This window comes from Paroedura picta, chromosome 6 (assembly GCF_049243985.1).
Source record: "Paroedura picta isolate Pp20150507F chromosome 6, Ppicta_v3.0, whole genome shotgun sequence".
Taxonomy (NCBI): domain Eukaryota; kingdom Metazoa; phylum Chordata; class Lepidosauria; order Squamata; family Gekkonidae; genus Paroedura; species Paroedura picta.
This window is the reverse complement of record NC_135374.1, coordinates 25,053,470-25,175,365: the sequence shown is the minus strand read 5'-3', so window position 1 is coordinate 25,175,365 and position 121,896 is coordinate 25,053,470. Positions and strand designations below refer to the sequence as shown.

General features: G+C 44.0%; 5 protein-coding genes across 10 annotated transcripts; 1 reads left to right on the top strand and 4 right to left on the bottom strand.

Moving 5' to 3' along the window:
• Nucleotides 1-2,045: 2,045 nt before the first annotated feature.
• Nucleotides 2,046-30,890, top strand: HSPH1 (heat shock protein family H (Hsp110) member 1). Its single transcript, XM_077341821.1, has 18 exons — nt 2,046-2,384; nt 4,938-4,995; nt 6,525-6,665; nt 7,622-7,744; nt 10,232-10,331; nt 10,746-10,879; nt 11,898-12,142; nt 13,196-13,424; nt 14,544-14,650; nt 17,229-17,362; nt 18,788-18,993; nt 20,215-20,346; nt 21,454-21,591; nt 22,299-22,424; nt 23,758-23,865; nt 25,464-25,583; nt 28,217-28,378; nt 30,027-30,890. Exons 1-18 carry the CDS (start codon nt 2,278-2,280, stop codon nt 30,219-30,221), a joined length of 2,565 nt encoding a protein of 854 aa, XP_077197936.1. The 5' UTR covers nt 2,046-2,277; the 3' UTR covers nt 30,222-30,890.
• A 94-nt stretch (nt 30,891-30,984) lies between these two features.
• LOC143839597 (cilia- and flagella-associated protein 337-like) lies at nt 30,985-71,184 on the bottom strand. Of its 4 annotated transcripts, XM_077341818.1 has the most exons (30): nt 70,957-71,180; nt 66,852-67,131; nt 64,642-64,695; nt 63,890-63,973; nt 63,153-63,218; nt 61,616-61,846; nt 60,713-60,792; nt 60,336-60,428; nt 58,401-58,446; nt 57,141-57,187; nt 55,867-55,984; nt 53,055-53,124; nt 51,690-51,933; nt 50,150-50,255; nt 49,902-50,053; nt 49,465-49,567; nt 48,040-48,146; nt 47,147-47,226; nt 47,008-47,062; nt 46,571-46,616; nt 46,260-46,319; nt 43,968-44,130; nt 41,869-41,964; nt 40,682-40,740; nt 39,566-39,707; nt 37,553-37,592; nt 37,386-37,474; nt 35,386-35,552; nt 32,520-32,617; nt 30,985-32,038 (listed from the first exon to the last, which is right to left on the bottom strand). In XM_077341818.1, exons 1-30 carry the CDS (start codon nt 71,154-71,156, stop codon nt 31,834-31,836), a joined length of 3,381 nt encoding a protein of 1,126 aa, XP_077197933.1. In that variant the 5' UTR covers nt 71,157-71,180; the 3' UTR covers nt 30,985-31,833. The 4 variants fall into 4 exon arrangements, 3 of the variants coding, with proteins under 3 accessions (XP_077197933.1, XP_077197935.1, XP_077197934.1); XR_013231775.1 differs by lacking the exons at nt 30,985-32,038; nt 32,520-32,617 and having other exon boundaries at nt 35,423-35,552; nt 39,631-39,707; nt 70,957-71,184; XM_077341820.1 differs by lacking the exons at nt 30,985-32,038; nt 32,520-32,617; nt 35,386-35,552 and having other exon boundaries at nt 36,287-37,474; nt 39,631-39,707; nt 70,957-71,184.
• Nucleotides 71,185-77,310: 6,126 nt separating this feature from the next.
• Nucleotides 77,311-82,096, bottom strand: LOC143840564 (uncharacterized). The gene is made up of 4 exons (XM_077344175.1): nt 82,070-82,096; nt 79,024-79,267; nt 78,761-78,844; nt 77,311-78,481 (listed from the first exon to the last, which is right to left on the bottom strand). Exons 1-4 carry the CDS (start codon nt 82,094-82,096, stop codon nt 77,982-77,984), a joined length of 855 nt encoding a protein of 284 aa, XP_077200290.1. The 3' UTR covers nt 77,311-77,981.
• Nucleotides 82,097-82,556: 460 nt separating this feature from the next.
• Nucleotides 82,557-95,613, bottom strand: TEX26 (testis expressed 26). 3 transcript variants are annotated; one of them, XM_077341816.1, is made up of 7 exons: nt 95,339-95,613; nt 93,299-93,380; nt 91,260-91,422; nt 88,605-88,761; nt 85,824-86,000; nt 83,593-83,754; nt 82,557-82,746 (listed from the first exon to the last, which is right to left on the bottom strand). In XM_077341816.1, the coding sequence occupies exons 1-7, from the start codon at nt 95,442-95,444 to the stop codon at nt 82,640-82,642; spliced, it is 954 nt and encodes a 317-aa protein (XP_077197931.1). In that variant the 5' UTR covers nt 95,445-95,613; the 3' UTR covers nt 82,557-82,639. The 3 variants fall into 3 exon arrangements, with proteins under 3 accessions (XP_077197931.1, XP_077197930.1, XP_077197932.1); XM_077341815.1 differs by having other exon boundaries at nt 93,299-93,383; nt 95,339-95,609; XM_077341817.1 differs by lacking the exons at nt 93,299-93,380; nt 95,339-95,613 and adding an exon at nt 93,520-93,608.
• Nucleotides 95,614-101,726: 6,113 nt separating this feature from the next.
• On the bottom strand, nt 101,727-118,461 carry MEDAG (mesenteric estrogen dependent adipogenesis). Its single transcript, XM_077341814.1, has 5 exons — nt 117,969-118,461; nt 110,604-110,713; nt 108,418-108,530; nt 106,575-106,860; nt 101,727-104,734 (listed from the first exon to the last, which is right to left on the bottom strand). Exons 1-5 carry the CDS (start codon nt 118,259-118,261, stop codon nt 104,628-104,630), a joined length of 909 nt encoding a protein of 302 aa, XP_077197929.1. The 5' UTR covers nt 118,262-118,461; the 3' UTR covers nt 101,727-104,627.
• Between the last annotated feature and the right edge of the window lie 3,435 nt (nt 118,462-121,896).

The window sequence follows — 121,896 nt, the reverse complement described above, 5'->3', positions numbered from 1 at the left end:
CAGGTTATTAGAGAAAGGAGAAGCAGCAGAGAGCTAACCTGCTCCTAGCTGCCATCGTAGATAAGGCAGGTTCTCTGTGCATGCTACTCAAGCAACTGTCTGGGGCAGCATAACAAGAACTCATTCCCAGCCTTCAGTGACACAGACCACAAAAGGATTCTCTGTGTAAATGTATACTTTTTCCAGCCACTTCAAGCCAAACTTGGCTCAGCCCAGCCAGGTAATAGGAAAAAATGATGACCCTTGCTTGTGGAAGCAAAATACTATGAGTCAACCCTGACCACTGCAGTTATTAGAGGTGATAGGCATCCTCTCATCATGCATGGAGAGATGACACTGTTTTAGCCAAGTGGGGCAGCAGGTGGGATTTTAAAAAAAAGGGAGGCAAAAGCTCCCACAGTAAACAAGAAATAAATTAGAACTCTGGTATACTCATTGATCATTCAGAAAGCACAGGATGAGAAGTTATGTTAGGGTGTTCTGGAGCTCTCCCAGAAATGATTTCCAGACTTCAGAGATATAGTCTCTTGGAAGAAATTACAGTTTCAGGGGACTTTGTAACATCATATTCCTGCACAGCTCCCCCCTCCCTATAAACTCCACCATATCTAGGTGCCACCTCTGTGTGTGTGTGTGTGTGTTAAGGACTGTCATGTCCCTTCTGACTTATCCTGTCATTAGCAGCCATTCTCAGATCTTGCAAACTGAAAAACTGTGGCTTAGTGTAGTGGTTAAGAGTCCCCACTCCTCCACATGCAACCAGCTGGGTGACCTTGGCCTAATCTCAGTTCTGTCAGCTTCCCACCTCACAAGATATCTGTTGTGTAGAGAGGAAGGGAAGTCTTGGAGACTCCTTTGGGTATTGTAGAGTATAAAAACAACTTTTCTTTTATTGAGTTAAATCCATTTCATGCTGGGTCTTTTCTTTGCCTACTGCCTTCAACTTTTCCTAGCATTGTCTTTTCCAGTGACTCTCTTAATGTGAACACAGTCTGACAGCCTCAGTTTACCCATTTTGACTTTTCCTAGAAGTCAAAGCTCAGTTTTCATTTGATCTAGGACCCACTTATTTGTCTTTTATTGGGGGGGGGGGGGGTTGAACTGGATGGCTCTTAATGGTCTCTTCCTGCTCTGTGTGATTCTAAAGCACAATCCACAGTATCCATAAAAGCGTCATCCAACACCACATTTCAAAGAATCTATTGTCTTCCTGTTAGTTTTCTTTATTGTTGAACTTTCACACCCATACTTAGTAAGAGAATGCTATAGCATAAATTACACTTAAGGGTTTTTTCTAGCTCCTTCATGGTTGCCCACCCTTGTTTCAATCTCCTTGTGGCTTCCAGGGTGCATTCTTTCTTTTTGTTGATGATGGAACCAAGAAATAAAAAAATCTTAAAACAATTTCAATTTCTCCAACATCAATTATAAAGTTGTGCAATTCTCCAGTAGTCATTACTTTTGTCTTCTTGATGTTCAGCTGTAGCCCTGCTTTGGCACTTCTTCACTGTTTGCTGCTAATAATGCAATATTTCATAATGTGAATATTCCTTCCACCAATTTTCACTCCTCCTTCGTCTAAATCTAATCCCGCTTTCTTTATGATGCGTTCTACATCCAAACTGAAGAGACAGGGAGATAACAAGGCATCCTCGTCCGACACCTTTGTTAACTGGAAACCATTCTCTTCCGCCATATTCTGTCCTAACGGCCGCTTCTTGTTCGGAGTACCGCTTGCCCATCAAAACCAAGAATCCACCAGATAAAGAGCCAAAACCAACAGAAAGCGCCAGCAGCCCAGCCACATCACGGCTACCCAATTCTCCGCCACAGAAGCCCAAACGGCGGAGCCATTGTTTTGTTTACTCCCTCACCCCCTTCTGCTCATGCGCCCCGACGCGCTCTTTTGTCCTGCCTCTTACCGGGCGAATTCTAGAACGGTGACGGAGGCGCGGCGTCCGCTGTCGCCGGGCAACGACGGACGTCATCGACTCTGAGGCGCCGCCATTGGCGGGCAGGGTTCGAGAAGCCCAGAGAAGGCGGAAGCGGAAGCCGCACGTGGAGTCGGCGAGTAAGCTTGTCGCAGTTTCTGGAAACTTCTGCCCATTGTCCTATTTAAACCTTATCGCTGGAGGCGGGGAGGTTCCGCGCGGAGGGTGGCGGAGGCCGCGGCTGGGTCGGGCGAGGCCCCGCGTGAGAGGCAGGCGCTCCTGCTTTCGGCCGAGGGCTCGCTTGCTGCAGGAGAAGCGGGCGCAAGGCGTCATCAGCCGCTCAGCCATGGCCGTGGTGGGCTTCGACTTGGGCTCGCAGAGTTGCTACATCGCCGTGGCCAGAGCCGGGGGCATCGAGACTGTGGCCAACGAGTTCAGTGACCGGTGCACTCCGTAAGTGGGATGCCCCTCCGAGCGGGCTGCGGGCACGGAGGGCGCCTGCCATGGGGGCGGGGGAGATGCTCTCAGAAGCCCGAGTCAGATGCCACGGTGGGTTTTGGTGCTTGGGGGGAACTGCAGGCTGCAATTCAACGGGTAGGTCCCGTTGAACCTAGTGGGGCTTGCTTCTGAGGAAGCCCGCAGCAGGTTCTTTGGGAGGAACTTGTTGCCCTTGCCATGAGAAGGGGCTTCTTCCTAAACACGCGCGTTTTGGGTTGTACTTTTGCAGTCCCCGACTTTTTATTGCATGTCCTTTTTTCTCTTTTTGAATTACTTCGTAGCGGAATTATATCGGAGTCCTGAACAAAATTTATTCCAAGCGTTCATTAGTCGAACCGTGCTTCATTCGATGCATGGTAGAATAAAGTCTTATTCTTCCTTAAAATGTTGCCTCGCTTAATCTTACAGTAAGAAGCTGCTATCCCTCTGGGATTATTTCCAAGGGTAGCAGCCCAAAGGCGATTGTCCCCCTCTGCTACTGCAGAAAAAGGCCATGGGTGCCTTTTATTCCGCACTCATCGAATTCCGCCCTGCGAGCTTGGCATTTGCAGCATTGTCTCTGCCGCTCCTTCCCGTTTTAAGGATCATCAATTATTCCTGCTGTCGACTTCTTGAGTGCTGCGGTGTTTAGGCGGTTCCTCCCTGAGCTGGTCTTACCGACGCGCTGCTCAGGAGAAGGATTGGGAGGGGAGGAAGGTGATGCTGTGTAGAGGAGCTGCTGGCAGGACTGGTTCATGGTTGGATTGGACTCAGAGTAGGATCTAGAATCTGCTAGAACCTCCCAGAGTTCTAACCCCCAAGGTGCAAGCAAATAAATGCCTCATCTGAACTGGGTAGAGGAGCACTGGGTATTAAGGCACTGGCTGGAATGACTGCTCAACATTTGAGGGCCTTTGCAAAAGTGATGGATGCCTCCAGAAGCACATATGCTCCAAAGCAGGGGTAGTCAAACTGCGGCCCTCCAGATGCCCATGGACTACAATTCCCATGGGCATCTGGAGGGCCGCAGTTTGACTACCTCTGCTCCAAAGCATGCTAAGATTCTGAGGTTTCAAAGGAGCTGGGACTGCCTGACGTGTTGAGGTCCCTGTGAATTCAGTGAATCCTCAAGTAGGTCGGATAGGGATTTAAAAAAAGATTATCCACTGAATGGTTTTGCAAATAAAGCACATTTGTTATTACATAATCTTAACACTATATAAGAAGAACTGAACATGCTGTCATCGTTAAATGTCTTGGCGGTTATAGCTTGTGTAACTTGATATTCTCACCATTTTTAGGAAATGTTACATGGCACGCTGCCTATTGGGTAGATTACTTTGCTTATGTGTTTTAGAAGTGAGAGTGGGTAGATAATAGACAAAAAACTTTCATTTGTTTCAGGGAATAAGTATTCATTGTTAAAGATTGTTCGTTCAGTGGGGCTTGCTATCAGCGAAAGGTGTATAGGGTTGCAGGCCAAATATAAAATTCACAGGCATACAAGAGGGTTCTGATGAGCAGAATTCTGTGGGAAAGGCCTTTATTATTTTTTTAATTGAAGCATACTTTCCTCACTGTTTAAAGTGATTTGTGAATTGTGTTTCAGATGATGGCTACACAAATTAGTAAAGTGAATGTGGATGGGGGAAAGTAGATAAAAATAGGATCAGTTTCCTTCCAGGAAGCAGCTAAAACATACACAACATCAACTTATTCAGTAGTAATCAAAAACACACAAATCTTCATCTGGCAGATAGACATAAAAATATGGTAGAATAGCATGAAACAAAGATCAAGAGGGAGAGGATTTTGTTTAAGTATGGGGGTGACCATTGAAAAGACCCACCTTTTGGAGACCACTTGTCTTTCCTCCAGACAGAATGCAGAGAAAGCCCTTAGTACTAGATATCGGGATAATTTATTTATCCCAATATTGGGATACATTGGGCCCAGATAACAGGGCAGTGGTCTTCAGTCCATGAATTGGGCCCCTCAGGGTTGGCCTTAGAGCCTCCCCACCTCTTGAGCATCCCATTGAATTTCCACTTTTTGTTGTTGTTGTTCTTGTGGGGGGGGATCCAGGGGAATTCTTCGGGGAAACATAGAAGGCAAGGGGGTGTCTGCTGTGGAAAGGGGAAATTACCTTAAACTACCACTGCCCCACTTTCACATAGAGAAATACCATTCCACTGTATGGATGGGTTTCTGCAAGTGTTGTATTGAGGTACCACAAAATGTTGCAATTTGTATTTAGGTGTATTGATCAGGCTTATAGCCTGCCACTCCCAGGATTGATTGTGGTAACAAAAATCACATAAAACATTAAAATCCAGCAAATCAACCCACAAGATTAGCTGAGCATAATAGCCATCCAGCCCAGCAGCCTGCCACCTGCCCTAGGGAGGGAGTGGCGACTCACCCAGTGGGCTGGCACAGTCTATTGATTGCATGTAATGTTAATGTACTCTGTTGAATGGCAGCTTCTACATATGATTTTTAATCGCTGACGAATTAATCTCTTTTCAGGTCGGTGGTGTCATTTGGGTCCAAAAGCAGAGCAATAGGAGTAGCTGCTAAAAATCAAGTAAGTCACCTTCTGTGAAATAAGACAGAACAGCCATTTTAATTATAGATACTGAAAGGTTTTATGCATAATGCATCAAAAAGTGGCTTTCCTAGAAAAGTTAGTAGATAGAAAGCCAAGTTGTGGTTGATCCCTGCACGGAAGCTCCTTTCTGTAGAGATCTGAATATAGGATGATGACCGAAAAGAATTACTTGCAAGGTGGGTTGGTGGCCTGTCATTGATGCCTGTATGGGAATGGGGAGAGAAGTGCATATGTCACTGTGTAAAGGCCACATCCTCTTGTGATACTAATGGTCCCTGGCCCGAAAGAAGTCCGCCTGGCCTCGACCAGAACATTCTCTGTTATGGCCCCCACCTGAGGGAATGAGCTCCCGGAGGAGATCAGGGCCCTGATGGAACTTAAACAGTTCCGCAGGGCCTGCAAAAGGGGAGCTCTTCTGCCAGGCATTTGTTGAGACCAGGCACAACCAATAGCGAATGAAGGGCCCCTGCTCCCCTCCCTCTCAAAACTCCACCAGAGTGCTCTGGACCTGTTTGTGCCATTTACTGTCGCATTGTTTACACTGTTTATTGTTACAACTACCTGTTATTAATATTATTGTATGGTTATTCATGTGTTATAGATTGTTTTATGTATTGTTCATATGTTCCATGTAAACCGCCCTGAGCCTCCGGGGAGGGCGGTATATAAATTTAAATAAATAAATAAAATGTATATGCAGCTTGGTTGTAGTGGTTAGGAGTTTGGACTTTTAATCTGGCGAGCTGGGTTTCCTTCCCTGCTCTCATGCAGCCAGCTGGGGGGGACCTTGGGCTCACCACAGCACTGATAAAGCTGTTCTGACTGAGCAGTGATATCAGGGCTCTCTCAGCCTCACCCACCTCACAGGATGTCTGTTGTGGGGAGAGGAATGGGAAGGCGACTGTAAGCCGCTTTTCTCTACCCAAACTCCTTTGGGTAGAGAAAAGCAGCATATATGAAGCAATTCTTCTCTTTCATATAGAGCCAGGTTTGTTCAGAATGCATTGGATGGACATGCTTCATCCTATCAAATGCTGGTGTTGTTTTCTTTGACTGGCAATGCAGTCTGGACTCTCAGGCAGAGAAAGCTTTTCCCCAATGTTCACTCCTTAAGGTCTTTTTTGCTGGACTCACCAGGGATTGAACCTATGCTGTCCTGTATTATGACTCTCCATACTTGCTTACCCCTCTAAACAGAATGGTTGCTATTCGTGTCTATGGGAAATATATAGTATTCTATTCATATGAGGCTAGCTTCTTTGCTTCACCATAGGGAGCGGCAGGTTCGTTGGTGTGTGGGCTTGTGTGGCTGAGGAAAGATCATGTTCCACAAGTCCTTTTCTTCTTCCCTTGTACCCCCAATGTAACAAGCATTTAATTAATAGAAATAATAAATGAAACTTGAACATTCTGGGTTTTGTTAGTTGTTGACATGTATTGCATGTAACTCAATCTTTTTTTTGGTCAAAGCACTCAGCCTTTTTCTCTCCCTCCTCCCCCTACAGCTAATCACACATGCCAACAACACAGTATTTAACTTCAAGCGATTTCATGGACGTGCATTTAATGATCCCTTCATTCAGAAGGAGAAAGAGAACTTGAGCTATTGTGTGGTCCCACTAAAAAATGGAAGCATTGGAATAAAGGTAAACATGCCATTGTTGCAATATCCAGAATCTCACCCAAGCCAGAAATGTTTTGTGTTCTAGAAATGAAACAACGTATTTATTTATTTTGAAATGATACCAATTTTTGCTTACCAAATTTTTTTGAATTCTTTAGCCAGAAGGGTTAGTTTCTTTTTGAAATATCCTGCTGTTTAGCTATACAACTGCTGTAGGGATTAAGCTTTGTTTTGAAACAACTCTGCGTGTTCATTTTTCTTCCTGGGTATTCCAAGGCAATATCACTATAGTAACTATTTTGGCTTAAAGGGATGTTCACTTAAAGACAGCAGGGTTTTAAAAACAGTGACCCATTTGTTAGGACAAGTCAAATTGTCAGAAAATAGGGAGCAAGCTTTGAAGTCCTACAGAATTCTTTGCCAGCTTATATTTTAAAAAGGAAGAAGAAAGTGGTGTTTGTGGGCAAAATGAAAAAAATCCTGAAATGAAAAACTGTGAAAGATTTAAATTGTTCTTTGTTCATTACATTTTTTGCCAAGTACTGAGAGTGGGATCCACAGTTTCCTTTTACCATTACAACAACCTTGTGATGTTGGTTGCATTACCTAATGAGCTTCATAGTTCAGTAGGCCTTTGTCCCGCCAGGTATCACCAGTCCTAGTTTAACAGCCCTGCAACAGCCTAAATGTCTATCCTAAGCATGTCTATTCAGAAGTAAATAGTGCATCTGGTTGAACCTTTTTTCCAAGGAAGTTAGCTTAGGTTTGTAGTTGTGTAGCAAACTTGCTTTATTGGTAACGTACAGACTGATTTAACGTCCAAACACCCAGTAATAAACTTGATGATATATTTTGTTTTCGAAAAGGGCAGTATGTAATTAATTTTGAACTGAAAATACCGAATGAAAATAATCAGTGGCTTTTGTTTGCACGCACATGAAATAAAACAACGCTTGCTTCCTTATTCTCTCTGCATAGGTAACATATATGGATGAGGAGCATTTATTTAGCGTGGAACAGATAACAGCGATGCTGCTGACCAAATTGAAGGAGACGGCTGAAAATAATCTCAAAAAGCCTGTTACAGACTGTGTTATTTCAGTAAGTAGTTTTGTGTAAGGGATGGGTGCCGTTAACCGTGTGCAGCCTTGTGTGAACGCTGTGACACTACAGAAGTGTTTGGCATGTGCCTAGATCTTTGGGCAGATTTGTAAACAACACTGAATATTTCTGGTCTTTAATGTAAGAACATAACTGGATCCATCCATTGTCAAGTTGTTCCTGATGTTGCAGTGTTGCTGAGCAGGTATGAACCCATTGAAAATCTGGGTGTGAACCTGTTACGGTTACCATAGAAAAGTAAGAAGCTAGGGCATATTTTAAATTGAACAACAACAAAAAAGCCCATCAGTGAACTGAATATGGACAGTGGCCAAGATTGCCCTCTCCTGGGTTTGAATCCAAACTAGGAGGCATTTTGGGCTGCCCCAGAGTGTCAGATCTCCATTGACTTTCTCAGTGAACACCCTTGGAAGAGCAGCATAAGCAGTTTATTGAGGTAGCAATATGAAGCTCATGATTATTCTGCTGAAACGAAATTGATAGGTAATATAACACCCAAAGTCCCAATCCCACACATGAAAATGCCCCAGTGGTGAAAATACAGGTTTCCCTTGTTCCCAGAAGAAACCACATGAATTAGTCCCATGTCAAGGTGCACATTACGTCACATGTACAAGGCTGGTCCTAGCAATAACGTACAAGATACCCTCTCCCACAGTTCCCTCTTCTGAATTGGCAATTAGACTATACAAGAAAACAAGAGAGGTGCAACTGAGGCAAAGCAACAAAGACAGCCACAAGCAATTAAACACGCCTAAACCTCACCTTATTTATTATTTCAATTTAGATTCTGCCACCCACGGCATTCTGTCTCGTGGCGGATCACAATGTGACATAAGGCATTAAAAATCCATTAAACCCCCATATATTACAACAACCGGTGGTAAAAAATCCAGATCCCTCTTCCCAATGGCACGACTGCACCTCGGTGTGCCAGAAAGTTCCACATGCCAGAGCAACCACTATGATGGCCTATGGAAAGGTTGTGGTATATTCCGGGGGGGGGGGGGGCTACAACCTTCCATAACTCTGCCTCAGCCATAGACATGGTGGAAGAGCTCTGTCTTTCAGGCCCCTGGACAATTAACAGGCTCCCCACTCCCCCATTTACCAATGACAGTGCAAGTGACAGCTGGCACCAACAGGTGACTATTGACACATCATTGATATCTGGCAAATAATAATACTAAATATTGGCAGGAGGCTGGCAAACAGACCGATCCGGACACAGGGGTGGGGGGAGGAGGAACACAAAATCATGTTATGTTAGTGCTTGTACTTGTTGAAGCAGCAGTCTGGATCGAAGCCCATGTTTCCTATTGTTTTATTGTTTTACTCTTCCTCTGGCATCAGCAGCCTCCTGTGGTGCACTAGAATTTCTGCCCCTTGGTTTAGATGTAGCTGTTTCTCCCTGCTGCCCTATCATCCTAGGTGCCTGTGTATTTTCTTCCAGTCTTGGATTTTCCTCCTGTCAAGAGCTTATTTAGCAATACTCCTTGATTGGCAGGAAAACTTGCATTTCAAACTGAGGCTTATTCGTCTTCATGATCTGTAGCTGTTTGGCAACAGTTTTGCTAATCCCTATGGGTGTGAGTCATAAAAATGGCAAAGCATAAAACTCAGATTTCAAGCAGTTTAAGTTCCAGATCCCCTAATGGAAAGATTTTCACTTAAAATTGCCAGCAAAGACTTAGCTCATTTTACAGTTTCTTCAACTATTCAGCTAAAGGGCGATGATATAGAGCAAACTTAGGACATTCCAGGAGTATGTGGTATAGCATCAGGGACCTTACACCAATGCAGACAGTGTCTCTTCTGAGAAGGGATCTTCAAAATCTACCTCAGGTGAAGATTGAGTGGCAGTTTTCAGTAGCCCTCTGTGGTGACTGGTAGATGTCTTAAGTAGCTTAATGAACCTATTCTGATTTGTATCTCTAAATGCTGTGCTGGGAAAAAGCCACCTATCACCGACCAGAAGGTTTCCTGCGTGTTTCATGTTAACTCTTACATAGAAGAGCTCCTAGGTAGTAGGTCTGTAATGTGTAAAACATTCTTTAGTAATAAATCTTCCCTCCAAATAATTTCACTTAAACTCTGTGTGCTCATTAAAACTTCTGTTTACTTGAACATCTTGCTCAGGTGGTCAGCTCTGTGCAGTGATAGTTGGAATGTGCTATTTTTCGAGTCATTTCTAAAGTGCTTGAAGTTATATTCATATTTTATTTAATTTAGATGTTTCCTTTATTTATTTAGATTTCTATACTGCCCATTTCTTTGCAGCTCTGGGTGGTTTACATTGCTGAAGGCTGTGTTACATGACTCACCTTCAATATTGCATTAGAACATACTATGAAAGGTCAGCTTTTCTGTTCAGGCTGAGATCTTGTGACTTCAAGTAAAATCACTTTTGTATCAAAAGGAAGACTTCTCTTGTGTGGTAATCCTCCATTTTCATTGCTGCTTCAGGTTCCATCCTTTTTCACTGATGCAGAAAGGAGGTCTGTACTGGATGCTGCTCAGATTGTTGGATTAAATTGCCTTAGACTAATGAATGACATGACAGCAGGTGAGCTTAATCACATGTTAAGAGTTGACTGGCATTTGATTTCATTTTGCAGTTATAGGATGATTATTACAGCCACTTCGGCGCTGATTAAGCAGTTATCATAAAACAGGTCTTCCACAGTATATCAGCTCGTAGAGCTTTTTACGTACTTCTGTAAGTTCATTGAGTACAGTGAGCTACTTTCTCACAGTGTGTGTCCTGGTGCAAAGGGCAACCTGATCTTTTCTCCTTTTGGTGGCATTTTAGTGTGCTTTTAACTCTCCATTACCAGGACATCTTTGTGATGTTTCATTCTTTGGTGCTTGTTAGCTACAGCTGCACAGAACTCCCAATATCCCAGCCCACATAGAAGTGCTTTTTTTCCAGCACATATAAGTAACTTGACCTACATTGACAGAAATTTGCTTTTAACAGTGGCTTTGAATTATGGAATCTACAAGCAGGACCTTCCAGCTCCAGAAGAGAAACCAAAAATAGTGGTGTTTATTGACATGGGCCATTCTGCATTTCAAGTCTCAGCTTGTGCTTTTAACAAGGGTAAACTGAAGGTAGGCAGAGCCATTGACTTAACTTTGAATGCACTTACAAATATGCTAATAAAAGAAGACCCCCATGTGGAGGTGTGGGGGCTGGATATTTTCAGTTCTTTGCAGGGGATTACTGCTACACTGCAAAGCTGCTACAGGTTGGGCATACATCAGAAAGTAATGGCTTTTCAGATAATTGCGCATGAAGTTCTCACTTTTGCTTATTTGGTCATACAACAAAAATTATATTCTAGTGTGAGATGATAGATTTAGACATCCACTGAGATCCTTTGACATAATGTTCGTGTAGAAAATGCTGGGCAGCTTGATGAAATTCCTAGGTGCCCTGGACAGCTGGTGCCTGCTATTTGTTGAGTTCTGCAATAAAACTAACTACCTAGAAAGTCACAGGTCTGAATACAGGGGATAGGAGAGTTTGTAGTTTTAATTTCATTGCAAAATCATGTAAGGACATAAGAGCCTTGCTGGACCAGACCAGTGGTCCAATCTAGTTCAGCATACGATCTTGGACAATGAGCAACCAATTACTCTGGAGGCCTTCCCTGTTGTTGCCTCTTGGTATTGATAATTCAGGTTTACTGACACTAAATGTTGAGGTTTCTTTTAGTCACCTTGGCTAGTAGCCACAGGTAGACCTATTGCCCATTTTTCTGTTTAACCCCATTTAAAAGCTGTCTCTGCATATGGTCGTCACTACATCCTCTGGCAGTACATTCCACATTTAAATCACTTATATTCAGAAATAGCAGACGTTTGTATTTATTAAAAGCAGAGAACTAGACAGACAGATTGTAGTCTGACTATTAAATAGCTTAGGCTTGTTACTATTTATACATAACCTTGATGAGCAGCTCTGCTACAGAGCATATCTCAGTGGCTTGATATAACTGATAAAGATTTGTGTATATGGTGTAAGACATTTTTGAACTGACAATATGTCATGTGGGTGCATGGAAATTGAATCCATGCTGATTGTGTTCATCATATAAGTAACTTTTGGTCTTTCTGTGTAAACCAGGTCCTTGGTACAGCTTTTGACCCCTTTCTGGGAGGAAGAAACTTTGATGAGAGAATAGTAGATTACTTCTGTGCTGAAATAAAAGCCAAATATAAGCTGGACCCCAAATCAAAAATACGAGCCTTTCTCCGATTATATCAGGAGTGTGAAAAGCTGAAAAAGTTAATGAGTTCTAACAGCACAGATATCCCGCTTAACATTGAATGTTTTATGAATGATACAGATGTGTCTGGAAAGATGAACAGGTAAGAGATCTGTTTGGTGCAGCCTCTTGAAGCAGAAGGGAAGTACCTTTATTCAGAAGGTGTCCAAAGAGACAAAACTAGTTCTCTCTGGACGTTTAGTATACTTAAAATGCAAGGATGCGACGCAGCCTAGGTGTATATAACAGTTGTTTAAGGAGGCACTAGTTTTTCACCATCCTTTCTAGTGTGTGCTCTGGGAAACCCAGAACTCTTACTTCACACCCAACATTCCTGCTCATCTATACTATGGCTTATTGGATCAGGACTGAGCCCTGGTGCTTCCATGTTTCTCTCCTTGTCCTCCCCATTCAGTTAGTTCCTTGTCCAAAGAAACCTTTGTTTGCACAAACATGCAGTTTCTTATATTCAAATCATGGCTTGGAATTGCCAGTCACCAGCTATTTGCATGTCAGGTTGTATGTGAATTATCTTGTACTCAGTGAAACTGTTGGTCCATCAAGGTCAGCGTTGTCTACACTGACTGGCAGCAGCTCTCTAGGGCTTCACCCAGAGGTCCTTCACATCACCTACTACTTGGTCCCTTTCAACTGGAGATGCCAGGGGTTGAACCTGGGACTTTCTGCATGCCAAGCAGATGCTCTTCCACTGTACCATTGCCCTTTCCCTAATGTTCTCATTTCTCTGGGTTATGGTTTGGAGAATGCAAACTCTTACAGATGAACCCAAGGGAATAATATCCTCCCCCCTGACCCCCCCCCAAAAGGGTAATACTGTAGGCCAGGGGTAGTCAACCTGTGGTCCTCCAGATGTTCATGGACTACAATTCCCATGAGCCCATGCCAGCAAACACTGTCAGGGGCTCATGGGAATTGTAGTCCATGAACATCTGGAGGACCACAGGTTGACTACCCCTGCTGTAGGCACTGTGTTTTCTGTTAGGGTTGAAGTAACTGGAATACGCTGTTTCTAACACACTAGTTGCTTCCATGTTGTCCCAGATTCCTGGCTGGAGGAGAAAGTTTTTCTCATCTCTGGTGAGTGAAGGTAGTCAATGAACGCCAAAGACTTAACTTTCTAGGGGTTTTGTTCTAGAGTCCAGTTGGAAGAGCTGTGCACTGATCTCTTGAAAAGAATAAGCATTCCCCTTCAGTCGTTGATGGACCAAACCCAGCTCAAGGTTGAAGATGTGCATGCAGTTGAGATTGTAGGTGGTGCCACACGTATGCCAGCAGTTAAAGAGAAAATTGGGAAGTTCTTTGGCAAAGACGTCAGCACAACACTGAATGCGGATGAAGCAGTTGCAAGAGGCTGTGCTTTGCAGGTATGTCAGCGACAGCACTTCTCAGGACGGCAGTCTTCCGAGTTTAGCTGCTGGACTTGTGTGTATCCCCGTCTGTCTACTCTGGATAGGGATTTGCAGCTGTTTGAGTGAGAATCTCCATTACTATTATTTATTAGATTAGATTTCTTGCTCACCGCTCTCAGAGTTGACTCATGTCAGGTTACAACAAGAATTAAACCCTGATACATAAACCCCCCAAAACCACATCCCAGTGACAAGAAAAATCTTTAAAAACCCTCTTCCACCTCCCATGTCCCGTCCCCCCCCTAGAGCCCCAGTCCCCAGGGATGCCGATAGTTCTTGATTGTGGAGAGACCCCCGTAATCTTTCACACCCTGGCCGCAACCAAAGACCTGGCGGAAGACCTACGTTTTACAGGCCTTGTGGAACCATGAAAGCTCCTGCAGGGCTCTTAGCTCTTCTGAGAGCTCATTCCACTAGGTCAGGACCAGGAATCACCAACAGGTTAGCACCCGCAGAACACGAGGCCCTGCAGAGAGCATAAGATAGGCGGTCCCTCCGATATATGGGGCCCAGAGTGCAAAGGGCCTTAAAAGCCTTGTGCGTTGTCATGTGAAGCACTATTGGGAGTCTTGTTTGCCCAGACCAGTATGTCTTGGAAGCATTTGAGGCTTTTTAAAACATAAGGAAAGCATCTCAGGGAGGGAAGCTATCAAGTGGAGAAATGTAATGAGAAGCTGGAGGTGATGAACTGCTCTCTGTTCAAAGTTTCTCTGGTTCAGGTTGCAGTGCACACCAGTAGCTTTCCTTATTGGAGTTTCAGAGCTCACATGTACTAGGCAGCTGGGCATTTTGGAGCCATGAGAAAGGTGTAGGGAAAATATGAGATGAAGCAGCAGCAGCACCTCCTCATTGGTGTTTCTCTGCTCAAAGCTCCCCCATCCCAGAGCTTCTTAGAATGACAAAAGGGCTTTGTGATGTACACAAGTGTGGTATGTTTTTTATAGATGCATAACTTTATCTTTGGAGGGGGGTGCTAGTTGGCCTCGAACAAATCCATAACTACCACTTTTCTTTATAGGTTGTAGGTAATAACAAAGAGAAAATAGTACTTGTTCTTTTCTTTTTATTCTTTAGTGTGCAATTCTGTCTCCAGCTTTTAAAGTGAGAGAATTCTCCATTACGGATGCTGTTCCATATTCAATATCATTACGGTGGAGTGCAGAAGCTGAAGAAGTTGAAGGGTAAGTATGGCTTTTTAAACAAATATAATTTTCGTGTGATGTTGATGTGAATTCAGGCTGCAACTAGAGGTTACAATACACACAGGGATGCTTCTACCACTTTCAGCCATCCTCCAAGCCTCTCTCATAATAATTAAATATACACCAGGTCATTTATTTATTCACTTCATTAATAGCCCCCTTTCTCACTGAGTCTCAAGGCAGATTTCACAGAACAAAAAACCCCAATGCAGGCAGACATCAGGAAACATCCAGATAATAGCGCAATAGGACAAGATTTGCAGAATTAGAAAACAATGCAGACTATCATATGCATCAGGCAATCTTTCTTATCTTTTTGATTCTTGAGAAACCCTTGAAACGTTCTTCAGGCTTCAAGAAACTCCAGAAGTGGCACAATCGTGCAGAATATGGTTGGGAAGCAGACCTGTGGACATTTCTATTGGTGCCCCTCCCCACCCCCTCCAGGCCTATCATTGGCCATGGGGGGGGGCAGGTCAACATGACCATATTTGGTCATATCACCTGTTACATATTTAATAAATTAAAGATTATATACAAAATTAACTCCCACCTACTCAGGAAACCCTTGCAGGTCTACCAAGAAACCTCAGGTCTTCATGAAACCCTGGTTGAGAAAGCCTGGCCTAAGGCAAGATATGTCATAAACCATGCAGGGAGTAGACTACAAAGGTAGAAAACAATGTAGTGAAAACAAGATGATACTACAACAAGCACCACAGTAGACAAAAACCCTTATAAAAGTGTCACTCTGAGGTGTTCTGTTACAGTGTCATTATTACGAAAATGCACTCCTGAACCTTTGCTTGCCATGTTCTTCAGAATGTTAAAGGAATGGAAGCCTTTCTGTGACAACCTCAGGCAGGCCATTCCCCAAGGTGGGAGCCATTGCTGAGAATGAGTGTGAACGAGCTGTTGGCAGCCTTACCCGTTTGCAGCGTGACAAAACGGCTTTGCTCCGATGAGTGAAGCCATGACAGCAGAGCACAACAAGGGTGGCAGCTCTTGTGGATATGTGGGCCATTAAGTGCTTTGTATACGTTTTCCTATTCCATTTCAGTGGCTGTCTCTTGCAGGGGTGGGGTAACCGATAGTTAATATTCCATCAAGCACGGAATATAGCTGGACATTTCAAGGTTGAGTGGAAAAGGTTGCACAGGGCACCTTCTGTTTGCAGAATTTACATTTGTGTTCAGCTCATATGGGAACAGGATTCAATGTGGCTAGTTTCACAGCAACAGTAATTTTAATGCTTTAACCTGTGGTGGCTTAGCTACTTAACCATCTTCCCAACACGCCTCCCCCCTCCATGAGCGCTAAGGTCTAATGACCAAAACTTGCTTAGGGTCCCCAGTTCTAAAGAAATACAATTGTCCTCAGCCAGAGCTTTTTCGGTTCTGGCCAAACGCTCTACCTAGCAAGATCAAAGCCTTGTGAGACCTCAAATTGTTCTGCAGGGCTTGCGAAACTGAGGCCTGTGGGTTTTAGGTCTGTGGTTGAAGCATCTCCCTGCCTAACTCTGCCTAATCAAATTGCTGAAGACTTCACCTGTGACCTCCTTTTCCATTCCCTGAAACAGGAGACAGTTTTAGTAGATAAGGATTATTGTGCTTTGTTTTTCTTTTTTATAGTTGTGACAAATTATATTTTAAACTGAATTTTCAATTTACGATATTGTATAATTGTATAATATGAGCCTCTTGTGGCGCAGAGTGGTAAGGCAGCCGTCTGAAAGCTTTGCCCATAAGGCTGGGAGTTCAATCCCAGCAGCCGGCTCAAGGTTGACTCAGCCTTCCATCCTTCTGAGGTCGGTAAAATGAGTACCCAGCTTGCTGGGGGGTAAACGGTCATGACTGGGGAAGGCACTGGCAAACCACCCCGTATTGAGTCTGCCATGAAAACGCTAGAGGGCGTCACCCCAAGGGTCAGACATGACTCGGTGCTTGCACAGGGGATACCTTTACCTTTACCTTTATAATTGTATAAAAATTTAGTAAATAAATAAGCAGCAGTCATGGTAACACCCCCACCTGTGTGAATAGTTTGCTAGAAATGGTTCCAGACAGGGATAAAACCTGGGTTAATTTCTTTCCTCTGGCTCAAGATACTTGCCCAGTTTGTACCATGATACATGCAATGGAAAGTTGACAGGGAGTTTAGAATGGGCACAGGAAGTGTTCTCTTGGCAGGAGGTTCATAGGAACAAAGAGTCTGTGGAAGAGTCCTGAAGTACTCTTGTTGAGCTTGCACAAGAGAACGTTCCAGTGGATGAGTTGCATCGTATCATTAAGTTTTGACATTTGCCAAAAGAAAGGGTAGAACTATACTGAAACATCATAGTTACAACATAGTTAAAAGCTGGAGACAGAATTACACACTAAAGATGAGGTGTTGAGAAAACACTCATCCAGATGTATAGAGCGTCCGTGAATGAATGATATGCCAAAGTCTCATAAGCAATATACAGTTGACAGAAGTGAGGAAGTAATAGGTCAGCTGCCTTTTTGATGAACACCAGCTTCAGCACACTCCTCTCCCTAACTCCTTTGCTTTACAGAATCCATGAAGTATTCAGCAGGCATCACGTAGCACCATTCTCCAAAGTTTTAACATTTTATAGAAAGGGCCCCTTTGAACTGCAAGCTTTCTTCTCTGACCCTGGTAGCGTCCCCTACCCTGAGAAGATGATAGGTAAGTGATTATGTCAGGTGAGAGGCTGCCTTCTTGTAGATTTAATTTGGCTGGTTTTATATGTCTGTTGTGTGACTTGTTCAGTAACATGGCCAAAGAGAGAAACAATGCCAGGTCCTATTTACACATGCCCAGTTTTGTGTAATGAAGGCTGTATTCAGAGGTCATGAAAGCACTATGTTTTTTCCGTGGGCTACTGGTTTTCACACACACATCCTTCTATACAGAGCTTGCGTCAGTCGCTTAAACCTCAGTTTATGGGTAAGAAACAGATTGCCATTTAAGTGATCTGCGTTTGTTCGTGTCAACAAAAGTGTAGCATCATAGAATCATAGAGTTGGAAGGGGTCACACAGGCCATCTAGTCCAACCCCCTGCTCAATGCAGGATCAGCCCTAAGCATCCTAAAGCATCCAAGAAAAGTGTGTATCCAACCTTTGCTTGAAGACTGCCAGTGAGGGGGAGCTCACCACCTCCTTAGGCAGCCTATTCCACTGTTGAACTACTCTGACTGTGAAAATGTTTTTCCTGATATCTAGCCTATATCATTGTACTTGTAGCTTAAACCCATTAATCACAAAGCCTCAGCTCTGAATGCAAGGGCCCAAGGGTGATCCAGTTAGAAAGGTAAAGATAAACCAGACTCCTCACAGCGAACAAGCCAGAGTTTGTTTGTGGCAACTGCATTATGCCAGAGTACTTATTCCAGATGAACTGTTAACTGAGTTTACACATAAAGGGATCCATTGCACCAGTCATCTGCTTTCCCTAACCCTTATACCTGAATAATGCCTGACCTTGAGCCGGCTGCTGGGATTGAACTCCCAACCTCATGGATAGACAGCTTCAGACAGCATTTCTGCTGCCTTACCACTCTGCGCCACAGAGAAATAATTAGCCTGTTAAAACAATGCTCTCCTTTCTCTATGGATGGGCTGCTCAGATTTGTGTGGAAACCAAGGTTTGTTGCTGAACAGCATAGCGTGTCTCCCTTCAGTAATCAACTTCCTCCCTAAGCACCTAGCTGGAATGATGAAGCTCACTATTTCATGACTGTTAAGTGAAAGTAAATTAATTTTGAGGATTCTCCCATGTGAACCAAGAGATTTCCCCCGTATTACTGTTGGGAGTTTGTAAGCCCCCTGGAGGGGCATATTCGACGACAGGGGGTGGCAAAATGTTTCAGTATATCCTGCCCTCCCTCGGTAACTCATAAGTGTGTTGAAAATCTCAATCCCAGCCATTGTGAGCAGTGTGAAACATCTCCATCCTTGTTTGGACCACATTGCAGAGTATAGGATTGTGCAAGTCAGCCACCGAATCGCACAACCATAGCAGAGTATTATCCTGACAACTGTTGCATGGCCGGAGTAAAGGGCATCATGAAAACTTGATGTTCATGTTGAGACCTTCCGTTTCCTTTTAGGCAAGTATATCATCCAGAATGTTGCAGCTCAGAACAACGGAGAGAAAACGAAAGTTAAAGTCAAAGTCCGCATCAGCACTCATGGCACTTTTAGTGTTTCTACTGCGTCGATGGTGGAGCAGGTGAAAGCAGAAGAGAATGAAAATCCCAGTGTTGGGTCTGAAGCAGATGCTCCGAGCCAGATGCCAGTTGAGAATTCCTGTGATGTAAGTTTCCACCTGCAGTACCCCAAACAGGCTGCTGGGGTGGGAAGGGTAAGGTCTTGTGGAGTGGATGGATGAGGGTGGGATTTGAGGTGGGGGGTCCTGCCTTCAATAGGGCAGACAGGTTCCCTGGAGAAAGTGCCTGGGAATGTCCTACATAAATATATGCTTGGATTAGACCCGTACAATGTCAAAAGTTAAATCCCTGTGGGTTTCTGACTTGGCCACAGCGAGAGCTGTGTAAGCCACCACTAAAAGGAGAGAGAGTTCACAGAAATGGTGAGTGGTATAAATAGCTTCTTTATGAGGGTGAAGGCATTTCTTCAAGGAAACTTGGAAGAAAAGTTAGATGCCCCCAACGTTCACCAGGCAGTGAGTGTTTGCTCATTAAAGTAAGAGAGGAATGAAGTGCTGCATTACATTTGATGTCCTCTCAATTTTTTTTAAAGCAGGGGTAAACATTCAAAGGTAAATGAAGAAATGTTAACTTTAATGCATTCCATTTTGATACTATATTTTTACTGTGAAATCCTTTTATTTAGCTATGCATGCTTATCTAGTTAGAGTGATTTTTGTGGCTGTTTTCTGTTAGCCAAGACATTTATGGGTGGCACTGTAGAAATGTTCAGTATGCAAAACACTTTGTAAACATTTTTTGCAAAAATACCAGGCCTTTTGCTGTCTTTTTCCCGCCTTTTTTTTTTTTTTTTTTTTTTTTTTTTTGCAAAAGCAGACCTGACATCTGAACCCATTCCCACAGTGACTTTACCTTCCTTATGGACAAACATAGCTTCAATATGGTAATTCATGAAGAGAGGTGGAGTTAAAAAGCTGAGTGGTGTGGGCGCCTGAGCTTTGCTGGCCAGCAAAGCACCTAGAACGGCCAAAATGCTATTATGGAGGATAAGAACAAGAGGGGGCTGACAGGAGGAACCATGGAGGCCAAAACAAACACTGCTGCTTGTCTTTTTTGCAAGAAAGGGACAGGATGAACAGCAGTAAATGATGTCTCTTGAAGCAGGAAGAACAGTATATGAGTCTGAGGGAAAATGCCCTGAGGGTGATAGCAGCAGGCAAGCAGGTTGGAGGGCCACACAGAAAGAGGTCGGGGGCCGCATGCGGTCCACGGACTTCAGGTTGGGGACCCTTGGTTTAGAGTAATGATATAGCTGTATGAAAAGTGTCTGTATTTTATTCACATCTTTTTGTGCCTGGGCTCCTCAGAAGAATATCCAGCAAGGCCACAGTGAGGCTGGAGCCCAGTCCCAGGTACAAATAGATGGTCAGCAAACATCACAGCCTTCCCCTTCCTCTGAGCCTCCCTCTGAAGAAAACAAAGTCCCAGATGTTGGAAAAGTGAGTGACCCTTCTTTAAACCATGTTTGTGGGGGGTGGGGGGAAGGGGAGGAATGCAATGACTATAAGTTTTTAAATATATATATATGTTTATTGCAAGTAGGCAGCCTGGTGTTCTCACTCCCTGCATTGGCCAGATCCTTAAATTAATTCATGTTTCCTCATGTTGTCTGTAATGAACTAATACTCTAGTTCAGGGGTAGTCAAACTGCGTCCCTCCAGATGTCCATGGACTACAATTCCCATGAGCCCCCTGCCAGCGTTTGCTGGCAGGGGGCTCATGGGAATTGTAGTCCATGGACATCTGGAGGGACGCAGTTTGACTACCCCTGCGATTTGATATACTGTATTTAAACCCCGCTTTTCTCCCCAGTGGGGGATCCAAAGTGGTTTACAACAATAAGCCAACCTACCCAAAGGGCCACCTAGTCCCTTATGAACCTGTTTGAGCACTGCGGTCCCCAATGCCCCTGCCTACTGAGACTAGGTCGGTGGCAACCCAAGGGGAGGGTCTTATCAGTTGTGGCACCAAAACTCTGGAACTCTGTCACAGGGAGACTCCTCCCCATTCTGTTGCCAGCTTCCACCAATGAGTGAAACCTTTTTTGTTTTGCTTGGCATTCTATCAGTGATCCCTTCTAATACTGTCTTCTGTTTTTGTATGGGTATTTTAGCTCTTGCTTGAGTGATGTGTTTCTATTGACTTTATCATTTTTTAAAGTAGCAATTTTATTATTATGTTTTATTTGTTAACTGCCTGGGCAGAAAGGTAGAGTGTAAATTTTAAAATGAATAATATTCTCCCTCTTTCCATTTTATCCTCGTGATCACCTTGTGAGGTGGTATATTCAAGTGGGTTAGTATGAAGCATCAAAACAAAATTTGAGTCCAGTGGCACCTTTAAGACCGGCAACATTTCTCCATATAAGCTTACTGGACTCATACTTCATTGATTGACCCAAGGTCTCCCAGCAACCTTTCACTAGTCCGACATTATAACCAGTAAGAAAAATATGTTGTGAAAATGCTGCCTTTTTTGGAGAAATGTATCTCATTGTGGTCATTCATCAGTCCCTGATGCAATGCTCTTCTCCACTGTCCACTCAGACAAGCGAAAAGAAAAGCGATCAGCCTCCAGAAGCTAAAAAGCCCAAGATAAAAGTAAGGAATGTCGAACTGCCTATTGAAGCAAATTTAGTTTGGCAGCTTAGGAAGGATTTACTCAACATGTACATTGAAACAGAGGTAAGTTTGCTTTGGCATTTGAACCTAATATTGGTTAATTGAGTGCGCTCCGGAGCGATCAATGATTGCTGGGCCAAGCCAGCAGTGCATTTTGGGAATTGAAAGTTAGCTGGGGATATGAATTCTACAGAAAATGAAACTCTGATCTTGTAGATAGGCAGGATACTTATTGCATAACCTCAACATGTTTATTCAGGAGCTACTCCAACTGATTTAAGTAATAGTATTTCCAAGAAGTATGCCTAAAGTTAAAAAGATTCTTTTTGAAGGATCCTTGTGTGTGTGTGTGTATACATATACATATATATACACATATACGCCTGCATTGCGCATGGTTTGATTTCTTGTTGGCTGGATTAAGAACTGGTTTGTTAAAACAGGATTGCATTTCAGATTATATGCGGGGGGTCTTTCCTGATGAGTTTTATCTATGATAGTTCAACCACACATATTATAGTCATGTGAATTGTCTTAAATTCTTCAGTGACTCCATTTTAAATGATGATTCAAAGATTGGTCAAAAAAGGGTAATAGTTATTCCAGCATAAGCTTTTGTGGACTAAAAGCACTCGTGACATTTGAAGAACCAGGCTCTAGTCTAGTCCACAAAACTTTAGAATAAAATTGTAGTGGTCATTTTATTTGTTTCTATGCTTCTAAATCTGAGGGTCAGATGTTATTTTTTGATGGGTTTCGTACTCAAATAGGGCAAGATGATCATGCAAGACAAACTGGAGAAGGAAAGAAACGATGCCAAGAATGCTGTTGAAGAGTATGTCTACGATTTCCGAGACAAGTTATCTGGAGTCTATGAAAAATTTGTGTGTCCACAGGTAGGCCATAATTGAGAATGGCTCCTTTTTGCTCTGTGCATCACCAACCTTTGCCAATTTGCTGTGAATAAACATAGAATCATAGAATCATAGAGTTGGAAGGGGCCATACAGGCCATCTAGTCCAACCCCCTGCTCTACGCAGGATCAGCCCAAAGCGTCCTAAAGCATAATTGGTATGTTTGCCAGAATTTTCCACATCAGAAAAACAAAGCACCCTACTTCCCTGTTTTAGACATAGCAGGATGGATCCCACAGAACCTTCAAGACCATATGCAACAATAAATTGAGTGTAATGAAGAAATGCTTCTTTCCCCTGGTTTAGCTACACAAACTTTGGGGAATCCAAAGGTGTCTGACTCACACTATACACTAAGGTCTGTCATGTCACACCTGTGCACTCTGGTTAGCATGGCTGAATGCTTTCTTAAAGTTAGTGTAATATGGCTAGCGAATGACAATTGCTAGTTCAATTTCACAGTAGGCACCTCTGCTGAGCCCCATTCTATAATGATTTATGCTTGAAGCATTGTCCAAAAGTGGAGAATGCAGAAGCCTGCCTGACTTGGAAAAGAACAGCTGCTTTGGTTGTAAGCTTCTTGATGGGAATGCTGTTTACGTCACCCCACTTTCTAATAGACCAAGCCTCTTTTATAGCTCTGAACCCCCAAGACTGTGGCAAAGGAGACAGGGATTTAGGTTGGCCTTCCTCTTCCAGCATATGAATACTGGCCTGACCTTACAAAGGATGGGTATTTAGCAAGGCATGAACCAAGGTTCTTTCTTCTGTGGGAAGCTTCTACTCCCTCCCCAAGTTCTTTACCCTGACTGTTAAGGGAAGGGCCTTCCTGGAAGTCCTGATTTAGTGCTACAGTAAGTTAACTGTTCTCAAGTGATGGTGTGTTTGCACACAAGTAAGGAGCCCTGCAGAGTGTGTAGGTGTTTGTATCTCAGCTCTGGGTATTCGGTGATAGCATTTTAGGAGATTGGTTAAAGATATCCACTCTTTAGTCTAGGACAGGGGTAGTCAAACTGCGGCCCTCCAGATGTCCATGGACTACAATTCCCAGGAGCCCTTGCCAGCATTCACTGGCGAATGCTGGCAAGGGCTCCTGGGAATTGTAGTCCATGGACATCTGGAGGGCCGCAGTTTGACTACCCCTGGTCTAGGAGCTTGTTTGCCCTGAGCAGTGGCCTTTAACTAGTGAGCAGTCATGCTTCATGTGTGACCATTTGTTCCATCCACAAACTCCTCCTGTGTTTTGCAAAGCATCCTGATCTGCCACTGATGGGCCTGCACTGTATGAACAAACATGCCCTTATATCTCATTTAGGATTACCAGAATTTCTGCAAACTACTGTCGGAAACAGAAGACTGGCTGTATGAAGAAGGAGAAGACCAACTCAAACAGGTCTACTTGGACAAATTGGCTGGCTTGAAGGTATGGCTCCTTCTGAATTAAGGGCATTATATTAGAGAAAGCCTTTACCTGGGTGGCCCATACTATTTTATTTATTAAATGTATATACCACACTCCCCTGAGGCTCAGGGTGGTTTACATGAAACATAGAACAGAACAATACAGAGAATTGATAACCGTAAGTAATATAATAACAGTAATGACAATAGAATAAATATTACAAAATAGTACAGCTGAACAATAGAACAATAATGAGAACAGTAATTCACAACTGAAGCCTACTGATGGACCAGTGGTTGGTCAGTTAATTGGAGGGAGGCTCAGGGGCCCAGTGGAAGGCGTTGGTTCAGGTTGACCTCAACCAAATGTCGGGGAGAAGAACCCCTTTGTGCAGGCCTTGTGGTACTGTTCTAGGCCCATTGGGGCCGTGATCTCTTCTGGGATCTCGTTCCACCAAGGACCAGGATGGAGAAGGCCCTGGCCCTAGTTGAGATCAGGCAAGCTTCCTTGGGACCAGGGATCACCAGCCAGTTGGAGGTGGCAGAGCGTAAAGCTCTTTGAGGACTGTAGGCAGAAAGGTAGTCTCAAAAGTACTCTGGGCCCAGACCACATATGGCCTTAAAGGTGATTACCAGAAACTTAAGTCTCATCCGGAATTCGACTGGTAGCCAATGCAATTGTTGGCTGGTGTCGCTGTGAGGATCCTGGCCACTGCATTCTGGACCATCTGTAGTTTCCAGATCAAGGTTAAGTGCAGGCCTGTGTAGAGCGAGTTGCAGAAGTCCAGTCACGTGGATCACTGTGGCTAGGTGTTCCGGGGCCAAGTAGGACACTAGTTGTTTGGCTTGTCAAAGATGGTAGAATGCCAACCATGCTACTTTCGTGACCTGAGCCTCCATTGAGAGGGAGGCATCGATTATCACACCCAGATTCCTGACAGAGTGAGCCACTGATAGCTCTACTCCATCCAGGTTGGGTAGGCATGCTTCCTCACTTGGATCCTTCTTGCCTAGCCATAGGACCTCCGTCTTTGAAGGGTTGAGCTTCAGATGACTCTGCTTGAGCCATCTTATTACTGCTATCAGGCAACTGGCAAATACTTCTGGGGGATTATCAGGGAGGCCATCCATCAGGAGGAAGAGCTGGGTGTCATCAGCATATTCATGACATCCCAGCCCAAACTTCCACACCAGTTGGGGAACAGGGGGCATAAAGATGTTGAATAAGATTGGAGAGTGGACGGCTCCCTGAGGGACTCCACACACAAGTTTGTGGTGGCTCAATGATCTCTCTCCTATTGCTACTCTCTATCCGCAAGATAGAGAAAGGAGATCAACTATTGAAGAGGTGTCCCTTGTATCCCGGCTTCAGCGAGGTGGCAAGCAAGAAGCTCATGGTCTTGTCAGATCTAGGAAGCTAAGCAGCGTCAGCCCTGGTCAGTATTTTGATGGGAGACCACCAAGGACTTACCAGGGTCATTACGCATAGGTAGGCAATGGCCAACAGTCTCTGAATGTCTCCTATCCTAAAAGAGACTTGTCCACTGCAGCTTGATGACACACGCACACATGAGAAACACTTGTTCTTGTTTACTGAAATGTATGTTCTGATTGATTTAGAAATTTGGGAGTCCGATCGCAATCAGGTATGAAGAAGCTGAAGAACGACCCAGGCGGCTAGATGAACTAGGGAATGCGGTTCAGCATTATGCAAGGATAACAGAGGAATATAGAAAAAAGGTACAGATACAGATATCTGGAGTGTGTGTGTGTGTGGGGGGTGGGTGTGTTTTTTTCCTGGACTGGAAAACCAGACAAAAAGTATTCTGTGTAGAGCAATCTTTCTCATCCTTCTTACCATTGAGAAACCCCTAAAACAATCATCAGGTTTAAAGAAACTCTGGAAGTGATGTCAGTAGGCCTAACCTTCCTTCCACACTCCCAGAAGTTGTTTTGATAACTGGGGGCCCCTTCCCTTGCCAACCCCCTCAAGGCCCATTATTGCCCATTTTGGGAAGAGAGGGCTTGACATAACCATATGTGGTGACATCCTTATCCATCCATGGTTCCTATATATATTTGTGAAACAGCCTGGGGGCTGGGACATGTCCAGCTGTCCAAGTTGGAATAGGGCCAATCAGGGTGCAGCCTGGCTGCACCCTGATTGGCCCTGCCCCTGCAACTCCCGCCATCTGTCCCTGGACTCTAGCCTCTTTGCTCTGAGGCGCGCCTCAGTGCCTGGAGCCAGCAGCAGGTAAGGGTAGAGGGTTAGGGCCTGCTAATGAGCTGGGCAGTCCCGCCCACCCCATTTGATCCAGCTCCAAGCTGCGACCCAAAGCCACCTTAAGCTGCCTGGCCGGGGCCCAGGGGAGGGAGCCCTTTCAAGGCCCGTTCTTAAGAACGGGCTTTGAAGCTAGTTACCTTATAATTTTTTAAAAATATAAAGACATCATGCACCTTCAAGACTGAACAGATTTGCATAAGCTTGTGTGGAATTAGAGGGCAACTTAAGAAGCCCATGGAGGGGGGATATACTTCTTGTGTTTGACGGTGAGGGGTCATTGCTACACCTTACTGCTAGCATGCCAGAGGTAGCATGTGATCTACTAAGAAAACTGGTTAAGGGGCCCAGTCACAGTTATAGATACTTTATTAAAAACTTGAGCCCTGCTGTGTTTCTAGGGGGGGGGGGATTGGAATCATGGTGCATAAGCCCTGTTGGAGGAAGGGATTCTTGCAGGTCTGTGGGGAGGGAAGGCAACTAGGTGTTCCTGTATGTTTAACTGGCACAGGATGAGGGGGTTGTTTCTTGCTTTGTTGATGCAGCAATACATGTAAATGTGTATCCTGTCCTGCTAGTGGGGGCAGCATAATGAGTTGTTCCTTTCTGAAGAAGGACTGCATCTGGTTGATCTTGAAACTACCAGAACTGCAGTCCGTTCCCTACACTCACAGTTACAGTTCTGGTATTAATAGCAGCCACTTGTAAAAGTAGCTTTTAAGTTTAGTCGTTGTCAAGGAAACAGTGGAGTATTGATTCTAATGAGCTGGCCCTGCTCTCTGATAAGAGTCTTGGTTTTTCTTCCAAAAGGGCCAGAATTTCAGTCTACTCATAAGATCAGCTGACCATTTTTTTTTGCTTTGTTGCCGTTGGACAATATATTGGATCCACAGTAACATCTTTCTTTTTAAGGCTTCTGCCTCTCTCCTATGGCTGTTATAGACTGGATATTCATGGCAGTGCATGTTCTTTTCTGTTTTGCTGGGGATGAATCTAAAAAATTAACTTCCAAACATTTTTATTTCCATAACATAATAGGGATAAACTTTTTTTTTCTTTTTGGCTGCCAGATGGAATTTATATACTAACCTTCCTAAATCTTGTTTCTGGTTTGAAGTTTGGCCGTCAGCCAGCCCAGCTGGCCCGTAGTAATGTGAGAAAACCCACATGGATCGTTTCAATTATATTAACATACCAATTATTACTTGCAGTATTCTGAGCTATTTGGAATTGCTCAAAGTACCAGTTTCGTGCACGGCCATTGTTGTTGGTATTCAAGCACAAGCAGTCTAGCATGAGAGGCGGGAGTGGTGGGGATTGCGAAAGCAATTTAGTTACCCATCGCTGGCGAGACTTCTTTTGGATAACGCAGCAGTGGGCTTAATAAAGTAAATACTGGTTGATTTCTACAGCTATTTTGCGATGTAGGAACACTGCAAATCTACCCTCCCTGTTCTTTATTTCTCATGGTGAGAGACAGGGCCGGATTTTCCTGTAGGCTAACTAGGCTTCAGCCTCGGGCCTCAAGATCAAGAGGGGCCTATATTCAAATTGTTAGCAAAATTACACTATTCTAAAAACAGTGAACACTCGCCTTTTGAGTTCAGTAATTTCAGTACTTTAGTGAAGTGTTTATAGACTATTGAACAATTTTTTTGTGACAATATCTTCATTTCGCGGAATTCTAGGGAGGTGAAAGGGCCACATAAGTGGAATAGCCTAGGGCCTCTTTCCGGCCCTGGTGAGAGATGTCCTTTCAGTCATGACTTTATCTTTCTCCTGTTTGAAGACACTCGGGTCAGGGTCTTTACCACACAGTCTGTAAAATGGGTTGGCTGAGAGGACGTGACTGTCTGAGTTATGATCACCCAGTGAACCTGAGGGCCAAGTGGAGGTGCTTCTGATCCTGGTCTGTCTCTCCACTTCCATCATGCCACATTTCATACAAAGCACAAAAACGTTCATCTTTTTGTCCTTACCTCTTCTGTGCAATGTACAAAGTGACTTTCCATCAGTGGACAAAAAAGTCACGTAGCTATGCATGTGATACCTAATGAAAACCATCACTGCATTCTATTCCTCCCACTTCCAGGAGGAGAAATACAACCACATTGATGAAACAGAAATCATCAAAGTAGAGAAGTCTGTCCGGGACACGATGGAATGGTTGAGCAACGTGATCAATGCCCAGGCTAAACAGAGTCTCGATCAGGATCCCGTGGTCCGCGTGAATGAAATCAAAGGAAAACTGAGGGTGAGTGTTAATGGAAGGACTTAGATGTGTTGTCTTTGAAGATGAAAGGGCAAGGCAGGTTTCTAGCCCTTATGACTGGGGAAAAGATTAAAACCTCTGAAGATGCTGGTGTCAGGGCTTTGTGCCACATCTTTGCTCTCTTGCCCTATGTCTGTATTTCCTAGACACTGTGTGTTTTGCCCTTTCATTCCCAGTATTCTTGTCAAAAGTGAAACATGCTTGGTGGGGAAGGATTAAAGCAGAGTAGGGAAAACTTAAGTTTTCCTTAATGTTGGGGTTATTGTTGTACTGTTATTGCTGTTGTCACATTTGTTTACCTCTGTATCTGTTTCCTGTTCCCTGTAAACCACCCTGAGCCTTCGGGGGAGGGTGGTATATAAATATAAATAAATAAATAAAATGTTCTATGTCATTTTGAAAAGGGATGTATTGCATTTAGGACAGTGAAGTATGGGACCAAATAAAAGTGGTGGGTTAATGATGAATGAAAGGGAGAAGAATTCCTTTGAGTAGAGCATTTTCAGAGATGGGGAGCTGTGAGGGAGCTATGCTGGCTGATTTTCAGGATGACAGACTTGAAAAAAAACTTCACTTGTGAAAAAGATGAAAGTTTATTCAAAGCAGCTCTCCCAGGACTTACAACTCCAAATCTGAGGAACACAGGTCATACACCGGTTCTTATGCCCCGAGGATTTCCTGCCTTTCCCAGGCCCATTAGGCCAGCCAGACACAACACTCCCTCAACCACAGGTGCCTAGCCAGGAGTCCAGCCAGACATAATAGCATTCATTGGAATGACCTTGGAGTACAGTGCCTAAGTCTACAAGCGATACAAACTGCTGCAGGGAAGTTCAAAGGCAAAGGGCAAAAGAATACATTTCAAAATGGTTCCACGATGGACAGCCATACATTGCAAATCATGACGGAAACCTTGGGGATTCTGACACTGATTAACTTGTGATATTTCCCCCTCCCTTTGTCCTCAGTGGGTTGAGTCCAAAGAAACCTGAGCAGAGCTCCACTAATGAAATGGTTCCTTCTCCCCTCCCTCCTTCTGCCAACCCCCTCCCCGGGTCAAGGGAACTGCAGGAACAGTGTGGGTTGCAGCTTATCAGGCGGCAACCTGAGTGGAAAATTCACTTGCTGCAAGTAAAAATGAGTTTGGCTTACAGAAGAGTGCTTTTCAGTTGGACACCCACTGGTTGTTAAGTACAAGCAAACATTTTATTTATTTAGCAAATGAAATGGGTATGCCCTGTAAAGCCTAAACTGGGCCCACATTTACCAAAATATACAGAAATTCCTGCCTGGGTTTGAATTGCCAAAACAGTTCCTCTGTTCCTAATCCTTGACAGTTTGTGTTCAAGGTAAATTGGAACAGGTAACTAGGAGTAGTTTAAGGAGAGAAACAAAGAAGAGGAAATGGCTTCATTTTCTAATGAAGCTGGCGTATCACTGTGTGCTTCTAGTGCCAGCTAAAGGTGCCCAATTCTGTGATTCCCCCAGTAGGGAAGTCTTGAGCATAGGTGAGGTATTATTGAGGAATCTGGCAGTCATTTTTTATTCTGTGACTTGAAGGCAGAATGCAACACAAGGATCAGTTTTCTGTTTAGAATCATAAATGTACTGTATTTCCCCCCAATTATAGGAGCTACACAATGTGTGTGAGCCCATTGTAACCCAACCAAAACCGAAAGTAGATTCTCCCAAACGGGAAGAGCCTCCAGATGTGCCCATGACTCCTAAAAGTGAAGACATAGAAGAAATCAAAAACATTGAGACAGCACAACAAAACGGCGAATGCCACACGAATGACAGTCCGGTGACCATGGACTTGGACTAAGCCGTTGCGTTTTCAGTGAGAAGTTTCTTCGTGGAAAGTTCATCAGGTGTATTATGTGATAAAAGGGAACTGTGTTGAGGGGGAACTATTTATTTTTGTTTTTGTTTAAAGCACTCAAAATCTGTTGCATTTTGTGGGGAATGAATGTATTAAAAGGTAGGTTACGATAATGATAATCCTAAAAGGAAAACTGCCTTGGTAACTTTCAGATTCCTGTGGAATTGTGAACACATACTAAATCTTCTGTGCGGGAATTTAAGCCTTTCATATCAACTGCAGATGTTATCGAAGAATTGTTACAAAGGTACTGCTCCTTTACAAGGGTTGCAGCTGGAGCTTTTTGTAGATGCCAAGGTAGTTTTCTTTCTTGTACTCTGTGTTGAGTGTGTCTTTTCCATTAACAAAAGGACCTGAAAAGCCTAAAAGAGAACCACATTCTTCCCCACCTCGATTTATGTTATCTGTATTGTGGTCTCGTCCAAAATGTTTGCAAGGAAAAGTTAGAAGGGATCTGTTAAGCAGCATGCTGAATTGCTTTGGTCTCCTGTTTTTCCACATATGAAAAGTGTTGAACAAAATGAAGGTCATACTCATTGTACTGTAAGTTCTTGTGATGCCTTTTATTGAACTTTAATAAAGTTCATTGAAATCATAGGATTTATAAAAACACTGAGTTTGCCTTTTTGTTACGTTTGCGTTCCAGTGTTAAATGCATTGGCAGTGCTGCAGCACCAGGCAAGGACTGCTTTCTCAGGCCCAAGGAAAAGAGTTTCAGGTGCAGAAAATGAATTGTTCCATCAGGAAGCTGATACTTTCACATAGGTATCTATGGGCCTGATTGCAAAAGAACTATCTAAACGTCATCAGATCTCATTTTGCTTTTGGGAAGAAACTCCCGAAACATTTAAATGTTTTTTGCAGGAATGCAGTTTAGAAAGGAGAGGAGGCAAACAATTCCCCTCCCCCCCGTTCTGTATTTTAGGTAGTCATGTGAATTTGCCTTGCATAGCTAGGCCAGCTCACTGGTTCTATTACACAAACTGATGTGATCTGTTTAATGAGCCTCTTACTGTGCACACTTAATGGCCCATATCCCATTCTAGGCTCATTCTCCTGCTGTTTTGTCTTTTTATAAAGAGCAGCTCTGCTTTTGAGTCATGTTGTTATGGATGGATGGTATGAGGTGTACAGAAGGAAATAACCAGAATAACTCCTCTTAGCTTTTTTCCAATTTCTAAATATATCCAAGAATGGACCATACTATGTCTCATCTCTTTACTGTAATTTAAATTTACTGTAATGTAAAACATTGCAAACCAGTGTGATGTAGAGATTAGACTGTTGACTAAGGTCAGGGAGACCCAGGTTCAAATCCCCCCTCTGCCATGGAAGCTAGCTGGGTGACTCTGGGCCAACCTAACCTACCTCACAAGGTTGTTATGAGGATAAAATGGAGGAGAGAAGAATTCAATCAATTTGGGTCTTGGGGTACAACTGAAGTAAATAAAACCTGAAAAACATCATGATAGAACTTCCAGGGATTAGCTTCCAAGAATTTTTTTTTTCCATTTCATTGGGAGGAGAGGAATAGGAGAAAGGATAACAAGAGCACTCATAACTCTGACAAAGAATGTGCTTTTGGCTCAGCTGCTACTTGATAATGGGCACTAAAAATGTCTGTCCCAAGAATCGACAAGTCAGGCTTCTTGCAGTCTCCTGGAAAACTGTCTATTTCATAATAGTTGATGGTGTGGTAAGTGTTTGGCTTCCCATGGCTGACCGGTCTCTTTAAAAGCCTGAGCTGTTCATGTTTCAACCTAGAAAAAGAGAAACAGACAGGTTGTAAAATGTAGAATGTTTAGCCTGGAGAGGAGACGACTGAGAGGGGATCTGATAACCATCTTCAAGTATTTAAAAGGGTGCCATATGGAGGATGGAGCAGCGTTGTTCTCTATTGCCCTGGAAGGATGGACCCGAACCAATGGGATGAAATTAATTCAACAGAAATTCTGTCTAAACATCAGGAAAAAGTTCCTGACAGAGCGGTTTCTCAGTGGAACAGGCTTCCTTGGGAGGTGGTCCATCTTTGGAAATTTTTAAACAGAGGTTGGATAGCCATCTGACGGAGAGGCTGATTCTGTGAAGGCTCAAGGGGGTGGCAGGTTACAGTGGATGAGCAATAGGGGTGTGACTGTCCTGCACAGTGCAGGGGGTTGGACTAGATGACCCATGAGGTCCCTTCCAACTCTATTATTCTATGATTTTATGATTCTTGGTCAGCCTAGGATTTTGACTTACCTCCTACTTGGTGCTTGTGTAGAAAATGGCCTTTTGATTTCTTCTTTCATATCTTCATTGATAACTTCGGGAAACTTGGGGTTACGGTTTTCTGTGTCCTGATGGAAGAAGGATGGCAGCTGCTGCACTATTCAGACACCTGCTGTTTGAACAGGCATAGCTGCCAATCTTACACCTTCCAGCAATGGGAGTTATGGGTGCTGCTGCACTGAAGCAGGTGGCCATCTGCATTCTGTACATTTTAATGACTACAGTGCAAAATTGTTATCTGGATCTCAAGTTTTCTTACCCTCCCTCCTGTATTCATGTAAACACTTGAGTATGTGAATGGAGATAGCTTGGGATTTTTATGTTGCTTGTTCATTCTACACGGTGTTCTTTTCAGCATAGCCGAGAATGCCTTGTGAATCCTGTAAATCTATTCTGCATGCGGGCCTAGGCTTGAGCGAATCGGCCACTTTGTCGGCCGATTGCTTCGGCATAGCGAGCGCTGTGCTGCGGGGTGGGGGGAGGCACGGACACCGGCAGACTCAGAGCTGGCGTGCCTGCGCCTTTGCGCCTCCCTCTGCCCCCCCCCAGCGCAGCACAGCGCAGCGCTCACTACACCAGAGCGATGGGGGGGAGGCGCAAATGCGCAGGAATGCCAGCTCTACACAGGATCTTTGCGCGGCAGCTCCGCACAGGTTTGCCTCCACACGCCAGCGCCTGGGCCTTCCTCTCCCCCCCCCCCCCCGCGGACTGGTCCCCAGCCCAGAAAAGGTTGGGGGCCACTGATCTAGGCTATAGATTATTACTGTACATTCTTGTATACATGCTGTTGCATTAGGTAACTAAAGGTTTAACACCTAATGACTTTGTTGGACCTAATAGCCTTATCCTACCTTAGTAGTTCTGATAAATTAAAATATACCATCATAAATGCGAGCTTAAATGGACTCCGGGGAATGGTAGAGGACATGAAGGCCTGGAGGATCATTGTCCATGGGGTCGTGATGGGTCGGACACAACTTCACAATTAACAACAACCATTATAAAGTTGAATACTACACTGGTAGGTCCTGTTTTATATAGGATAGGGTTTTTAAAAAAATTAAAAGCCAAAATCCTATGCTAATTACTTTCAACAAAGATGTTTTAAATTCTCATTTAAAACGTGAAGATTCTAAAACAGCATAAGTGGCTCTGATCTAGGAGTATGCAAAAAGAATGGTGTTTTGGGGGTTTCCATATATTGAACTTGGAAAATATTGGTATTTCCTGATATTCTCAAATCTCAATACAGCTATAGTATTCACATTTGGCAAATATTGAACTCCTATGGGGGCCATTATATTCAATGGTCCTCATAGAGTATAACGGAGAATCAACTGGGCTCTAAGGTGAGGCTGTTTTTTGAGGTAGAAGACACCAAATTTGCAGCATAGCTTCTTGGAACACCAAATTTGAAAAAGGTGCTCCATCCACCATTGATTTCAATGGAGGGGGGAAAGCATTTAGAGAGAACACAGTCTGCAAAAAAAAAAAGTTTACCTGGAAAGCATTTAAAGGGACTGCAATCCATTTAAATGCCCTTTAAATTTAACTATCCAGCTATCCTGAAAACTCTTGAATTTTCACAGGGGTGGATGTTTCAGAAAGCCAAAATGCAGCCCCAATCTCTATCTAGCTGAAAGAGTTGCCAGAAAATACCAGTAAGTAGTTTAGGGGCTTTTTTTTTGGGGGGGGGGTCTTGAATATACAACAAATGCACACTCTTAGTCTGATGTTTCCCATAAAATAAAAGCATACTCAGCATAAAGCAGAAGAAAAACATTATTCCGAGGAATTCCATACTGTGGTCCATAGTATGTATAGCCAGTGGTTTCCTTACATTGGGAAGGAACCACCAGCTCAGCACTAAAATAAAGTGATATTAACATGTGGCTTTAGGGCTAGGCTGAGTCCTAGCTTTGGGGTAAGAATCCCAGGCTTGTTACCTACGACAGTGGTCCCCAAACTTTTTATCACCGGGGACCGGTCAACCCTTGACAATTTTACTGAGGCCCGGGGGGGGGGTAGTCTTTTGCCGAGGGATGTCGCCACCGCCCCCTGGGCCCCTGCTCCACTCGCTTTCCCACTGATGCCCCTGACTTCCTGCCACCCGCTGGGGGGCGCTGCTAGCAGCAGCTGTGCAGTGCCACGCTGAGGCGGAGCCCCAGCCATGGCAGCCGCCGGAGATGAGCCGGCAGCAGATGGCAGGGCAGCCCCCGAGGCAGCAGCCAGGGAGGAGGATGAGGAGGAGCCGCAGCACGGTACCGGCTGATCTACAGACCCTGGACCGGGGGTTGGGGACCACTGACCTGAGACACTGACAGATGGTTAAGAAGGGTATTATAGAACCAAGTGGCTCTGTGCATATGATAGATGTCTAATACCTTTTTCTCTCTTACATTGTTTTCTAATTGTAGTTCTATTGCATTGTGTATTGGATGTCAAATGCGGTCTGATTACATTGTTTTATATGGTGTGTTGATGATCTGCCTTGATTCTTAGTGAGAAAGGCAGGCTACAAATAAATACATGATGCAAATAAGGCTTTTATTTTTAGATGTGTAGATCACAGATTGGGGGCGTGTGTTCTTAATAATGATAGGTTGCCTTTCAGACTTTCATCTGTTACTGAAAACAGTAGAAGCTCAGAAAGGAGAATCTTCTGCTCACAAAATTCAGCACTTTTAGTCACCATGGCTACATTTACCAGGAGGGCACTGAAACTGATAATTGTCACAACGAGGGCCTTTTGCTGCCCCTTAATATTCTTATTCTTCAAGCTTAAAAAAAAAAATAGCTTTGCAGCTGAGAGCCACCGCTAAGTTTTGTATACCACCTGAGTAGCCTCGTCTTTGTCTGTAATCTGCAAGCCAGAAGACTCTCCCCCCAGCACTGGATGATTGGGCATACTTTGTGGATCAATCAGAATCTCATAAGGAACCATTGGGTGCTTCCAGGAAGTAGGAGTAAAAATATCCCAAGGTTCTTCCTGGCCAAAAGTCCCTGCATGGAAAAAGAGGGGAGGGAGAAGTCTAAGTATCCCCACAGAAGAAACGGCACTTGTACAGACATTGTGGAGCGATTCAACACTTATGGCAGCCTTTTTCAAGCTTTTGACCATGGAGGAGTCCTGGAGGTGGTGTCAGCTGGCTATGCCTCACTCCGTTCACAGGGATACGCAACGAAAGCTGAGAGAATGCTGCAAGTTACTCTGAGCTCCTTGGAGAAAGAGGGTAAATAACTTTAATAAAGTGTCACAGGTATGGCACGACCTCTCGCACTACTTCACCTCTGAGCATCATTTTGTATATTTCACACACCTGGGATGGATTGTCCCACAAAGCTTTTACCTCATTGTATTTCTTAGCAATCAAGGTGCCACAAATCTTTGTTTTTGCCACTGACACAATTAATGTATCCAACCATGCTCCAGAGGTTTAGCTGCTTTTTCTTCACCGTGCTTTTTATCTGGCTAAGCAGAGAGAAACTTGTTAAGAATTTTCAAAACAATTTATTTTGCAGCCATTATGAAATGGATGTTATGATTTCAAAATGGAAATAAAATAAATAAATAATTAACCTTTTTAAGGCGGCGGGCAGGATTCAAAGCAGTCCCCAAGCCCCGCGAGCGGCGCAGCCTACCTCGAGCTGGCGGCAGCCATTTTCTTGCTCGGTAGGCAAGGGAGCCCCCGGCAGCCACGCTATGTGCGACTGCCGGGGGCTCCCTTGCAGCCGGCCTGACGCGTCGGAGGCGCTTTGCCTACAGACTTATATTCTGTATCTAAGGTCTGATATTCTGTACACAGGTCCTTTACCATTTTCCTCCTGAAGCATTCACTTCAAACACAGATGTTCTTCACTGCAATTACATAAGTCAGGGACTCCTCCCCACAGGCTCCCCAGCCTTTCCTTTAGCCTACCTTAATGGACTCTGTCACAAGCCATTCCTTGTCATCAGCAAAAGACCAACATCCAGGAGATCTAATAGGGATGTGGGACTCAGAGGGTCCAGATCATCAGGATGGCTGGATGTCCACGGAGGAGCTTGTTTAAAAAACTGGAAGGCCAGCCCTTGGTCACCCAGATAAAGGTAAAGGTAAAAGTATCCCCTGTGCAAGCACCGAGTCATGTCTGACCCTTGGGGTGATACCCTCTAGCGTTTTCTTGGCAGACTCAATACAGGGTGGTTTGCCATTCCCTTCCCCAGGCATTACCGTTTTACCCCCCAGCAAGCTGGGTACTTATTTTACCGACCTCAGAAGGATGGAAGGCCGAGTCGACCTTGAGCCAGCTGCTGGGATTGAACTCCCAGCCTCACGGTCAGAGCTTCAGACAGCATGTCAGCTGCCTTACCACCCTGCGCCACAAGAGCCTCATGGTCACCCAGATAAGGCCACCCAATTCATTTAAATTTGAATAGCCCTACCTGAGCGAGCAGAGGCATGACCTAACCATCAAGGATGACTTTGCCCCACTGAAGAGAAGAAACTTCAGGTAAGACCAATGTTTCCCTGGCATTGCCGAGAAATCAGGGAATGACTGACTCACAACTTTGTGGAGATTTGAAGCTGGGTCTCCAAGCTCCTAGTCCCAACATACTGTTGTGCACAGCAACTTTCCAGTTCTAGGCCTATTAGGCCTATTAGGCAAAAAAATAATCCCTTTAATTCCAAATAAAATACCTGATTGGTATACATTGTCAATTATATGAAAAATCCATTGGCTGGTACAGAAAGGAATATAATTTTGAATGTGTTTGGTATTGCTGCTGGCTATCCCATCTGCTAATGCTGATTGCACTTAGAATGGATTACATTTTGGAAATGTGGCATTTACCAATGTATTCACCAGATAGACTCCACAATCGAACAGTACGATCAACAGAAGAAGACAACAGGATGCTATCTTCATCTATAACTTCTAACCTGTTGAGCCAGAAACGTGATATTCAGTTAAGTGTATAAGCGCGTCATTATTTTCTTAGAAGTCCAGTCAATACTTACGAAAGAATCCGATTTATATGAGCTCTCCAGTGATTCACATCTGTACCAAATAAAAGGAATAGACCTAAGTAATGCATAGAATGCACAATGCTAAATGCATTGATGTCAAATTGGTCTAAGGACAGAATTACTGATAGCAACTGGTTCAGTTTTCTTTTACTTGTCTCTGCTTTTGTTCCTCTAATTATACACATCATAGCTGAGTCCAAATTCAGTACCAATTTTCACCATACCCAATCATATTTCAAACAGACTGTAGAAGAAGAAGAAGAGTTGGTTCTTATATGCCGCTTTTCCCTACCTGAAGGAGGCTCAAAGCAGCTTACAGTCGCCTTCCCATTCCTCTCCCCACAACAGACACCCTGTGAAGTGGGTGAGGCTGAGAGAGCCCTGATATCACTGCTCGGTCAGAACAGTTTTATCAGTGCCGTGGCGAGCCCAAGGTCACCCAGCTGGTTGCATGTGGGGGAGTGCGGAATCAAACCCGGCTCACCAGATTAGAAGTCGCACTCCTAACCACTACACCAAACTGGCTCTCATTGGGTGGAAATGTAACCCTTAACCTTGATCTCCCAAGGGGTAACATATCTGCATAAAAAAGGGAACAAGTGCCAATCCATAGCAGATTCTCTACAGCCTCTGAATTTCTGTATGTACTCTAAATTATTAAATCCATGATTTTAAAAGCAAAGATTTGAGCAGAGAAAGAAAAGGATATGCAAGACAAAAATACATGCTTGCTAAAGAAGCAACTAGGTTGTTCCTCGTTGGTGTTAAGAAGGTTAGCATCTGAAGCTAGCCTGACCACACAAGCAATTGCTTGCAGAGTAATATTTTGGAGAGCTTCAGTAAAGCAGCTTAACCGCTTGCAATGTCTCGGAGGATGCTGAGGCGCAATTTCAGTGCCTGAACAATTTCTGTGATCCCAGGAGATTCTGAAACGCACTTATTGGATTACGTAGTGCAGCTCAGGCGGGCAGTGAAAGGTCTTACACTAAACCTGAAGAGATCTTGCATACATTTGCCCAGTAGTGTTTCTAGCAAAGTCTTCCTGCTTACTTGAATGGGTATTTATGAGGAAGGACGGGCCCTGGAATTTGTGCACATGAAGCTGTCTTATACTGAATCCAACCACTGTTCCATCACCTTCTGTATTGTCTTTTCAGATTGGCAATGGCTCTCGGGGGTCTCAGGTAGAAGTTTTCAAATCACCTACTGACAAATTCTTTAACTGGAGGTGCCAGGTATTGCGCCTGGGACCTACTGCATGCCAAGCAGAAGCTCTGCTGTTGAGCCACTACCTTTCCCCAGATTTGCCCTGGGTAACTACATTAGCTTTGCTAATGGCAAGGAGAAGAAGAGTTGTTTTTTTATATATCACTTTTTACTGCCTGAAGGAACCTATAAGCAGTTTACAATCACTTTCCCTTCCTCTCCCCATAACATACAGCCTGTGAGGGAAATAGGGCTGAGATAGATTCAAGAGAACTGCTCTGAGAGAACAGCTCTAACACGACTATGGCTAGCTTAAGGTCACTCAGCTGGCTGCATGGGGAGGAATGGGGAATCCAACCTGGCTCTCAGATTAGAAGCCGCTGTTTTTAACCACTACACCAAGCCTATTATAGGAAAAGAGTGAAGGGACCAAAACCTGGCTTTCTAAACTGGTTAGTTTGGTGTAGTGGTTAGGAGTGCAGATTTCTAATCTGGCATGCTGGGTTCGATTCTGCACTCCCCCACATGCAGCCAGCTGGGTGACCTTGGGCTCGCCACAGCACTGATAAAACTGTTCTGACCGAGCAGTGATATCAGGGCTCTCTCAGCCTCACCCACCTCACAGGGTGTCTGTTGTGGGGAGAGGAAAGGGAAGGCGACTGTAAGCCACTTTGAGCCTCCTTCAGGTAGAGAAAAGTGGCATATAAAAACCAACTCTTCTTCTTCTTATATTTTGCTTCCATTCTGAATTCATTTGCTAGAACTTTAAAGCTAGAACGTATTTACCCACACACATACATTTAGGTGCTTCTTGTTCTGGATCTTGAAGGGCATATTCTTTGATGTTATGGACATACACGTACCCGTCTTCGTCTGCTGCATAGAGATATGAGTCATCAACCGTAACAGCAATGCTGCTGATCAAGGATTTCTCTCTAGACTGGAACACACATTAATGCATTTCAGGTGGGCTGTGGCTCGCAAAACCTTATGGAACATTATGAGTTATTAGTCACTAAGATGCCACAAAAGTATTGTTGTTAGGTCTGGAAAAGACAAGCATGACTACTCCTCTGGAATTAGTTCAATTGGAACAAGAAACATTCAAAGTTAACAATTTCCACCAGGGATGACTGACTGATGGAGTCCAGAGGTCCCTCACGAATACACTCTAATTCAATTGATGTCATCTTGCTGTGAGATACAGAATACATTCGCTTGAGTGATATGTGTCTATTGTTGCAGAGTTGAAAACATGACAACAGATTGGTGGTGGCCCTTTGGCTTTCCAGAATGGTGATGATCTAAAATAAATATGGACTCAAAGAGTCAGATTCCATCATCTGCACTACAGGTAGAAGAGGAATTTAGATGATTACCACCTCTTTAGAATTTAGATGATTACCACCTTGAACATCCCTTTAATGCTGTTATTGGGAGTCCCCAGTCTCCAGAGGCAGAATTTTGGGGAGGAAAAGGGAGTGGGGAAGCAGAAAAGTCACAAGTCTGTAGACAGAAATTCAAGCCTTTGCTTCTGCCCTTTCTTAAAAGAGATTTGAGGCCACCAGGGAGATATAAAAAGGTATTTTGTAAGTTGCACTGGACATTATGTGGCTGTCCCAACATAGCACGATGTCTGTAACAATTCCATCAGTACCTACATGTGAACATCTTGTCAATTCCCATAGAACTTATACATTACATACATGATATTCATACCCAGTGTAGGGCTGCAGCAATTGATTGCAATCAGTGAGGGATAAATTGTGTGATGTTGTACTCTGAATTCACAAGAGGATATAAACATTTGTTGCAGTTGAACCCAGACTGACTGCACTGCCCCTAACAGTCATTTCTGAGAACTACGTGGGTCCAGTTTTGTACCCTTAAAGTGACTTTATCTGCCAGACTTACAGGCGTGAAACTTGCTACAAGTGGATCTTCAGAAAACAAAGTCCAAAAGTGTACATAGCCTGGGGGAAGAAAAAGATACAATGATGTGGTCAGAAATATCTCAAAGTATACTTTCATATAATTTTTTTCATACAAAACAAAAATATACTTTCATATAAATTACTTTTTAATTACTTCATATCTTCCCCACCATTCTCTTCAATGGTGAATGGTTTTCCTCTACTCCATCACAAGAAGAAGAAGAGTTGATTCTTATATGCTGCTTTTCTTTACCCGAAGGAGTCTCAAAGCAGCTTACAATTGCCGTCCCTTTCCTCTCCCCACAAGAGACACCCTGTGAGGTGGGTGAGGCTGAGAAAGTCCTGATATCACTGCCCGGTCAGAACAGCTTTATCAGTGCTGTGGCGAGCCCAAGGTCACCCAGCTGGCTGTATGTGGAGGAGTGCAGAATCAAACCCGGCTCACCAGATTAGAAGTCTGCACTCCTAACCACTACACCAAACTGGCTCTCAAGGTAGATTAGATTGAGAGAGCATAACTAGCCCAAGGAAGGTCACCCATCAAGTTTCCATGGCAGAATGGGAATTCAAACCTTGGTCTCCAAGATCTTAGTCAGACATTATAACCACTATATCACACTGTCTGTCTTTATCTTGTACGTGGGAAGCAGCTCCAGTCACATTATCTTTTACAGATCACTAGGACAGAATTCCCAGCAGTTGTATCCCTCACAAAAAGATTACTCCCACCAAATAATTCAGTAGGAAGTACCTGTTCAAGCCTAGCATTAAAGCACAGAACAAAAGCGCACTGAAACAAGACCCACTTCTGTTTTTATGTGATAGAATGAACAAAGCCTTCAGTACAATGAGAGGAAGTACGTAGAAATGCTGCAAAGGTAAATCCTTATGAGAATATATGTTCACTCTTCTGGTTGGAGGGTCAGATCATCCATGAAGTCACTCTCTCATCCTGCTGCTTCCTCAGCTTCTCTCCCTTTGCCTCATGTGAAATGTTATTTTAAGCCATTTGATCCATTGTATTATATAAAGGAATAGATGGGATTTCAGCTTGCTCATTTCCAAACATATCTCTCTATCATTCAGGAGAATAATAATAGCATTTTTAAAAAATATATACAGTTCAGTAGAAGTATGGCAACACAAACTTTGTCACATTACTCTTACCTTGGGGCCCATTGGAAATAAGAGAGGACGTTGCAGATTCATATTTCGCAACCCGGGTCTTTAGAAAAAGTACTTGAGTAACGCTGGCATCTTCAGCTTGAGAGGATAAAAGGAGAATTGTCACTCCATTAAAGAGAGCTTCAGGTAAACCTTCAAATTCTGCCACTGCCCTACACTAAAAGCCAATCATTAAACTTGCGATCAAGGAATAATGTCAGATTTTCCCATTTTAAAATAATGGCTTCGATTCCCCACATTCCTTTCACTCACACCAGCATTCCTCTGGCACAAGGCATTTTCTGCTCGTGCAAAATATTGATGCCGAGTCCAGCGCTGGAGAAACTCTCCCCTGTGGAGGATCACACTTGTGCAAATGGAAGGAAGAGCCAAGATCCAAGACTTAGTTTCTTCCACCTTCCATGGATTTCAGAAGCTGAATCCCCAACTCTTTTTTTCTATGAGTAGTTAAAATGTGTGCAAATTTTGTACCTCTTTTAAGGAGTATTAAATGTGTATATGCTTTGCACAAAGGCATTCATTCATATTGCATTTGTAATAATTTATTAACATGGTTTTACTCTGTTTCCCTGACCCCAAAAGGGCCCAGGGCAGTTAAATAGTAAAGAAAATGTATCTAAAAATATTAGTGCAAGACTGAAGAATTAGGAAAAAATGCATTCAACACATTTAGGCCTCAGCTAGACAAAGTCTTGCAAGCGTGTCTGAAGACTGGAAAGAAAGGAGCTGGAAGGAAGGACCTGCAACTGAGAAAAGGGATGGATAGTATACAAATGCCAAGTACACACTGATCTTTAAAAAATGGGGGAAAACAAGGCTGTGTGAAATAGGATTCACGCCAGGTCTAATACCACCCTATAGCCCATCCTTTCTCAACTCATTTTAACTTTGAGAACCCCTTAAACATTCTTCAAGCTTTGAGAAACCCCAAAAGTGGCATGATTGTGTGGAATATGGTTGGGAAGTATAGCTGTGTACACACCCACCCAGGGGCCTTCCCCTTCTCACCACCTCAGGCTCATCACTGGCCATTTTGGGAGGGGGTGGGTCAACGTGATCATATACGGTCATATCACCCAATAAATGTTTAACAAATTTAAAACTATATTAAAAATTAATTAATTCCCACCCATTCAGGAAACCCTTTCATGGCCATCAAGAAACCCCAGGGTTTCATGAAACCCTGGTTGAGAAAGCTTGCTATCGGCCTTTTCAGATGTTTATTTTTGACCTTCCAACCTTGTGTAACAGAAGGCATACTACACACAATCCTGCCAGTAGGCAAAGTTGCCATTTTGTACAACTAGAGCAATATGCATATTTCCCATGTATATGCAGCTTTGGTGTGTGCATTCCATCAGGATTCCTGGGTTCCATTTGTGTAAACACCAAAGCCATACGCGAATGGAAAATATGTGTGTTGCCCATCCATATAAAATTGCAACTATGTGTACAGGAAGAGTCACATCAATTCAAAATCAAATGTCTGAAAAGGACTTTTTGTCCCTATTTAAAGAGAAATTACCGACTGTTACCAGAAAACTACTCCACCCTCCCAAAATTCAGGACTAACTGACATCCATCTATTTACTGTTTGAAAAAATGTGTATTAGTAGGGGTGGACTGTAAGGCACAGTTTATTTTTACAAGGAGCAGCCAAAATTTGCTCATGCAAATAGTTGATGTAACTATTGATACATGATTATTATCAGCAAGGGCTGCATTTGCCAAGGCAGGAACTCGGGACGCCTGTATTTCAAAGTTCAAGCCTTATGTTCAGTAAATGGTCAACTCCTGCAGTGCCCACACATCCGTAAATTGGAAGATCCATTACGCATAGGAAGTAATAAAGAAAAACAACCAATTATGTTGGGCTGGCTGTATCTTTCATGGTAGCAACTGGTATGTCTCAACCAAACCAGACCTCTCAAGACCACAAAACAACTTGGAACAGACTTTAAATTTCAGTTTTGCAAAAGTTTTCCAGTTTTCCTTTTAATCCCATGTGCAATGATTTGTACAGACATTATTAATCCTGGGGGGAAATGCAAGATTGTTGTCTGAATCCTTGTAAGGCTTACTTTGGGCACAAACAGAGAAAGTGAGAATAGCGGTGTGGAATTTACGGCATATGTGGCCTGAGATCATATTCCAGACAATAATTTCACCATCATAACTTGACGTGGCAAGAAGAGTTGGTGGACATTGAGCAATGCAGAGAATATCTTCCTTATGTCCACGGCTCTGAGGGGAGAAAAGAAAGAGGTAAGAAAAAGGCGTTTGTTTCCATATTTGTTTTGTTGAAGGTTGTTCCTTTTGCACAGGCATTTCAAACCCTGCATATCAACATACCTCAAGATTGCAATGGCCACAGGCTGAGGTCTAAATGGTCAGTATTGTCCAACAATTCCCCTCCTTTCTCTAGTTCCTAGTCCTGGTACATCACCTCATTTGGATCCAAAACACCACCAGCAGTATGAATCCAGTATAGCAATAAGTGTTCCCTGCCTCAAACCTCCTTCTGTGACTCAATGAGGCCCCTTCCCCTATTCTGCTCTGGGGGAGTCAAGGGACCCTCAAGAAGAGCATGGGAGGACAAAGCAGTGGCCTGTATTGTTTCCATTTTGTGCCTTTGGGGAACATCTTGTTAATTTTGTCAGCATGACTTGCTAGAACTGTTATTCTTCAAGGTTCATTTCCACCTTCAGGATTTTCTAGAATGTAGAAAATGTGTGGGAGTGTAGATCATTTTCTGTCAAGTGCTCATGCATTTAATGACACACATGTTGTAAAGTATCATGCAGTGCACAGCTGTAATAATAGGAGGCACAGAAAGTGATCATTGAAACTAGAATGTTACTCCATCATGTCACTCTTCTCATGTGTGAAATTGGAGGGCTGTGTCTTCCCCACTCTTCATGTGGTTGCATGTAGGTGGTGGCTTCTGATGGACCAGCTTCTAAGACTGTATGAACTTCTAAGCTCCACTGATTCTATGGTTCAGGAATTCTATAAAGTTTGGGGGATCATACGTAGTAAGAGAAGACAGTTCACTAGAGAAGATCATCTTTAATATTATGGAACATTAGGAGGAAACTTTGGACTGAACTGGCACCATAAACCGAAACTATCCTTGCTAAGAAATTAATTTCAGCACTTTCTAGCAAGGAAAACTGTGAAGGCCACTACTTTACACTTGAGTGCTGTTCTTTGATGAGTAAATGGAGAGGAGAAGAGGACAATATTTTATCAGGACACTGAGAACCATAACTACATTGTGAGGTTTTGGACTTGTTTCTCAAACAAGCAGATTGCTGTTTCACATTGCAAGCTGCCCTGAAATGCAAATGAGGAGAGTCAAAAGCAGTTTGTGTTGGAGCGAAACAAACAACAGGCCTACTAGGTCCCTGAAAGCATTTTGGCCTGCCTAAAGTAGCTGGATGGTAACTTAGGCATTGTTGGTATTTAAGATAAATTATTTGCCAGGACATTCCTAGCACAGCAAATAACAACCAAACCTAAGTAGCAATCCAGAGACCTAATTTAGGCAGTGGTGCTATCTTAAAGCATTAACTATATAATTCTCCTTCAAGATGTTGTTGATTATTGTGATGTTCTATTAAGTTTTTAAGCTTATTTGAAGGTCTTAGCTATATATCAGGGTACAGATCTTACAAAATAAACAAACTAACAAACCATTATGAAATGGATAAATTCACCACCATTGTTTTTGGTTTGTTAATGTAACTGATACTGGGAAAGTTTTGCCTTTTCAAACTAAATATATGATTTCCTTCTCCTAACTTTCTTCAACAGATAAAACCTCAGTTTTCCAAGAATAAAATCCACCCTTTTGATCTCAGACCATACAAATTATCCTGTGCACCTGGTAAAAAGGTAAAGGTATCCCCTGTGCAAGCACCGAGTCATGTCTGACCCTTGGGGTGACTCCTCTAGCGTTTTCATGGCAGACTCAATACGGGGTGGTTTGCCAGTGCCTTCCCCAGTCACTACCATTTTACTCCCCAGCAGCAAGCTGGGTACTCATTTTACTGACCTTGGAAGGATGGAAGGCTGAGTTAACCTTGAGCCGGCTGCTGGAATTGAACTCCCAGCCTCATGGGCAGAGCTTTCAGACTGCATGTCTGCTGCCTTACCACTCTGCACCACAAGAGGCTCTGGTAGAACCAGGTGCACCTGATAGAAGGGTTCATTTCCCAAGATAACTGGATTACTTAAACCAGATTCCAAAGCAGCATATAATCACTACATTTCAAACCCTATATATACAACACTTGTGTCCAGCATCAATTCCCAAGTGTAAAGTATGCAAAACAAGCATTTAGTGGCAGCTGGTGGGCATGGAGTCTTACTATATCATCCAGCCAATAGGCTTGAGGTTTCTGAAGGTGATGGAAGTTGTCCACGGAATCCTGAAATAAGCATCCAAACAGAAGGTCATGTTGCCACTCAAAAGAATCCACAAGACCAATTAAAAGTTGACCACCTTTTCTCTCTCTCTCTCTCTCTCTCTCTCTCTCTCTCTCTCTCTCTCTCTCTCTCTCTCTCTCTCTCATATTAAGGGCCACATTAAGTTTGATGGGACTTAGAGATGGAACTCTTACATGCTTAATGTACTAGACATTCAATGTATAGGTATTATATTAAGATGTGTTTTACTTACATAAAACATGTTTATTTTTCTGTCCCATCCAACACCTATGACATATCTGAAAGAACAATCAACAGATAAATGATATTTACCTGGATTAGATGGTTTTCTAGAAGACACAAAGCAGCAACTCACATTGGCAAAGTGAAATCCAATGTATGAATGGACCTGTATGAATGGACAGCTGTTACTGAAGCTGTCTAAGTTTCAGTAGCTTTGGGGGGAGCAGAATCGTGTCCACTTGTACCTTTGGGATTTTCAAAGGGCTATGTTGTTAGTTGGTGCTGACTTTCTCTGGACCATGAGCACACGTGCACGTTTGTGTGTGTGTGTTAGGTCCCTTTTGACTTCACCCATAGAGATCATACAACATTTGGCTCTAAGAGATGTTTGGCCCTAAGATAGCACTTCCTGTGGCAGCAGATCTGATTACCCAGCACATTGCTTACTTGTTTCGATTCACTTCCACATAGGTGCAGTCACAGATTTCTTCATGTCTGTCTTCTGCAGAGAAGAGACACAGAACAGTACTAAATTGTGTGTAGTGGATAGATCTGTTTATTTTCTATCGGTCAACATGATGCTTACCCCTTTTCAAAGTGTGCAAACAATGTCCATTATTGTAATTCCATATTTTCAAACAGCCATCCCTTCCTCCTGTTATAAGTCTAAAACATTATGAAAAGTATTGTTTTAAGAGAATATTGAAATCCATAGAAACTTTGAATGTGCATATCTTGAACCCTTGAACACTATGGATCCAAACAAGCTTTTCTACCCTTCTCAGAATACCATCTCAAGGGGAAACGAGATGGTCATCAATGAGAAGCAATGCCTTTCTAGCTGTTGCCCCAGTATTATAGGATCACTTTCCTTGGGAAGGCCTAGTTTTGTTTTTCACTTGCATTTGGAAAGGAGAAAGTGAAAGATGTAGATAAAACCTTTATAGTTGTTTATTGATGATCTTTGACCTGTGGGAAGGGCTTGGTGATGCAAGGTGTCCAAGAACCAGCCCCCCTCCCTGGCACCAAATGTCCATCTACCCCCACAAAGAGGCAACAGCAGAGTGACCAGCCACCTTGGGGCATGAGTCCCAACCATCAGGAATGTGGGATGGGGGACTGGTGGACAACAGAGGGCAGCACACACTGATACTCCTGCCAAGGGTTCACTCCAGGCAGCTGTTGGGCATCACTCTGTTCAACATGAGCAGTCTTGGGTCCATAACTGGGGCAGGTGTTTCTGGGTGCAGGCTGGTCAGGGAATGTGGCTCCCACCACCCACAGGGGCTTGACAGGGCCCAGGACACCCCCTTCAAATATGTTACCCATGGCATAAGCCCCAGTTGCCATACCCTAATTATGCTGTTTATCATTTGTTAACTTTACTTAGGATCCTATGGTTCTTTTATGCTTGCCTTTCATTAGTCTAAACCAAGTTGGGAGGTTTTTGACTTTATGAAAATATATAGAGAAAAATACCTTCTTCCACTAGAGTCAAAAGTAAGGCAGGTTATTGCAGAGCCACCATGAGCATCACCAAATTCAAACAATTGCTTTCCATTTTCAAAATCCCACACTTTGACCTCCTTAGAAGAACAAAACAGAAAAGCATTTGAGTAAACATCATAGCTGGGATCGAAAGGGCCACATTTGGAAGAGACCTACTGGCTTACATAGTTCTGTATGTAGATGAACAGAAACTCAATCTCAAGTGAGACAATGTAATAATAGCTGCATGAATGTACTGCACAAAGAGGAAGTTGTATTTTGTAAAACATAATTTCTGATAAAAGATTTCCTTTCCCTCTGCAAATCGTATCTCAGGCTACACTTTTGCTGTCAACATTCGGATCCCACAAACCTGCCTGTAAGTGCCATATTACTTTTTATTAAATGTATTCCTAACTTTCTTCCAGAGGTCTTAAGGTGGTATATATTAGGGGCCTTCATAAGCATGCCCCAATCTAACAAAGGAGCCCAGTGGCATCTTTAAGACCAACAAAGTTTTATTCAAGGTATGAGCTTTCGTGCGTACTCATGCTTCCTCAGGCATTGTATCTAAGGAAGTGTGTGTGCACATGAAAGCTCATACCTTGAATAAAACTTTGTTGGTCTTAAAGTTGCCACTGGACTCTAAATCTGTTCTGCTGCTTCAGACCAGCACAGCTACCCACTTGAATCATTCTGTGATCTAGGCACTGATCAGACCTAATTTCAGGGGCGATCTGTATCTAGGCAGGGGTAGTCAAACTGTGGCCCTCCAGATGTCCATGGACTACGATTCCCAGGAGCCCCTGCCAGCGAATGCTGGCAGGGGCTCCTGGGAATTGTAGTCCATGGACATCTGGAGGGTCGCAGTTTCGGGCTAATGTTCTTGAGTTTCCTGTTTAGCCTCTCTGTCATATTTTGACAGGGGGCTATATTACTTAGCACTCCTGGCTGTTGAAGAACATTATTTAACAAAACTGGTGCTGCACTTTTTAAAAAGTAAAATTTTCAAAGGAGTAGTCATAATAGTTTGCTCCAGCGAAAATAATCAGAAGTCTTGTGACGCCTCAAACATTACTACATTCTGCAGACTAGAGTTCTGTGGGCTGGAATTCATTTCAGGAAATGTGTCCGCATCTAATAAAACTGGTTTGCGCTGGAACAAAAGCACGTTAGACTTTAAGGGGACTTGCTGCTATGTACTTTGACTGGCAGTGGCTTTCTAGGGTCTCAGCTGCCAGGCTCAGCTATTGAGGTCCTTTAACTGGAGATGCCAAGGATTGAGCCTAGGACTTTCTCCATGGAGAGCACCGGCCATACCATTGTGCCACACCCCAGCTGTCATTGCAAGTGCACAGATCATTCCAAATTGAGACATGCAACATGAGAACTTGTTTATGGTACTGATTCACTTACAGAGCTCTCGGAGCAGCTCACTACATGCCTGAACACCTTGTTGTATTTACAGCACAAAACTGGTTCCTTGTGGGATTTCACCATGTTGGGATCTGGGGTTGAGCTGCCATTTAGAGAATCAAAACAAGAGAAGCGGGAAACACACTGTTAGTTACTCAGCTATCAGTGTAGTGATAGGGTCAAACTAGACATGATAAAGATTAGGGTTTACCACCTTTTTTCTTTAACAAGTTATAACAGAAGGGATCTTGAATTTGAAAAGTAATTTAAACTATTTTGCAGAAGAAAGAGTCATACCTACCAATGTTTCTGGTACTTAGTCACAATATTTTGACACACATATGTCTGAAAATTTTCACTTTACCTTCTGCATTCTCTCTAGGTTTTCCAAAAAAATGTAGATCTTAAATGTACAAATCCTTCAGTTGTGGTTTTACCTTAATCTTAGATGGAGAACAGCCAATGTATCTGTGGCAACACAAAGTGATCTAGTACTTGAGATGTAGTGGCAAGCACTGACTTCTCCTTTAATTCCATTGTTTTTGGAACTGGCTGTGAACAGGCAACTCTGATCTTCGATATCCCATATCTGCAAAGGGAAAAAATTGAACCATACTAAAGAGCATTGAGGTATGTGTGAAGCCTATGGTAAGCATAACCCAAAACACACAAAATGTATTCTGACCTTAACCATGTTGTCAGTTGACATGGAAAATATTTTATTGTCTTCCTCAGATATGTAGACGTAGAAGACCGGGGACATGTGGCCTCTAAGCATGCCGGTTGGCCTTCTGCAATATGATGAGAATATTATTTCATATTATTAAACTAGAATTGTAAGCTGCTTTTGAACTTCTCAAAGCAGAATATAAAAACAGTAAATAAAAATATATAAATTAAACAAGGAAGCGATAAAGAAATATAGCAGCAGCAACAAAGGTCAGGACCCAGTTTAATTTTTTCCCCCAATTTTGAAAAAAATCTGTAAAGTTAGAGCAAGGTAGATTTCATAAGGCAGGGTATGTTCTTGGGCTATCAGTTTAGAAATTCGTATAGGGGAGGTTTTAGTGACTGGGAAAAGTTCTGGGACCCCAGAAACACTGCCACCCCACCACTTGAACCCACCCCCTGGGCCCTGCCAAGACCAAGCTAAGGGGTGGCCCTCACTTAATGTAGGGTGAGTGGAAGCTACTGTTACTGCTACAAGCTTGCTGCCCAGGCCCTAGATCAGGCAGGTATCAGCAATGGCAGGAGCCTGCTCTTCTTCTCTCCCCTCCTTTGGGGAGGCAGGACCATGAATGGTCTATGGCAAAGATTTATACAATCATGCATGGGGTAGAGAAAGTTGACAAAAATAACTTTTTCTACCACTCCCAAAATACTAGAACTTGAGGGCATCCAAAGAAGCTGATGGTGGTAGGTTCAAGATAGACAAAAGGAAATACTTATTTACACTGAAAGTGATTAAAATGTGGAATGTCATAGATCATCCAGCTTCTACGTTTCAACCATGTCCCCATGTATTCTTCCTATGTTCTCAAGAAGGCCGTTACTAGGGTTGGGCCTGGAGGTCTCCTGAAATTACAATAGATCTCCAGACAATGGAGATAGTTCCTGCTTTGCAAGGTGGACACTGTCAACTGATGAGGGATTGGAGGGGGGAGGCCCACCAACATACAGTGACATGCCCATGTCACTGCCCACATAACCCCAAAATGACATCATCATGTCAGGGTGACACACTGGTATTTGGGCTAAAACTCTATGGTAATTTGGCTTCTATCATAGAGATTTTGTCCAAATACCAGAGTATCACCCCAACATCTACAATGTCCTTTTTGTGATACGGTGACCAGCCTACAAAAGGACCCTATAGCTGCAACTGAGCTACTGCTGCTCCTAGACCTACTCCTCTGCCCCCCCCCTTCTCTTCCTCCATTTTCAAAGGAAGATAAGGTCATATATTTCTTTGTATCATTCATTACCACCAGTAAAATCTCAGGTCCAAATCTGTAATTATACTCTAGGATTTTTTTCCCTCCATGGATTTCACTTTCATTTATAGATCCATCTATTAAACATTGTAAAAGAAAATCAGACACATCTACCTGTCCTAAATAAATATATTACCTTACACATTTTTAAATCGAGTGAAATGGGCACAAAGCCTCCTGGTCATAACACAGCCTGCAAAAAATTGCTGCAGTAATGCAGTTGTGTCCTACCCAGGCATATAAGGATTCCACATTCGAATGATTCGATCCATCCCGCCTGTTACTATGAGGTTGCTCTTTTTACTGAGAGCAAATGTCTTCACCCCTTTGTGAACTCGAAAAACGATCTGATCCCCCTCGGCTCGACTAGAGGGAGCTCCTAAGTTTGCCTGCCATTTCTTTGCCTTCCAGTCCTTCCCATGTTCTTTTATTTCTTTCATCTGTTGTTCGATGTTGGTAGCCCCAACAACGCAGCCTGCAGAAGGACACAAATTCGGAATACTCTGTTCAGCCTCAAGTTCACTGCAGCCCTATCAGACAAAATAAACACCAGGATGTTTCAGGACTGAGTGCTGGCAAAAACTTTTAATTAAATACAAAAACAGGAAACTCGTGCAGTAACTGACACTGTTTCCTTCTAGAACAGGTAACGGCCTCAGATTCCAAATAATTTGTTCTGTCAGCAGATGCAACATCCTAAGGCAGATAAACGTATATTGTCTCTTGGCCCTGATCGAAAGCAATGAGGTTGTTTCCTCAACCGCCTGAAGAATGCTATGTGGAGATTTCCTGTGGCTGAACTGAAATGAAGATACAGCTGATGCATGGAAAGTTATAGTAACTCCCTTCACTAATAGGTAGGGCTGCCATCGCTGGGTTAGAAAATATGTGGAGATTTTGGGGGTGGAGCCTGGGTACGGCTGGGTTTGAGTGGGATAGGATCACAACAGATTATAATGTCATAGAGTTCACCCTCCAAGGCAGCCATTTTCTCCACTGGAATTGATATCTGTAGTCTGGACTTGGATATCAATTGTAATATCTGGAGATCTCCAGGCCCCACTGGGAGGTTAGCAAACTACTAATAGGCATTTCTACTTATTTATAGATTCAAATGGGTAGCTGTGTTGGTCTGAAGTAGCACAATAAAATCGGAGTAGTAGCACCTTTAAGACCAAGAAAGATTTATTCAAGGTGCACTCGAAAGCTCACACCCTGAATAAATCCTTCTTGGTCTTAAAGGTGCTACTAGACCCTGATTTTATTGTGCCACTTATTTATGTTACATTGTACCCAGATAGTAAAATGCAGGACTTTATCCTTTCTTACCTGCAAGTTACCCATGGCTTCCTTAAGTAATGCACGCAGCCCTTGGGCACAATTAATGCGCAGCAGGAAAAGTGTTTCACTTTCAAGTGGTGCTTTGAAAATGCAACTGTACCGATTTATAAAGGCTGCTTTAAAAAGAGGCTTACCCTGTAATGTCCTGAATTCAGCACTTTAATTATATGACTGTAATGCAGGTAGAAACAGAAGAGGTGTGTGTATAAGACAAGTCCACACAAATATGGGACGTAAGAGCAATAATATCATTACCTATCACCAAGGCTGTAGGTTCATGGCTCGAGGCAGAAATGATTGCTTTCATTGAATCATAGTAACTGAGCTAAAAGGACAGAAGAGAAAAAAATATATTTATTGTGGAAATGGCACAAAATATTGGTAACAAAACAATGCTTTCTATTGGAGAGGTTTTACTCCTTCACGTAACAGTTTGATTCACAAAGAGAGAGGAAGTATTTAGACGTACAAATACCGTTTAAAACTCTCTGTCTCAGTGTGGTTTCATAGGCAGGGCTTTGCAGTTGTTGTCCTGACATGCCCTGAGGAGGGTTGGCGTGTTTGTTTAAAGTGTCTTCAAACCATTTCTCCCCTCCCCTCTCCCCAGGGCAGTGTAGCAGCTGCTTTCAAGAAACTGTTTCTCAGCTGCTTTTGCGCTTTCAAATCCTTGACAGTCACAGGCCCAGCCTGTCATTTCCCTGCATGTGATCAGCCCATTTTCCTCAGCCAGCATGCTGTGCTCAACAGGGGTGTCAGAAACTAGTTGTCATCTTGCTAATTTCAGCCCACTGTCTCTGCTGTTTTGCTTCCCTGAAGGAATTGGGCACATAAATACATTCCCTTTCCCCATTCAACTAAGATGCCTTTTGCAATATTCCTATCTGCACACCATCACCAAACAAATAAACTCCTACCCTAAAAGAATCTACAGTGCGGCAAGGGGAAGAATCTGTAAGAAAATAAACAGTGTCAACAGTTCTTTTTGGCCTTTCTATTCAATTTTAGAGCCAACACTATTTAGCCAAGGTGTCGTGATTAAGAGTGGCAGCCTCTAATCTGGAGAGCCAGGTTTGATTCCCCATCCCTCCACATGTAGTCAGTTAGGTGACCTTGGGCTAGTCACAGTCCTGCTAGAGTTGTTCTCACAGAACTCCCTCAACTCACCTACCTCACGGGGAGTCTGTTGTGGGGAAAGGAAGAGGCTTTAATTTTCTTGTGGGTAATGAAAAGCAAGGTATAAAAACCATCTCTTCTTCTTCTAAGTGTTATAAAAATGAAGAAAACCCAACAATCCAGTTATGCAACTACAATAAGGAGAAAGTATTATGGCTTGTGATACAGGCCAACAGAAACACAGCTTCTGGGTAAATGGTACCACCATTCTCTGTACAATAGACAAAAACCAACCAATCATTCCTTGGTACACAAGTGGGGCAATGGTAATTCTGTCATGCTAGATGTGACAGCATACATGGGTCTGATCTATCAATATTTGCTATTTTTAATGGATTTTTAAAAAGCTGTGAGACTGCAGACTGAAGTGCTCTTGTCTCCTCTCCTGCCTTTTCAAATGCTGAAATGTTCAACACAATCCCTCATGGCCATTTTGATGCTTGTAAACATGCATGTGAGGGGGCAGGGAGCCTGTGTGACATTTTTAAATCCCTTCGAAATGACAGCGGCAATATCTCTGGAGATTTGGAAGGTGGAGCCCTGGGAAGAAACTGAGCTGGGTATAATGCCAACCCTCTAAAGCAGCTGACTTCTCCATGGGAACTGATCTGTGCAGTCTGCAGATCAGTTGTAATTCTAGGAGAACTCCAGTCTATGGATTGGATCTGTGGACCACAATCTGAGTTTCTAAAGTTGTTCTTAGCCTTCATAGAAGGGAAGGAGTTGAAAGTGATGCAAGATGAGGTGGTTTGGGTCAAACAGTAGTCAAAAGAGGTATTAAAAAGCCATTTTATTCTTCCCAAGTTTGCTGAAAAGATAGAATTGATGAGAGGAGATTCATGTAAGCTCTACTAGGATCCATGGAGGAAGGGCAGGATAAGATTCATCATCTGGTAGATGCAGCAAATTACGAAGTTCTGGCAAAACTTGCAGTCCACTCCCTTCACTCAGCTCAGAGCACCAGAAAAGCATTACAGGACCTCGAGCAAAACTTAATGCAGCAGAATTGTGTAGGAATTATTGCTTTAGCCCAGTGGTCCCCAACCTTTTTATCACCGGGGACCGGTCAATGCTTGACAATTTTACTGAGGCCCGGGGGGGGGGTAGTCTTTTGCTGAGGGACGCCAACGCCGCCTGAGCCCCTGCTCTGCTTGCTTTCCTGCTGGCGCCCCTGACTTCCTGCCGCCCACTGGGGGGTGCTGCCAGCAGCAGCTGCACAGTTCCATGCTGAGGGGGAACCCCCAGCCATGGCGGCCTCTGGAGAGCACCAAAGGTGAGCCGGCAGCAGAGTGGCAGGGCAGCCTCCGAGGCAGCAGCTGGGGAGGAGGAGCCACGGCCCGGTACTGACTGATCCACGGACCGCTCCCGGTCCCTGGACCGGGGGTTGGGGACCACTGCTTTAGCCTATCAGAAAATCTGCATTTATACTATAGAGTAGTGATCCCCAACCTGTGGGCCATGGACCACATGTGGTCCTTCGACTAATTTGAGGTAGGCCCCGAAGGATGCCTTCTCCCCACCCCCCGGCCCTTTACTTCATCCCCCCAGCCCTTTACAACGCACTTCATTGTTGTGGCGTGTCTGTATCTTATTTTGAAGGGATGTTTAAACATTACCATAGCGATCAGAGAGCGTTAGGGCCGTGGTTGAGAGTAGAGGAAACTACCCCCCCACCGGGCTTCAGTACAAGGCGTTGAGTGGTCCCTGGTGAGTGGTCCCCGGCGTTGAGTGGTCCCCGGCGATAAAAAGGTTGGGGACCACTGCTATAGAGCATCTTTTAAAAAATATTAAACATGATTCTAAAGTTCAAAGTAGAGCTGTTGGGAGATTCATGAACCACTAGATAAATGTATAATTTCCTATAATATACTGATTTGAAGGTTATATTTCTTACCTGACTAACCCAGTCTCCATGAACTTTCCAGCGAATATAAGTGACATTAGGAGACAATGCAGCATGTTCAAGGCTTACATGAGGAAGATGTTCCATTTTTGGTAACTTGTTCCACGTTCTGGGGGTGCAAATACAAGGTTACTTTAAATCTCCAATCAGGACTGCTAATAAATAAAAATTACATTAATAAAATGCAGCCCTTTAAAAGAAAAAAACTGCCTTCAACTGCCACCTGAAGATCGAAAATGAGGAGGCCAGGCACATCTCACTGGGGACATTGTTCCATATTTATGGGGCTGCCACCAAAAAGGCCTTCTTACCTTTGTCTACCAAATGAGCTTCTTGGATGGGACAGTCAGCAGGGCCATGTAATCTTAATTCTCAGGGAGGAACATAAGAAACAAGAATGTCCTTCATATCCTCCAGTCCTTTGACAGATCACAGGGAAATATTAAATTCCTCTCCTTTGCTATAATACTATTATTAAGATGGTTTTAAGATGCTGAAAGGCCTTCCTCCACTAATATATTGCAACATTGAAGGCTGGAGTGGGCTGCAAAAGCACAGCCTCCTTTTAAAGCACCCTCCCACTAGACCATAGATGAACTCCTAGTCATCAGTGGTCAAGCTTCTCTCTGCTCCATCTAGTTTGTTTTTTTCACTTCTTTAAAGCCACATTGCATTTGGCCGTGACTCCCAATCCTTTCCTTCCACAGGCTAGAGGGACATGAAAGCTGCATGCTGCTGCAGAAGTTTACGTCTCCCAAGCACACCAATGGCATGGAATTTCCACTGGATTTGCTCAAGATGGCATTTTCATCCCTAGAGAGTGGTGGGGGAGGAAGCAGCTGTACTAAATGCAAAGTGCAAGCTGCAAGCCAGGCCCCAGCAGCCAGGTTCTTTGGGATATGGGGAGAGTCCTCCCTCAGGGACAGAGGCAATATACACCCAAGACAGGTTCTTCCCTTCCCTTCCCCCATACACTGCTGGTTGGTAGCCAGACATCAGGATACCTACTGTAAAGGGTTGTGAGTTCCGACGAATGTTCAGTTGTGCCAGAATAAAAGAAGAAAGCTAGAAAACTTAACTAGAAGTAAATTCAGAATCATATTTGAGATTAGCAAAGCAAAGGCATTTAGGATTGCTGTCTAGATGGACAGCCCAACGTTGCCTGCAAGAACAACCCTTGTTTGCCAGTTATCAGTTAATAGGAAGTAATGAAAGGTATGGCTACTTCTGTTCTCAGCTTAAACTTGCAAAAGTGAAATACTTGCCTTAGAAGCTCACCCACAGACTGCAAGAGCAAGATATTGACACATCCCTGCAACAACAGTAAAAGTTTTAGATGTGCTTTTATGCATCTACAGAACACAATTACAAGAAAGATCTTTTTACGAACATAGATGGATTTATTTCAGGACATGGCTTTTTGATTTCTTGAGGTCACACTGCTTACATCCTTCTCTTTTCCTCCATTTTACCCTCACAGCAGCCCTGAGAGGTAGGTTAGGCTTAGAAGTGGACCAAGATCACCCAACGAGCTTCCACAATTCAATGGTGATTTGAACTTGGTACCCATAGATCAGCCTTTTTCAACCTTTGGGCTGTACTGGAGCCCCTGAAATATTTTTCAGGCTTCAAGGAGCCCTGGAACCAATCTGGAAATGAGTCTATTAAGGCAGAATGGAAGAGGATGAGGTAGGTGTAGAAAGATAAAGTTATAAACCAACCACACAGAAATGATAGCAAAGACCACATAAGGACATAAAAATAGAATATAAAGATATAAAATATATTTATAAAAATATAAACAGAGAACTTCCTCTGTCATAAAGAACACTGAAATAAAAGGAAAATGTGAAGCTTCTTCAGTCAAGCTATTATACCCACAAGCACACATATCTATATCTTTAGCTCTATTTATTTATTTAGAACATTTCTAAACTTGTATTTATATCTATATATTGCTGAGTATTAACAGAATTGGAATGGTAAAATGCCTTTAGAAAAATACATTTTATTAGAGAATCATTGTGTTTTCAAAGATATTTATTTTGCTAAAAGTAACTTTTCGATACATCAGATGCCCAGCTTGGTGTAGTGGTTAGGAGTGCAGACTTCTTATCTGGCGAGCTGGGTTTGATTTCCCATTCCTCCCCCACATGCAACCAGCTGGGTGACCTTGGGCTTCCCACAGCTTTGATAAAGCTGTCCTGACCGAGCAGTGATATCCAGGCTTTCTCACCTTACCTCCCTCACAGGGTGTCTGTTGTGGGGAGAGGAAGGGAAGGTGATTGTAAGCCACTTTGAGACTCCTTCGGGTAGAGAGAGTGAGGATTTGAACTCAGCACTATTGAGACCCTAGTCTAACAACACTCCAGTCACTATGCCATACCAGCTATTGCCAATATTTTGTAGCACAACCTGTATTTGTATTAACTTCTTTGTGTATCCCTGCATTTCACTTCATATTTCCTAGGAAACATTTTTGGATCATCACACATATCTGATCATTTTTGAAATGTTACACATACCTGATCATCGCCATAAAGAATCATACATTCATCCGGATTTGTATAGCTGAATTGGTGATGTGAACAGAGAGGAAGGGAAAGAAAAAAATTAAGTATGGTTTGTACGCAGTGTCTCTGTGCTTACTTATAACAGTTTTCTGGGTGTATCCACATTTATTTGTACAGTCCTTTAAAGGGGCTGCACAGTTGAGTGGCAGGGAGTTGCTTAAAGGGACTACACAAGAAAGCCCCAAACCAGCTGACTGGTGGGAAGCAGGCTGCTTCCTGGCTCTCAGCTGTTTGGCGGGGGGGGGGGTTCTGCAAATCCCAGTGAAAGGGGTTTATAGGGCTAACCAGTTTGGTTCATGGATGAATCTCCCTGTTTGGTTCATAGGTCATTTTGTGGTTTGCCCATTAACTGCATTTTTCAGATTCATGCCCATCCCTACACAACTGTATCTGGGGCTGCAGGGCTCAGAAATCGAGATATAATGTAGCACCAAGTCTTTACAAGAAATCATTCTACAAAAGTTAGATAGTAATCCATTTTGTTTAAAACCTTTATTTACACATGATGAGCACAACCTTGTAAATGCATGAAGATTCCCTCCTCATATTATTTGTCTCATTTCCATTTTCCTGGATTTCAATGTGCCAAACGGGAATTTCCCCACAAAATATCCTCCAAACATGAGTGAGACTCTGCTCTCAGAACTCATACAAAGAATGTATTTTCTTGGATGGATAGCCCCTTCAATTCACAACATCAACTCACTCACTACCCAAAAAAGTCAAAAGCCCTCCTCTAGTTTGGCTTTGTGACTTGCTATAAGAAGACTCAAGTCACTCTAGGCAGGAATACAATACTGTTGCCAGCCTCCCCTTGAGAAAATGGCTTCAGAGGATATAGGCTGTATAACATTATACCTGATTAACAGCCTTCCCTAGTTCCATCAACAAAATCTCCAGGAATTTCTCAACATGGATTGGCAACCTTAGCGAGCAAAGCTGCAGCTTGCCAGGCATGCAAGGGAAGGATGACTTTATTCCTTCACACAGATGAAATGGAAAGCTATAGGGGGGCTCCCCCCTACAGATATAAAAAGTGATTCCCTCCCCCTGACTGAGCCCAACTAAAAGAGAAGGCAAAATTGTAAACGGCACCAATTCACCTTATAATAATAACTAGTAACCAAGCCCGCTGCAGGGAAATGCAGCGGGCGCTAGGACTCACTGGCGGCGGCGGCGGGCTGGTTGGCGGCGGCGGCGGTGGCGGCGGCGGGCTTTTCTCGGCGGCAGGCAGGCAGGGAACCCCCAGCAGCCGCGCTTTGCGCGACTGCCGGGGGCTCCCTCGGGCGGCGGCAGGCCGGGAGCAACTGCGAGCCGCGCTGTGCGCGGCTTGCAGTTGCTGGGGCTGGGAATCGGAGGGACCAATCAGCAGGCGCTTCGCGCCTGCCGATTGGTCCCTCCAATTGTCTGTCGTGAGGAAGGGTCCAATACGGACCCTTCCTCATCACGGACAAAGCCCACCTCCAGGCCCCTTAAAGCTTTATTTAGTCCGTGGCGCCCATGGCGCCACGGGCGGTTTAAAGATGTTATAATACTGTGGTCCCTGATCCAGTGTGTGCAGAGTCCTCCCCCCAATCATTTTCAACAATATAGCAATCTGGGTATCAGTTTGTCTGGATTCCCAGCTTTCATTTCAAAATCAATCCATGTCTTTCCATCCCATCCACACCACAGAAAGCTGAAATTTGACTACAATGTTTCTGGAAACACTGAATGCAAGCAGGTTACAGAAACATCAGAGCAAAGAAAGAGAACAGGACAGTATTTCTTGGATGCTCTGGAAACCCTCTCTGCAGTTTTAGGGCCAGGTCAGAGCAAATAATCCATGTGGAAACAGCCAGTATAGTTGTCCATAAATGACAAACTCTATAAATTTGATACACTTACCAGTAATCTACGTGCAAAGGTATAGCTTCCAAGCCATTAATTTGTAGGTAGGGTTCAAAATTGGAGATTTCATAGAGCTGAAGTTCACGATCCCTGTCACAAAATTAAAATTTGTGGATAAAAGATCTTCCATTGCCTCAGGAGAATACTACAGCTACCATATATGTCACCATGGGTAGTGAGAAATATGACCATAAGCACAAACTCAAGGCCCTGCTTTACAATTGTTCTGGCACAATAGTAGCAGAATAATAGGATTGATATAATGTTAACCAAAATTTGCAGCTTCTTCCAGTGAACCAAACCCCAATAATGCAGTTGAAGAAACTTATTGGGGGGGGGGGGTGTTTTAGTAAGTATATTGAATATACACTTACCCAGTTCCCAAGATCAATTTATTATATGGTGTCATGATAGCAAAATCCATCAACCACTTTGATTTTTGAGAGGTTTTCGCCTTTAAAAAAAGTTAAACAATGACTGTGATTCCCGAGTTACAAATATGTTTTCAAAAGAAAATCTGACTAAAAATAAATTGGGACCTGGAAAGAACAGGATACGTGAGCAGGGAGATGAATGAGGAGAGCCCTGGAGAGAAGACTCTTGTGACTAGAAATAAAAGAAGGTTTTTTTAAGATGAGGGGTGAAACAGATACGTTTAAGTACATCTGTATTCTAAACAAGGTATCCTAAGGTTTAATTAAATGAAGGTATGGAATAAGGGATTGGGATTTGATTTTACTGCAGTGTAAAGCAGTGGTTTGAATGTTGGACTAGGATCTGGGAGAGTCACTTGAATCCTCATTCTGCCCTGGAAGCTTATTGGGTGACCTTTGGCCCCAATTAGTATACTCTCAGCCTGGAAGCAACTGAGGGCTGAGAGCGATTGAGGGCAAAAAAAGGACGACAGAGAATGAGGTGGCTGGATGGAGTCCCTGAAGCAGTTGGTGCGAACTTAAATGGTAGAAGAAAAGGAAGGCCTGGAGGATCATTGTCCGTGGGATCGCAATGGGTCGGACATGACTTCGCACCTAACCACAACAACAACATACTCTCAGCCTAACCTACCTCACAAGGTTGTTGTGAGGATAAAATGGAGAATTATGTAAGTAGCTTTAGGTTCTCATTTGAGGGAAAGGCAGGGAATAAATGAAGTAAAGTACTTAATTAATTGAATTGACAGGGAGAGTCCCATGGCTGCATAATGTAAGCTGTCTTCAGTGTACCAATATTAACAGTTAAATAACCCTTCAAAAGGCAAGATGAAAAAAGCAACATACAAACACCATCTTGCTTCGTTTCGGGTTGAGCTGTGTGCTCCAGAAGGAGATAGTTCCGTCTTCACGGGCTGTTATTAAGGTGCTGTTCGATAGTGAGCAAATGGAAACCACAGGTTCTCCATGTGAGATCTCCTGTATTGTGGCAGGAAGCGAGAAAGTGGATCCTTTCAGTCGGACACATGACCTCTCCTGCCCAGTATATTCCAGGTGGATGTAGGTGCAGAAGTCATTCTAGTACAGGAAGGGGGGACAGTGTTAGTCATTTGTAAGATAGTAAGTAATTGTCTCTGTCATAATTACCATTGTGTCAAGAGGCGCAACTTGCACTGGAGAACGTGGAACAATGTACAGAAGCTAACGCCACTTGTTGGGTAGAACTGCTACATTTCCAGAAACGATGCAAAGAAATTGTGGCTTATTTATGAAATACTTATGAAATACATCCTTAACACGCCCGTGGCGCCTCGGGTGCCGCGGACTAAATAATTCGTTAAGCCCTCAGGCGGAGGGCTTTGTCCGTGATGAGGAAGGGGCCTGATTGGGCCCTTCCTCCTGACAGACCATCGGCCGGGCTAATTGGCAGGCGCAAAGCGCCTGCCGATTGGCCCGGCCGATTCCCAGCCTGCTGAAGGAAGCAACTGCGAGCTGCGCGGAGCGCGGCTCGCGGTTGCTTCCTTGAGGGCGGCCTGACACGGCGAGAGGCGCAAAGCGCCTCTCGCAGCTTCAGGCCGCCCGCAAAGGGAACCCCCGGCAGCTGCGCAGAGCGCAGCTGCCGGGGGCTCCCTGCCCAACGGCCTGATGCGGCGAGAGGCGCAAAGCGCCTCTCACCGCGTCAGCCGCCTGACAAACGGAGCCCCTGGCAGCCACGCTCCGCGCGAATGCCGGGGGCTCCGTGGTCTAGCGCCCGCTGCTTGATCTATCTCCAGCTTGATTACTAGTTTTACATAAATGGGAAAACAGTTTAATAACAATTTGAGAGAAGTGGTTATAACCATGTCACCATGTAAAAGAACCTGCTGATTGTTCCTGAACTGTTAGTGTCATAAATGAATAAACTGAGCAAGAACATTTGTTTTTAAATTCAGACATTTTTATCAATGTATAATGTTCAACTTTTTTTTCTCAAACAGGAAATTTGTTTGCTTATCCCTTAACTTATTGAGAAACCACTTAATCATGATCCACCATGGTGGAACTTTGGGTGGACAAACCTGGTCAGCTCAGTGGGTATCACATATAAGGCAAATCATTGCTTTAGGTAGAGGAGTACTCATGAGCTCTATCCTGTCTACGCTGAAGAAGGAGGCAAGGTTGCCCTGCTATTAAGAATGTATTGTGTTGAAGTAAAAGACATTTATTTTCCCTTTCACTTCCGTGATCCCAGAACTCTTAGAATTTGACACCATCTTATCACCCTTTCCCACTGGCCCCGTGTTTTCTTTATCACTTTCCCACAGCTGTATCTTATTTTAAGGAAGTCATCATATATTTATTCTGTGCTATCTTCTTTTTGCACTGCTTTCAAATATGAACTTACCCACTGAATCCTGCCAGTTGCAGGATAGTCTATTTTCATGAAAAGTGTTTCTATTTGCTCATCATTCTGTAGGGACGAAAGAGGATCCATAATGAACTTGGGTCTCTACTTGGAAAGAATCATTTGGTACAACGTAGCAGCCAGAAGTTGCAAAAAAGTGGAGGGGGGGAGCAGTACTGATAAAGGCCCTAAGAACAGCATGCTAAACACAGAGCAGGGCAAATACAGTAAGGGCAGGTCAAGTACAGATCTCATGCATCCCGTCTCTTCCAGTTTTAGTCGCCGTATTAATAAACTACTTGCCATTCAAAATTTGAACCCAATAGCACTTTTAAGATCAACAAAGATTAAGACCAACTGTGATGTAACTGGGAAAGTGTCTGCCATTAATTACAAACCTCGACATTTTTATTTCTCCAATGTTTTAGGGAACTACAACTGAACCCAACAGACTGATTACCTTTTAAGCAAAGCATTATCGTACTACATAATTTGGATGTTATAACACAGTTTACTAATTTGCTACTAATTTATTTTTGCCTTATATCGGTACTCTTATGATCCTTGTTCCATTGTCTGAGGAAGAGTGCTTGCACTCGAAAGCTCACGCCTTGGATAAATCTTTGCTGGTCTTAAAGGTGCTAATTGGACTAAAAAAATTTCGTGCTACTTCAGAGCAACATGGCTACCCACTTGAATCTATTTGCCATTCATTTATCAAACTACTGTTTGCTTACCACATTGTGGGATCCCATGCATTTCTTTACTGTATGCTTGAAGTTTTCTATATCCAAGTATTTACATCCATTTATTTCTAAATCCTGCAAGCAGATAAAGCCACAAGCAGAATGTTATTCAAAATATAATTAGAAGGGGGTGGCCAGCTATTTTTGTTTTTGTTCTTTTTAGGCCTGAACACCATACTTTTATGCTAGTGTCATTTCTTTCTCCCTTGAGAAGTCCTAACATCCAAGCAAAGCAGAAAGTAGGAATAAATTATAAATATACTTGATATTTCCTGTCTTCAGGCTCTTCTAAGGTAGGGTTCAAAAACTGAACCTGGGCTCATTCCGCACACATTGAATAATGCACTTTCAATGTGCTTTTACAGATGAATTTTGCTGTGCGGAAAAGGAAAATATACTTTTAAAGTCTATTGAAAGTGCACTATCCAACATGTGCAGCTGATGTAGCAGGCCAGGAGTTAAGAGAGTCCCTGAGACATTTTCTGCATCACAGGCCTCAGCCCCAGCAAATCACTGATAACACTATACATGGAAATTGTTAGCAGTAAGTTTAGCTGTTTTTCCTAAAGAGGTTACATTCTCTCCTTTATCTAGGCCAGTTCAGAGAGAAATCTCTAGAGGTTCATGAGGCAGGAGTTTCCTATCCTGTTTGATGATATTTGGAACATATGTACCACCCTGAAGATCTACCTCAGTGGTTCTCAACTGCCCTAGTGCTGCGACGCCTATAGTGATGGTCATACCTGAAAGGCTGCATGCAGTTTCTGAAGCTGGTCAAGGGTTATTTGCTGTTCGATCTTATGGAGACAAAAAGTAAAATGAAATAATTTTTAAAGGTACATGCATTAGGCATTTTGGGCACAGATGTCTCCTGGAGAATGAACATTTCCATATTTTGAGATAACAGACTACATACATCAGCGTCCAGTTTCTGCAGATGTGCCTTTTTGTCTGTACTAAGCCTATTGCAAATCGGATAGATTCTACTGAATGCAGTCTTCATCAGATACTTTGTGAGAGTGTTGACTCTCGAGAGTTTATACCTTGAAACTCTGGTTGGTCTTTAGGATGCCACTGGACTTTAATCTAACTGTTCTATTGCAGACCAACATGGTCGCCCTCTGAAACTATTGCAACTCAGTGCAACTGGAGAAGTCTAAATTCTAACATTTTAAAAAGGAAAAGGAAAAAAACTACTGTGTATACTTTTATGTAGAGAATGTGTCCAATCTTCCTCTTGATCTTTTTTTTTTGTATCCTAATAAAAAAGACACCAACTGCCTCAGGTGCTATTTACGTGAAGAGGAAGGCAGTTATTTGAGTGTGCACAGAACCTTATGCATCAATAATTTACTGGGTGCACAGCATGTATCCCTTTGCCATGAAGTGAGAGCTTCTTGGATTACTTACTTCACTGGAATTTTAAAAACTGGAAAGGTGCTGTTTCATTCAGCTATAGCTGGGCTCGAATAAAAAAGCACATGGCTGCTAAACTTTTATTAGTTAGTTAATTTAACAATTTATATTCGACGCTTTAGGAGATCATAGTATAAGAACAAAAAAATACCATGCCTGATTAGAATAATCTAATTTAGCACTGTAGTTGCAGTCAGCTATATGCCCCTGGATGCTCACAAGCAAGGCATAACTATAAAGCCCTTCCAAAATTGTCTGCTCACAGCATCTGTTCAGAAATATACCATGTCTTTACACGGATTCCATTTAGTTATCATGGCTAATAGCCATGTCTTGCGTGGATTAGACAAATCCCTTTTAATACAGCCAAGAAACAATTTCTTAGACAGGAGGCACCAAAACAGGAAACATGAGTACGTGCAGATGATTATAAAAGTGCTAATTATTAATAATCTGCTGCAACTCTCCCCTCACCCATCCAGTCAGGGTTTTAGTCTTGTTTTAATGATGGAAATACATGAATGGATCTGTGGCTGTGAGGGGAGGAAGGTGGAGGGGGAATTTGGGCAGAGAACAGGGAGTCATTGATATGCGTTGATCTGAATAAATGGGGCTGCCTTTGAAAGCAATATGGAAAATTAAGTTGGTCCCAAATGTGACAGCCAGACTACTGTCAAGGTTAGGTTACAGCAGGTATTGTATCACCCCTGTGCTGAAAGATCTATACTGCAATGCATTTGTTTTCAGGCTCAATACAAAGTTGTAGACCTTTAAGTGAATAGGCGGATGGGTGGAGCAATAAAACTACTCATATTGGGAAGACTATGTTTAGGAGGGACCTGGGGAAAAAATCTAAACACCTGGGTAAGGTCAGAAGCATGAAGCCCAGTCGTTTTTCCTTTCCAAGGACTGTCTAGGGCAGGGTTCTTCCCTGATGGAAATCATTTCTTGTCAAGAAGTTAGTCCCAGACCATCAGTCTTTGAACTGGTGCTGATTTCTTCTCAATCTGGCAAGGAAGAGAGGCCCTGAGAACTTTTCTTCCCACTGGAGGCATTTTCTGAGGGATGCCAGCTCTGGGTTGGGAAATGCCTGGAGATTTTGGGGATGAAGCCTGGGAAGGGAGGAAGCAAAATATTGTGCCATAAAGTCTTTCCTCCAAAGCAGCCATTTTTTCCAGGGGACCAGATCTTGGTTGTCCAGTTGTAATAGCGAGAGATCTCCAGGTTCCAGCTGGGGATTGGCAACCCTAAACTCTGCTCAGAACACCAGTTCAGGGGCAGTGGCAAACTGCAGTTTTCACCAGGCCATAACTAAATAGCTTGTGATGTGTGAGAGGGTGGAGGGAAGGGATAAGCAAATCATGGTCTCGTGTTATGTCTAAACCCTGCCAAACTATTTCGCCTGTCAAATAGTTTATTGGAAGGCTAAACTCCAAACGGACCCCTCTCCTATATTTACACGGTACAAGCATTGACACAGGGGCAGTCTTAATATCTTTAAAAGCCCTCCAGCTCCCTGCAAGGTGATTTGCAGTACCTTTCCTTTCCATGGGCTTCGAGCTGGACTGACGCGATGAAGTCTTTCACTCTCCGAGATGTTTTCCATGAGTCCTATGGAATGGCTCCTCTGCTGCCCTTTTATGAACTCCTTCATCAGCCATTCTGGAAACCGGGCTGCCTCTTCCTGAGCCTTGCCTGATAAGCTGCTGCGGGAAACCGGAGAAGCCGCTTGCAACCTGGGGCCTCCTAAGGAAGTCTGAGCACGTCGGGACAGAGGCTCTGTGGCAGCCGTGGAGTCTCTCAGCTCATTCAGAATGCTGCCAAAGCACAAAGGTAAGGAGGGAATTGCAGACTCTGATGTCACCACTCATTAATCGTTCACGGGGCTGGTGGCGGCAGAAAAGGGAAGGGGTACCAGACTCCAGGCTTGGGCAAGACTTCAGAGGACAGAATCGTGCCCTTTTCCTCATACGTAATTTTCAAACTTCCTGTCTATTATATTACGAAAGGAGAAGAAATTGGGGCTGAAATGGGTGACTGGTTGACATTCACACAGGAACTGAGTTCAGACATTAGAGAAAAAGCAAGTATGCCAGAAGGCTTCAGCATGGACATTTTAACTACAAACACAATGTGGTATATTTATTTATTTATTTATTTCATTTATAGTTTACTTTTCTCCCCAGTGGGGACACAAAACAGCTTGTGTTATTCCCCTTATCTCTGTTTTCTTTTATCCTTACAACAGCTTTGTGAGGTAGGCTAGGCTGAGGAGTGTGTGACTGGCTCAAGGTTACCCATTGAGTCTCCATGACAGAATGGGGATTTGAACATGGGTCTCACTGACACAGTAACCACTACACTAATGGATACTAACAGTCAGACAAGGACTGGGGAAACCCGTCATTGCCATGAAACTGTGTGTGTATGTGTGTGTGTGTTTTGGTCCAGCCAGCCTCACAAGGTTGTTGTGGGGGTATGTGTCTCTTGGCTGCAACTCCTTGAAGGAAGGATGGGATAGAAATTTATTAAATAATTAAATCAGTATAGATTATTTTATTTATTTATTTAGATTTTTATACCGCCCTTCCCTACGGCTGTGGGCGGTTTACATAAAACATTGTAGAACATTTACATATAACAATATCAATATAACAAATAACAATAGCATCTCAACTAGAACAGCATTCCAACAAACAACAATCATCTGTAGGTTCGACCTCTCAGTCTAAGGGGAGGGGGGGAGGGACCTGTAGATGTTTTAAGTCAGTCGGCCTCAGCAAATGCCTGGTGGAAGAGCTCCCTTTTACAGGCCCTGCGGAATTCTGGAAGTTCAGGTAGGGCCCTGATTTCTTAGGGCCAGGGATTACATTTTCTATATTAAACTACATGGGCTTGCTACTTGGCCAGGATTGGAACTGGTATGTTTGTGGTGGGGGGAAATTACATTAAAAATTGTGATTATTCTCAAGTTCAGTAATGTGCACTAGGCCAGGGAATGTTAAAATTGCATTTCTAAGTGAATTAATATTTACATGAACCAAACAGGTTTAGGTGTGTCTCAGTGAATATGACTAGCTAATGTGTATTCCCCCCCCAAAAAAAAAAAACACATGCACATCTGTAAAGAAAGATTTCTACAGGTACACGGGAACGAAGAAAGAAAACAGTTAGATACACAGTTCAAGAGTGAAAAAGTAGACACCTCAATCTGAGAAACAAGCAGTACAACCCTGAGGAGTTATTGTGGTAGAAGGTGCCACCGAGTCACAGTCACCTCGTGGTCACCTCGTATTCAAGGCCTGACAGAGTCGGTTTGCCATTGCCTGCCTCTGGGTTGCAGCCCTGGACTTCCTTGGTGACCTCCCATCTCAATACTACCCTGGACCAACCCTGGTTAACTTCTGAAATCTGATGAGGTAGGGCCAGCCTGAGCCACCCAGGTAAGGTAAGGGCCTTAAGGAGTCACACCTTCTCTGTCGATTGAGCCTAGAAATGTGTAAATCTCTGGGATTGCATCACTTTGGTGAGTAGCAAAAAATTTTTAAAATCATTTTGCAGCCAGAGCAAATTTCTGTAACATGTCAGAAGCAGACCGTCTCCTTCCATTGCCTAACCAGTGGCCTGGCTGACCCAAATTATTTACAGTTCTGTGCTGCTTATTCTATGCATTGTCTTTGCAAGGATTGGACCATTTGTTTTGTTTTGTTTTTTGGCAGAAGGCCAAGCCAAAGATAAACATTTTCTCTTGTAAAGAGTGAATGATTTCTTTGGGCTGCCATTTTTTTTGTTTTGTGGTGAGTGACCTGGAATGTTGCTAGGCTACAGTTATGCCTACTGAATAGTGTAAGAGTCCTTGCTGTTATCCATCTCCTCCAGCCTGTTTCTGTAACAAAGAGAAATCACTCTTCTGGTAAATTGGAAATTAAAGCAGTTTATAAGTGATTTGCAGCAAAAAATAAAAATAAAAACCTAACCACCCAAATAATCTGCAACAATATTCTTACTTGAACAGACTTCAGGCAGAGTGTACCTTGGACAGAGCTCTAGGAAAGTTTGACTGCATGTCAACCTGCTTGTGAAACAATGAACTGTCTACAGCTCAGTGCTAGCTTGATACTGTTAAGGATCACCTTAAAAGCCCCAGATTGCTTAGCATTATACTAGGACACCCTGAAGCTCTCCTTCTGCGCAGCGAGAAGGGAAACCTAACAACCTCTGTCAGAATTAGATCCTAACTCTGGGTACCAAAGGCCCACCGTGCTAGAAAAGGCCCCTCTACATGAAATTGAAATGAATGGGCTATGCATAAGATAACATTTGTAACTGTAAAGAGCTGCCAAATATCAATGCCTTCCTAAGCACTGAAGTTAACCTTCTTAGTCGGGTGTAACTCTGTTTAGCATGGCACTGCAAATTAGAAATTGGAAGGCTTGTTTGCAAATAAGTGAGCCGTAAAATTAACTAGCAATCAGTGTGTAGACTAGCTTCATGTAGATTGTTGTTTACTCTTGGATATGATGTGCAGCAATAACTAGATATCAAACTATGATTTAATTTCATATGTGCTCTACATTTCTCTCCAATGGACCCCCAAAGTGGCTGACATTGGTCTTCTCCCTGGGATTTATCTTTACAACAACCCTTGCAGCCTTTAGGCAGTGGCTGGATAAGTACTTATTATGGATTCCACAGCTGAACTATTCTGTGAAAAATATTTTCCTGATATCTAGCTGATATCATTCTACATGTAGTTTAAAGCAATTACTGCGCGTTCTATCCTCTGCCGCCAACAGGAACCGCTTCCTGCCCTCCTGTAAGTGACAACCTTTCAGATTCGCAAAGAGAGCAATCATATCCCCTCTCAACCTCCTCTTCTCCAAGCTAAACATTCCCAAGTCCCTCAGCTTTTCCATATAGGGCCTGGCCCCTAGGCCCCGGATCATCCTCATTGCTCTCCTCTGCTCCCTCTCAGAATGTTGCCGATTTTATTAACTATTGGTTTTAACATTTACAATGGTTAGTTTTATTGTTGAAAACAGGTTTTATTGAAATTTTTAAAAATTATTGTACTTAAGTACTGTTTTGGCTGGTTTCTTTTATTGCTATTTTTCTTTTCTCAGATGTCCTAATATAAATAAAATTAACAATACCACACTGCTTCTTTGCGATTGACTGGTAAAAATAGACCATTTTTCTTCTTTCATTTCTTCACACATTTCCCAAAGAAGGCTTCAAATTTGCCAGTCTTTTCCTCTAAGATACTCTCTTGGTAGCCAGCACTCAGGGGCGAAGCTAATTATAATACGCTACACGTTTCCAAGCAAAGCAGGCAGAGTTTTGTTTTGTTTTTTAATGGGAACAATGTCCACGGATGAAATGCATTTGCTGACAGAACAGATTCCAAGGAATCATTTCTAAACAAAATAACTCAGCAAACGGTAGTAGAACATTTCAGTTTGTAGGAAGGAAAAACACCACCTACCATCTTTGGTTTCCTCACACCAACTAAGAGCTTCCAAACAGTACTTCTAGCCTCTGTCTGTATCATAAGTTGTTTTTTTTTAACTGACCACACAATATTTGTGTTTATAGGAAACAGGAAACAAACCATTGTTTTCTTCTATGGTTCCATTTCTTACCTGCTGAGTGTGGACGTTTCTAGTTTTCCTGAAGCAGAACTTGGTCTCACTTTTCTCCTCAGAGGCATGGTATAAAAAAAAAAATCAAGCCAAGCTTGTGCCTTCCCCAATGTCAACCACAGTTCCTCGTCCTCTCTGGCAGCAGTGTGTGCCAACTTTGCTCTGCACGCTGGAGACTGCTGGGAAGGTCGGCTCAGCATTTGTGGCAATTCTGGAGACTGATGTCTTTGCACCTCCCTCAGGTTCCAGGGCATCACATGGGAAGGTGACGGGGAATACACACAGCACCCTTGAGGACTGCCCACACTGCACAACAAACACACAGCTGAGGGAGGAATTCCAACAGCAGAGTCAGGCAGATTGGTAGTAGAAGTGTGTCAGGCCACAGTACTTCTCAACAGGTAATCTGTTACAGATCATGATGATTTTCATGAACTGCATTAGTTTTTACTGCTTAATCTTAAATCTTGCTGTGAATCTCCTCTGTCCCCAAGCATTCCTTCACCACTGAAACGTTGCCCCTGGAATATACATATCCTTTCCTCAGCTTTGTCAGGGAAGTCATATTTGTGCAGGTTTCAAAGCAACGTGTTTGTTGTTTCCAGGTAACACTTCTATTGCTCTTTGGAGCTCTGCAAATGCTGGGGCTGAACAAATGTCACAGGGGGCCCTATTGGCTTCTGCAGGTTTCAGCAACATGCCACTTCAGGTTCATGCCAATTTTCACAATTTAACAGTGGCAGCCCAACAGAGTTACACTGAACTAAGTTTATTGGATTTAGAAGGGTATTGTTTAGGATTACATCATTAATCCCTGGTTCATTATAAAAATATTTGAGAGGCTGAACCCCTCCCGCAGGCTTTTAAAATGTGAGCAGGATTTGATTTACCTTTTCTAAACAATAGAAGTAGTAGTAGTATATATTTATTGTATGTGACCTAAAAACAATAGAAGTAAGAAACGTCATTCCATGAAAATGCTGTTTTGTATATTAGCAAACAGTGACAAATCCTACCAAACCACTGATGAACAGTTGTTTTTAAAATCTCTTTTACTGCACTGCCCACTCAGATTTTGCAGCTGCATTTAAAACAGTTCAAATCTTAACACTGGAAATTGTTCTTGAATCATGGCATAGTGTTAATGATGACTGCTTTTGAATTTATAAACAGCTTGCTTCCAAGATAAAACTCCAGTGTACCTTAAAAACCAACAGGATACACAAGCTTTCAAGAGTCAAACTTCTGTCCAAAGGAAGGGCATTTCCGCACATGGAAAAAAATAGTTATGCCAGCAGAATGGCGTAGTGGTAAAAATTATTGCACCTCTGGCCATTCCTCACGTTCTTGCTGTCTCGCATTAGTCTGCTGCCTTTTCATGCTTCTTATACTCCACATGCCTGCTGGAAATGGCGGAAGAGAGCAACACACTTAACATGTGACTCTCTTCCTCCTGTCAATCAATAATGGCAACCAATCCCCTTTCTCAGAGTTTTAAAGGGCCCGTGATGCCTGCTATTTTTTTTTAATTCAATACTTCTCAATTTAAATGCCTATGCATCTAATCATAGATGCATAGTGCTTTTTGAATGCCACCCCTTATGGAATCACAAGTCTTGATACTGTTAAAAAAATAATTTCATTCCTGATTTTGGAGGGGGGGGGCTTTAGAAAGACATGCTTTGTGTTACAACTTTAGGAGAAAATTACTTCTGGCATTGCCTGCACACTTGTCCACCTATTCGTTGCTTCAGGCTGTTCTTAATTTAAAAAAACACTTCCCATCCCCCGGAAGAAGGGAGAGGGAGGTGGGTCTGAGGGTGGGACACTGGAGGCAGAGGTAGCGCTTCTTAGCCCCCATACATTTCTTTTGCTAGAGGCCTGCTGGTTGCTCTCCTTAATGTAGCATTTGTACAAGTTTTATCAAATACAAAGGAGAATAATACTTTCATGCAGGGAATAGGGGGCTGTTAATGTTCCTTCCTAACTCCATTTTGCACATATAATTTGAAGAATGTTCCATGTTCCTTGCTTCTTTCTTCCCTGGGAAGGGCAGAGTCCACCAAGGCTTGCCTGTGACTCATACCCTCTACTCCAAGAAATTGGTTATCTTGGTGTTAAGAATGTTCAAAAAAACAACACAATCAACATTCCATAAAACAACATTTTATTTAGGTACCGTTTGTGGGGAGAGGAAAATTTACATAAATTAAGGCTAGTTCTCAGCAAACCAACATTATTAGAGCATCTTCTCTCATATTTGTTTTCCTGAGCTGCTAAAAAAATGATGGCATGATGTAAACAGACCACACAATATTTCACTTTGCATACCCACTTCCCTGCCTGATAGGACATGCCACATTTTATTTTAAATGGGAAAACAAATGTTCAGTGTCCTAAATGGAGCTGGAATATTTTGCTATGTGTTGTATGATGCAAGGTGCATCAGCCTAGCCTACGGACGATTTTTTAATTCTCAATTATAATTTCCTGTATTTCAGATTATAGGGGGGGAAAGAACACAGAGCGCCAGCCAACAAATTCCAGAGTGACTCACAAAGTATTTTAGTGGGAACATGCTGTAATCGGAAGCAAAACAGAAGACATCAGCATGGGCCCCTCCACAGCCACACAAACGTCTGAGGGTACAGCCCTGCACACATTTCAAAATGAAGGATCTAATCTGAATGGATTTATACTTTCCCAGCACTGAGAATAATGTGGAAAGGAAGGGGGGGATCAGAAGGATTTGTCACCCAAATACTTGTGAACATTCTTTCCAGTGGCTTCTGGTGCTGAAGATTTATCAGATATCCCCATAATATTCAACCATATCCCAAATATCTACTTAACATCTTTGATATGACATCCAAGGATATTTGAATTCAAAGCCAGTTATCCAAATACTTAAATAAATATTTGGATATTGGCATGGAAAGGTATTATATTTCGCAATATTTAAAAACTGGGCTCTGCTAACAAGGCAGAATGTGGGGAAAGAGTGTAAGGGCCATTTCGCACAGAGCTCAAAGTTGCTATTTGGTTGCCGTTTGTGAAAGCGCTACTTCAAGTAGCGAAATGTAACTAGCCGTGCCCGTAACGCACAGCTGCGGTTTTTGCGGAATTTGGCACTTTCACTTCTCGCCACTTTCGTAACCCACAGGCTTCCGGTTCTCCGTCTTATCGCTACAAAGGAGGTCCCTTTTTAGCGCTTCTGGCCTCCCGTGCCCGTCAATCAAACTGCAGGCACACCTTTGACCTCGACCCTGAAGCCGAACTTGTCGGGGTTCCCTTTTTTTTTAAAAAACCCAGGAAACCCCGTAGCAACGCGTTATCGTCCGATCATTGGCGCCCTTGGAACGTGTTTTCTATTGTTTTCTAGGAACCAGATGCATTGACATGTTTGATTGGTTAATCCCCGCCCACAGTACACGCCCACAGGTTACCTGCTTATATGCACCTGGGCAGACACGCGGTCGGCCTCACTCTTTTGTTTGCGTAGCCTACTGCCCGCAGCACAGGTCAACGTTGCAATGGAGAGGCTTATTTTTCAATTGCTGGCTTACATGCTCGCGGTGGTCCAGCGCATGAATACCGCCTTGTCGCGTCGGACGTATGCTATCGCGGAGTACCGAGAACGGGTGGCCGGAACGCTGACCAGCAGCAGAAGACGTTCTGTAAGGGTAACCATGGCGGCCAAGAAACGCTGGCAAGCTCTGGCAGAGGTCCGGTTCCCCCCCCGGTTCTGGGTGGACGAACGATCCTCTGACTGGTGGGAGAATTTTGTGTGGACTCGCTGGGATGATGACCACTGGATTGCCAACTTCAGGATGTCGAGGGGGACATTTTTTGAACTCGTGGAGGCTCTACGTGGACGCATGGAGAGGCAAGTCACTGGCATGCGGCGCCCCGTTCCAGTTGAAAAAAGGGTGGCTGCCGCATTGTGGTACTTGGCCACCCCTCAGTACTTCCGGACAGTAGCCCAGCAATTCGGACTCGGAGTCACTACGGTTGGCGATATCCTTAAGGAGTTCTGCCTCGCCATGGAGGCGGAATTGTTCAGCAAAGTCGTGTGCCTCGGAGACCGGCTTGGAGCGGTGAGTGTCATTCCATCCCCTTTGCCCTTTAAATTTTTTTTCTTGTTTGACAGGTCAGCAACGAAGACGCGATACACCCCACGCTGACATGCCATGGCTTATATTCTTTTCTTTCCCTTATTCCAGAGTATGGACGGGTTTGCCAGGCTTGGATTCCCGCATTGTTTTGCGGCCGTCGATGGAAGCCACATCCCTATCCGTGCCCCCGGGGGAAGCATAAAAGAGTACGGGAACAGGAAGGACTTTTGCTCTGTTCTCCTGCAAGGAACAGTGGACTTCTCCGGCCGGTTTATCGATGCCGAGGTGGGGTGGAGTGGCAGGAGGCATGATGCCCTTGTTTTCAGGGAATCCAACCTCAGGAAAGCCATGGACGAAGGGGTCTTTGTTCCAGGAAACCCCACCGCCACCATTGAGGGCGTGCGTGTGCCGGCGTTGGTCCTCGGGGACGGAGCCTACCCATTACGACGCTGGCTCATGACTCCCTACAAGCGGCCAAGGACGGACGTGCAGAGCCACTACAACCTCAGTCACTCCCGGGCAAGGAATGTAGTGGAGCGTGCCTTTGGACGTTTGAAGTCACGGTTCCGTTGTTTAATGTCACGACTCCATGTACATATTGACAATGTGACTCCGCTGATAATCGCATGTGTGATTTTGCACAACATATGCGAGGACAAGGGACATAACATCCCCTTCCCTGAGGACGAACCTGAACCTGTAGTCCTTCAGGATACACAGGACATCCCTGAAGCAAGGAGAAAAAGGATATATGCTGAGGGGTGCAAGGTTCGGGACGCCATAGCCACCCACATCTACAGAAACAGGAGGCGTGTTTAATTGTTTTTCCTACTCTGTTGTTGAATAAAGTTTTGTGTTCTTTGTTTAACCTTGTCTTGTGCGGTTTGTGTACTTTGCCAGCAAAAAAACGGGGATTCTCTGGTCCAAAAGCACTTTGACAGCCCTAAATGCTAACTCCCCACTGAAATTGACAAACACAATACGGAAGCGCTGAATGGGGAAAGTTCGGGGAGGCGGGTAGCCAGGAAGTATTGGCGACCCCTGTCAAACCGGAGGATCAATCCACTCATGTTCCAAGGAATAATTTTATTGGTGGGCAGCTTTGATACATTTAAAAAACGGGGTGGTCGATCGGAGCAACGCACGTTCGTTCCCTAACCGTCATTCCGAAGATGCCGAAGCCACGGAAGGGCTCCTTCTGGCAGCGCGCCGAGGCTGAGGCACTTCTGGAGCTGGTGCTACAATCAAAAAGTGTTGGCCGCCTAATGGCCAGCACCCATTGCCACACCAAGGGTGCCTACCTGGTGTTGGCTTCAAAGCTGAGGGAGAGGGGCTATGTCCGGACCTGGGAGCAGGTCCGGACAAAATTCAAGCGCCTTAAGCTGGACTTCCTAAACAGTCTGGAACAGTGGGGGGGGATCCCGCAGCCAAGTGGGAGGACGGTCTTCCACGACCAGATGGTGAAAATATGGGAGAAGGCTGGGAAGCCCCCCCTGGACATGAGGAGGCATATGGGTGAGTGCTGCCCTCGTTGTGTTTTGCCCTTAAACATGCATGGAATGACTAGCTGCCTCTTTCCCCTACTGTCCCCAATGAAATTCGAGAAAGTATTTAGATGCTGTCAACCCCCTCAGACTTAGCCAGCCAGTACTGTAGAACCACTTTGGTTATGCGCTTAGACTCTAACTGTGGTGTGTCCACCAGCTGTGTTTCATCTCTGTTTTGTGTGCTTTTAATTATGATTTGTCTTTTTCTTTGCCCAGCCACACAATCACCATCCAAGCTGGCAACAGCACCTGAGCGTGAGGAGGGGGAGGAAGAGGGACCTTCCACCTCGGGACAGGCTGCAGGTGAGAGTTTTATGTCTGTGAGGGAGACCCATGTGTGTGTACCCACACGGAGCCATATGGGAGCCTGATGTGATGCTTCCTTTTGGAGTGTGATCAAATTCTTTGTTTGATTTCTATAGCTGAAACTGTGGAGGCAAGGCTGCGTGCCATGGAGGCCAGAGTTACTTCCCTGGAGGCTCAAGTGGCGGAGCTGAAAGGGGAGATTGAGCAGCACAGGCAACAGAGGGAGGCGGAAGAGCGTAGGTTATGTTCCCCACTGCCCAACTCTTCTCACACTGTGGCTAAGGCCACTTAAAAGTGTATGCATGTAAACTAAAGAAATTTGAAAATATGTGTGGTACTAATGTGTACTTTTTCTCCCTCCCCACAGTTAAGAAGAAGGAGGACGAAGAGCTCTTCCGGCGCAAAGTTAGGGGGACCGTGGGACGGCTGTGCAGGAGAGTTAGGGCGATGGAAGGGGCTGGGGAGGGGAGCGGTGGGACCTGAGTTTTGTTTCCTGTTTGTGTTTTGGGGTAGGGGTTGGGGGGGGGGGGCTCCAAGTTTCATTCCCCAATGTTTTTCCCCTGTTAAATGTATACTTTTGTTAAAAAAAATTGGTTTTCCAGGGGGGTGGGGGGTGGTGGTGCTGGTGGGGCTCCAAGTTTCATTCCCTAATGTTTTTCCCCTGTTAAATGTATACTTTTGTTAAAAAAAATTGGTTTTCCAGGGGGGTGGGGGGTGGTGGTGCTGGTGGGGCTCCAAGTTTCATTCCCTAATGTTTTTCCCCTGTTAAAATGTTTTTTAAAATAAAATGTTATTGCAAATTTTATAACAAGACTCCAGTGTGACTTCTTAAACTCGCACATATTTAACCCCACACCACACTCCTAAAACTCCTTGAACTAACACCCCTCCAACCTCCAACCCACACAGCAGAACCACAATATACACAATCACTAGAGAGGCCGCTTTCAGCCTTGCAGATTCTACAGTAGGGTACACAGAGACAGAGTCAAAAATATAAACTTTATTCAACAAACAACAAAACACAGATAACATGAAATAGAAAAAGTGGGCAAAACTAGGAGGGGGAGTACTTGTCTGCTGGTTTTATTTTTCTCTTTCCGAGAATAGTCCTCCTTCTTGTTTGGGTGGAGGCATTCTGAGAGGGAGTCGGTGGGGTGGGTGCTGGAAGTGGTGGTGTTGGTGTGGGTGGTGGTGGGGGGGCGATTTGTGGAGGGTAGGCCCTTTCCATGACCGCTACAGCCCTCTCCATGAGTCTCCTTATCAGACGCACCTCCTCCACGCCTTCGCGTAGGATTTGGTTTGTCTCTCTAAGGACTGCCCTCAATTTTCTCCCCTCCTGGGCAATGAGTGTGAGCATGGCTTGGTCAGCGGCCGCGGCACGCCGTGACTCCTCATAGCAGTGCTCAAGGAGCCTCTCTCCCACGCTTGTCAAGACGGAGACGCGCCTCAGCCTGCCGCGTTCCCTCGTAAGCCTCTCCTCTGCTGGGAGCGCACCTCTAGGTGGTGGGCTGCCTGGAGCCAGGGGTGGTTCCTCCTCCTCATCTGAAAGAACCTCTGTTGGCAAAAAATGAGAAACAAAACTGTTAGTAACATCCAAAAAGTCAAAACACACCATGGTGGACATGGTGTTCTTTTTTGTCCCCGTGTTTTCCTGCCAAGAATTTAAACAATCCCCGGCGAGCACATGGCTATTGTTTGTTTGCCCATGGTGTGCTTTTACTTTTGCCTACTTGCACAGCAGGACTCTCAACAATTAAAAGGGAGCACATGGTTAGTGCCTAGCGACATTGTCCTGCAGCTATGGCTCGAAAGGAACAGGTCATGCACGCTCACCATCTTGAATCTGTATCCGCCTGCGCCGGGCAGGAGGTCCAAGCACCCTAGGCTGTTCCTCCTCCTGTGTTCCGGGTATGAAATCTGCAAAAAAAGGAAAAAAAACAGATCTAGGACCAAAGGGTGGCAAAGCCAGCTTCAAAGCCTACACCAGCAACGCAGAGGGACTCTCTTCTTTCTCTTAGCAGTGCTGCTGCCCTGCACAAACAGAAAAGCACAAAGCAGTTAAAACAGCCCCCCCCCCTATTTTTACTAATACCTACCAATGTTAGTTGATGCCCCCGAATCACTATCCACGTCAGGTGCTGCTGGAGACTCTAGGGGCCCCGTCCCTGGCAACTGTGTCTCTGTGGACAAGAGCAGAAAATAGTGAAAAACGAGCAAGCATACACCATGAACCACAAAGCAAGCTCCCAAAGTTGTGAGCCAAAGTACTGCAGAAGGCCTATGGGCGAGGCATGCTGCAAATATTTTGGGGCTGTTGGTTAAACATGACCGTTTCAAATACTAACCACATCAAGCACTCCACAGCCAACCATCTTAATAAATCTTTTAAAAATTAAAATTAAATTATAAAATTAAAACCGTTTCAAATAGTAACCACAGCAAGCACTCCACAGCCTACCTTCTTTTAAAATCTTTTAAAAATTAAATTATAAAATTATAAAATTAAAACCGTTTCAAATAGTAACCACAGCAAGCACTCCACAGCCTACCTTCTTTTAAAATCTTTTAAAAATTAAATTATAAAATTATAAAATTAAAACCGTTTCAAATAGTAACCACAGCAAGCTCTCCACAGCCTACCGTATTATGCGTTGCAACGAACACACGAGAAAACGATGCCCAAACGTCAGAACACACATTTGCTTAAAAGGAAATATAAAATAAAAAGAAAATCACTTACCGGAGGCAAGGGGCGTTTGCTCAGGAGCCTCCTCTGGCTCCCCAGGAACGATGGCGATCAGGTCCAGCGTTACCGATTCCGCGGCTCGTTGCTGGACGGGGGGTGGAGGGCGAAAGCTGGAGGAGGTTCCCTCGCCGGGATCCTCCTCAGCGGGTGGTTCCTCGACCGGGGCAGCCGGCTTCCGAACCACCTTAAGGCTCCGGCCGACGCGCTTCGGCCTGCCGGATCCTTCCCCGTCCCCGTACAGCTGGCGCTGCTCCTCGAAGTAGGGGCAGGTCACCTTTTCGTTGCCGGAACCCTTGTTATGGTTCACGGCTCTCATGTACTCTGCCCTCATTGTCTTCGTCTTCGACCGGCATTCAAGGCCGGTCCTGTTGTGGCCCAGGGCGCGCATCTTAATAGCCACTTGTTCAAAAACCTCCCTATTCCTGTGGGAGGACTGGAACGCGTCCTGGATTTTCTCCTCCGAGAAAATCCCGATCAGGTCCCTGATCTCCGCGTCCCTCCAAGTTGGGCCACGGCCGGTTGCAGGGACGGACGAGGCTTGAGAAGACGATTCCATGTTGCTTTTGCTAGTAGCTGAGCAAAATGGTGGTGGGAGGTGCAGGGTGCAACGGATCATATACCTTCCCGCACACAAAGACAAAGGGACTAGCCGGCTCCTGATTGGTGGAGGGCAGCAGGGGACACGCACATTGGCCACATCAGGTCACATGTCACGTTCAAAACTCCTCGCGCGGGAACAGGATCTGCTCCTAATGGCCAGATTGGCGCCCTTGTTGTTTGACTTAACGCATGCGCGTATTCGTTTACACGCGAGAAGAGCAGTTTGAACATGCAGCGGGAGCCATTTTAGGAAAATGTCCGCCATTACACAAACGCATGCCGGTGTTCAACCGAGAGCAAGTGCGGCAGTACTCGGCAGTTCCCCAATAATATTCACCAGCCACAGCATAAATCAACCAAACATGACATGTAACTGGCGTACGTTCGTTGGCACGCTCAGAGGAATGTTTTTTAAAATGAACGGGGGACGGCGACTCCGCTTGCCGGAGGTCTAGCCGCCAATGGAAGGGGTTGTCCGCACCCAAGCACAAGCACGCACCGGGAACCACACAAAGACCCACTACACATAAGCCGCCCCTCATGATATCACCTCGAATCATGTCTATTGAACCCCTGTAAGCTAAGCAGGAGACTGCGAGCGGCGACCGTTCGTTGGCACGCTCAGAGGAAAATTTTTTAAAATGAACGGGGGACGGCAACTCCGCTTGCCGGAGGTCTAGCCGCCAATGGAAGGGGTTGTCCGCACCCAAGCACAAGCACGCACTGGGAACCACACAAAGACCCACTACACATAAGCCGCCCCTCATGAAATCACCACGAATCATGTCTATTGAACCCCTCTAAGCTAAGCAGGAGACTGCGAACGGCGAATGTTCGTTGGCACGCTCAGAGGAAAATTTTTTAAAATGCTCCCTGTACGTTGACTCCGCTAGGACTGGCCGATGGTAGACGGGGTTTTAAGCTTTGGGCAAATTTTGGGAACGTGACGGTGTGTGCCACTGTGCTTGTGAAAAACTCTTGTGGTGTCCGGGCAGAATTTCCGAAAGTGATCGTGCTTGAAAGCCAGTCGCTGTCCCGTTGCCTCGTAGATCCCCGCTCGCTCGGAGAAAAAAAAAATGGCGAACAGTTCGCCGGAAGTTTGGAGGACAGGCTCGGGAGGAGGGACTTTGAAGAACCCGCAACAATGGTAACGCACAGGTCTTTAGCGCTACTGTTGCAGATTGGTTGCAGGAGTGTATCGCTATCCGGAGGGTGAATCCAGTTTTCTGGATTCCCCTAGAAGCGCTACAACGAAGCGCTTTTTGCGGGTCGGTTTCAGGATTGTTGCAGATTGTTTACGACGTCGTGCGTTATGGCAAATTAGTAGCGTTTTCAATCAGCAACCATTGTGCTATTTTTAAGCCGTGGGAAATGCCCCTAAGAATTTGAGCCATTCTACAAGTAGCAAATAGTGTCTTTATTCTGTACATGTATTCTACTGAGCTTCTTGTGGTGCAGAGTGGTAAGTGGCAGAAATGCTGTCTAAAGCTGTCTGCCCATGAGGTTGGGAGTTCGATCCCAGCAGCCGGCTCAAGGTTGACTCAGCCTTCCATCCTTCCAAGGTGGGTAAAATGAGTACCCAGCTTGCTGGGGGGTAAACGGTAATGACTGGGGAAGGCACTGGCAAACCACCCTGTATTGAGTCTGCCATGAAAACGCTGGAGGGCGTCACCCCAAGGGTCAAACATGACCCGGTGCTTGCACAGGGGATACCTTTACCTTTTACCTTTAAACCATTCTACATCTTTATGTTTTAGGCCTTTCATATACTTGTGAATCAACTTTTAATTTCCAACCCTTAAACATATAATGCTTTTCTCCATGTCCCAGTATTCCATCCCCAACCCCACTTCATGCCAAATCAAGAATTTGGCATATGGGAAAGATTGTCTCTCTTTTCACATACAGAATTGCAAGTGCAAACTTTTATGTCAAAAAAATAAATTGATCTGGTCCAGGGTGAGAATTTCAGGAATTAGAATATGATACCCAGAAATCCACTTGACATTGCAGGACCGTAAAAATCAAAGCTTAGCATTAATGTAGTTGGTTTTATTTTTTAGGTCATGTATATTGAATAACTATCCCAAAATTGTAACAGCTGTTTAACAAGGAGACAATAATGGGATGCCGTGTGTCTTCAGCATAACTCGGATTGGGTACAGAGATTTATGATACACCTTCAGTGACAGAAAGAATGTTCCCAAGTCCATTCTGGAGCAGTGGTACCAGCTTTAGTAAAATTTCAAAAGAAGCCCCCAAGTATAAAAGAAGAACTAGACATAGGTCTTCAAACAGTTTAATATAAAGAGGGACTGCAGGAGTATTCTTTTGTGATTCAGCCTCTCTGAGATTTGCTGAATTTTTCACCTGCATTTTACAGGATGCTCTCTTGGCTTCTTCGAGGAAGAAGGTCTTTCTGCTTTCTTGTTCCAATTGGCTTTGTCAAGGAAGTTATGAAGGATGATTTTTTCTATGTAAACAATTGAAAGAATGCATTGTGAAGCCTGAATAGCTAGACAAAAGATCCCCGAACAAATTATTTCATGTTAGAACAGAAATGGGAGCTGGCATCACTCATGGGTACTCTCTCTGCAAGCCTTTGAACCGACACAAGGGTTGTACGGAAGAAGGATTACGGGTCACAAATGAAACAAATGACCTCTTCTGAGCTGTGGCTCAGTGGTAAAGCATCTACTTTGTATGCAGAAAGTTCCCAGAGACATCCCCAGCACGTCCAAGTAAAAGGATACTGGGTAGCCAGTGTTGGGAAAGATTGCTTTTTGCTTGCTTATTTACAGAATAATTTACATCCTGCAATTCTGCCCTTACAAGGGCCACCAAAGCATAGCAGAGCAGCTCTTCAGTCAGAGGAAATAATACTGACCTTGATAGACCAATGATCCAATTCATCAGAGGGAAGTGTCATCTCCTTCTGATTCTGACTGGGATTCATATTGGCTCTTTCTATTGCTCATAGATCTTGTTGCTCATTGCCAGCTCGCACTGACTAATGTGTAAAGCAAGAGATCTACTTTCTCCAGCAAGTGAAAGTGTTGAAACAGGGGAAGGAAGGAAACATCTTTTTAAAACCTGCCTCCCCCCCATCTTGGATACGGAGATTGCGTTAGAGAAATACCAAGCTGGAGTTCACAAATTAAATCACCTCTTTTCCTTCCAGTGTGCCCCCCATCCAAATTGCAGCTGTGTGCATGCACCATCTACCCAGCACAGACTGATAGAGATCCACAGTCCACGTCAGGCCAGTTTTATAGTTGTGAATACCTGTGTTAAAATTATTGCATTTCTCCTCACTTACCAGGATTAGGAGCTCTTTCCACATATGCCTTAACTTCTTCCGGATCTAGAGTATTCAAAACTGATATAATATCTTGATATTCTTTCCCAAAATCATTTTGGTATGTGGTCGTATGTTTAGCTTTTTCTTGGTGCCGGATATTAGCAAATGACACTGAAGGAACTGGGAAGGAAAACCAGAAAGAAACACTTTAAAGAAGCTATGAAATGATGAAAGCAGGAATAATTTTTCCTGTATCCTAAGCCTACGCATTCTTCTCCTCTGGCTTTTGCATTCCAAGCTGATGAAGGAAATCTCAGACGGTCGCCTGCACTGAAAATCCCACAACAGTGATAGTTGTGAATTCACAACAGTGAATAATTCTAATTAACTCTTTCCCTAGCCGAAGCCAAACCAAATGTGACCTTGGAAATCTATGGTCAGGATTTTCCGCAGTGCCTTGAAGGGCGAAAAATGTTGTGCAGGAGTCCATTTTGGTTCAAGATCATAGTACTGGGAAAGGGTTTTAAATTTCCACCCTACTCACCATTTCCCCTATACAACCTCACCTACTCCGATATGTTTGTCCACCTATATCATTATACAGATGCTCATGGTATCATAGAGTAGGAAGAGGCCATACAGGCCATCTAGTCCAGCCGCCTGCTCAATGCAGGATCAGCCCAAAGCATCCATGATAAGTATCTGCCCAGCTGCTGCATGAAGACTGCCAGTGAAAGGTGCCTGCTCATATGGTACTTGTATGTCTCTCCCATGAGGCAGATAACAACTTCATAGGATTTGGGGGGGGGGGGGGGGAGGGCTGAAATTAGGAAATTGCTTTTAATGGCCCCAATGATCTGGGACCCACATATCTGAAGCATTTCAACTCTGAAAAACCCACAAATGCACTTAGGTCAGCCCACTGGTTTCCTTCTTAACCCCTCCTTCTTCATATTCAGTCTGGCTAGTTTGGGCAGAAGGCAAGCTTCTCAGACCACTGCCCTGCTGTGGAACAGCTTCCCTGATGTTTTATGCCATATCCTGGCTTTCCAGAAAGTACATAAAACCTGGCTATTCCAGAGGGCTTTGTACTAAGATGATCCCTGGGCAGATGAGTCTGTAACGCTGTTAAATAAAAGTGTCGGTACAGGGTGAAGGTTCTGATGTGGGAGAATTCATTTGCACGTTTTTGAGCTAATTTTTATTCCTCTAATATTATTTTTACATTTTTTTTTGTTATTAGGTGCCCTGATTCTATTGGAAGAGAAGATATAAACATTTTAGTGATGAGCCATAAAACCACCAACTGCATTACAGCTTGCCTGAGGCAGGGAATTCCCCCCCCCCCACACACACACACACACACACCAGTTTTCATTTCCCACCACCACTCCTGTGACCAGTGGAAGACAAACCGCTGTTGAGCAACAGTGTGATAATGCTTCTGGGGAAAATTCAGAAGTGATGTCACACCTCTCTGGAAACTGGTAGACACTATGGTAAAATTGCTGCATTTCTGGCAGGTCAGGGTTAGCTTTATAGCACTAAGGGGGAAACTGGACATTTAGAATGGTTTGAAATGGCTGGGTTGGAGAAGTTCACAGACCTTACAAATGTGTTCCGAGCTAAACAGTAGTGCCCAGATGCATGGGGCTTTTCTTTATTTATATTTATACCCCACTATGTGAACTTTATGGCTGACAACATCAGCTTCCCTTCCTCCATTTTATCGGCCCAACAACCAGGAAAGGACGGTTAGGCTGAGAGAAACAGTGACCAGCCTGAGGTCTCTCAGCGAATTTCCATGGCAGAGTGGGGATGTGAACTTGGGTCTCACAGACCCTAGGCAAACACTGTACCACTACACCACATCGATTAATTCCTACAGTTTGTTGAGTTACTTAAAATATTTACATTTTATGCCATATCCCATTGCAACAAGGTCAGGACAACTCACTGCAAAGAATGAAACACACCATCTCAACAATACAACAAGCTGTAACAGAGTATTCTTTCCAACTCTATGATTCTATGACTCTACAGCAAGACAGGAAAAGCTAAAGTATTGGTTCAAACCTCAACAGGCCACCCAAGATAACGGTATAGTCAAGTAAAGCTCGCTGAGCTGACCTCAGTGTATGCAGAGGTTTGGATCCAGTTTCATCTTGTTGTCCCTTTTCGTCTTAAGGTTTCATCATCTCAAAATACTCTAAGGTTTTTTTTTTTACAAACCAAAGCTGTATTCTCACCAATGCCTTTCACTGGAACACGGCGACTTGCATTACAGCCATATTTCCAAGTAAAGTTTTTTAACTCAGGGACCTGGGCTTGTGGCTGGTAATGGCGTCTGAACTCAGTATCCGGAGGCTGCGGTGCTAAGGTTTTCCAGTCTGGTGGAGCGGAACCAGTAGAGTCTTGTGGAGTACCTGGAAAGGTCCAAAGGCAATACAATGGTAAAGATGAGCCATTTTTTCCTCTTTTTATCGAAAATCCATGTGAAAAGCCAATAGAAGAATGCCACTTGGTCTATACTTAGCATGGGGATGTGGCTTAGTGGTAGGACATTTGCTTTGAGTGCAGGAGGTCCAAGGTTCAATCCTCAAAATCTTTAGTTTAGAAAGAATCACATGGCAGGTGATGTGAAACACCTCTGTCTGCAATACTGGAGAGCCACTGCCAGCCAGAGTAGTCAATACTGACTTCAACAGACCAATGGTCTGACTCAGTATAAAGCAGCTTCATGTGTTCACTGAGGAACGTTGCCTACAGTCATGAATCAGGAATGCACTTAAGATCATGAAATCAGCTCCTAAAGCACTGGCAATCTGCTTGAAGAGCATCTTAGACAGAAGTAGTAGTGTTGGTTTTTATACCCTGCTTTTTTACAGCCTGAAGGAGGCTCAAAATGGCTTACAATCACCTTCCGCTCCTCTCCCCACAACAGACACCCTGTGAAGTACGTGGGGCTCAGAGTAAGGAAGTCAGCCTTCAGGTGGGACCTGGGGATCCCCAGTTCATCTCCAGGCAACAGATTTCGGATCCCTAGAGAAAATCCACTGGGAAGATGGACTACATGGCATTATATTCCACTAAAATCCCTCCCCTACCCAAACCCCACCCTCTACAGGCTCCATTCCCAAAGTTTCCAGGTTTCTCCCAACCCAGAGTTAGCAACCCTAGCTGAGAGAGCTCTGAGAGAACAGTGACTAACCCAAGGTCACCCAGCTAGATGCACATGGAAGCGTGGGAAACTAAAGCTAGTTCTCCAGATTAGAGGCCACTGCTCTTAACCACTACACGAAACTGTCAGATGAGGCCAACAAGATTAGTCAAGTGAAGTCCTGTTCCCAACACCAACTTGGCATTCTGAATAACTACTTCACCAATACATTATTGAACACATTTATATAAAACAGAAGAAAACAAGAACTAGATAGACATCCGGTGTTGGTGAGCAGTAGGTTAATCCATCTGACCAAGCCCTTGGAACTTTTCATAGTTGTCTGGTAACTAGAAGAGTTATAAGCTGGCTAGGACTGCTTCACCGTGCTCTGAACATACCACAGATCTATTTGGCACACATTTGCCACACGGATGGAGATGGACAAGGAATATGTAAATGAGTGTGATTATAAGATTGTTTCTCACATATTTAGTCCAAACCTTTTCTGGAAAGGGCCTTGTGAGGAACAATATGGGGATGCTCTTCTGCTGGGAACCGTTAAGGAACTGCTCATTGCTTGAAACACATTGTTGAAGTAATGACAAGGAAAATGGAATCACTTACCCCAGCTTCCTTGACAGCCAGTATGGGGTCTGTTTCTACCAAGAAACTAGAAGGGTTCAAAAGGTTGTGTGTTGATGTCCACAAAGGTCCATCCGCCCTTTCCCCAGGAATGCCTGGTAGGCCACCCAAAAACTGATGCGGAAGGTAGCAAATGTCACCCAGCAGAGCAACTTCAGTCAGAGATTAATTACTCCACTTCCAGGAGTTTGGGAGCCAACCTCCAGGTGGGGCCTGGAGATTTCATGGAATTAGAACTGATCTCCAAGCAACAGAGATCCGCTCCCTTGGAGAAAATGGCTGCTTTAGAGGGTGGACTCTATGGTATTTTTCCACCGAGGTCCCTTCCCAGGCTCCACCTCCAAAATCTCCAGGTATTTCCCAATCCAGAGTTGGCAACCCTTTCCAGGAGCAGCTTGGTGGTGCAAGCTCTCATCTAGTGCCAGGCCTTTCTTCCCAGTTTCTCCTTCTCACTGCAGCCCCCTAGTCAGGATGTAAGACATCTCTTTCTGGGGATCTGCTGTGGACTAGCAGATATGCTGCCCCCTAGGACTGCATCTATGCTTCTACCTGTGTTCTATGTGTATATATCCATAAATAAAGCGAAACCCTGCAAAGACATCCCAAACCTCCAGCACTCTTCTCTTTCCCAGGGATCCAACTCAGGAAAGGGCTAACCCTCTGGAGCTCCTCACCAGTTGGAGAAGTAGGGTGATCATCACAGTATCTCTGGGAGGGAGACATGTTGCTATCGTAGCAAAGGTAGGACTGCAAGCAAAAGGAGCGCTTAGTCATGACTAAACTATCGGGAGGGTGCAGAAGAGAACTGGAGGGGGGAAGAGAAGAGACTTTCACAGCAACTCTGCACACTGGCTGCCTGTTCAGTTCCAAGTGCACAGCAAGTCAGAGCGGAAATATTGTCAGAGTGACTAGGCTTCATTTCATCTTGCCAAGGTCACATTCTGCTTCTCTACTGCACTGATCTAAATTGACTTGTCAGGACCTGAGGCCAAGGGCTATTTCCTGCCACTACAGTGGTTCTGTACTTAGGAAGGAGGAGGAAGAAGAGAAGTATAGAATTGAAGCTGAACATTGTCTTCCTTGGGACAGAATAAGCTAGGAGTAGGGGGAAAGTTTCTGCCTGAAACACAGCTCTGCCGCTCTCAGTTACAGGACCAGTCATAAGCCTGAATAGTGTTTATCACAGAGCCCTTTTGAAAGAGGAGAGGGAAACGAAAGAGCTCACCTGGCTGTATCCCTAAATAATCTCCAGCGTATACCGTCCGGTACTGCTTTTTTATGGTTTCTTCAATGTCTTGTATAGTGATAGGCTTTGTCCAAGGCGATATGCTGTCTGTAGGCAATGGGGCTTCTTCTCGAGGCACCTTCCAAATCAAGAAACGCTATCGACACAGGGAGAGAAAGACCCAATCAGAAAATAAGTTGATTTGTCTCAGTCTAGTATATTTTTACCCTATCCTTCCTTTAAGGCAGGGGTCATTAACCCCCGGTCTGCGGCCCGGTGGCGGGCCGCAAAGGCCATGGTACCAAGCCGCCGCTAGCCATGCCTGCCTTCCCTCACTCCGGAGGCGGTCCCTGACCTGAGAAAGGTTGGGGACCGCTACTTTAAGGAGTTCCAGGTGACATACATGTCTCTCCTCTGCATGAACCCAGGAAGCTGCCCAAGACTGAATCAGATCCTTCACCATAGTCAGTATTGTCTACCCAGATTGACGGTGGCCATCAGGAATTCAGGCAGAGATCTTCCACATCATCTACTGCCAGATCCTTTAAACGGAGATGCTGAGGATTGAACCGGGGACCACCTGCATATCTTCTTCCACTCAGCCATGGCCCTTCCCCAATTAGTAGATTAGACTCCGAGACTGACTCACCCTGAACCATTGTAAGAAATTTGAACCCTAGTCTGGAACTCGATCCACTAGGCCAGGGGCTCATGGGAATTGTAGTACATGGACATCTGGAGGACTACAGGTTGACTACCCCTGCACTAGGCCATAGTGACTGTTTCATACAAATGGTCTTCTACCATAATCATGGCCCTTTTGCTCAATATCCTAATGTTCTTGTTGGTAGAAGATATCTAGGAACATGGATATTGCCTCCACATTCCCGCTGTTAATTTTTAACCATGATGTTAGCAATGTCCACCTATCTGCAGTTCCTCACAACAGACACTGCATTTCTATCTTTCAAGCAGCTGACATAGTGTGTCACTTTCTATCTTGTAAAGCCGGTTTTTTACGGTACTTCACATTTTGGAGAGGTTCCCTTGTCTGCTCTGGGAGGTTTTATAAGCAAATAGTACAGCTGCCTGTGAACAAACTAAGCATTATGGCCTTTTTCTTGTTTTGAACTTTTAAAAAAATCTGTCAAGAGGTGCATATTCATTAAAAGAAATCTGAAATGCAGGACTCTGCTATTCAGATATAAAACCAGAGCTGCAGCAAGGGAGACAGTGTGGATATGCCTTAAATTGTTCTTATACATCCACGTTCAGCGCATTCTATTTATTCACTTGCAACATTTTCATCCCACCTTTCTCCCCTCCAAAGATTCAAGGTGGATCACAGGGTTAAAAAAAAAAATTAAGCAATATCCTTACATTACAGAAACCAACTAAGACTCCTTATAAGTGGTTGACCATAACTAATCCATTAAAATGCCTAAGCACTGATTTAAAAAGCAAGTTCTCTGACAGATTCAGAAAGATAATTCCCCCACAAATTATTGGAGAAGAAACAGATCTGGGGGTTTGTACCCTGCATTTTACTACCCAGAGGAGTCTCAAAGCAGCTTATAATCACCTACCCTTCCTCTCACCACAACAGACTCTCTGTGAGGTAGGCGGGGTTGAGAGAGCTCTGAGAGAACTTTGACTGGCCCAAGGTCACCCAGATGGCAGCATATGGACGAGTGGGGAATCAAACCCATTGCTCCAGGTTAGAGGCCACTCTTAACCACGACACCATGTTGGCTCTTTACTGCACTGTGCTCTGGCACAGGCCCTTCGCCTACCTGGAAGAGGGTACTCTCTTTCAACAGGATCTTGTAGACAAATACCTGCCTGAGGTGGCCATGGTGTTGCCAACCTCCAGGTGGGGTTGAAGATCTCTTGGTATTACAATTGATCGCATAGTACAGAGATCAGTTCCCCTGGAGAAAATGGGTACTCTGGAGAATGAACTGCCTGGTATTATACCCTGTTGATGTCCCTTGACTCCTCAGACCTCACCTTCCCCAGGGTCCATTCCTAAAATCTCCAGGCATTTCTTAACCCTGAGCTCGCAACCCTAGGTGGCCAAGCCAGATGGCAGTGGGACATGGAAAGAGATCCAGGAGACAGCAAAGGGGAATCGTGACTGCTGTAGTTTTCCTACACTGCCTTCATTTAAAACTAAGTATATATACAAACACAAGATAAAATGTCACTGCAACAAACAATATTGTCAGCATCAGTCATACCTAAAAAAGAAACAGAAAAATATGAAGAATTTCTGGAACAAAACATAGAACTACACAGGGACAGGGCTATAACCCTTCCCTTTCTGGAACCCTAAATCTGGAACCCTAAATGTGAATTCATAACACGTACAATGCCCATCCAAATTCGACAGAGGCTGCAGACGTCCTAAGCACCCTCCAGTGGGAATAAATCTCACTGGATTCTCTGAAGCTTCCTTCTAAATAAACATACTCAAAACAAGACCAACATGTTTCTTGCTCCTAAATCTCTGTTCCTTAACATTCTGTGTGAGAAGTTGTTCCAGAGCCGAATGGCCAAAATGCTTTGCACCCAAAACCCCCATAAAAACACGAGCATTGCTGACATGCCATTCCTGTGGAAATATGAATGAGTGATAGCAACGGCATTCCTTACTTCAGAAGGCTGTGGATTGTTTCTTCTACCTCCAGATGCAGAGCCACTCCTTATAGGTTCTGCCTTGGAGTAAGGCTTCCAATAGAACTCATCTTGGTAGGTATTCCTTCCAGTCGGCTCACTCACTTGGAAGGGTATGACATGTCCTGTCCCTGCTCGGGCACTGGGTGAGACAATTGAGAGAGGAATGAAATAGCAGCGGCCATCTTTGAACCAGTGTCATTGTAGATCTTGCTTAACCCATTCTGTTTCTGTTTTAAATAAAGCCTGAGCAAACACTCTATTGTTTTAAATATCTTCTCGGTTGATGCTTTTCAGCACTATGGCAGCTACCAGCATGTTTTGGTGCTCAATTTTCGCTTCCCCAAAGTTCAGTCCTGGCTTCCTTATGCTTTCTTGCAACAGGAGGTACTTCAGAAGAGCCTAGGTGACACATCATCTCTTTATGTCTTCAAGGAACAGCCATTCAGAATTAGTTGCCTCCATCACAGAAGGATGCTTGGGTGAATCTGAACCTCCCCAGATCTAGTGACTGGCCTCAGTCCCCATGGCAGCCTTTTTGCGGTAACACCAGCAATCTGTTTTCAGAATTCCAATAGTACCCACTTGTTGTGGGGAGGGAGATTGTTCATCTAAATCAGGCCCTGGGGTTTCATGATGGACCTAGATGGGTTTCATGAATCGGTGGGAATTAATTTTTTATATATTTTTTAAAAATTGTTAAACATTTCTTGGGCAATATGACCATACATGGCCACGTTGATCCACCCACCCCTCCCAAAATAGCATATGATGGGTCTGGAGAGGGTGGGGAGGGGAGGGGCCCTGGTGGGTGTGTACACAGTTTGGCTTCCCAACCATATTCTGCAGGATCATGTCAACTTTGAGGTTTCTCAAAGCCTGAAGAATGTTTCAGGGGTTTCTCAGTGGTAAAAAAGTTGAGAAAGGCTGATCTAAATAGACTGTAAAAACATATCAGATAAAATAAGAGAGAGATGATTATGGTATCACCCTAGTACGTCTTAATGATGCTATACAAGAAGCCCAAAGACCACATGATGGTGAGTTCCACACTGGATTTCTGCCCTGGTTTTGATGTTGATGGAAAACTGTTCCCTCCCCTCTGCTTCCACAAATATTGTGGTGCTTTTGTCCACCTTCCATCTTTTCCCTCTTTTCTGTGTTCATCCCAAATCTTGTTTTACTATGACCTTCCTGGAAAGCTCACACTAAACCCAGCATGGCTGCCATGTGGAAGGCAAAGTCCAGATCTTTTATGGTCCTGCTTCCCAGGACCATATGCTGCTTTTCTCTACCCGAATAAGTCTCAAAGTGGCTTACAATTGCCTTCCCTTTCATCTTCCCACAACAGACACCCTGTGAGGCAAGTGAGGCTGAGAAAGCCCTGATATCACTGCCCGGTCAGAACAGCTTTATCAGTGCTGTGGCGAGCCCAAGGTCAGCTGGTTGCATGTAGAGGAGGAGTGGGGAATCAAACCCAGCTTGCCAGTTAAGAAATCACAGCTCCTAACCACTACACCAAGCTGGCTAATCATAGGGGTGTTGTGAAGATAAAACGGAGGAGAGGAGAATAAAGCTTTGGGTCCCCTTTAGAGTGAAGGGTGGGGTAAATGATAACGATGAATTGTCAGTACCAAGCAGAATGTATTACAAAAGTAACTATGAGTTCTATTTGCAGTGCTGCCCAGAACAGAGCTTCAATCCAAATTGTTTAATATTATAGCCAATTGACAATTACATCTCATTTCCTGGACTGGGTTTTAATCTTTGCAAGCAACTGAAAGGGGACAGAGACAGATACCTGGACTGATTTTCTGGTAGATCAAAGGGGATATGTAAGCAAACAAAAAGACTGTATTATTCTCAGGCTGAACAGACTTTGATGTTGTCCCACAATAAAACTTAGCCAAACACACTCCAAAGCCACAGTTGTGCATCTTACAACCAGCGTATTGGGAAAGGGGGTGTCATGATTTACAATGCCAGTAAATGCAATATATTTATTCATGTTGCCTTACCAGTCTGCATTGAGTTCTGTAGCTGGGTTAAAGACAAAATCGTGTTTCGTTGTCGACTCATAAGGATCCCACTTTATTTTACCTACTAAAAACAGTAGCTGTCAGTGCTATGCATTCTAAATGCTTCCTAGCATTGCCCCTTTCGCTGAGGAATGAGAAAAGTGATGGCTGAGTCATCCCACCCCAATTACACAAAGTCACTAAAAGTCAGAGTCCCTTACAGCCTGGCAATTTCAGAGATGTCCTTGTTCATGTTGTTCTCTCTGCCTCTCAGAACCAGCCAACTGACACATATAGAATTTCTACAGGGCAACATTCAGATTTGTGGTGATTTAAAGAGACAAGGCTCCTGATTTTTAGGAAAGAGCAAAAGCCCTTTCAGATGAAATGTGTTTTCAGCCATCAGGGATTATACTGCAACAGTTCCTGTGACTGAGTTCCAATGAATTGCGAGAATGCTGACAATATATTTTTTCATCCATGCTAAAAATAAACAAAGAAACCATCTGAATTGAATCTTGAGAATCAACCAGAGTTTAAAGTTTGTTTGATGATCAAGTTCATAAACTATACGCTGACTGTAGAATAAACTGTATGCTGATTTATAGACTAATTTACTGACAGGATTGTCACAGTATTGTCACAGTAGCTGCTACAGGGTACTGCAGACAATTCATAAAGAGCTGCTACATAGAATGAATGAATACTAGGTTCTTTAGAAAATAATTATTAACTTGTACATCATCCCAAGGGTCAGACATGACTCGGTGCTTGCACAGGGGATACCTTTACCTTTACCTTACTAGCGTAAAATAGCTAACCCTTTATTTTTCTGTATCTTCTCCATAGTAGATATAAAGGTAAAGGTATTCCCTGTGCAAGCACAGAGTCATGTCTGACCCTTGGGGTGACACCCTCTAGTGTTTTCATGGCAGACTCAATACGGGGTGGTTTGCCATTCCCTTCCCCAGTCATTACTGTTTACCCCCCAGCAATATGGGTACTCATTTTACCAACCTTGGAAGGATGGAAAGCTGAGTCAACCTTGAGCCAGCTGCTGGGATTGAACTCCCAGCCTCATGGGCAGAGCTTTCAGAATGCATGTCTGCTGCCTTACCACTCTGCGCCACAAGAGGCTCTTAATAGTAGATGCATAAGTAGGTAAAACAGAAGCCTTATATAAGTATTATAGCCTTTGACAGGCAGAAATCCAATAGGTGCAACTTTTCTATGTCTTGAATTAGAGGGAAACATGAATGTCTTCCACACATACAGCTGCCAAACACACTGGAAATCTGCCCCCCTCAGGTAACAACCCTAAACTGTTCCTTTGCTGGAAGATTTAGCCCCTGCAGCAGCAGATATTTTATTGAGTTGCATGGGCCATGTCAAGAGTATCCTATGTGCTGCTTTCAGATCAATATACTGGGTTTTCAGAGAACTTGATCTAGCTGAGGAGTTAGGCCGCTATCAGAGGCATCCCCTCTCTCAAATCAAACACCAGCTTCGTGGGTTTTAGGATCCTTCGGGGATTCAGGATTCAGGATTCGGATGACCTGCAATTCTCCATACAACCGTAAGATGGCCTCAGGCAATGTACATGTGTGCGTGCGTGCGGAAAGGAAAAAGCCCGTCAGAGTCTTGAAAGGGGAGATGGAAAAGCGATGGCTTTCAGAGACAGGCTCGAGTTAGGGCTAATTTCTGCCCAGCCCCGCAGGGGAAAATGCTGCTATTAATTAACCTTCCCCCCCACTCTTGATTTCCTCGAATTATTAGCAACACCGACCAAACAGCAGCTTTTCCTAAGTTGTGTTTTGTGTGCGGCCACAGTGTTGTAAACGAAGCCCTTGTTGCCAAACTCCCCAGGCATGTTTAAAGTCACCCCCGCCTGTTCTGCTCGCATTGCATCCCACGCCAATTCAACAACCAGCCCGCCTCCCCCCTCCCCCCCGTTGCCAAGCTTTCTGGCCAAGGACACCAGCTTGGCGCTGGCCCAAGTGCCTGGAGGCGACTCGAGGTCGGCGCGAAGAAGCTCCTCACCACCAGGCGGCGGTGCCGCTCGAGCCGATCTGGGTCTCCACGGGGCGGCGAGGGGCGCCGCGGTCCCCTTGATGGGGGGCAGCAGAGGGCCCTCCGGGGGCTCCATGCAGGCGTCAGGGCCGGGCCGAAGGAAGCCGGTCTCCCGATCCCACTCCCACTGCTGGCGTGCAAGCGAAGGACGGCCGCGCCTCGGGAGGGAGAGCCAGCGAGTGGACGCGGGCAGGAGGCAGCGTTGCTGGGGAGGGAGAGCCCGAATGGCTCATGCGCCCGGCCGCCCGCGCGGTTGCCCCGGCGTCCGCCTTGTATTATGACCCGGCTGGTTGGTGTGCGTTTCAGCGGAGGGGGGCTTTCCCGTGCTGCAGTGGCCGCAGCTAAAATGGGGCCTCTGGCGTTTGAGAGCCAGGAGGGGCCGCCTTGAGTCCCAGATGGCAACAAGGGGCGCGTTTGAAGACAGGCTTTCGCCCGGGTGGCTGGGTGGGCGGCATTCATCACTCTGCTTTGTTTATTGGAGTTGCCAACCTCCAGGGCGAGCCCGGGATTACAGTGCCTCTCGAGTCCGCGGACATGAGTGCGTCTGGAGCTCCTTCCCCAGTCTCCGCCCTCCCCCGGCCCCTGGAATTCCCCAAGCAAAGTTAAAAACCACAATTTAAATCAAGTGCCCGGGCCTTGGGATGGGGGAGGGCCGCAATAGTGCATGTCCTGGATCCACCCACCTGGCTCGTTTGAGTGTCACAGGCTGCACGTCGGAAGCTATGAGCCCTTGGGCCATGCACAGGCCAAATCCCTGCAGGAGAGGATGAAGGGAAGCTCAGCCCAGATCTCATGCAGCTAGAGCCCGAATGTTCCCAGCCTTCCATCCTGGTTGGGCTAAAGAAACAAGACTCAATAATGTATTTGGCCCAGCTCTCTCAGTGAGACCCATCAACCAAAGGAGTTTGGACTTGGATTCAAATCCTGACCCAGACACAGATTTGTGTGGCCCCACAATTATTAGCCCATTTGGTTGCTAAAGGTCAATGAGGTTCTGCAAGTACCATACGGGTCACTTTTTTTAAAGGATCCTACTTAAAAAATGACCTCTGAATGGGTAGAATCTGCTTGAAAAAAATGGTGCCTCTCACAGTTGTCCTCATCAGGCAGGCCTGGATGTCAAGCCCATGTGGGTGGCATGGAGGAGGAGGAGGAGGAGGAGGAGGAGGAGAAGAGTTGGTTCTTATATGCCGCTTTTCTCTACCCGAAGGAGGCTCAAAGCGGCTTACAGTTGCCTGCCCTTTCCTCTCCCCACCACAGACACCCTGTGAGGTGGGTGAGGCTGGGAGAGCCCTGATATCACTGATCAGTCAGAACAGCTTTATCAGTGCCGGGCCAGCCCAAAGTCACCAAGCTGGCTGCATGTGGGGGAGTGCGGAATCAAATCCGGCACTCCTAACCGCACTCCTAACCACTACACCAAGCTGGCTCTCAAACTGGCCATGGCTGCAGGGAACTAGGACTCATCACAGAACTAGGACTGGTTTCAGCCCCTTTGTGGTTTGGCCAGTGAGGAGAATATCCCATCTCAGCCCAAGAACTACATAGTGATAACACGCAGAATGTTTTTTAAGTCCCTAAATGTGATAGAAAATTCAAAACCTATTATTGCATTGGATGTCAGCTGATGGTTGGAATGTAGCTGGCAGATGCTTTGAGATTCTGTCTCCATTTCCTTTTAGTTACAACATTCCGAAAGACTAAAAGCGGGCAGTCATGCTTGACCTCAGCATACCCCTTCAGTGCATCATAATCACTTAAGCATGCTAAAGAATTATTGCATGGCTTTTTTCATTCATTTTGGCAAACAAGTTGTCTTTCCCTTTGCCAAGTTGCTCCTTCTTGATGGATGGTTCTTATGGTGGGAGATGGGCTGGTTTCTAGTCACTGCTGGAGGAAGATCATGTTTCTTCCTCACTGTTCCCAATCCTGTATTGCTTCCTCTTTATTACAAGGGCACTTGTAGAGGATATGTCTCCTTTCCCCACAACTTGTGGACAAACTGCGTTTTTTCATTGAGTAGTTTTGCTAGGGACGCTTCATTGACTAGGACACATTTCAAGAATCTCAGGTGAAGATTATCCTGTTTAATGCAGCTGCAAATTTGAAATGACTAACCACTAAGGAGATTTGGATCTTTGATCAGATAATTGTGTGTGCTTACCTCCAAAAGCATTTCTGTTGCTTTGTTCCAAGGATGTGTCAATTACAGCCTTTCATCACAGGGCTGGATCTGAACTGTTTACTCTAGAACTCTTTAAGAAATGGTCAAATATTAGATTTTAACTGGCAATGTTTGTTAAGAAAAAGTGGCATCTCAGGACACAGAAATGCTACAAATATGCTGGGACACACAGCATGCCAAGAATTGAAGCATTATTCCAGCTACACAATCCATTGGGCTGATTTCACTGCTGTTCATATCAATGAACACTTCTATTTTGCCTCTCTAATCCAGAATGAGGTGGCTGGATGGAGTCACTGAGCAGTAGGTGCAAACTTAAATAAACTTTGAGGGATGGTAGAGGACAGGAAGGCTTGGAGGATCATTGTCCATGGGGTCGCGATGGGTCAGACACGATTTCTCACCTAACAACAACAACAATCCAGATTAGTAAAATTAAACTGTAGTCATGCAGCCTGTAGCCATGGAAGTTAATTTTTCAGATGTTGCCCATCCTGGGCTGCAGTCTCATTTTGACAGAGTTGACCTGTTGTTGCCCCGTCAGAGGAACTGGTTGGCCACTGTGGAAGTCAGGATGCTGGACTAACTGGCCTGATCCAGCAGGGCTCTTACATTCTTAAACCAGCTCCACGCAAAGATCCCAATGCAACCAGTCTATTTAAAGCACAGTAAAGCCTAATGTTGGGCAAAATATATAAGGCAAGTGAAGAAGTTTCTACAACAAGTTATGAGGTCTTGTAATGTTGAACAATTAACACTTCATGACGTATTCTTTTTTGTATGCCAATAAAAGTCTTCTGATTCTGGTAATAGAGAACAGGGCTTGAATCATAGCAGGACAGGTTTCAGGAAATCTGATGAGAGTCAGATAGTTGGGAACTGTAGCTGCATATAAGCACAGACAATGCAGTAACATTACATAATGTATTTATTTATCTCTTAAGAATATCTAATAAATCTTTTTCTATTTTATGAAGTGTACAATACTGGAAAGTTATAATTGAACTGTTATAATGTTTTGAAACTTGTTTGAAAGTTGTTCATATGTTCCGTGTAAAGTTAGATAATGTTTTAACGTAAACTGCCCAGAGCTGCAAAGAATGGGCGGTATAAAAATCCAAATAAATAAATAAATAAATGACTCATTTCAATTACTGAGTTCTCTTGAGAGCACTCTTACTGACACATCAAACTGCAGATAAAGTGGGAGGGTGTTGGATAATTGCATAATGTTTTGGCAGACTATGACACCGAAAGCTAAATTGAAGTAACAGATTAAGCTCAGATTAATAACAGACTGTCGTACTCACTAATGGGGAGGAAAGTATTGCTCTGCAAGGCAAATGTAGTAAGCAGTGGGATCTGTTCTGCAACAAAGTACAGTGTACAGCTTGTTCACTAGGAAGCAGACTGATACATTATGTCCCTATAAAAACATGTTTTACCCTGGTGCAGTGAAATACTGCAAGAACAGTCTGTGAGTCAGCTCTTCCAAAGGATTAATCCAAAATTAATCAGTCTTTCTGACTGACTGCCCAGAATGAGACACTTCACTCCTATATTCCATTACTACAAAGTGCCATGGACTGGAGGATGCAGAAGCATCGATGATTGAGATCGTACAATGTGAAAACAGCACACAAGCCTAATAGCCTTTGGATGAGGCAGGTAGGAACAGCGTGATTATAGGGTATTTGCAATCTTGTGTATTAAAAAAATTGCAAGTTTAGTGAAGCAGTTTCAGAGAAAAAGAGTTTGATCCCTACTTTTCTCTGCCCTAAATAGTCTCAAAGTGGCTTACGATAACCCTCCTTTCCTCCCCCAAATAGGCACCTTGTGAGGTAGGCAGGGCTGAGGAAGTTCTGAGAGAAGTGTGACTGGCTGAAGGTCACCCAGCAGGCTTTGTGTGGAGTGAGGAATCAAAGCCTGTTTTCCAAATTGGAAGGCAAGTAGTATATTGACCTTGAGGGTGACTGGTGAGTATGAAGTGAACTTAAGGTGTGGAAAAGTATATTGATTGGCATCAGGCTTTCGGGGGCAGGGTTGGCTGGATGTCTGCTCTGTTCTGATGGCAAGAAGATAGGCACAGTCATGTCTGGAACCTGTATTTAGGAGCCCGTGCCAAGGCACTGAGTGACAGTGCCACCCAAATGGCCCCCTTTTCTTCAGGTGAGAAAAATGGCCATGAAATTAGCTGTAGTAAAACAACAAAGGGAGGGAAACTGCTTAGGAAGGTAACAGCTGGTCTTGGCCAAGGTTTCGTGTATTTTATGGGGGAAGCTGTGAGAAAGGGAGAGAATTTAATTAAGAATAAAGCATAGAGGGCATAGAGGCTGAGGCCTTCCCTGAGGTTTCCTCCTGGGTCTTGGGTTCAGAAATTTAGTGCCTGTGAAGGTCTGATGCCTCTGATGCTTGTGTAATCTGACCTGTTTTTGAACTGAAGAAATGGTAGTGAAAGGGGTGGAGATACAGAGACATCTCTGGCAATACAGGCTTGCTTCCATCTCCCCACCCCACCCAAGTAACAGCTAACTTATGGCAACCCTTTTACTACCCAAAGAAGTCACGGCTTACAATCTAATTTATGGCAAATCCTTGATGGGATCTGCAAGGCAAGAGATGATCAGAGGTCGTTTACCACTGCCTGCCTCAACTGCCCTGGCATTTTTTGGTGGTCTCCCATCCCAGTAGTCTACAGCAGGGTGGGCAAACTGTGGCCCTCCAGATGTCTATGGACTACAAAATTCCTATGAGCCCCTGCCAGCTAAATCTCATGGGAATTGTAGTCCATGAACATCTGGAGGGCCACAATTTGCCCACCCCTGCTCTAGAGCCACCTGGATCTGACTAAATCAAGCTAGCACATGCTAAACTAGATCAGGGTACCAGATAACTGTACAACTGTAATATGGGAAGCCTTGGATGTCCAACAGAACATCGCTACACTCCTGCAGAGTAGACTTGTTATTCTGCTGCCTCAAAGCCAAAAGCAAGTCTTGCAGCTCCATAAAGAAATGGTTTTTGGTATAGCATGAGTTTTATGTGCCTCACTGTAGGATATAGTTTTTCTACCTCCAGCACATTGGTTTGGAGTTTACATTATTTCTGCTTTTTTGCACAGGCTGCCAGTTCTACCAGGTAAGTTTCAGCTCCCCCTTCAGTCAAATCAAAATTTGATGGTACTCAAGCCTAATGATCCCTCCATTTAGTACTTTGCCTCCCCTCTCCCCATGACTACTCAGGACTGAACGACCTGTGCCTTATGACTAAGCCAAGTTACATTTCATTCCTGAGAGCCAGCTTGATGTAGTCCTCTAAGCTGAAGAACCATGTTTGAGTCTCCACTTCTTCACATGCAGTCAGCTGAGTGACCTTGGCTACTCAGCTGTTGTGGACAGAAGTAGGCTATAGTTAGCAGCTTTGAGATCCCCCTCAGGTAGTAAGACGTGGGGTACAAAAACTCAGCTCTTCTTGTTCTGCTATTGTTAAGTCTCAACCGCATTCAGGCTAGTTTTGTATTAAATTCTAAGAAGTGGGAGAAGAAATCTCTGCTTAAAAACAATCCCTCCTTATCTTCAATTTTAGAGATAGTATGTTTTAGACACATTGCACAATCTACTTCTTGGATCCAAAATAGTTTATGCATACCTGCGGCACACCTAGTGAGATTTGACTCTCACCCCTTTGAAATGCATTGCTTTTGGCTCACCCCACCCAAACCATATCATAAACCAGCAGGATGGAGAACAGGCATACAAATACACTTCCTGAGGCATGTAGAGAGTTGTGCAGAACTTCACACAGTTGCTGGCTTTTGATGTTTTGAAAGCTATTTAGCTTTGGTTTGAACAGACTGTTGACTATTGTTTGTAGAAGAACAGCTGACTATATACTGAACACTTCCCTACCAGGCTCCTGCTTTACGAATTACATCAATTCTTTAGGAATTAACTGAAATTCCATGGAAAATGGGGACCTGAATTGGAGCATTCTTAAAGCCTTTTAGACTTACTTTGTTGTAGGCTGCACTATACCAGGAGAGAACAACTTATTTTTCTGCCTTTCTCCCTGATGAGGGAGACTCAACTGACAAGTAAATACAGGGGGGGGGGGATGATTTATCAAGCCCCAGTGGGTTCCTGTTGGAGAAAAGGTCATGTAAAACAAAGAAGATAATCTATGTAAAATCTCTTTATTGATGTCTTACAAAGTATATATTACAAGGCACTGAACAGGTGATTATGTTTACATAAAGTGACTCTGCCAAGTATATTCAAATACATTTACATATTTAAAACATTCTAAATGCACTCACTCCTTAGGATCATGGAGAAAAACAAACAACTGTTGCTGGATCAATTTGTTCCATTCATGCATTCCACTTTCCAGGCAAGCAAGGCCAAAAGTTAGTTTTTGAAAAAACTTCTTGTGCAGTAATAAGCTTCATAAAGTTATACCAAACATCTCCTTGAGATGTACAAGGCTAGTATTTCCATGTCGCCATTTAGTTATACAAAAACAATAAGCATTGGGTTTTATACCCTACTTTTCACCAGCTTACATCACCTTCTCTCCCTCTCCCTGTAACAAGACACCCGTTGAGGTAGGCAGTGCTGAGAGCTCTGACAGAACTGCTCTAACAGAACTATGACTAGCCTAAGGTCATTCAGCTAACTGCGTGTGGAGGAATGGGAAGCCAAGCCCAGTCCCTCCAGATTAGAGGCGGTCGCTCTTAACCATCACACCAAGTTGGTGCTCTAAAACGGTGTTTGCATGTCATGGTACAGGGAAGGGTTAAAAAATACCCTCTGCAAAATCCTCTATTTCTGTATGTCTGCTACCTGTTCCCATTTGGAAGATGCAAGTATACAATGCAGTTTTAATGTGGAACCTCTTAGAACTTCTAGAGTTAAAATTTCTTATATTTTTTATTTTAGAAAGCAAAATAGTATAGAGGGGATGCAAAAAGGAAGAGGATTATGTTACAATTATATATATGAAAGATAATTATGTATAGCAGAGTGTATAAAATAAAAATATTTCTTCCCATGATCACCTTCATTACAATTTAATTTAAGACATATATAAAATACAATGGTCCTTATTTCTACTGGGGTACTTTTATGATGATGTGATGTTAGCCATTCAATCAAATCTGACTCTTTTATATTCAGCATTTTAAATCTCATGACTGATCTGTTTTGCCACATTAGTTTCACCATTACTATATATTCAACATTATATATTACACCATTTCTACTCACTGCAAGTTTTTAGATACCAAAGTTCAAAGGAAATTCAATTATATATCTCGTAAGAAAAGAACGTTTCTGCTCAAAATCTATCTCATACATATGTATTCAAAACTTGTTCTCATTCTTCTCTGCATTGCAATACATTTGAATACCGCTCTTAAACTGCTTCTCATTCTAAATTTGTCTCCGGCTTGCATTACAGTTAAAATTCTTTGGACTCAAAGATCATTATGTGCTCCAAATTACTTCTCTCTTTGGACATTTGTTCCTAGGTGCATGATACTGCTACATACGCAGGGTGCTTCCATCACCCTAAAGTGAGTGACAATTCTTTGAAGTATAGAATCAAAGAAGTAAATGAGTCAGCTCTTTGTAAATACTGTGATATGAATGTTAGGGGCAATTCAGTACTTCTAAAAATGTATATTATGTGTATTGCAGATATCACCACCAAGCAGCTAGGAAGAAGGAAGCAAAGTGTCTAAGTATTAAATACAACTGAAAGAAAAAACGGGTGTTCTAAGGCAGGTAACACTGTCACTGCTGCTGTATTCCTGCTCACAATGTCATGTCTCACACCATGCCAAATAGGGCCGTGCAGGCTGAGTTACACAAATTAGATTGCTCTGATCATCATTATCACTGCTTCCAAAATACACCGGTTCTATTAATCTATTAACAAGACTGTGCTATTAGACAGGATTTCCATGGCACAGTCTACGCTGTATGACGGAAGGGCATCATGTAGTGATGCAGCCAAGGTAACCAACAGGAGAACATGAAGCCAGCTTTGATTTTAAAAAGCTTCTTCTCCCACCACCCCCAACTGATCTCCTGACATAATTTTTGGACACTAATAAAGGAGTGAAAGGAGTGGCTAGAAAAACAGTAAATGCTATGTTACCATGAGATTTTTTTAAAAAGTAAGTACATCTAAGAGCTACCATGATTAGGGTTGAAACACAAGATCAGAACAAACTAGACTATGTACTGGTGGAATAAGGCGTATTTTTGCAGAGGCATGAGATTTGCAGAATCAAGGCTTCAATGGCAGGGGGGAATACAGTGGGGACCAGGCCTTTGCTAGCAGGAACCAGGTTCAAGATAATGTAGACAACCAACCTAATTTCCCCCACCCCCAGTTTGGGAAAGGAAGCACAGAACAGTGATTTTTAGGGGGGGAGGGGCAGAAGTCATTCCATTTTGAATTCCCATTCAAAAGGCCATGGATTATGATTTTTTCCCCCCAGGACTGGGAAAAGCTACTAACCTGGTCAATAAACTAGTACCTTTTAAAAGTGTTTGGACCCAAACAAGCCACCAGTGCACACTATTTAAAAAAAACTGCAATAGGTTAGCTTGTACAATGATTAGAACAGACTTCTTTATAGGCTATTAGAGAACTTCAAATGGTTTTTAAAACCAGTATCAGGCCCAATGATAATCATTCTAATAATGATGAAATCAACTAATTAGTGCTTGCAGTTTCAAGGATCCCTTTAAAACTTGGAAATGGATATTTTCACCACTGTCATCAGTTGAAAGTAAAGTAGCTTATCTCAAGAAACCTTTACTGTGTACAAACGACTTTTAATGCTGAGAGTGAAATCTGGAGGTGCCATTTCTAGAATCAGATTTCTCCTCAAGCAAAGGAAATAGCTGGAATGCAAAAGCCTATTTTAGGCAACACACAAAGGAGAACAAAGTTTCCTTTTGGTAATTCCTTGTGTTCCGGCAATAAGGATGGTTCCACCAATGTGTCTTCCTTCTTTATCCAACGCATCTCTTCCACTTACACAAATATGGCTACTGTATTGAGTCAGTCTTCAGGCTCCTGAACTGCTGAAATTGTCCAGACTGTGAAAGGCGACTCCATGAATGGTGATTGTGGGGTCAAACTGCTGTTGAACACGTCATCTACTGAAGCTACAAGAAAACACAATTGTTAAACTTAAGAGAGATTAAATTGGCTTCAACCAGAAGCAGGACTTTTTCAGCCCTGGTGGAATGCTCTTCCAAGTGACATCGGGGCCCTTGAACACTGGAACACAGAGCTCTTCCACCAAAAGCCCATGGTTGAGGCCTAAAATAGTCTCTGTCTAACAATTTCTGCCTTCCCTACAAACCCAAACTACCATCAAAACATCCAGCCTCCAACTCTAGAAAGTATTAACATCAAAATGCACTTTATATTCCCCCCTCCCAAACCAGAGAAAATGTGGCAACCTTCTGATACGGCTTTTATCTTAAATTAATTGGACTGATTTTTAAGTGATTTTAGTGTCTTTTGTGTACATGGAATGTTGTGAGTTGTCCTGAGCCCCTGGGGAAGGGCTGCATATAAATCTGAAAATAAATAATTTGAAAATAAACAAATAAAGGTTTCAGGAAATCCCCAAGGAAAATCAAAACAACAATGGAAAAGGCCCCCAACCCCTGGCCTGCCTCCACTCCTCAACAGAGAGGGGAGGTAAAGAAGCAGTTGCTCCCATCTGCCTTTCCATCTCTATATTACATGGGGAGGGGGGGACCAGCTTGCTGAGATTGCAGCAGCCACTCCCACCTGCCCACTGAGTCTACAGGGCTGGCTCCAGGAGGAGAGGGGGGGGGGCGGAGAAGCAGCTGCCCTGGCCTTTGGCCTTCTGGAACTGTTCCAAGTAGCCTTAAATGCACAACGTACCCCTAACAGGAAGTGATGTGTGCAAGACAGTCATAATTTGGCTATGAGCAAATACTGCTGTGGGGGAGAAAAAAAACACAGGCATGAAAAGATTTCACGGTCTGCTAAGAGATGAAAACAGTTCCTTGGGAGTATGCAGATAGAAGGAACACTGAAAAACACACACTTCCTTGCCAGAACAAAGACTAGACCTACAGAGACAAAAGCTGTGGTTTCCCGAAACTGCTGAAAGGTGGGGGGGGGGGGGGGAGATGGTATTATCCAAAGAAATAAAAGGGAAAGCATTAATGGCTGAAAGCAGCAATAGCTAGAAGGTAGGGTTTGTAAATTTATGCTGGGGCCATAAATGCAGGCGTGATGGCAGCAAGGATTAAGGCCAAGCTGAATGTTTGGTACAAAGGAAGGTGATGAAATAAGAAAGGAACGTTTTGACGATTAAGTGGCTTCCTAAATCTCCAAAATATAAGAGAAACTAAGTTTTGGCATAACAAGTATGTGCTTAAAGCCCTAATCTGTGACAGTTTACTCATAAGTCAATCCTACTTTGTTCAATGGGTCTTACTCTCAGATAAGTGTGGACAGATTACAGTTTTATTAAAACACCTTCATTATTTATTTTATTTCTTAGATGTTTATACCGCCCCTCCCATATGGCTCATGACAAATAATGTACATGCCACGAAGCTTACAAGGTGCCATGCAACCAAGCAGCATCAGGTAACAGGGCTACATCCAAAAGCACACAAGTTAAATCATCACACGAAACTAACACTGAACAAAACTCTTGGTCCATCAAGGTCAGTGATGTCTACTCAGACTGGCTGTGGCTCTCCAGATATCTCAGCATGAGATTTTTCATATGACCATCAGCCTGCTACTTTTCAACTGGAGATCTTGGGACAGAACCCGGGACCTTTTGCATGCCAAGCAGATGCTTTGCCACTGAACCGCACCCCCTCCCTCTTCTTTAAGTGTTACTGCTGAAGCCCTTTAAGTCTATTGTTTTGCAGTTTTCTGTCCATCTAATTCATCAAACATTCTGCAAAACTTAAGTCATGCTTGCCACCGATAAAAGCAACAACTTACTTCGGGAGGTAACACTGAACTTTCTGTCTGAAAAGCTGTTTGAACGTAGATTAGGTTCACTCATTTTATCCAGAAACTTCGTTATCATTTCCTTCTTCTCTGTATTAGTACTTGACAAATTAAGGACCTTGCCTTTCACTGAGACGGTATTTTTGCTGATCCCAAACCAATAAAAGAAATCAAATAAGGCATCAGATTTAAACTCATAGGAAAAGCTCAAGTTCTCTCCGTTGACCAGATGGGTTCCTGAAGGAAAGAATTTCTTTACAGCATCCTGAAAATCAAACTAAAAAAAAAGAGAGAGAGAGGAATTGATCTGTTTGAAATGTCATTTATGAACAGAGAGCTTCTACTGCATTTAATTACCGAGTATAGGCTGAGACTTATCAGTATTATAGACAGACTAATATGACATTATTCTGGGCAACATGGAAGAAAAACGCTAGCATATGGTCTGGCTGCCTTGACTAACCTGGCAAGTTTTGTTACTGGTTTCAATAGTATTTGGATTGCAAGTCTAACTAGTAAAGACTTTAAAACTGAACAAAATGCTACTCAAAGCTGGAGAAACACCATTTGGTTGCCCCTACAAAAACCCAGTCAAGAAAGAAAAGAAAAGAAAGAAAGAAAGAAAGAAAGAAAGAAAGAAAGAAAGAAAGAAAGAAAGAAAGAAAGAAAGAAAGAAAGAAAGAAAGAAAGAAAGAAAGAAAGAAAGAAAGAAAGAAAGAAAGAAAGAAAGAAAGAAAGAAAGAAAGACACACCAAGTACGTTAGATTATATCATAAGGAATGAAAAAATGGCTTAAAATCTATATTGTAGTATGGCATCATGCATTATTAAAACTATACTAGACCCCAGGTTTCAGAATTAAAAAATTAGACTGAAAGCCCATTGCATCCAGAATGCAACAGGTGCTAGCAGCGGGGCCCCCATCCTACCTAGTATTCCTGCTGGCTGCAGGGCCAATGCCCCCAGAGCCAGTTGCCGTGCTGCGTTGCACTGAGTGGCCAGTACCGGTGTGGTGGGGTAATGGCCCTGCAGCCAGCTGGGCTGGCACAGACATTGGTGGCTGGGCCGACAGCCTCGCAGCCGTTCAGTCTGCCATATGACCTGGCAGCCAGGTCAATTGGCAGCTGAGGTACGGGAGCATCCTCCTCCGTGGCCAGCCAGCATCTGGCCAAGAGGGTGTGTGAGCGCCTTGTAGCCGGCTTCTGGAGGCGGGTGCCCCAGGGGCTGGCCCAATCCAAGTGTGGCCAGCTTTGCTGGTTGCGCCTGGATTGGCACATGCAGGCGGTAGTACAGGCTGGACACCAGACGTGTCCTGGACAGCACTCCACCCACACTGGCCCTTTAGAAGTATTAGGAGCCACTAATGCTTAGGATGCAACCAGGAAAACTTGTTTAACCTCTGTTTTCCATAAAATATAAAAGCCAGTTTTTGTTGCTAATCCTGGAATACCCAATGCATTGCTTAAAGCTACAATCATGCAAGCAGCAACTCTGCAGCTTGAAGCTGAAATCTGCAACTACATGTAGGAAAACTATTGTTTTACCATCCAAAAGTCATATTAATTGCTTTTCTAATGGAGGTCAGCATTGTATAAAGTTGGTCAGCCTCAGATGAAAACAACATTTCTAAAGAGGAAATCTGCAGTTCAGTACCTCACATGTTCATTTTCTGACTGTATTTTTGAATATATGGCAGGACAGATACTAGCACACGAGGAAGGACCACTTTGCAAGGTTTGCCCTGAAATCCTGGTCCTCTGCCCGGTTAGTTAGAGAGCAATGATGTGAAATGATGAGTGAACTTTGTCAAGCTAACAACACCTGCCTGACTCACCTTAAGTTTGTAGCTTTCTCCAAACACCGAGGAGATGATGTTATTCATGCCATTCTCTATCTGTCTTCTCATTTTGGGATGCCGAGTGTTTACAAGCAAGGCATATGTTTTTTCTAGTGATGAAGGGGAAATTGTCAATACTTCTTAAAAAAATAAAGACAGATCATCGTGAGGTTTCAGATACTGTACTCAAATCTAAGCAAATAAGTTTGGTGAAGTTGACTTTTTTTGTAGCTGCCACTAGTCACAATTTATCATAGAGGTCTGGAAGTTATTTTAATGCATATAGATGAAACAAGGTGAGCAGATACTTATCAACTGGATCATTGACCTTTTGATGCTAAAGTTGTGATTCTCAAGGAATATACAAATGTGCTTTACAGCACTGGCCTTCAGCTTTTCCAAACCCTGGGTACGCTTTTGGCCACCAGGTAGAGGACCCACACAGCTTCAAGCCCTGACATCACACATGGGACTGGAAGAACCAGAATTCTGATCTCACTGGTGTTTAGACCAGAGTCATGAGCAGCAGAACAACTGAGCCAGGAACAGGTAACACAGGTCGACCACCAGGTGACATACCACAGTGAAGAACAAGCTAGGGGTAATAGCCGTGAAGACTGTCACTGAGGGGACAAGATGAATACAGATACATGGCAGGAACAGCTTTGTGCTTTGTTTAGAAGGAGGCAAAACAAGGAAAAGCTTATTCCAGATAAGCATACTGTGCTGCAAAGATATGCAGAAAACTGAATGGTGTTGATGGCCAAGCCAGGTTGCAGAAGAGAAGGCTTAGGAGATATTTTTGTGGGAGGGGACTGTACAGTAAACTGTTCAAAGGATTCACTGTCAAGGTTTCTTTTTTCCCTCCATGCATATGTATTTAAGCTTGCTTCCATAGTAATCATTTGCTATGCTTCCCATTCACCGTTTGGAGCTCTTAACACACTGGGGCTTTTCGCACCGGGATCTTTGTAGCAAATTGGTTGCTGAATGAAAAATCGCCATTTAAAATAGTGGAATTCGTCGTTATGCATACCTGCCTTTGTAGTGGAATCCAGTTGCGTTTTGTATCGTTTCCCACAGGCTTCCGGTCTCGGCAAAAATCGCTAGAAAGGAAGCGCTCTTGCCAAGCTCGTCCCGCCCCTGGCCGTCAAGCAGCCAATGGGCAGCCGTTAGCATGCTCCCAAACAGCCCCTTTCCCTTTAAGAAAGTTTTTTTTTAAAAAAAACCAGACCCATTGCAACGAATCTGTGTTGATTCGTTGCAACGGACAGACCCATCCAGCTGCCTGGTGTGTTTGAGCTGTCATTTATTCGTTGCCACGCTCCCTCAGAGTGAAAAAAAAAAAATCCCCCCCTCCCTCCCCCCTCTCACGGGCCCGATTTTCGGCTGAATTAATGTGTAACAAATAAAGGGAAAATACATCAGCAAACGGGCTTCTCTTGTTTGTGCTTAGTAACTGAAGGGGAGGGACTGAAGCCGGGGAAGCCTCTAAACAGAGGCTCGCTGGTGCGTTTTCCCCCGCTCGCTCGGAGAAAAAAAAAATGGCGATCGCTTCGCTGGAAGATCAGAGGAGAGAACCAGGGGGAGGGGCTTTGTAGAAACCGCAACAATGTTAACGCACAGGTCTTTTTCGCTAGTGTTGCAGATTGGTTGCAGGAGTGTATCGCTTTCCGGAGGGTGAATCCACTTTTGGGGATTTCCCTGAAAGCGCTACAAGGAAGCGCTTTTTGCAGATCGTTTTCAGGTGTGTGGCAGATTGTCAACGACGTTGTGCATAACGGCAAATCAGTAGCGTTTTCAATTGGCAACCATTGTGCGATTTTGAAGGCGTGCGAAAAGCCCCACTGTATATTCTGCCTCTAGCCCCAATCTGAGCAGCATGCTTTGGAATTTATGCCTCCGAGATCCGTATCAACAGCAGTTAAGGCTTTCAAAATGTGAAGTCCTTGGAAAGTCGCTGCAGTGCCAGAACATTGCTAGCATAAGAAACCGAAAAGCAAATGATCACTAAAAACTCCATTTTATTGCTATTTTTTTCCACCTTACATATTACAGAATCAACATTGCCATTTTTAAAAACACCATACAAAAGCACTGTATAAATGTTCTGATCTCAGTTATGCCAGTTTATACCAAGGGTCCCAACCTATGCAATTTTTAAAAAGTTTATTCACACATACCTTTTGAAGAATTGTATTTTGTTCGGGCATTAACGAAGAATACCAGTGGACGGGCCAATATAGTATCTCGATAGTTTTTGTAGTCATAGTGTGTGTTGAGTTCTACGTGCCTATTCAGGAAAATAAACAGTTTGTGATTATACATTTGAAGTAGTATTCATAGTTACCTTTAATGAAGAGCTTGCCCTACATGCCTATTCAGGACAATAAACAGTTTGACTGTGCATAGTTACCGTTAATGAAGAGCTGGGTAATCTCACAAAGTAAACCATTTAAACAGCCCAGAAATCCAGGGTCAACAGGTTTAACTTTTATATCATAAAAGTTAAACTATTAATAATCATACTGTTTATTTGCTGTGTTGCCGGTGCTTAAAAAAAGAAAAACAAATTTCACTTTCTAAAGATGAACCTGTTTGGTTGCCTTAGAGTAAAACCAAAATGACGGGAGCTGTAGGCATTTAGTTGTGGACTGTCCAGTCTGTCCTGACCACTACTCCCCATGTGCTTGTTTCTGCAGTCTGTATGTTTGTTCAATATGTATATCTATAGGAGGCACAGACGATCACACACAAACTTTGGATCTCCTCTAGAATGGAAACCGGTTGGATCTCCTCTAGAATGGAAACTGTTTTAGAGAAAGACTGCTAAAAACAGGAGACTCCCATCTCCAGTATAAGCCAAAAAACAAAGTTTTCTTCCATGAGGACTGGTTGAGAAGGCAGTTGCCATCACAAAAGGCCATCTGGTAATAAAGTTCCAGCAGGCTCTCATTTTTTATGGCTGACCTTTAGCCAATACCCTCAATGCTTTGTCAGTCTTTCAAAAGAAAACCATAACAGGAACTACCCTGTGGCTTCAATACAAGGCTATGATTACCAACCTAGACTCTGGATCACTTTATTTTTTCAGCCTTCAAATGGCATTTTTAGGTCAATGGTTTAAAGTGCACATGAAATAGGGCTGCTTTTGTCCGGAAAACAAGAGTCCAATTTTTATGTCTGCAATAACTAGTCTGAATCATTAGGCAGAGAAATGCCTTGTCACATCTCCTGTTTTGAAGGCTCTCCTTTTCAGCTTAGCAATTCGTTAACATAAACAGTACCATAAAATTATGAGTATTGCATGTGGTTAAGGATGTGTCACCTTCTCCCTTTCTCTATCCGTGTATTCCAGAACTACTACTTCGGCAATACTGGAATTTGAAAGTCACCCAGCCCACTTCCTAAGGAGTAGTTCCAGAGAAGTAGAAAGGACAACAAAGCTGATTTTGCTTCTAGTCAAGCTGTTTGACTAAACTAGCTTGAGGGTTAGGTTAGCCAGTCTTAGACCACTTCATCCTTGAACATGATAAAACACATCTGAGCCTCTTAGACTCCGCTGCACCACATGTAGTCCTCACCTAAAAGATACCCAGAGTCCTCTTATTTAGAGATTATGGTTAGAATCCAAAGACTTGTGCAGCAAGTTCTCCTGTGCTCCTGAGAAATAGTACCCCTCTGTGTATGTCACATCTCATTTGACAAGAAGGCCTCCTGGACAGCCTGGGAGAACCTGCTTTCTGCCCCATACAGATAACATGAAGAGGCCACACGGCAGATCCCTTCCAGGAGGTTTCTGGAACAAGAGCATGGGCTTCTTGCAGGCAACCCAAAACCTCTCACATCCCCCAAACAGCACAAAGTTAGCCACGCTCCAATGGATGTGTTAATGCACTACAGAGGTGCTCCTCAGGAATTACACACACAATTTGAAACACGGTACTGTGATTTTCTCTTGAAACGCCAATCAAGTGTGCGGTGCTCACTACATTCTTTAATCACTGCCTATGAAAACATAAATCAGCAGAAGCAGACTACCATATACTACAATTGTTTTTTTAAAACTCATGAAACATAAACTCTGCATTTATTTAAAAATTGATTTGGTTTCAAATGTTTCAAGAGCTACTTAATAAGAAACATGTACAGTCTGTCTCAAAATTATTGTTGCTAACGTTTAAATCCCATGCCTTCGTTCAAGCAAATATAAAAGGATGAAATGGCACTAAAGTTGCATGAAATGCAAAAATTGTTTGGCTTACATGATTAGATCAGTAAAACATCAGTGTGCAAAGCTCATTACAGCTAGTTCTACAAACACATTATAACATTTGTTAAGACAAGGTTGTTTTTCTGCCAGACTAATTTTACTCAATTTCACACTATGTGAGCTTCTACTCTGGCACGTGCTCTACCATTTAGGAGAGCATATTCCACTTAACAGCTAACATCCTACCCACCCTCCAGCTACTGGAGTTTACTCTACTTGCTACTACAGTTTAAAAATTATAATAGTTAACATACTACAGAGGCACACAAATGCATAGAAAAGCCTTCATGGTGGTCACAAGTCATAACGTTTTCAGTTCTGAAGGCAAAATTTTTCACCTTGCCTTTCTAACAGGAAGCAGGAAGAAGTTCAGATTTCCCAGCCTTGTGTTCATTGGCCAGTCAACAAACACCAATTTAAGGAACTATGCAGAGTTCTAACATGGGCTAATTTGTATCTTGCCCTCTGCAAATTAATCTCTTTTTCAGAGAACAAACAACTTGACAGTAGTGAGCCAGAACAATGACTCATGTGAGCATATGTATTTGCTGCCCCGCCCTTCCCACTTTTCCTGTGTCTGTCCTGTATCCCCTTCTGCCATTTATGCTCCAGTAGCCATATTGGCTGTGGTAGAAATGCATTTGGCTGTTCTACCTTATGTGTTTTATTTTTAACGACGATGAAGTTCTTTCTTTCCAGTGCTTGAATTTCAAGGGAAAGGGTAAGACTACCCCCTCATACGCTTTGGAACTTCCCAACCATAAAATGCTACGACTTTTGCTGAAGCACTCAAACATGCGCCTGTAGTCCACTCCACTGGAGTGAAGAGTCTGTAGCAATGCATCGTCCTTTCCCCATTCATCCTAGTGCACTAATGTATTGACATCTGCAAAGATCAATACCATGAGGATTGCAACAAGATCCTGGAGATATGTATATGAGTATATTAGGATGGGGGAATTACATTCTTATCCTAAGAATGCTTTCCCAGGAGAACAATTAGGCTTCAATAGGATTTAAAGCAGAGGTCTGTTTAGGATTGCACTGACAATCTCTTTGTACCTGTTAAGCAATGGGTGAGGGAGGAAATATACCATCTGTTCTATTGCATATGCATCAATGCACTAAAAAGCTAGATATATCTTCCAGAAAAGCTGAACAATTGGAACTATAGGAAGTAATGGAAAACTCCAAATTTGGTTATTAATTCAGAGGCCAAAAAGATGGACGTGTCTTTGCCTATTTGAAGACACAGCCCTCTCAAAAGAGTTTAGGGTGCTTAAAGCTTCCTGCATAATTTATTTTAACAATATCTGAATTTCCCCCAAGCAACAGATGTAGCCAGACTTTGAATCACTGTTCAGTGTGAAGTTGGGAGCAACGGTGCTGCCTCCACAAATTCAAAATATGTGGAATGTGGTTTTTTCTACACGATCAGCCAACACCAGCAGCAACAATCTTTTAAAGAACCCTTCATATCATAAGCCAAATTTAAATGCTCAGTTAAACCATATGGACTCCCAAGCTCTAGTTAAAGTAGCAGGTATTGTTTCACACCCTGCTCTAGTCCTGTAAACATCACCTGTCCCATAGTGGCACACTCAAGACAAGTTTCTCAATCTTTCCTACCAAATCTTGCAGCAAGTAAATTAAATCTATTCCTTCCAGCAGTGAAAGAGTCCTATTCCTGTGGTTATCTTTGCAAAGAAGCCAAGCAACATCCAGAGGGCAAATGGCTCTTTGAAATGAAGATGGCACACCCACATCTATCATCACATGAACAGATTCTAAATAGCACTGAGGTGACGCATCAGATTGTGTTTTTTATTTGCAAGAAGGGACAGGGAGTGTTTTCAGGGCTTTTCTCTGAGGAATAAGGAAAGCAATGCGACAAGGAGAATGAATGCCCCAGTATGGCCCATTATGCACGGGGGGGGGGGGGATAGCGCACATTCGTGATGGAATGGCGGCGACTAAAATCACCGATAATGCACGGAGCTGGCTGCAACCGGTCACAGATTCGGTGCATGCTGCTGAAAAAGCCATGTTAGCGAAACGCGGAAGAAAGCGCAGCTTCCGGGTGACCGGGGCGCAACCAGAAGCGGTGCCGGGTTCGCCGCATGCATAATCGGTTACTCTGGGTTTTGCTGCCGTTGCGTCCCGTCCCGTGCATGAGTGGTTTGCTTCGCTTCTTCCCTCTCCGCGTTTTCCATGTGACCTGAAATCGCCGTTTTGGTGGCCATGCATAATGGGCCCATGCGAGCGCAAGAGCTCCATAGCCCCAGATAAACCAGAATTGGCTGTAGTTCTACTACAACCCAACTCCTCTGCCAGTTAGGTAAGATGCAAAACAGTTTTTTAAATACCTCAAAAATGACTGGGTATTATAAGTATCACATACTGACCAATGCACATTTCTAGGCAACATTCTCAGTAAACAGACATATGATGGAGTTCGGGGACAACTGGAATATCTCAGCTTTGAATCTGCCTTTAAAAGCATGCTTCTCATCCTCCATATCAGCACCCTTCAGATTGCTCACCTGTAAAATGGGAATGATAATGTTCGCCTAGTTTGTAGCATCGGAGTAACAAAGGTGAGTGTGTGAAATGCTTGGGAAGTTGCGAATCATCATTTAGAATTATCGAATCATACAGTTGGAAGGGGCCTCCTGGGTCATCAAGGCATTATGCAGGACACTCACAACCCTCTCGCTCATCCATTGTTACCTGCCACCCCCTTGAACCTTCACAGAATCAGCCTCTCCATCAGATGGCTGTCCAGCCTCTGTTTAAACATTTCCAAAGATGGAGAACCCACCACCTCCCGAGGAAGCCTGTTTTAAATGCTTGTTATTGTTGTTAGGTGCGAAGTCGTGTCTGACCCATCACGACCCCATGGACAATGATCCTCCAGGCCTTCCTGTCCTCTATCATTCCCCGGAGTTTAAATGCTTACTACCATTATTTCTCATGTCCTGGGTTCCAGCTTTCATTGAATCCCAACTCATATATGGCCACGCTTCCTGGAGGGCAGCCAGGCTGTCTTCTAAATGGGGGTTTCAGGGCAGCTACTTTGAAGCAATTAAAAAGCAGGCTGAAAGTACAGTAACCAAAGGGATGACAATTTAACACTAACTTCTATTGGTTTTAATGTCACTTCCCCCACCCCCTCACTTGGTTATCATCTATTTTGCATTTCCAAATATCATAGGCCGCTTCAACATACTTCCACTTTATTATTGCCACAGCAGTTTATCTGGATTCACCTAAAAAGAAAACATTCTACATGGACAGACCACTTGGAAGAGTATCAAATCAAATGGTTTGCTCAAACATGGCCTGAATCTCTGCCCAGATGGTTGTTCATTTAGTCTGAGGAAGAGTGCCTGCACTTGAATGCTCACACCTTGAATAAAGAGCCAGTTCGGTGTAGCGGTTAGGAGTGCAGACTTCTAATCTGGTGAGCCGGGTTTGATTCTGCACTCCTCCACATGCAGCCAGCTGGGTGACCTTGGGCTTGCCACAGCACTGATAAAGCTCTTAGAGCAGTGATATCAGGGCTCTCTCAGCCTCACCCACCTCACAGGGTGTCTGTTGTGGGGAGAGGAAAGGGAAGGCGATTGTAAGCCGCTTTGAGACTCCTTCGGGGACAGAAAAGCAGCATATAAGAACCAACTCTTTTGCTTCTTTGTTGGTCTTAAAGGTGCTACTAGTCTCAATTTTTGTTGTGCTACTTCAGACCAACACGGCTACCTACCTGAATCTATCCTAATACAAATACTGCCCTGCTAGACCACCTCCATAAGGGCTGCTTCAGTCCAAGGAGTCATTGCCATCCACAACAAGCCAGAAAAACCATAATGAATGAACTGGCCATTACCTGTGGTTTCCCATCCTGCTCCTGACCTGCGGAGCTGCGTTGTCCCTGAACATGCCAGTTACATTGAGAAAGGGCAGCTGTAGCATTATGCTTGAAAGATTCACACAACTTAGTGAAGCAGGTTGTCAATTTTTAAAAAAATGCAAGAGCAGTAAAGGGACTCTCTTCACAAAGCCGCAAGCCACCATTTTGCTGGATTTAGCACAAAGGAATAGGCAGGAAATCATTTCAATGCTGGCCTTCAAAGAAGAACTTCTTAGGACTCTCATCCGTAAGGTCAGGGGTAGTCAACCTGTGTTCCTCCAGATGTTCATGGACTACAATTCCCATGAGCCCCTGCCAGTGGGCAGGGCTCATGGGAATTGTAGTCCATGAACATCTGGAGGACCACAGGCTGACTACCCCTGCCGTAGGGGACATCTTTTGCAACAACTAACTCTGAACCTTCCAAGTAACCTCAGCCAGCCTCCATGTTTCTGGAATGGGGGAGAAAGTGACTGTGCACATTCACATGCTTTCCTTTTACTTACTGCGTTTACACCTGACCTTTATCCCCAATGAGGACCCAAAGTGGATTATATTTATTTGCTCAATTTTTAGACTGCCCTCTCTGGCGGCGTACAAATTTACTGATAAAGTACAATAAGTGAATAAATAGAATTTAAGATTAAATTTAAGATAGATAACAGATTAAGAATTAGCAGTAAGTGTTTCTCCACAGAATGTTTCTTTCTAACTATTCCCCCAAATCAGGCTGGCCTGGGAGTTTACTGATGGGTAGATAATTGGACAATGAATAGAATGGGTGGGGCCACGGATGGTATTCTCCTACTCCATTTTCTAGAGTCAATTCTTTCAGGGCAATCCTAAAGATACTTTCGGGAGAGCAGACTCGTTTAGAATTAGCAGCCTTGGGGAAAGAAAAAAAACCACACAGCAAAAGCAGCCTTAATTTTCACTAACGGGGAGCCTAAACCTATGCCGAGTGGCGGTACTTCCCTTGGTAACACGGGATCAAACGACTCTTGAAAAAAGGAAGCGAGCATCCAATTCATTTCGCCAAGGGCAACATATGGCTCACTCATTGCACACGGCAGCCTCGAAGCCACCGAGAGAGCTTCGGAAAGATACCTGCCAGTTCGCTTCTGGCAGGTATCTGGGACGCGGGCCGTCGGACCAATTTCCACCTGCCCATTCATGAGGGAGGAACCCCAGTGGCTGTTTCCCAGCTGCGCCACAGACAGAAACTCAGCAGGTGCAGCCTGTCCGGTGATGGCGGGGTTGCACCGATCCTAGAAGCCAAATAAGAGGACGACCTGACCAGCAGACCCCCCGACCCCGCTCCCTCCACACACAAGCGACGCACTTTTAGCACCCTCCTCGAGGGGTTACCTCTTGAAGTAGCCGGTGAGGCGGCAAAGGCGCTGCCCGTCCACGTAGAGGGAGCCGTCGCCCATCACCGTGAAGCCCCCGCCGGGCCGGCGGCCGGACGGGCTCAGCACGGCCACCGCGTCTCCCTGCAGCTGCAAGAAGGTCGGCTGCAGGAGCAGCAGCTGGCGCAGCGGCAGGAGCGCCATCTCGCAGTTGCACGTCCGCAGGCTCTGCAGCTCCCCCGACGAGACCGAGGTCAAGCTGGGCCGGGCCGAGCCGCCCGCGTTGGAATCGGAGCCGCTCCAGGCGGCCATGGCGCTTGCAGGCAGCGGCGACGCTGGCGAGCTCGGAACGGGCCGGGCGGGCGGCCGAGAGAGAGAGAGAGAGAGAGAGGCGCTCCGATCCGCGGCTCCGCCTCCCACCCACGAGAGAAGCCTGCGCGAAAGAGGAGGGAAAAGCCCGCCAGGCTTTTATAGGCCCCCTTCCCCGCCTCCGCCGGCGGACAAGAGCGGCGAACTTGCCCGGGCGCCCCAAGCGCTGCAACTTAGCCGCGCGCAGTCCGGGGCCTCCTCCCTCTGCAAGGGGCGCGGGGAGAGGGGGGCTCATCCCTTCCTTCTCCCCGGCGCCGTCGAGGCATTCCCCAGCACGGATTTTCCATCACACGCATGCAGCTGCAGCAGGAAAATAATCCCGGCGTGTACTCGCTTGTTGAAATGCGAATGTACTTGGGCCGTCTCCTGAGCGGGGCTGGTGTGGGAATAGGAATGAACGTTCCGGGCATAAAGGTCAAACATGCACGTATGGATTGGCCTCACGCCATAGGCATCACAGAAACATTACCCTAAAGGCAGCATTCAGTTCACACGTTCGGTTGCCAGGCATGTGGTAAGTGCGGGGATGTCAAGGCCTGAACAAGTATGTGTGAATCTTGGAATTTGGAAGGCCAGTCCAGTGGAAAACTCAGTTATCTCTAGAGTATTTGGGAACTGCCCAAGCCCTCACACAGGATGCATTACTTTGGGAAGAAAATGGAGGAAAATAAAGCAAAGTCAAAACATAATATGTGTGCATGTTTCAAAATGTACATTACAAAAACAGACACTTCGTTCAGAAAGGACAGAGTGGGAATAAAGGGGGCCCATCCTGAACTTTTACCCAGGAACCCAGAATCTCTGGACTGATATTGCATGAAAGCAAATAGATGGATGAAGAGTTATAGCATCACGAGTACAACTCATCAGTTTCAAATATGTTTTAAAGTCTTTATGGAAGCGTGAGGGCCTGAACTCTGATCTCTCCACTCCTAGTGCAACATGGTAAGCATCCTGCCCTGCCCCCTTTCTTCCTATCCAGAGTGCTGCTGGGAACTGTATGTGTTTAGCTTCCGTTGTGGTTGCGGCACCTGTTCCCTGGACTCCTTGTAAGTCACTGCTTGAAGCTACAGGCTATGCATACCAGGCCAAGTCCTGTGTGTGCTTGCTTAGAAATGGGTCCCACCAAACTCCGTGGGGCCTAGCCTGTTAACATGCATAGAACTAGAATGGAAGGCATTCAGTTATGCCTTTGGTTGGAAATTAACCCCCTTGGAATGAACTGAACTCGCTTGGATGGCTGGCCGCGATTTCTTCTTCCTGCTGCTGCTGTTGACTCTCTTTGGCTCAAGACTCAGGCTGGGAGGAAGCAGAGAGCATCCTGTTCTATAGTTGCTGATAGGCCTGGAGAAAAATAGCACCTCCCTTTAACAAGATGTCTCCCTTTAAAAAGAATCTTAACCTGTGCAAACTTTTCAAGGCATGGAGGCAAATAACATCACCTTGTAAATAAAAGACATTCAAGCCCCTGCTGCCTTGGCCTGAATGGCCCAGTTCTCAGAAGCTAACCAGGACTTGTCCTGGTGGGTACTTGGATGGAGGACCACCAAGTTCAGTGTTAAGCAAAAAAATTTGGTTTGCAAGGTCTGTGTTTTGCAGAGGGAGAGAGATAATTGTAAATGCGGTGCATCCTGAAATGTTAATTTATGGGCATCAGAAAGGAAAGATTTCTGTATTACGTAAAGTGACCAGATTTTAGCATTGGTAAAGCAGGACACCATTGACCAGGGGGGGGGGGGGTTCTTGATTAAAAATTTGGTCTATATGGAGCAACAAAAAGTTTCATAGAATGCATAGAATGCAAAAATAGTATTGTAATATATATATATTTAAATTTCAACATAAGTAACAATTTGCCAGTTGCCCCCAGATGTCCCTCCAAAAGTGGGACAATCTGGTCACCTTACTTTAAGGCAGATATCCTGTTACCAGATAGAAACACTTATAACACACTTCTTATATTGAATAGTGGGTTCAGTAAGCACAGAGTCGCTCACAGAGTGGAACATCAACTCTTTAGCTTTAGATTGGCCCCATGTGAGTTCCCCAGGTTTAAACTAATGGGACCTTTGAAATGATCCAAAAGCAGAATGGATCCCATATGCTGACCGATACTATCGTAAGTCCCTGCTGTTTGAATCACAGCCCCCCCCCCCTGCTTGCCCGCTACACTGCATACACAACATCTTGAGTCCTAGGGAGAAAGGCAGATTACAAATTCCATAAAATGAGTAAATATACTGAGCCTTACAAAACAAATAACTGAGTTTGTGGAGTTATTTTATTATTAATCTGATTTTTTTACTATGAAACTTTCTGGGTGTCAAATATTATTTGTGACCTCAGTGTCTGAGCTATTCTCAGACTTCAGCCATTACCATTTCTAGAGATCCAGACGTGAAGGCTTCTCTTACTTAGATCTCATTTACCCATTTGGCCGTTCTAGCATCCAGGCGGATGTTTTGCTTGGCAACATGAAATTTGTGTACTCATACCCTTTACTAATTTAAATTCCATGGTGCTTTTCCAGCAGGGCTGATCTCATTGATCTGTGTGCTCTATCTGTGAATTAAACATTCACAAAACATGACAAGCTGTGATAATGAAATGGAAGGGGGAAGATTCTGTCAGAGGTAGCACAATCCAAATGCATATTGGAGAAGTTCTAGATCAATCATACATATTTGTTCAGTTCAAGCTAGATAGATTTGTGTATACATTTGAAATGCAAGTAAGAACATAAGAAATGTCCTACAGTGGAAGTCCCCAGCCTTTTTGAACATGTTTTGGATTCTGATAAAGCACAGCCACAAAATGGCTACTGCAGGAGGCAGAGCCATCCACAAAATGGCTGCCACAGCTAACCTTCAATCCCACCTTGTGCTGTGGGATGGCAAAGCAATGTTTTTAAAAAAATCGCACAGCCAATCCAAACTGCAGTAGCCAATCAGAAACCTTGTGGGACGAAAGTCCAAGTTGACCTCACTGACTTTCTTTTCCTTGGTGGGCAGCAGGAAAGGTGTTGGCAGGTGCCATGATTCCAATGGACACCATGTTGGGGATATCTGCCTTACATGACAATACCACAGTCCATGTAGTCCAGCATCAAGTTAGAGACAGTAGCCAACCAGTTGACCTAGAGCTGCGGTGGTCAAACTGTAGCTCTCCAGGTGTCCATGGATCGCATTCCCATGAGCCCCTGCCAACATGTGCTGGCAAGTTCTCATGGAAATTGTCGTCTCTGGACATCTGGAGAACCACAGTTTGGCCACCCCTGCCCTGGAGGGCTATCAAATGGAATGAAATGGGTATACTTTACTAATTTACTTTGTTCATGTAGAACAGAACCTTCATGCATTTCCATGTGCCCATGAATACTTCTGGATTTATCACAGTGTACACATAAACTAGCCACAGCCTGGCACAGGTATACAAGGACATTGATTTTAATGATATGCATTCTACCCATTTATTCAACAGAATGTGAAGCATTCCTCCAAAGTAAGTAGATCTTCCTCTAATGAAAGAGCCACTGAGTGGGGGAGTGGTGGGACACAGGCTATTGTGCGTAAGTGCCT

What these genes read in the sequence shown, in the direction of transcription:
- TEX26 (XM_077341815.1), bottom strand. Translation starts at nt 95,444, where the DNA reads ATGGAGCCCCCGGAGGGCCCTCTGCTGCCCCCCATCAAGGGGACCGCG. An exon ending in ACAATCCACAGCCTTCTGAA is followed by an intron (nt 88,762 to 91,259) that starts GTAAGGAATGCC and finishes CTGTGTCGATAG; the next exon opens with CGTTTCTTGATTTGGAAGGT. An exon ending in GGAAAGAGCTCCTAATCCTG is followed by an intron (nt 82,747 to 83,592) that starts GTAAGTGAGGAG and finishes TTGTTTACATAG; the next exon opens with AAAAAATCATCCTTCATAAC.
- LOC143839597 (XM_077341818.1), bottom strand. Translation starts at nt 71,156, where the DNA reads ATGCTGAGCCGACCTTCCCAGCAGTCTCCAGCGTGCAGAGCAAAGTTG. An exon ending in GAAAAATAAACATGTTTTAT is followed by an intron (nt 46,320 to 46,570) that starts GTAAGTAAAACA and finishes TGCTTATTTCAG; the next exon opens with GATTCCGTGGACAACTTCCA. An exon ending in TATTTCCAATGGGCCCCAAG is followed by an intron (nt 40,741 to 41,868) that starts GTAAGAGTAATG and finishes TTCTTCCCCCAG; the next exon opens with GCTATGTACACTTTTGGACT.
- MEDAG (XM_077341814.1), bottom strand. Translation starts at nt 118,261, where the DNA reads ATGGCCGCCTGGAGCGGCTCCGATTCCAACGCGGGCGGCTCGGCCCGG. An exon ending in GAGAAAGCTACAAACTTAAG is followed by an intron (nt 106,861 to 108,417) that starts GTGAGTCAGGCA and finishes CTTTTTTTTTAG; the next exon opens with TTTGATTTTCAGGATGCTGT. An exon ending in GTTCAGTGTTACCTCCCGAA is followed by an intron (nt 104,735 to 106,574) that starts GTAAGTTGTTGC and finishes GTTTTCTTGTAG; the next exon opens with CTTCAGTAGATGACGTGTTC.
- LOC143840564 (XM_077344175.1), bottom strand. Translation starts at nt 82,096, where the DNA reads ATGGAGAAAAGCATTATATGTTTAAGG. An exon ending in AAAGCATTATATGTTTAAGG is followed by an intron (nt 79,268 to 82,069) that starts GTTGGAAATTAA and finishes TGATGTGGTTAG; the next exon opens with TATTTGAAACGGTCATGTTT. An exon ending in GCGGATACAGATTCAAGATG is followed by an intron (nt 78,482 to 78,760) that starts GTGAGCGTGCAT and finishes TTTTGCCAACAG; the next exon opens with AGGTTCTTTCAGATGAGGAG.
- HSPH1 (XM_077341821.1), top strand. Translation starts at nt 2,278, where the DNA reads ATGGCCGTGGTGGGCTTCGACTTGGGCTCGCAGAGTTGCTACATCGCC. An exon ending in GAGTAGCTGCTAAAAATCAA is followed by an intron (nt 4,996 to 6,524) that starts GTAAGTCACCTT and finishes CTCCCCCTACAG; the next exon opens with CTAATCACACATGCCAACAA. An exon ending in TTACAGACTGTGTTATTTCA is followed by an intron (nt 7,745 to 10,231) that starts GTAAGTAGTTTT and finishes TTGCTGCTTCAG; the next exon opens with GTTCCATCCTTTTTCACTGA.